The sequence below is a fragment of the Astatotilapia calliptera genome, chromosome 4 (genome assembly GCF_964374335.1).
Source record: "Astatotilapia calliptera chromosome 4, fAstCal68.1, whole genome shotgun sequence".
Lineage (NCBI taxonomy): Eukaryota > Metazoa > Chordata > Actinopteri > Cichliformes > Cichlidae > Astatotilapia > Astatotilapia calliptera.
This window is the reverse complement of record NC_137425.1, coordinates 4,852,372-4,981,901: the sequence shown is the minus strand read 5'-3', so window position 1 is coordinate 4,981,901 and position 129,530 is coordinate 4,852,372. Positions and strand designations below refer to the sequence as shown.

The 129,530-nt window shown below is 40.3% G+C and overlaps 9 protein-coding genes and 1 long non-coding RNA gene across 18 annotated transcripts; 9 read left to right on the top strand and 1 right to left on the bottom strand.

Moving 5' to 3' along the window:
• The first annotated feature begins 31,984 nt into the window (after positions 1-31,984).
• emc10 (ER membrane protein complex subunit 10) lies at positions 31,985-38,484 on the top strand. Of its 3 annotated transcripts, none has more exons than XM_026164139.2 (8): positions 31,985-32,140; positions 32,276-32,342; positions 33,122-33,234; positions 33,842-33,955; positions 35,556-35,740; positions 35,980-36,073; positions 36,956-37,053; positions 38,175-38,484. In XM_026164139.2, exons 1-7 carry the CDS (start codon positions 32,051-32,053, stop codon positions 37,040-37,042), a joined length of 750 nt encoding a protein of 249 aa, XP_026019924.1. In that variant the 5' UTR covers positions 31,985-32,050; the 3' UTR covers positions 37,043-37,053; positions 38,175-38,484. The 3 variants fall into 3 exon arrangements, with proteins under 3 accessions (XP_026019924.1, XP_080156876.1, XP_026019923.1); XM_080300750.1 differs by lacking the exon at positions 38,175-38,484 and adding an exon at positions 37,181-37,583; XM_026164138.2 differs by lacking the exon at positions 36,956-37,053 and having other exon boundaries at positions 31,986-32,140.
• A 6,340-nt stretch (positions 38,485-44,824) lies between these two features.
• Positions 44,825-55,365, top strand: LOC113020302 (tripartite motif-containing protein 16). Its single transcript, XM_026164137.2, has 5 exons — positions 44,825-44,955; positions 49,786-49,812; positions 49,920-49,982; positions 54,061-54,203; positions 54,617-55,365. The coding sequence occupies exons 1-5, from the start codon at positions 44,901-44,903 to the stop codon at positions 55,019-55,021; spliced, it is 693 nt and encodes a 230-aa protein (XP_026019922.2). The 5' UTR covers positions 44,825-44,900; the 3' UTR covers positions 55,022-55,365.
• A 249-nt stretch (positions 55,366-55,614) lies between these two features.
• On the bottom strand, positions 55,615-63,945 carry akt1s1 (AKT1 substrate 1 (proline-rich)). Its single transcript, XM_026164136.2, has 6 exons — positions 63,800-63,945; positions 61,693-62,434; positions 61,333-61,600; positions 60,010-60,093; positions 59,749-59,924; positions 55,615-57,610 (listed from the first exon to the last, which is right to left on the bottom strand). The coding sequence occupies exons 2-6, from the start codon at positions 62,083-62,085 to the stop codon at positions 57,473-57,475; spliced, it is 1,059 nt and encodes a 352-aa protein (XP_026019921.1). The 5' UTR covers positions 62,086-62,434; positions 63,800-63,945; the 3' UTR covers positions 55,615-57,472.
• A 3,618-nt stretch (positions 63,946-67,563) lies between these two features.
• On the top strand, positions 67,564-78,896 carry tbc1d17 (TBC1 domain family, member 17). Of its 3 annotated transcripts, XM_026164132.2 has the most exons (18): positions 68,143-68,497; positions 68,731-68,922; positions 69,351-69,446; positions 69,537-69,614; positions 69,709-69,820; positions 69,895-70,078; positions 70,234-70,345; positions 72,870-73,040; positions 73,131-73,256; positions 74,085-74,188; positions 74,616-74,710; positions 74,797-74,913; positions 75,922-76,022; positions 76,651-76,750; positions 77,399-77,496; positions 77,657-77,773; positions 77,858-77,944; positions 78,142-78,896. In XM_026164132.2, the coding sequence occupies exons 2-18, from the start codon at positions 68,884-68,886 to the stop codon at positions 78,301-78,303; spliced, it is 1,899 nt and encodes a 632-aa protein (XP_026019917.1). In that variant the 5' UTR covers positions 68,143-68,497; positions 68,731-68,883; the 3' UTR covers positions 78,304-78,896. The 3 variants fall into 3 exon arrangements, with proteins under 3 accessions (XP_026019919.1, XP_026019917.1, XP_026019916.1); XM_026164134.2 differs by lacking the exons at positions 68,143-68,497; positions 68,731-68,922 and adding an exon at positions 67,564-67,707; XM_026164131.2 differs by lacking the exons at positions 68,143-68,497; positions 68,731-68,922 and adding an exon at positions 69,067-69,165.
• A 3,990-nt stretch (positions 78,897-82,886) lies between these two features.
• ccndx (cyclin Dx) lies at positions 82,887-85,525 on the top strand. The gene is made up of 4 exons (XM_026163644.2): positions 82,887-83,936; positions 84,051-84,266; positions 84,441-84,761; positions 84,982-85,525. Exons 1-4 carry the CDS (start codon positions 83,670-83,672, stop codon positions 85,129-85,131), a joined length of 954 nt encoding a protein of 317 aa, XP_026019429.1. The 5' UTR covers positions 82,887-83,669; the 3' UTR covers positions 85,132-85,525.
• Positions 85,526-85,770: 245 nt separating this feature from the next.
• Positions 85,771-91,089, top strand: nucb1 (nucleobindin 1). The gene is made up of 13 exons (XM_026164130.2): positions 85,771-85,882; positions 87,057-87,180; positions 87,279-87,386; positions 87,525-87,657; positions 87,965-88,068; positions 88,284-88,469; positions 88,566-88,656; positions 88,770-88,828; positions 89,054-89,146; positions 89,233-89,322; positions 90,215-90,385; positions 90,477-90,594; positions 90,683-91,089. The coding sequence occupies exons 2-13, from the start codon at positions 87,061-87,063 to the stop codon at positions 90,766-90,768; spliced, it is 1,359 nt and encodes a 452-aa protein (XP_026019915.1). The 5' UTR covers positions 85,771-85,882; positions 87,057-87,060; the 3' UTR covers positions 90,769-91,089.
• Positions 91,090-91,697: 608 nt separating this feature from the next.
• On the top strand, positions 91,698-99,301 carry LOC113020298 (uncharacterized). 3 transcript variants are annotated; one of them, XM_080300121.1, is made up of 9 exons: positions 91,698-91,989; positions 93,256-93,312; positions 94,845-94,898; positions 95,008-95,091; positions 95,186-95,230; positions 95,487-95,558; positions 95,650-95,688; positions 96,704-96,763; positions 96,846-96,987. In XM_080300121.1, the coding sequence occupies exons 1-9, from the start codon at positions 91,774-91,776 to the stop codon at positions 96,867-96,869; spliced, it is 651 nt and encodes a 216-aa protein (XP_080156247.1). In that variant the 5' UTR covers positions 91,698-91,773; the 3' UTR covers positions 96,870-96,987. The 3 variants fall into 3 exon arrangements, with proteins under 3 accessions (XP_080156247.1, XP_026019912.2, XP_026019914.2); XM_026164127.2 differs by having other exon boundaries at positions 91,717-91,989; positions 96,870-99,301; XM_026164129.2 differs by lacking the exon at positions 93,256-93,312 and having other exon boundaries at positions 91,717-91,989; positions 96,870-99,301.
• Positions 99,302-100,260: 959 nt separating this feature from the next.
• Positions 100,261-111,386, top strand: LOC113020297 (uncharacterized). Of its 2 annotated transcripts, XM_026164126.2 has the most exons (11): positions 100,261-100,680; positions 104,216-104,269; positions 104,345-104,440; positions 104,546-104,605; positions 106,497-106,547; positions 106,660-106,743; positions 106,817-106,861; positions 107,324-107,401; positions 107,500-107,559; positions 108,543-108,602; positions 108,709-111,386. In XM_026164126.2, exons 1-11 carry the CDS (start codon positions 100,465-100,467, stop codon positions 110,947-110,949), a joined length of 3,045 nt encoding a protein of 1,014 aa, XP_026019911.2. In that variant the 5' UTR covers positions 100,261-100,464; the 3' UTR covers positions 110,950-111,386. The 2 variants fall into 2 exon arrangements, with proteins under 2 accessions (XP_026019911.2, XP_080156246.1); XM_080300120.1 differs by lacking the exons at positions 106,497-106,547; positions 106,660-106,743 and having other exon boundaries at positions 100,264-100,680.
• A 1,650-nt stretch (positions 111,387-113,036) lies between these two features.
• LOC113020296 (uncharacterized) lies at positions 113,037-124,065 on the top strand. 2 transcript variants are annotated; one of them, XM_026164124.2, is made up of 8 exons: positions 113,037-113,634; positions 118,000-118,059; positions 118,309-118,365; positions 120,402-120,461; positions 120,613-120,696; positions 120,789-120,827; positions 121,293-121,352; positions 121,459-124,065. In XM_026164124.2, exons 1-8 carry the CDS (start codon positions 113,416-113,418, stop codon positions 123,697-123,699), a joined length of 2,820 nt encoding a protein of 939 aa, XP_026019909.1. In that variant the 5' UTR covers positions 113,037-113,415; the 3' UTR covers positions 123,700-124,065. The 2 variants fall into 2 exon arrangements, with proteins under 2 accessions (XP_026019909.1, XP_026019908.1); XM_026164123.2 differs by having other exon boundaries at positions 120,789-120,848.
• Positions 124,066-126,261: 2,196 nt separating this feature from the next.
• On the top strand, positions 126,262-129,185 carry LOC145428468 (uncharacterized). The gene is made up of 2 exons (XR_013908758.1): positions 126,262-127,492; positions 128,205-129,185. It is a non-coding gene; the product is annotated as an uncharacterized LOC145428468 (long non-coding RNA).
• The last annotated feature ends 345 nt before the right edge of the window (positions 129,186-129,530 follow it).

The window sequence follows — 129,530 nt, the reverse complement described above, 5'->3', positions numbered from 1 at the left end:
GCTTCAGTGAGGAAGCGTTTTTCATCTGATACCCATGTCCACTAACGCAAAAAGTGACTGACACAAAGCAAGCACAAACACGGAAAGCACAAGCAAGCTGGCATGTATTGTGTCGAGTCTTTTGCTTACCATCCCTAGGCTCATTGTTGGCTAAATGAAAAGAAACAGTTGGTACATGGAAATTAGTCTTCACAGCACAGCACAGGTCTCATCAGACTGCAGAGGGCTGTGTGTGTGTGTGTGTGTGTGTGTGTGTGTGTGTGTGTGTGTGTGTGTGTGTGTGTGTGTGTGTGTGTGTGTGTGTGTGTGTGTGTGTATAAAGAATGAAAATGCTTCAACAAAGATCGGATTAAAGACAATGCATAAGCCTATTCACTCAGACAACCACAGTATCTTCAGACAAACACACAAACACACAGATATAACAACAAAGCAAAGCACTTACCTAAATCTGTTAATGAAGAATAAGCACAGGTTTTGTAAATAAACAGGACTAAATAAGTGGTAATGCAGATATAATGTACTGTAAGCTTTCCATGCAAATGCATGCTGTAAATAAACACAGCATGACAGAAAAGTGCTTGGCGTCATAAACTGCCCGTGCCTCTGTGAGTTACAGTGATAATTGTAGAGATAAATCAATGTGTTTAATTTTACAGATGAGTAAGGACAAAATGAGCGCACACATATGTCAGCACACCTATAACGCTATTTAGCTGCAGGACAGTGCTTACCGTCTACAGCCGGCTGCATTTCTGCCACAGAAAGTGACATAATAGTGTAAAAGGAAACAATCTGAAAATTTTAATTATCAGGCCCCAAAACATAATAATCCCTGCGCTGACTCAAGCTGTGATGTTGCAGGCCATGAGGCATGTAGGTTGTTGGTGGCAAGATCCAGATGTTGTACAGATGTCGACTGAGACTTCCAGATGTAAACAGTGTGCCAGATTACAGATATAAGTTAAAAACAAACAAAAGGCAGCAATCCAAGGATGGCTCAGAGGTTTTTGATAGATAAATTAGGAAGTTTCTGTTATGGTGGATCTGTGAGACCCAAGTCAGGCTGGACACAAAATTGACTTGAAAAGTTGGGGGTGCTGTTTCAGATGCCCCTGGGCCGAGAAGGAAAGGCAATTTTTCCTGTAGTAGTAGAAAATATGATTTAAATTTGCAATACCTCAACAGACTGACTGGCGTCTTCTCATTGGATGATGGGTACTGCCATATTTAAACTTCTCTGCCATGCTAAAATAATGGGGGGAAAAACGTGAGTTCTCACAAACAAATACAAGCTGTTGGTGCCAGCTGTCTTGGGTGGCTTTTACCACCCAAGATGGTAGCATATTTCTGACTTTGGTAACCTTAGATTGTCTGAAGGACTTCTCGATTCTGTTTTGCTATTGTACTCTGGACTGGATGTCGGTCTGGGTGTTAGTTTGTCGTTGTGCATCTTAGACTCTTTAGATGCTATAATCATGTTGTCCATTGTAATCACAGAATGGTAAAAATTGTGTTTCCCAGTTTAGTTGTGGTGTCTAATTCCCCCAGAAATGCAAAATATCTCCATACATGACATGTAAGGGTGAAGTTGTTAACATGCACTATGCACATGTTGTTAAAATCACAGAAATAACATCAAGCTTACAGTCACAAGGTCTGGTGAACTTTCTGCAGCACTTTTGTGTTTTATGTTTTTTAGAATAGCGAAAAAAACACACAAAAAAAAACCAACAACAGAGGCTTATCAGATTTGTTTTGTTTTTTCACATATAAATTCATACGTTCCTACACCTGGAGCGAGATCAGATCAGTAGAGTTTCCCTTTAGATTGCAAAACATCACGCCTCCCTCAGTGTTTATGTTCTCCCCCAAAGCGGGACTCTCAAATCACAGCCAACGTTTTAGCTCTGCCAACTGCAGCCAACGCTAACATGGTGGGCACAACAGAAAGGATTTGAGAAACAAATTAGCTAAGTTCACTGGCATATGGCATATTAAGCAAAAGGTCATGGAGTTAAGAACAGACTAAAGCTGTGCCAGCCATTTGCTTTGAGTGTTGCTTTGGCTTTTTCAATCATGTTTGCTTGGAATTGTCTGATTTGGGTTCTAACTGTATATTGGCCAATGTACCCCTTCAAAGACTGTGACTAAGCATAAATGAGCTGGAGTATGAGTAGAAATTGCACCTGCGCGCACACACATTTAATCACTCCCGGTGAGCTGCAGAAGGTTTATGTAATAATTCATCTTGACTGCACACACTCACACATACACGGGCAGAGAACCACGTGTCCAACTTTCTTGCTCATGCCCTCTATTACGGTTGGCCCATAATAAGAACTGACATTCAATCCAGAGAGGTGAACTCAAAGGGTGAACATATTACACAAATAGACTGTTCACATAAATGTGCAACAAAGTGTACTTCACTCTCTGGGAACCTGTTATTTAAGACTTTTTATGAGCTGCAATTAAAGGAAATTCGCATAAACATAAATAAAGACCATCGTGCAACAGAATCAAAAACATAGACTGTATAAAAGATTGCTTTTTATACTTTCTGGGTCTGAAAAGAGAAGAGCTTTGTATTCTGTGACTTCAGTAAACCCTTTCCTGATAACTTTACGGTCTTAAAGCTGCTTTCACATCTTCGTGAATACAACACAGTGCCTGTTTTGTACATTATATTTAATTCTATCAAAAAGGCAGATAAAGCCTTGTTTTTCAGTCACACACATCTCTCATCACTTTTGATTGAGGCTTGAGGTTTCATAACAGTAGTTCATAAATCAATGAGTGGCTATGTCTTTTATTTACAGGTAACACACCAGCCACAATCTATGAACATATTATATATGTAAACAACAGTTAATTATAGTTTACTATATGTTAAGTGCCTCCCAGGCCCCCCGACTTCCAGTGAAATTGCTCTAACTCTCAGTTTGAGCTGATTACATATGCACATAGAAGGGTGGGGAGGTCCCAGAACAAAGCTATATATTGCTGAACATACATTTTTTTTGCAGAGAGAAATAATTATGTTTCTTACAGATGTCCCTGATGGAAATAAGAGGAAAAATCAGCAAAAAAAAGAAAATAAAACTCAGTTTTCTTTCTCACAAATACAAAGTAGCATCTTATATTATAGAGAAGGCTGGAAAACACTAAAGGGTGATGACACAACCAGAACAATAACAACAACAATAATTAGTAATAATAATTTATATTATTGATTTGAACCCATCATCGGGCATTTCAGAAAGCGCTAGAGGTGCTGGGTATATCCCAGGTTTACTACTCCTGAATTAAAAATAAATATTAACTATTTCAGTTTGTAGTTTCGAAAAAGGAAAATTCACAGGAAAATGAGCTTTTGCCGATTTTCAGAATAATTCATTATTACATGTAATAATTAACTGTTAACTGACACTTAAACAGTTTACGGTTCAATATTCCAGTTAAAAGTCATATTGAACAAGAAAATGTTAAAATGTAAATATAAAAGCTTCCTTCCACATAAAAGATGGAGGTTAACAGGTTGAGAATCTCCATTCTGTTTTCTAACATTCTTAACCATTAGTAAAACATGTATTATGTCTATTTTATAGTGGTTATTTTAGTAAACCTTTATCTTCACGAAAACAGTAAAACCTCAACAGGTTATCTGACATTTGGATTAACAACTGATGTTAATGTGGAAGTTGATTAAAATCATTTCTATTTTCATGACACCAGTGTAAATTGTTTAGTCCTACTCACTGCCATAGTTTTATTTAGCAGCACAGATAGCATCAGTTCAGACTTCTGCAGTGGCTCTGCCCAACACATTTACTTTCTAAATTATTCATATCTTTATTATCGGCATTGGTAGTACAGTAGTAGTAGTACTGATGCTATTTAAAACATGAGGAAATAGGCAAGAATTTCTGTAGCCATGGCAACCTAGAGATTTTAATTTCAATGCCTTTAATTGTATTACAATTTACCTGCAGCAATTAATACTAAATTTAATGTTTTCCTCTCTGGATATGTCCCCTCTGGAAAAACCAAAAGGGGCGATTTGTCTTCCATGTTGGATTTTGTCTAATCACAAACACTTTTTTGTATATCAGCTAAACATAGATACACATGTAGAAGCTGCAAACAAAAAATCAGACACAAAACCTACTTTTTAATTAAATAAATAAACTAATATCAGGATAAATATTGTGCTGATAAGGTGCCAGCTTATCTTTTTCTAACTGATTTAAAATTGGTTGAAGTCCTCAGCTGTTCCCTACACGAATAAGATTAAATTTAGGAATGCTATATTGCTCCAGTAAATAAATGTAGCTAAAAGGCAAATATTCATCTGTATCCATTGCATGTAATCACAGATTTAAATAAAGCCAAAAATATCATATAGACGGGCTCGTGTATACACGGTGTGACACTTACCCGTGAATTAAACACCTTCTTCACTGCTCGAGATTTTAACAAGTGATTACTGAGGAATTCTGAACTGCTCAAGTGCATGTGTGTAAGTGTGTGATCATGCATCTCCACACTCAACCCCATCACCACAGAAGTTCACTGCTTCTGTGTTTGTTCGGGTTCATCTTTAAACCTTACCCTCCTCCTCTCCTGACATCTCTGAATCAGTGGAAGGAAAGACATTATTTTGATGATGAGGATGAAGGCGATGAAGCTGACAGCGATGATGAAAAGGATGAGAAAGATGAGGATGAGGATGATCTACAGACAGTCTGCGTGACACAGAGACTAACCAACACTGAACGCCGGTTTCTTACCCTTGTTATCTGTAAATGAGAGAAAAAAATTTATATTAGAAGCATTTCTTTAAATATTGGTTTCCAGTGCATGTTCTGCTTAGAGTGGGTGGCCACTGTATGCATTACTCAAAAAATAAATTGGATATCTGGAGCACAGCTAGTGGGCCCAGTTTAGATGTCATGAAGGCTCTTACCAGCAGGGGCTGCTGCATCCTTAACACCCTCGGCTGCTGCAATTAAACAACAATTATGTAAATTAATTTGCACGTCCTCATTATTTCATATCATACAACACTAGGAGCACAGCGTTTGGATAGTCTTTCAGAGCTGAGACTCGGTAAAATGTTTAAAGAGTCACATCCTGTAATCTGAATCCTCACGAGACAATAACTAATATAACCGAGGGCTGCTTGTTTATCGCTATATTTATCTAAAATGCAAAACATCATTCTGTTTCTTACATTCAGCTGTACACCGTCAACACAGATGCTTTCAGATAGGTTTTGGGAACCACTCTGCAGGGACACACTCTTTTTTTTACTAGCAGTGATCAGACACCTTCATAAATACACCACACTGCACATGAAATACACTTTAAAATAAACAGTTTCATTTTAACAACATAAACACACATTCACATGTACCCGCACAGGGAAACGGCAACCCTGCTTTGTGAACCTCTTCTTGGTTTCTGTAGGGTTTGCCGCTGGCAAAAGACAGAATATTGGATTTCAGCGAGGGAATAGTGCATGATTCAAATGAGCCACAGTTTACAGAAACAGTGAGCTTGAGATAAATATAAGCAATTTTGTCAGCGATCATGAGGAATAATTGGGCTTTAAAAAAGTCTGAAAGGGGCAGCCGCAAGACAAAAATGCTTTTGATAGGATAAGTACATCAAAGTTCCAGGATCGCAGATCTAGGTTACTTTAGAAGCTCTAGGGTGTTTAATGAGATGGCAGATTAGGTATGAATTTCTGTCTGCCAGACAAACTAAAGCACACAGTAGCACAGTAATAATTCAGCTCTGGCAGCATTCGCATCTTAACCATCCATTTAAATAATTCTGCAGGTCTGCGCCCTCATTAGGGCCCCTGTTTAAATGTTAAGAAGGTTTCACTGTGGCAGGGAGGTACAGTTGAGACGGCAAAGTTTATTAAAGGGCTGAGCCACGGAAATGAATAAGGACATCATCTTGACAGCTATCATCTCTCCGAACGACCAACGAGAAGCCACAACTGGAACGGCAGAGCGTCCCATGAGCCTACTTAACAGTGGGTCTAAGATATCAAGGCTCAGCCTTGGCACTCTGGTTGTGATCAAGGCTGGCATACCATGTGTGGCAAACTGAAGGGGAGGCAACACTTCTATTTTGGATAAGGTTTGTTTTTCATGTAGCAATCTATTAATGCCTCTCTCAGCACTTCAATCCTTGAGAGGATCTGTGGCACAGCAGGCAGTTAAAACTTTCTTTAGGCTCCTGCTGAACCATCTTTCCCACCTCTCTCCCCCTCGAAATCAGAGGGAAAGTCGGTCACTGAATTTTGCTTTATTAGGTGCTCGTCTGGTCCTCTGTTTTTCAGGGATGTTACCTTGATGTCAGTGTGTTTGCTGGCAGGATTTAATCTTTGACTCAACATGATGTAACCGAAGACGGGAGGAGGTTTTGTTTTTGAGAAACAATTCTCACCCTGAGAGACAACTGGGGCGTTAAATAAATGTCACAAAATCACCATGGAAACAGCCCCATGCTGATTTCAGATATGTGTGATTAATAATATAACCGTTTTGCCAAAGACGGCTGGAACTCAGAAAGTGTGCGCTATGCACAGGAGTCCCGCTGGTGTCTCACTTTACTGAAGGAAATATCACAGCCTCTCAGAGGAAAATTTCATATGAAAGACTGTTCATAAATGGTTTTAAACCCCACAGAATAACATGAAAGTAAAGTGAGAGAAATTTCCCTGTTAAATTATAGTGAAATACCAGCAGCTGATTTGCCAGCAGTAAACTGTTATTTTACAATCGGACTACTGTAATCTACAATAACATTCTTTATTGTCAAGAAATCTGCATTGAATATAATCTTTACACTGTTCAGCTGTTCTTTTACTGTTTCCATTATCACCTCAGTAAACAATTTATTACACTGTTTACTCGATTAGGACACGTTACCATCTATGCATATTCGTTGTAACTCCATCATAACTTGCACAGCAGTTGTGCAACTATTGCCATCAGAGAATTTTAAAAGAAATAATCAATAAAGGGGAACTCTCAGTCGCAAACTTCCAGTTTCATAGGCAGCGTTAACAAGAATGAAGTGGACCCCAAATTTGCAACAGAAAATGAAGCGGAGTGAAGCATTTTTATGATTATTTTATTGTCTTTTGATAGAAAGGACTGAGCAATGATGTAGCTCCATTTTGATATGTTTTACAGGGTTTTGATTGTAGCAAAGCGCGAGGCAGGCGTTACTGAAGCAATCATAACCCAACAGTCTATAGAAAATGTAAAACTAAATGAATAGACAGCAAATTTTTATAGCAGTTTATTGCAAGGTACAACACACAGTACCTGCTCAAAGATCATGTCTGGGGTCTCAAATGTGCAACTACCTCTTACTAAGCCTTTCAAAAAAGAATTTCTACAGTTCTCCCACAGTTTTCTACAATAGTGTCATGGTTAACACTTCCTTCTCACAGTAAGAATGTCCTGGGTTTGACTCCACAGGCCAGCTGGTGCCTTTCTGTGTGGTGTTTGCACATTTTCATCGCGTTCCCTGTGGGTACTTTGCCTTTCTCCAGCAGTCCAATGGCATGAGTGTTAGATGAATTGATGTTTCCAAACTAGCAGTAGGTGTAAGTGTAAGCATGCATGGTGTGTCCAGGTTGTACCCTGCCTCTCCAGCCCCCATGCAACCCTGAGTTGGATGAATAGAATTGTAATAAAAAACTATATTGTACACCTGTAATTGCACATTAATAAAACCCAGGAAGGAAAGCCGAGTGTGAGTACATTTTCCTCACATTGTTTGATGGTGAAAGAGCGTTTCCTGACTAAAAGCAGTTCTATAGCTTTCTATTTTTTCTGTACAGCTTTCTTAGATGTAAAAGTTTCAGCTGTCATCGTATGAAATCTCAGTCGGAGCTTCATTCAGTGTCAGCGGAGCAGCAGCACAGCAATATGAGAGTGAATGAGAGTTTTGGTTCACTGGTGTCAAGATATGAGAGAAAGATATTGACGCTCAGAGACTCTGGTTTGACTGTCTTGAAATGTTATATGTGGTGTGACATCTTAGAACTGTCACTGCGGTTAAAGCTAAATCTGCAGTTGCAGGCATTAATGGGAGGCGTCCTAAACAACAGATGAATAAAACAAACATTTTGGTCACGTGATAAACTGGAGACACATTAGAGAGGAGATTAGATTTGCTAATTTGCATCCCAACTGACAACCTTTTCTTCCCCCCTTACATCATAACTTGAAAATACGATGACAAAACAGCACAGGCTTTTTAAAACAAACGTACGGTATAAGATCTCTTTACCCTGTAGCTGCGTGCTGTCTCACCGCAAACAAGCAAGATAGTGACACACTCACCAGTCTCTGCGCAGTTTCCTCCACTGCACCCAGCAACGTTCATTGTGCAGTAAATTAGGTTTCACAAAATAATTTTTAGCCTTCAAGGTCACTGCCACCTCCTCTCTGCATGATTACGCAGGGATTTTATACATTATCAGGATCACCCTTTCACATCTAATTTATAAGCTTTTCACTGCTCTGGATTGGTTATTTTTTTCCCATTTAGGTAGTTTGCATCATGAGGGTAGTATCAGCAAGCGGTTTAGATTTTTTCTGTGTATCCCAGGTGAAACATTTTATGCAGATGATGATAGAGGGGTGAAAAAATGCAAATTATTACCCAGCATCCAAAATGCAGCACGGAGAAAATATTTAAAGATGTACAAGGGACGTTTTACACTGGCAGCTGCAAGTGGCAATAAACGTGAAAAAACAGACAGCACGTGATGTGTAAAAGACACACAGATTGCTTCTGTTTCCAAGAAGTGAAATGTCAAACAGCGGCGAGACAATCTTTCTTTCAACACAATACTCCTTCTCTGCTGTTTATGAGGCCGGCCGCATTTGTGCTCATTTGTTAATATGTTGAAAATGAGAAGCTTTGAGTGCTAAGAGGCCAGTAGGATATCTTTCTTGTCGCGCTACCAGACGGGTCTCCCACTCGACAAGCCGATCTATTCATTCAGAGAGCCAAGTAATTCGCGTGCGTACCTCGGCAATCCTTTGGATAAGTAAGTGAATTATTTTTGGCACACCCCCTGAGGCATAAAATACTCACACTGATGCCAAAGAGCTGATACTGAGCAGGTTTGCAATGTACACCATCTTAATTCAGTGTGTTGGAAAACCAAGATAGAGCATTAGCTAACATTAAATCACCTTAGAGCTTTTTTTTTCTTGTCTTGTATCTTCTTTTCTTTTCTGCCATAAGTCAAAATAAAAGACAAAATACTTTTTTATATAATGATTAAAAAGTGGGAAATTCAGCAGAGTCTTTCATGGTTATCTGACATTTCTTGACATGTTTCAAGGAGTGAAAGATAACTAAACCCATTTACATACACATCATAATAAAATGCAACCCTGAGCAGGTAAATATTATCTCTCCAGTAGATTTTTATGAAAGTTAACTAATTTTCACTTTGCTGGGTTTTTATATATGAAACATTATAACATACTGTGGAAATGATTTGATGCCCCGAGTCAAGTGAATTTATTTATGAGCAGCTTTAAAACAAATATAAGAACTTAGTCTGGCTTTGAATGTCAGAAGCTAAAAATAGAATGTAAAAATACCTTTTAAAATAACTCTCAAGCAAATAAAACATTTCCAGTCTGGAAGAGATGATGCTCACTTTCTAGAAAACTACCCAGCATCCATTTACTGTTTTTATTTCATTTTATTTTTGTTTTTTGGGGGATTTTTTCTGATGCCAAGCTCAAAAAGAAATCAGGTCTGCTGACAACAGGGAATAGCGAACACAAAATCAAGCTGGGAAACACATGAAAGCTCTGGTGTTTAAGGCTTTGCTGTAATGACCTTTCAGATGACATATTATTAGGCCTACAGATTAAGCTACCCATAACTGTGTAACTCAGTTGAAATTGGCACCACATTTACCAGCTGCAACATTATTTGATTACCCGTTAAAGCTGAGCCAGGCAACATATTTTTGGCATCACTGGACACAAATATCTATAATAACCTCTGAGTATGTTTTTTTTTTCAGGCCTTAGAAAATCTAGCCCACAATGGAGAACTCTGGCCATTGGCAAGACTTTTCAGACCAAATAGTGGTGTGATAGGCTGGAAGAGCAGAATTCAGCAGGAGGAACATTCTCTAGATTTCTGTAGCATTATTGCAAATTCAAGTGATATAACATGGCTCATTCAGATCCAGGACATTCAAGGCATATCAGTGATAATCTAGATGTTTTTCATTAGGTTCAAGAGGTCCAAGAGGTAAATCCTATGACACACCTACAATCTGTCCCTGAAACAAAATTTTATGTGAAATGTACTCTTAAAAAAAGCTTTACTTTCCCACAAAACACTCATATTTGAAATGTGCAGAAAGAGGAACTCTACGGCATCTCAGTTAGTCAAGGTTAGTGACGTAGTTCTCTTTTGTAGCTCCACTTTGTGATCAAAGCTGATAAGATGGGTATATTTTATTTTAAAAAAAAATCTTGCCTAGTGCAGCTTTTAAAGAACGATTTTATCCTTTTCTAATTATCCATAAGTGACCCGTTTCTCCTTCAGCCCACGCCTGTAGCACTTCCTCTACTGCAGGTCTCTCTGTCCAGCTCTGAGAAAGCTGTGAGCAAGCCGCAAAGTCACAACCAGGATCACTGTAACCCTTGAACCCTCCCTGCTAATGCTGAAGGTAATGCACAGCTGATGAAGGCTCTGTCTGCGAGGATCCATCTGCGCTCTCATTACCATCCACGCTTCATCGACAGTCCTCTCTGGCCTAGATAATTTCACTCAACAGCCGTCTGCTTCCCTGTCTTCCAGGTATCTGTTAAATGGATAATGTCTCTTGCGGTCTCCATTCCATCTTACTTTTCACTTAATGCAAATCGTCACTCTCAGCACTTTTCGGTCCCACCAATTCTTTGTCCTACTTTAATCTGATTCCACTCTCCTCTGAAGTAAATGGCTGAGCAGAGAGGCAGAAACTAGAACTGGGAGAGAGAAGAACAATGAGCCAGACCAACTGGGGTCAAGCAGCTCAAGGATTGGGTTCTTCGGTGGAGGAGATGAGATATAGGCTACATGGTTTATATTTAACAAATACCAAGTGAGATGCGTGTTGAAAGAGGATTTACTCAGTTTTCGCTGACCCTGCCACTGCCAATACTTTCTTTAAATACACTCATCGCTTGATGCACAGTGCATCCATAATTATAGACCAAAAGCTTATCACTTATATCATTTTAACGTCTCGAGGATTTTAGCACCTCATGACTGTGGCTAAAAACTGATTAAGTCATAAAACTGAAGTCAAGACATAGGGGGGATTTTTAAGCTAAGTGCCTGGGTAGGGGGTTTTCTATCTGACCACAGATACTAAAAGACGTATGCATACCTGAGTTTTCCGTGTGCTTAGAATATAATCTTTCACCACATAGTGCGTAATAATCCATATAAGTTATGCTTTAGATATTTTACTCATCTTCGTGCACTTTAGAGCAGTTTAATGTTCTAATTTGGTTTTTGAACCAGTTATAAATTAGATTTAGCTGTTGTACATTTTCTTCAACCAGCCTGCAAATATTGCTGTTTGGTAAGATCAATGTGTCCTTTGGCACAGCTGCCTTCATGTCCTGACATATTAACACTGAGAAAAATCGTTTTTGCCTCACATTTGAGCACAACTGGTTGAGCGTCATTCTTCAGCTTTCACAGCTAATGCGATGAAGGGGAGCGTTTTAATCCAAACCACGATATTTTCCTAAACCTATTCAAGTCGGTACTGGTGCTTAACTCTTAGCCAAAAGTAAAAAGCATGTGAAAAAGAAGAAACGGAGTGAGAGAAAACAAACCAAATTAAGGTGCAACACACAAACTAAAGGTAACTTGTGACTTACTCCATCGCCACCCCTCCAGCCTCCTTCCTCAGGCTCTGTAGTTCTTCAAAAATCTTTCTTTTGTCACGCAGTGTTGCTGTGGCCAATGCCTAAGACATCAATGCCAAAGGACATTGTGCGTATGTGTCTGTGATGGCTGCAAAATCTGACATCAGCATTTTTACATCCTGAAAACAAGTTCCCTAAACCAGAGGTAATAACATTTTTTGCCAGCAAATAAAAGCCCAGCATCACTTTGTTAGCTCTACTTTTTTTTACATGCAGGTACAAGTCCCTGAAAGAACAATGAGATTGATCCAAATCAGCACCATTTGGGCTGGCAAACCAAATCTATGCTCTAATGACCCAATTCAAGAAGAATTAGTCAATGCCCATTTGTGTATCCAATTGGCTTTCCCATGGCTGCTGTATACTTGCAAGCAGCTCTGGAGTTCAACTCTAGCTCATCTCTTTTTGTCATGTTGTATCTAACTTTGTCATATTTGTGGTCTTTGATGCCTGCTCTGTTCTGTATGGGGATCTAGCTGCTGCTTTCCCTGTCTCGACCTTTCCATTTAAGGCCAGAGAAGTTCCCCCAGAGCAGAGACATGCCATCAAATATAAATTGCTACAAGGAAATATCAATCTTATTTCGACTACAGTGATCCTATTCAGCCACGGAGGTGTGTGTTTTTGATCCTACACAAAGTAAAACCAAGATGAAATAATTACAAAAATAATAAATCTGCCACTTCTTTTACCCAATGAGGTGAGGCCCTTGCACGTGCCTCAGAAAAGCATTTATACAGAATACATTTATACAGAATAAAGCTACTGCAAGCTAGAGCTTCTTTTTTTGTTTAATCAATCCTATTGACACTGACCTCAAGACAAGACTTTGTCATGGTCGAGTTCAAACTTTAGGTATTGATCTGCTCGGCACTAAAGAAAACACTCGGCTTAGTGCTTGTGTTCTCTGAAGCGCAAGTGAAACACGCAGCACTGGAGACAGTTTAAAAAACATTTATATTCCAGAGATCACTTATATTACTATTTCCCCTGTAATGTTATAATCATTACAAATCATACGCATTAGAAAATACAATAAGAACCAGCAACTTATAAGTTTTCTGGGCCGTATCGCAATTAGCCTTAAAAAATATTAGTTTCTCTTCATAAATCTGAAAACAATAAGTAGATTAATTCTGCGCTGATCCTCGACAGTCTCTCTCGCTCTTGCGCGCTCTCTCTCCCTCGCTCCGTCCGCCTCTCGCGCTCTCTCCTCCCATTTTGCTTTTGAAGGGTAACCTCTGTGGAATGTGCTTCGTTAATCTCTCTTGACATTTCCCTGCCTTCCTTTGCTGCGTGCGCCTCCTGCTTATTCAGGCAGTTAAGCCAAAGGAGTCAGGCCAAGACAAACATTTGAATCTTGAAATCTTTCTCATCACTGAACAAAGCCAAAAAGGGCATAGATTCCTCATAAGAATGTGTGTTTTGATGCTAGATACTGAACAGCTGTCTCCTTTAAACTCAGTGACTGACATATCCGATGCTGCTGCAGCTCAAAAAAGGCACCCATTACACGGTTTTGTTTCTGCTGAAGCTTCATGTTGGAGTACCGCTGAATACATTAAGCGTGTCTATAACCGTAAGCTATTGCACCAGCGGACATGTTAACCAGAAACTGGGGCTAGTGTGGCCTCCTCTCCAGCTGAGTATAATGCCAATTGGTGGTAACACAGTCCTGCTTCTCATACTTTGTTAATGCATCCTGGCACCATTCTGCACAGCATCCCTGTCATAGCCCTGCAGTCTGGATGAGTGTGTCAGGTGAAACTATAAGCTCCTGTTGCTGTGCTTTTACTTTTTGGAGTCAGACTTGCTCCAGAGGCAAAATAGCACGAAGACCAGGACATAAAAACAGGATCTTTCTCCTGTTACACATTTGTAGTACTTGTGTCATTCATGGGATATAATATTTCTTTAAGATGCCAAAAGTTCATTTGTCAGCAGATGGTGATTCAAAAAATCAGACTGAAGAGAAAACCCCAAAGAGTGCAGATCTTAATCATGCAAAAAAATAACATCTGTGCCTCCTAACGGGCTGCACAACATCAAAACTGTCTCATATGTGTGTCTGTGCTCATATTGAATAAAATAATTCTATCTAAGATAACTTATTGATTAGGATTACTTCCCACAAAGACACAGAATCAACAGCTTAAGGTAAACAGAGGAAAAGGTGTGATGGGACTTTGGTACATGTCCACAAGGGAACTTTTGAATGATACAGGTCAGTCCACTTACTAGCATTGTGTGCTTAATGGGCATGCCACTACACAGTACTGTGACAGACTTTTGACAATTGCTCTGCTACTCTGACTGTGCAAACTCTCGGCTGGACAAATGCCTCTCATATAACCTGTCTGATGTCAGATTTTAACAAACCAATGATTGCTTTTCTGAAAATATGGATTACATTCATATCACACTGAAACAACAACATTAAAACATTTGTTTTGGTGTTTCCAGTCATATCAAGGCAATTTGGAAACCCCTAATTTGAACAGCATAGACTTCAAATGTATGTAAATAAAGACCGAGCAACTCAGTGCATCTCAAATACAGTCAAGTGAAAAAAGGACTTTTTTTTCAGGACTTTATGCTTTCTTGTAAAAAAAAAAAAAACTAATTACGCCTTTACTGCTTCCACACGATTAAGCAAGTAAGTAGGAGTAAGCAGCAGCCAGGTGCTGCTAGTCAGAGACAGATGATCAACAGATTAGAAGCTAGTGTGAGCACCTCCAGAAGGAGACGTTTTGGTGTTTTGTTGGTCTGGAGACACATGAAGTGTGTGTTAATACGCTACCACAATCATCCTAGGAGTGAATGTCCCATCAAACTGACCCCAAAATAAGACCATTCAAGCGTCAGAGAAACTTCAATAAGCCTAAGAGCTACACCTGAGACATTACAGGTCTGAACAAGTATGGGTCGTTTAAAAGGGGAGCCAATAGAAATGTCCTCTCCCCTAAAAAAAAGAAAAAGAAAAAGACAATAATAGCACAGCTTAAGTTTGCAAAGTTGCATCTGAACACACCAGAATACTTCTGGAAAAATCTGCTTTGGACAGATGAGAGCAAAGTTTAGATGTACAGCCCCAACACAGCATATCAGTGCAAACACTTCATACCAACTGTCAAGCACAGTGGTGGGAGGCTTGTTTTGCAGCCACAGGACCTGGGCACCTTGCAGTCATTCGTCAAACACAAAGTCATTAAGGTGGGGGAACGTTAAGAGAGCTGTGCATAAATGAAAGCCTGCAAACTTCTGTGAACTAAAGCAATGTTTTAAAGAAGAATAGGCCAAAATTCCTCCACATGAAAGACCGATAAAGTCATACCGAAAATGCTTCTTTCAAGTTATTGATGCTAAAGTTGGTTTTACAAGCTACTGAATCAAGGGGTGTACTGAATCAATGTAACGCCAGTGGGCTACGTTTCCTTAAAGAGAGATGTGAGTATGTGGGGTTTGACTTGGCAATGGATGGAAAAAGAGAAGTGCAGGACCCCCCATTTCATAACACTTTACATTTCTTTATAAGTTGACCTCAAAAAGTGGAATTTAGCCATACATTTTTAACAGTTTTAATAAATAAATGTGATTCAGGAAGTAATTAAATCATGAACCTCGGAGCAGAGACTGTTCTTTTTGAATTAGTCAGATTTAACTCAACCAGTCAGGCTGCTTCTGCTCTGGGAGCAGCTCTGCTTCTTACTGAGTGATGTTTTCAGTAACTGAAAGTCCAATCCTCTCCAATTCTTACGCATTTTTCGAACGCTATTCAACAGGGAATCCCTCAATGCCTGTAAAGCACCTTAATCCCAATATAAAAGCAACTCACTCTTTTATTAATATATGCAGTAATCACATGTGGCCAAGCTGCTGCTGTTGCTACACTTTCCTTAAATCGCATGACGGTGTGACCAAAAGTATTTTTGTATTTTTTGTATTTTCCACAATATTCAGATACACACACACACACACACACACACACACACACACACACATATATATATATATATATATATATATATATATATATATATATATATATATATATATATATATATATATATATATATATATATATATATATATATATAAATGCAGTGTATTAGCAGGGGAGAAATAAAAAGAAGATTAATATTAAAGCAGTCTATTTATAAACAGACTCTGTGTATGAGTATCAATGGTATTATTGGCACTTGGCTGGCATCCACACTGGGAGCAGAGCATGACTGATGTAGTTTCACCATTTTATGATGAGGATGGAGAGCGAAGCTGTCAACAGAATCTGGGTACGCTTAAGCCTCTGCCCTCCCGATCACTCAATCATTTGCCAAGTTAATTTGACAGTCTTGATGATCTTTACAGCTGCATCACGTACTGAATAGACTGTCTCTCCATGTAGGAGGAGAAGGTAAATGGATAAATCTCGAGTAGCAATTAAATAGTTGCTTGACATGCAGGTAGTAATGGATGGTGTAAAACATCAAAGAGCAGATGTTCCCGTAATTCGAGTGATTGTCAGAATCAAAAATAATAACTGCACATCACAGAGCAGCTTTCCATGAAATCAATTTGTGACACAGTTTTAAAATAAAAAACATGCAGTTATGAAGATTTTATTGATCTTTTTCTTCTTTTTTTCTGAACTGTTGATCAAAATAACTGCAAATATAAGAAAAAAATATTACTTTGAAACTCAAAAAATCTGTATTGATCAAATGTCCACTCATCTGTAAAATGAAAGCCTCGGGAAGGGAGTTAATCTGCCTGGTAAATAGGAACTCGCAGTTTTAACTGCACTGATACAACCAGGAAATAAACAGGAGCGGTCTTTGCAAATCTAGATGACCTACTTTTTGTTTTCGGCTGCTTAGTTTTAGCTTGTTGGAGGGAAAAAAACTATATTTAATATTTTAAGGGATTTTTTTTTTCATATGAACCTTTAAAAGATGTGAAAGGTGCTTTGAAGAAGATTTAGAAGAAAATGGTTGAACGTATGCTCCTCCAGACTGTGTCTAGGTTTGAACCATTTTAATCATTATTGCCCTCCTTTTTTAAAAAGGTCACAGTTTACATAAAATCTACAATCTGAACAAAGCTTGGTTGAGCAATCTGAAAATATATGCAATAATCTCTGCATTAACTTTAACATTTGCTGCTACTAGCCTCTCAAATGTTCTTCTTCAGTAAACTGAGTGCAAGTGGGACAAAACAAGCAATTTGAAGGCATCACCTTAGACAGCTAATCAATGGATCGAGGAAAGCGGTGGTATTAGTTGTAGCCTTACACTGTGTACAACAGCAAACCTTCCTCAATCTGTGCTTTGATGAGAGATTTGGTCCCAAGATTGTTGTGCTGTCATCCCTTTAGAGAACCTGTGTGTGATTTATGTGTTGATTTATTACAGCAGAAAGGATGAAATGATATACTTTCTTCTCATTCTTTTCAGTATTTCATCTTGATCTCAAAAGCAAGCTCTGTGCTCTATAGAGACTTAAGAAAGAAAAAGGTCACTAATAATGTTTCTCCCACTGAGAGAAGTTGATAAAGCTCCGACGGTGCTGACATTACCGTGTTATTCCGTTTGTACGCGTTCTGCAACGATCCTGCATTAAGCCTGTCGTGGCCAAGGACCGAGGGATTAGACGCACAAGCTTGTGGAGGGAACACAAGAGACTGGATGGTTGTATATAATACTGACTTTTAATGATGATGATAAGAATTATGGCTTGTTTGAATTGGACCAGTCATGTCTCTTTCCCCCTGCTTTCTCTTCGCTCCTTGCCACACAAAAGGATGAAGATTTATGGAAGAACAAGAGTGCAGAAAGGGAAGGATTTGGTAATCGGTTTGAAAAATGGGTGTGAAACTGAAGATTAGATTTTATAGCAGTGCTGTAAACTTTCCTGACAATTTCAATGAATTGACATTGTGTGAACAAAGCGCTCTCAACATAAGAAAACAATTACTAAATGCAATTCTAATTTAGACATGAGGAATCTGTAAACAAAGGCAGCTTTAAATACCATATTAAGCTGTCATCCACTTCAGCTTTCCATTTATTTCCTTTTGTCTTGCAGCTCAAATCAACACCAGCCTGTGCTCCAAATAGGCTAAGGCCTCTCTCTGATCAAAGAGGAAGCTTTTAGAAAAAGGGATACATTTCTGGGTGTGTATCCACTGCGCATCACACTGCTTGGGCTGCGCTCTGAGAGGCTTTGTTAATGATATTTCAGGGGATCAGTTAACTTTTCACACTCTTTTTGTAGGACCTCGTGGCACAGTTGCTTGACTCTGCATCTGTCTGCAATCCATCAAGCAGCAGGCGCATACCTGTGGGAACTTGATGATCGCCTTGGTATGAAGTAATGCTACACTCGACCCGTTGTGAGACGCGTGGTTCGGGGAGCTGAAGAGCGGAGATGTGACATAATAGACATGGGAATACAGGAAGTTTAACCTTCTGCTAAACAACTGTGAAAAAAAGAAGACAGGCTCTGGCACCAGTTTTACACACAGATACATGATTGGTCCAGGTGTAACTATCACTAAGACAGATCCTTGTTTAGCTCAAAAGAATTCAGTTGCACATCTTAATTCATCCTTTAGAGAAAGCAGTTTTATTCTTGGACTGTGCTGGAGTAGCATGATTCAGAGCTCAAATTGATGCTTATTTATCTTATACCTGGCCTTGGTGTAGCCTCTCACTTCATCCACCTGTGTGAAAAAAGCCATTTTATTTCCTTTATCCTGCTCTTTAAGCCACCTTTTTTCTGAGTGGATACTACTTGTTAATGTAAGATTTGAACAGCTGGTAGTTTGGGCTTCTGTCCTCCCAGCCAGAGCCATGTGACCATAATAATGACATTCCCTCTCTCTGAAATCAGATCAAATTTCTTAACTTTAAAACAAAATAAAAACTGAAAAATAATTTAATGGTTCAAAAAAGTGACACAGTCTCAATGGAGAACAGGCCTGCAGCAGTGCTGTGGCTCGATACTCAAATAAAAAGAAAAAAATGAAACAAACTAAAATTTATTAATGATTTTGGAGTTTTTTTGTCATCTATCTACGCTCTTTAGTCACAGAAACAAACAGGTTTTAGGCTGGTCCCATGAGATATCCTAAAAATAAAGAATTGACCCTAAAAAAACACAGCCAGCCCACTCTCAGGATAACTAAGCAGCAACCTCCTGGCTGATAAATGAAGCCAGAAGTTGCAGAAACTGTGGCTCCATGACCACTTGATGCTGGCCTCAAAAGTGAGTCTGTCTCACCTGATTTCTGTATGCATAACTTCACAGCAGAAATAAACATTTTTTACAGGTTGGTACAAAAACATCTTGATCTCTAATTCAGAGGCAAATTTCCATCTAGATCTTTAGTTTAAAATGTATTAAGTTATTGTGGCATGGCTGTTTTGACTGGAACAGGTTGATGCTGACATCGATGTCTTTAGCCACTAGCTTTCTGCTACTTTTCACCTGTTTTCAGTCACTAAACTGCACAGCTCAACAGCATTTGCAGTGTCTCTGCCTCTTGGTCTGTATTTAATTTAATTCAATTCATTATTTGACAAAAACTTGGCTTGATGTGCAGGTTTTTATTAGTGGCATTCTAATGCTCAACTTATCAAGTATCTATGTCTTTGCAAAGCACTCACTGAAACACTAGCAAGAATTAAATGCAAAAATAGAATTTACTTTAGCTACTGCTGGCTCCAAAAGACCAGGATGGCAAAGACCATTCTTCAAAACAAAAGTTCTCAAACTGACAGTTGGTCTTCTTAGCTGTTATATCCAGTCTATGAGACTAAAAAAAGCTGGCATCAGCAGACGATTTACATGCACTCATAAGTAGCCGTTGAAAATGCGCAGTAGTGATAGCTGTTTTCATTTGTCTGAGCAGCATCATACTGTCTAACAGACAAGTCTGCAGAAGTTCTGCTAAAACAACTGGAGTAGGAGCCGAGCAGTTCGATGTGCTCACTCAAAAAAAGTATGGTTACTCCTACTTAAGATATTCAAGAACTTGATGCAGTGGATGAATGCAGATATCAGTCTACGTTTGCCCTTCATCTGAATCTAAGCCAGATTCAGAGTCTTTTTTGTTAAGCTGAACCGCGCTCCTTTGTATGCTAACAGGGGAGGGAGTGTTTGGGTAGAGATGGCGGCCTCTGGCAGCGTTACTGGTAATTAAAAATTGTGTTGTTATGTCTACGCGTGCTCAGCAGTGGAGCAGCGCCAGCGAACTGTCACCCTGCACCCTGCAACTATTACCATCAACTCTGGTGCGCAAGGTCTAATTATTCTGTGACTGGCTCATTCCAAAGCTCCCACTGGTTCATGAGACATAACAATCCATGATTAACATGAAAACTGTGATCCTACTGGGCTCCTTCCACGTGTCTTATATGGGTCAGCTAAGGTCCATCCAAGTGTGTTTCCCCTCGCTCTCTAGAGGCGCCTTTCCTTTTGTGGATCCACAAGACCACAGCCATCGCTTTTACACTTGAGAACTATTCTTGTGGCTGTTTATTGGGATGCGTGCTTCTTCCCGATCACCAAGTCTTCTGAAGCCCCAACAGCCTTAACACTGGATGAGTCACATGAGCTGTAACCAGCTGATCGACAGGGGCAGAGGGGCTCCAAAGCTGAGGATGTGTGAGGAAGTTCATGAGCGGGGCAATAATTTGGGATGGGTGGAAACACAAGAACAAGAGGAGACTGGGTGACGGCTGTAATGTGGTGTTAGGAACATAATATGTGTGATGTCAGGACGCTGGCCTGGAGACACATTGGATGCAGGGATGGAATTACTGCTTGATGGAAGAATAAAAAGGGAAAGGGTATAAGGTACACTAAAGGGGACAGATTTCAGTGCATCAAATGCATTTTATGATGCATCAACGCTGACGTGCATTTCTAAATACGGACTTTTGCAGACGCATGTCGCTTTCAGCAAAACGCCTTTTTTGGTCTGATCCACATGACTTTGAAAGAGCTCAATGAGTAAAACAGATATCGGAATTATATATCTGAGAAAATGGGAGTTCTGACTTTTACATAACAGCAGTGATATGGTGAACTTCATGCAGATTGGCGAATGGGGAGATTGATGCCAGCAGAGGAGACAGTGTAATAGAATGAGGGAGGCAATCAGGGTCAGATAGATAAGGTGTCTGAGGTGCAGAGATACGACGGCAAGGTAGTTACACCTGACTTGACAGAGGTCCCTCTAACAAATCATTCCCCTCATCTCTCCGCTTTTATCTGTTACCTCTTTCTTCCCTCGTGCCCTCCTTCACTCCTTCCCTCATGCATGCTCTCATTTCTCCCGCTTAGAGCTGCAAGATGATTTACAGTTTGAGGTTGTTGCTGACAAAGGCGGCGGAGCATATTTCAGACCCAGTGACTGATAGAAACATTACAGCATACACTACATCACAGTGCTGTGGTGATGTTTCAGCACTGAGATTACCAAATGTTATGCCACATGCATGGGAAGATTATCCGCTGGAACCACATACTTCCAGTTTATGGTGCAATGAAAGGGCTTATTATCAGTAATAAAAGAAGGCATTTACTGCCATTTACAGCCTCTGTTTTTCTTTTAATTAAATAACTTCAGTGTATATAAAATGTATGGAGTTTTGCATAATTATATGACACTGGATTTAGTGTAAAAACAAAGCGCATGCACTCTGTCTCTGTAATAAAACATAGTCACTTAAGATAATTGCATATGACGTGCATTTTCATCAGTTATAACTATGAAACTCACATCAGACGTCACTATAAGTTTGCCAACTTTTACCGTCTTGCTTTCTTCAGCTTAATTAAACGTCATGTATACAAAACACTTTTCCTATAAGAAAATACAAGTTCAAGCAGCTAAAGAGAATATATTTTTCTTTATCCATAACTTTGGATTGTTTTATTTTTGATTACCAACATTTAGGCAAAAAAAAACCCCTAAGTGCATTTAACTCTGAAAGTATTTTTAAATATTTGTTTAGCTTTCATTGAACTCAGTTGCAGTTTCGCACTATACCTCAGAACAGTTGTTTGGGAAAGAGAAAGCAGCACAGTGATACCAAATGAAGGCATGCACCTATAAACCTAACACTCATGCCACAGATTATTAAACAGCTTTAATTTGCATGCCCACTAATAAATTGTAGTCTATATTAGGTCATTCATTACCAACGACATTATAAAACTCCTGATTTATTGTGATTGAAAAGATAATTTTATCAAGAATAAACACTAAGGGTTAAAATTAGTTAGAAGTGCCTTGATTTTTCTCTTCCCACACATCTGCACCTTGCACAGAATCACTAGCTTCCACGTCTGTTTTTTTCTGTTCTAATCTCACAGGATGGACCAGCTTACCTGGGTTCTGGGGCTCAGGCATGACTGTGTCTGTTTACAGCGATTCCTCTGAAAGCGTCTTCGTCCCTGCTTGGCAGTGGCTCTGCCTGCATTTCCAACTCTTCCATCCCTTTTTATGACCTTCGCCACCCCCACCCATACCACCACTACCACCGCCTTATCCCCCTCATGCCCACCCAACACTTTTACTTTGTACCACTGCCATGCCCCCCCTTAACAAGCAGAACAAGGAAGGAGGAAGAGAGTGACAGAGATGTTGTCACTTGAAACCTTAGTGGTAGCTGCAGAGCCCTGAGGAGGCACTGAGACACCATGAGGGGTAAAAGTGGTTCAGAGCCATAAAGAATTCCAACCCATGGGAAAACCTGCCAGCTGATTAACTCATTAGGCCCTGTAGGCAGAACATTAATAAACTTACTGATGCTAATGAGCTCTGACTGACAATTTGACTGAGGGATGCCGCAGTGGTAAAACTCCACAGATGTTTTGTGTTATTAGAGGGGAGGATAATATGTTTTGCCACTTTAATGAGGGTTAGGAGGTTTAAAAAATGAAGAGTGAATCTTTTCCTTTTTTCCATGCCCTAAATCTATAATTAAGCATAGCTTAAGCTTGGGAAGGCCACAAAGTCAAGCTCAGCTGCAGTGCCAGAAGATCAGACGATCTCAGTCCCTGGCCACATCAGCTGATGGCTCAAAGGAAACCCCTCTACACTTCCAATTGACAAATAGGGCATGCTTTTTAAGAAGTTTTAGCTCGCTGACAGTCGCTGCACATCTGCAACCTCCTTTGCAACCCGTCTCCTCACTTCCTCCCGTATCACACTTAATCAGTGTCATGTCTCTCAGTGATGCCTGCTCTTTTCTGTCTTCTTGCAGCTCTGCCTGCCTCCAGCTCTCCGTGTATGCACATGGAAGGGTTGTGGGAGAACTATGTCACCATGTATAAATCACTGCAAATGCAAGTATCAGCCTTGCTTTCACTAACAGTCTTAAAATTAAGGCTTCTGTGACTCTAATCTTTTTCACTAGCCAGCACTTGCCTCACTTTATTCCGTAGCACAACAGACTGATCATGTAGAATTAACTTGTTATATAATGCATGTTTACCACAAATATATGTTATGCTGTAGTGAATACCCATTTAGCATTGCTTAGCTACAAAATAAGGAGTATTTGGCAATTCTTTCTACTCCTAATGGGCTGTGTTGTTCCATTAACATAGGTTGTGTTGAAAAATTATTGTAAGAGGTGTTCCAGTATTTTTCTGTGTCATGAAAAGGGGTCTAAACTATATATCAATAACCCTGCGGAGGGTGTTGCTCTTCTGAAAAGCCTACCCTAAGGTTCTTCTCCCCCTCTTCCACCCAGTGATTTTTTCACTGTCCCCAGCTGACAAGAAAGGGAGAGGGGGAAGGAAATCAAAAATGAGAGCAAAACAGCGGCAGCCGTGCGTTCCTATAGGCAATGACAATCCCATTTGTTCTTTTGTAGGCATAGCTGTCAACTAGCTGTACTTTGTGAGAGAGGAAAGCTTCATGCAGGGATTTACGGAGCAAGGTCAGAATAGAGAGAGGTCACCTTATGAGTTCCTGAACTATGTATGCTCACACTAGGATTTGTTCTTCACATGTGTGACATATGACGTAATCAATATATTTACCAAAAAAAGACAGGATTTAAATGACAGAAAAAGGACAGTAAGCTCTTACTGTAGACCAAATTACAAACATCAGTGTTAAATTATGCATTTAATAAGCCTTTCACTTTCCATTTCTTCATCCATATGCAGTTCTCTTTTTTCCTTTGGTTTCTGCGCTCATTTTTTTTGCTTTCGAAATTACTCAGGCAGCCCTAACCTTGCATAATAATACGTATTCTTTGAGACTTTAATTTTGGAGAGAGAACTTAAGCCAGAAAGAGAGGCAGCGATTGAAGAACAGCTATTTAAGGTAAGTGCAACTTAAGATTCATATGTTCAAGGAGAACAAAATACCCCAGAGGAAGATTATGGAGAGCTGTTTGAATAGGACATAAAAGGTCCTTGAGTCTGTTAGACTTACTGTATATCATAACTTTACATTACTTTACTTTAAAGCTGAATTATCTTCAATAAATCTTTTTTACGCATTCACAGGTCATCAGTTGCAATTTATAATGTGACTAAACTCTCTGAATGAGCTGAAATTATTCATATATTGTGGATTCAAAGTGGCTATAGAAGACTTACTATAGGTGTCCTAAATGATCCACTGATTCCCTACAGAGGATGACACCAGAGTTATTTAACGCTTGCATTAGTTAAGCCTCACTGAAAAACACTTAATGCCAGCTGAAGCAGGTCCCCTCCATTCTCACAGCAGCTTTCCCAAGACAGCGTCATAGCACTATATAGAGGTTAAAGCTTTTAATGGATGTCATTTAGCAATAATTTAAAAACAAATCTGTTAAGTAAATATATTTTATTGTGTTTGAGAAACTACATTCAGGGTGATATGAGAGTATTTTATGGAAAATGGCAGTAAAAAGACAGAAAATGGTCAGATGAGTATAGCTCACCAATAAACAAAGGAGTCTCTAAATGTCTCATCCTGGTGTGTCAAATACTGTCATTCTGTCAGATGCATGTAGTGTCCGCATAGGTTGAGTCAACAGCCACAACAAGTTTTCTTTTTAATATTGTAGGGTCTTTACCTTATGAAGCACCTTGATGCAACTGTTGTGATGAATTGGTGTTATATAAATAAAACTGAACTGAAAAACTGAACATGTGGTTGGATTTATAGTCTGGGCGACAGGTGCAGAGATTGCTCAGATGAAGATAAAAAAGCACAGAATTTGCCATCCACCACATCATACGAAACATTTTCAGAGGTGGAGCCAATGCAGTGTTAATTGCATAGTAATGGTCGCTAAGTAACTTATTTTCCTTACCAACTGGGAAATAGGAGGCCTACATACAAATTTTGCTAATCAATAGCACTGAAGTTTCTAGCAACCAAATAAATTCAGTGGCTCCACTACTTAAAATTACTAATATGCTTTGGAAAATATTTGTGTTAAGGGTTTATCACTATGTTGGCAGTTCTGGCTCTATTTTGCACCCATCACAAAGACTACAGGAGGATATCCTGATATGAGCTAAAACACCTTCTTCCCAACAATAGTCCTACATATTTTAAATGTTATGTTTATTATGCAGACCTATGACACGTTTCCTTGATTTTTATTAGACAGAGGCAAACTTTGAAATAATAAGGTGTATGTACAAGTACTTCCGGTGAGCCACAGGTTCAGGGTCACTACTCTAAATCTTCAGTTTCTAGTAGACTTTTTCTTCTCTTGAATCTGTATAGTGCCAATAAGATTTATAGTATGTCATCTCAGGTACAGTGCTCTGTCTATGGGCACAAGAAGCACCACCCAACTGTTATTTTTAAGAGGTGGAACCAATTAGAAGAAAAAGCAGGATGATCTTAAAAGGAGCTAAAATAACTCCTTTCAGTAAATTAGTGAACCAAGGGTTTGCATCAAAGCCTAATATAAGATAAATAAGGATTATTCTGAACTGTAACTCAATCAAGTACAAAAATGTGGAGTTATTAATGAGCCCCCTTTAAGGGTGCACAGTGTGACGCCATAAGCATGTACTTTATAAGCATCCATAGCAGTGAGTGACAGCACATACACCAAAGGAAAACCTTATGCATAACTGTCAGATGCCAGTGGCTTTGACAAAACAGCAGTATTTGAAAAAACAAGCTAGTTATTTCACCTGTACAGATAACGCAGTTTATAAATAAACCTCTGAAAGCAAAAATCTGAAAAGCTTAGATTGACTAGGCTCGCTTAGAAGGAATACCCTCAACCTGCCGCTGGGCTCCAAGCAAGCACGTTTTGAACAGGCTGTGCAACAGTGATGCAAAATCTGAGACACCATTTTTCAATATTTTAGTAAACAGCTAGGCCTAGGCCTGATTTGAGTCAGGTCCATGGAAACCTGAGAAAGTTTCTACTAAGTATCATCAACCTGTTTACTCTGATGCCGTGTCCCATCAAAATGTATTTTACAATAGATCAGATTTCTGCAGTGGGAATGGACATAGGCCTACTTATAATGTACTCATAGAAAACTACCTCACAACTTTGCAATCTTTGTAGAGTTATACCAGAAAAATATAGTGCTTGGGTCCACTACATTACACCAGCGTGTTTTTGGCCACAGCAGGTACCTGCTTTCAGGTAATAGTATGTGTGCAGCACACACTGCCAGAAACCAAACCTAGACAGCTAGCAACCATGCAAAAAAGAGTGGAAACTGAACCTACACGCATCCAGTGGACAGAAACATGTCTGCACATGATGTTGCTTTATATGGGATGTGTAAGCTGGTTTCTAATACGTTCACACTTATGGTACACTGGAAAAAAAGGGATTGGCCAGCTCTTGGATATAGTGTAGAAACTACATGAAATGCAGAGAGGCTATTAAATTGTTCATATCATGTTCGAGTGAAGTAAGTCAATAATATAGCAATGTTAAATCCCGCAACACTGCACGGGGTTTCAGTCTTGCGCACTTTGGATTGTGGTTTGAGGAAGGCATCCATCTCAGTCAAGTCGAGCAGCCGCCTCTGCTTTTTTTGGTATACCGAAAAAAGTAAATTGGGTGGTTGTTACATTAAAAAAGTCTAACTTGTAATTTGAACACAATAATTTCATGTTTCTATGAATGTAATTAAATGAGGATCTGTACAAAATTCAACAACTTAATTTGTTCTTGTTGAGATGACATGATACAATCTAGTAAGAGTGGTTAGTTGCTGAACTCATGAAATTCACAAGATCGCAGGAGATGTCAAAATCACTGGGGATATAAGAGGCAGACAACTACACACACACCACGTGTATGCTATTGCTATTTATTGTGGTTTAACCTGTCAAGGACAAAAACAAAAAAATTCTGCATCAAGCCTTGAAATCATAGCGTTCCTGGATTTCCTGGTATGGTGGTTAGTGCTGTTGCTTCACCGTAAGAAGGTCCTGGGTTCAAATCTGCAATCTGGCTAGTTTGTAGTGGTTTCTTTCTGGGTATTCTGGTTTCCTCCCACAGTTAAAAGTCATGCAGTTATTAGAGTTAGGTTTATTGGTGATTCTAAATTACCTGAGAATGTGAGTGCAAATGGTTGTTTGTCTCTATGTGATAGACTGGTGAGCTGTCCAGGGTGTACCCTGCCTCATAACTTATCACTTCAGGGTTATGCCCCAGCCCCCCCTGCAACCAGGATAAAGATAGGAGGATGGTAGTTGCTGTAGATCCATTCACTTTTTATGTTAGCCAGACTCTAGACTTTGTTGAACATTATGTGATATGAAGACAACATGTAGTATTTAAGTGACCAAGTAGTATTGGGGTAAAAGTTTGTCATGGTCCCCGTGCCTGCTCGGCTGGCCCTGTGTGGCTACATGTTATGTTTTGTCTGTTCTCTCTCTCCTCTCTCTCTGCTCGCTGCCTGGGCGGAGCTCATTGTGAGCTCCCGGCCTCCACCACCTGTAGGGAATCACCTGTGGCTCCTCACCTTGTTTGCTCCCGCTACTTAAGGCAGTGACTGAGAGCACCTCAATGCTGGACTACTGAGTAACGCTCGTCAGTGCTACTTTAGCCTCAGCCAGTTTTGAGCTCTGTCCGTGAAAGTTCCGTGCTAACTCTTGTTCTCTGTATCCAGATTTCTCGTGCTTGGTTTGGGGACTCTGGATGCTTTTCCCGACTCCTCTCTGCACCCCTGGGAACCCTGGCCCCCTTCTCCTTCACCTGTATATAGTGCACCTGGAGTGTGTAAATAAACCTGTTTTTCTGAGATTTCAGTCTGCGCCGAGTCCTCCCTGCTCCTCCGTGACAAAGTTATTGAATAGTGTTGAAACAAAATGACAAAATTGTGAAGGATTCAAACATTCCAACTTACTTCATCTAAACATGTTTCAATCACGTTTATTGAACACAAATTGCACAGGTTTATTGAATATGAAAAAGTTGTGTTGATTTAACTCAGTTGTTTAAGTTTCTGCCAAAGCAAAACATTTGTGTGCAACCAATGTCCATTATTGAATTAAGTAAATCCAACATGGCCTTTTTTCAGTGTAGATAGAGCAGTGCTCATAAGTTTTAGACTGCTGTAGATTGCTGTAATATGTTTAATTTGCTATGTAGCCATGGGATGGATGGATGGTTGCATAAAATTCAGTTCTGGAATATTAGAATGAAAACCCCAACAATCAGTTGGCTCTCTATGAGAAACACTTGGCAACAGTGGGAACGAAAAACTTCCTCTTAGAAGAAAGAGCCTCAGGCAGAACCAGCATAAAGGAAAATCTCACATGATCCTCGTGGTGTAACTCTACATGGAAGTCATACCTGCGCTGCACCACCCCGATGTAGGATCAGCTTGACAGCCTCTAAAAAATTGTCTAGCGCAGCCACACTCAGTAAACAGAGGAAAGAGGGATTCTTAGCACGGCGGTAAAAAACTGAAAACAATTCAATTTTAATTTCTATAATTATCTGATTTGTCTGATCAGTTGTAAACACTGCAGTATGAAAAATTTATTCACAAAGACTACACTGCTGAGGCTTGGAAGAAAATGTTTTCTTTAGTGAAACTGTGGTAACATATTTACAACTTTGGATGTTTTTTTCTTTTTCCTCACATCTTGTTCGCTTCCTCTCTCATTTGTCACCCTGCTCCATTTTTAACAGCCCGCAGGCAGACAGGACATGACAGTGTCTTCCTTCAAAGTGAAAGTCCTGTTGTCATTTCACATAAATATACATGCTTTCATATTTGACTAAGAATAGTAAGGTGACACCGTTGTTTAGGGCTGTGACAGAGAGTAATGGGCTCTCCCACTGGGGGGGGGGGGGATACTGTATAGGGCTGCATGGTTTCAAAGGCAAAGCCGGGGGGGAATCACATGCCACAGTCACCATATGTTCCATACTGAGCTCTGGCTCCTTTAAGCTGAAGACGAAGCCCAGAGAGACAGATCGTTTCCATCAACAGAAATGTAATAGCAGTATGTGCACATCTATAATTTATGATCAAATAACTGGTTTGAATACATCATAAATACAGTTCATACAATATATTAATATATTAATGTTGGCATATAAGATGTGGAAGGAATTTGTGTGTAAATTAAAGCAGGTTTCGAGCGAACTTTTAAGGAGATCCACACAACTGTTTTGGGACAGCAGGAAAATATCAATTTTGTAAATGTAGTAATTATTTAGCCATTTTTGCACATTATTTCTTCGTTTCAGCTTAATTGTAACTCTTATAAATGTCTGGAATAATAAAGGAATAGGCTTTTTTTAAACAAAAAAAAGAGTTCTGTTTCAAAGAGTTATATGAATAAATAAATAAGTTAAGATAAGTTGGATGTCCAAAAGTAACCTTGACTTCTTGGTATTCCAAACTTTAATGGATTAATGATGAATTCAAAACTCCTTTTCAGCACTTTGATGCTGAAATGTGAAGTTTAAAATGATTGATGCCTTTCACTTGTATCCACAGAGGGTTTATTGCATGTCAGCAGAACTCTTCAGCCAAGAATAAGCATTGAGAAATAAATCGCATCAATCACATTTGGCAGAAACGTGCAGCTGTTTTCTCTTCTCTCTGGTTTGATACTTTTATATTTGGCGGGTACCTCTAATCAGTCAAGTCACAGCTACAGTGCTTCTTGTACCTGACCCTTGGATTGTCCAACAGCATTTCAGCACCTTCAAGCCTAGTTAAATTAGCAGCTGGAGCCAGAATCCAGTGCTCACAGGCACAGAAAAGAGCAGCAACGATCCATAAATTCTGACTTGGAGGTGCCACATTTTGCAGCCTTTACTCACTGAGCCTATTGAGCTGAAGGAACGCTGCTATGTGCTAACAAACTGAGGCAGGACCTCTGAGTTTATAGAGCACTCACAGAAAGCTGAGCCCTTCATAAAAGTCCCATTCAAAATTAAATCTAAATAAATGATTAAAATACTTCTAAATCTTATCATACGCAAGCAGCTCTAAATGTAGATGTCCAAACACCACCATGAAAACCCTAGGATTGAATACTTCATTCTGGGGAAAGAAGTGTGCATTCCTCCACCGAAAAAAAGAAAGTCAATATATGCATATTTTAAGTATTCATGTAGCCCCCTCTCTGTATTTGGTTTCTTTTAATTTAGCAGGAGCACAAGGGAAATAATTTGAAATGAGAGAAACACCCCTAAACAGAAACACTGTAACTGAATTGTCAGGCACTCAAACCCCTGCATCAGAGGGTTTGAGTGCCCATACCTGGCACTGGGCAAAGTACATACTACCAACTTTAATAATATTGAGAAGGTACTGGAGCCAGACTTAAGTCTTCAAATAGCCACTGCAATCCTCATTTCCAGTTTTTTTGGTGAGTTCTAATTGCAGTAGTCACAGTTTTGCAAAGATTAAAAAAAGGAAAAAAAGTCTAGCAGGGAAAAGAAATCTGATGATAAGAGGTCACTTGAGACACATTCCAGTGCCAGATGTGAACTGCTGCCAGTTATGACTTGATGTAAAACCCTGATCTAGCTCTTTAGATTAGTGCAGGAGCGGATCTAAAGAGCTTTATTTGTTTCATCAAAGACTTACCCCTAAGCAGGGCATTTACCTAAATAAAACTCTGGCTGAGGTAGAGCATGAAATGCTGACTAAAAGATGTAACACATGAATTACCCCTTAAATATTTATTATTCAGCTGATAAAAATTGCACTTTTCGGGGCACTTCTGTGGAAGTAATGGGGGTGAGAAGAAGGTCGAGGCAGTGTTTTATGATCTGTTAGCAGCCTCTGCTGGCGTTGGATGTGTCAGTACATGTTAATCTCACTCACAAGAGATCTCTATCATGTTTGTTTCAGTATTTCTGTTTTAGAATGCAAAGGAGAGTAAATTGGCATGTTTGGCATATTGTGACAGATATTAAACGTATATAAAATTGTTATTCCAATACTAATTATACCCTAAATAATTAATATCTTAATTTAAATAGAAAAGATTTTTGGGGGTTGTTGGCTCATCTCTAAAGTAAATTTTCCATCTCTCATTGCACATGACAAAATATAAAGAAATACTAATTTAAAATGTTTACAGCACGAAATAGAAATTAAAACTCGTTTATGTGGTAAGAGGAATTCATTATTGCTGACATTACAAGGTATCACCAGAAGTGTGTGTGTGTGTGTGTGTGTGTGTGTGTGTGTGTGTGTGTGTGTGTGTGTGTGTGTGTGTGTGTGTGTGTGTGTGTGTGTGTGTGCAAGCAATGACGTTACCTACATATAGAGCACATGAAGGTCTCCAATCATTATTAGGAATGATGCAGACAACGTAGGATTACTTGATAATGATTAATTGATGGTAAGTAATTAAGCTGTCTAACAGCTTAAAGAAAAAAGAAAAAAAACACTTGCATGTGATTACATTTTATGTTGTTTGTTAACCCTTTGTTTGAAATCGTAATTACTTTTTGAAAAAGAAAAGAAAAGAAAAGAAAAGGAGCTTTTGTTATGAAAATCGCCGGAAGTTAATGTGTTATGCCACTTGAGGCATTCTTCCGGTGTCCGTTTCTGTCAAAATGGCTCGTGTGGTACAATCTAAGGTTGCTGTTGTTTCCACTGTTTTCTTCGTATGTTTACATTTCGCATGTTGTAATAACGGAAGAAGGGTAAGTGTGAAGTGTTATAACATAGACGACATCAATTTAAATGCAGTGAAGTGGATGCTGTACCTGTTAGCTATTTAGCATTAGCTGTGTATGACCGACTGAAAGGCTAACAGTGGATTTCATGTTCATTCTCAGGTTGGTGATGCCTTGGAGACTGAGTTCAGTGGTTTCTCTGTGCCTCTTGAACACTCATTTGAAGTTGGTGAGAAACATATTTAATTCTTTTCTTACTGTAACGTTGTATGATACGACATTGATTATGTTGGTAAGCTAACTAAGCTTAACGCAACAAGAAAATTGTCATGGTAAACGCCAGACTCCATTTAAAAATGTCTGTTTAATATGTTTTTGCATTTATTAATGAATGTACCTGATTTGCTACAAATGTACATATTTTTCAGAATTGTTTTTTTGCGTTTATAACAACCTATGAACGCCTACACTTCACACCTACAGGAGCTTTAATGACATCCATTCTAAATCCATTGGCATTAATAAGGAGTTGGTTCCCCCGTTAGCAGCTATAACAGTTTCCATTCTTCTCGGAAGGCTTTCTACGACATTTCTGTCTGTTTAAAATTAAATTATTCTCAATAATGCGTGCAGCTGGGATAAAGTCAGCTATAACAATACAAACAGTTAAAAGTCATTTCACAGCCCAGAATTAAACACCCTTTGAAATCATAGCATTTGGATGGGCAAATTCAGTATTTATTATACTCTCAAAATGCAAAATCAAAACATGCTGTCAATCAAATAAAAAAAGAAAACAGGCAGTTACAGTTTATTCCTTCATTTAACAATAATAAAACACTCTGCTTTGATGACAGACTTCTACCTTCATTTTATGGTTAACTATGAACTATGTAGAGGTACAATGTGTTGGTTCTTTTTTTTTTTACCCAGATTTTTACAAGTCTCCAAGCAGGGAACGGTTTGTTATCATTTGTAATTTATTTATTTATTTATTTATTTTTCCAGATGATGTAGCAAAGTTTCAAGTGCGTGGAGCTCTGCTGTTAAAGCCTGGAAGAGAGCCGGGTGTCTCACTAAGTCAGAACCCGCTGTCAGATGAGGACAGGACCAAATTGAAGGTGAACCATGTTAACCATTGATTTAGTGATGTTTTCTACACATTTCCAAGATGGCCCAGTGATGGAGAGATTTCCCCTGTTTCAAATAAATATTTAGTTGGGGGTTTTTTGGGGGTTTTTTTGGGTGCCGGGGGGGGGGAGGGACAAGTACTTGTCGGTACTTGCAGTGCACACTGCAGTCACCTATTCTCACGCTCACTCATGCATTCTGTTAGCTTCAGACATTTTTTACCTGTCACTTAATCACATATGAATCGAGGTAATTTGGGGTTCAGCATTTTTCCTGAAGAGCTGTAAATCAAATAAGCAGTCTTCATATAAGTAGACAACCTTCTTCTTGAGCCACCACCTCCTCATCTGTAGAATTACCTGTGACTGAAAGTCACCCAAAATGTTGGTACCAACGTGGGTAACATCACTCACTTGTTCCACTGGTGTAGGATGTGTTTGGATGTTTAGCCAAGTAAAACAATAGGTGAACTTTCCTAGATTTATACTACATTAACCATAGTATTAGTTCAGGATGTGTTAATGTATCCTCCTTATAATGTTTCTGTATGAACATGCGTTTCTAAATTACTTGTTTTTAACTTGGCTATCCCCACAGGAAGTGGCTGCAGTAGACGGTCTATACAGGATCAGAGTGCCTCGTGTTTTCCTGCAGGCTGACAGACAGACAGAGCGGCAGATGGAAGGCTACCTCACAGCATTCGTCAGAGCTGTGTGTATTTCTCTCAAATTCTCCAGAAATTACAGATAAGATTAAAAAACAACACCTCCTGTAAAATTGAGCACATGTTTATTGACGGCTTTTGAGGGTAGTTTTCACTGCATGGTTAAACTTAGCTTTTAGATGGAGACAGGAAAAAGGTAATGACTTGGAGAAAAGTGAGTAAAATCATAGGATGTAATGATAGGTTCTTAAAATATATTACTGTAACTTGATTCCAGCTCCTATTTCTCCTCGTTCTTTTGGCTGTTATCGGCAAATGTTCATGGGTGTTTAAAGCAAATTAATTCACATGATTATTGTGAGGCAAAATTTTGCTTTACTCACGAATCGTGAAAATTACTCTAGACCGGCTCACCACAAAATATAGAAACTTTTTTGTTAATACAAAATTATATTAAACATTTTCTTCCAGCTATGAAAGAGCAAACATTTTGGCTCTGAATGAGGTTTTTTTATGATGTGGTTAATCTGATGTGTTTTCCCCCAAATAATTTACAGTCTAGTTGTTGCTTTTTTTGCTCTTCTATGCTGGAAAAAATACAGTTGGTTTAGAAATGTTATGTTTTTCCACAAAGGATAGAACAGAATATTTATACAGTTATATGTTATACATATTCTAATGTGAGTTCCTCGACCAATTTGACTTGATAAACTCGTCATAGTGGCCTTATCAAAGGCAGTAAAGTTAATGGAAGTTAACTTACTTGTGTTAAAGAACAAATTTCTCACAGCAGGAGGTCGGCCGTTGAAAGAAAAGAATTGAAATAAAATAAGATGAACCGACACAAGGAGTGGGCGAAGTAGCCTCAAAGTTATATCACCGTATTTCAAGGAATATGTGTAATGATATTTGACAATGACGTTTTATTGATGATTGCAGCGGGCAGCATTTATTAGTGCAAACAAAATAAATGGATTTTTCATGTTCGTGTACAATGAGCAATGATGATAGACTACCTAATTCCAAGTTTGAAGTTGTCAGCAGCAGCAATATAATACTACGTACAGTAATGGCACAGCAAGCACAAAAGTCACCTGGTTAGTGTTTTAAGTATAACAAAACTACTTAAAACTTAGCCTTGTAAGTTTTCATTAGACAAGTTTATTGTTTCCATCTTTAGCTATTTTTTTACATTTTGCAAAGTATTGCACATGTTGGAGGTCTGACTTCTTGTAGCCCAACTACTATTTGCATTCCATTGAAGTAGCCTCTTTTATAATTGCCACATGTTCATCTGAGGCTGGTGCGCTGCTCTCACTCTTAGACAGGAAAGGCGTGGTTCTTTTTAACATGTAAACATTTATACACAGATTATGTGATGTATCATATATGAATGTATGAAGTAGAGTCCCTCTATCAGTGGAAAGGTATTATGATAGTATAATATCATGAGTTACTTTGTGATCCTGTCAATAGAAATTAAGAAACAAAAACACATTCACACTTTAATAATATTGAGAAGCAATATTTGATCAGTGCTAGTTTTGACCTAAAGCTTCTCAAACGGTGTGTAATTAGTGTAAATTGTAAGTATTTCTAAGCAATAAGCTGTTATATATTGTTTTAACATTCTCCTGTGATCCTCAGTGTGCCATGGTTGAGTCCCATCTGAGCGATGTGATCGCGCTCCACACTGACGTCTCCGGGTACCTCATCGGTGTCTCCATAGTGACGTTACCTGGGGCCTGCAGGGGCACTGAGGTCGAGGATGAGGTCGACCTTGAGATTTTCAACACCACTCTCAGCATAATGGCTCCAGTGAATGCACCTGGGTCAGTCACACTGCTTTTACCTGTGATTTTGTCCTTTTCTCCTTTACAGCTTCTTTACAATCTGACATTGTTTCAATCTCTACTTGTGGTTGTCTCTGCATAAGTCAAGGCCTCCTGCAGGTTTTTTCCACATCCTTTGGTTTAGCTTTTGCCTTGGCTTAGCAGCTCTATGTCAGTTGTCCTGGGTGGCACAAGTCTTTCTATACCTTTCACAACACTAATTGTCACCTTTCTTCCAGACCTGAGACGGCTTTCTTCCTTGAACGGATGGAACAGGAATCTGAGAAGAAAGGGAAGAACCCACAAGAGCAGAAATCTTTCATCGCTAAATATGTAAGTACTTACACAGAAAACTGCTGATAGGCTAGAAGGGCCTAAAGATGTACAGGTAATAAATAAATGAAAATGACTGTTAAGCTCGTATTTTCTGTTCTCAGGCGCATCACATCTTTTCAAATATGTCTAGTATGTTTTAATATACACTGGAGACATCAGTGCTGTACTGCACTTTTGCTTCTATTTCATTTGCCAGGATTTATGGCAGAAAAGTGAAAATATCTCCCAAAAAGTCAAAATGGTTCCTGTTGTCCTGTTGAAAGGCTCTTTTCTACCTGCAGTTTGTGTCAAACTACGGGGGAAAAAGTTATTTGTCAGTACCTTTTAGGCACAGGTACACTTTTCAGTTTGTTTCTCTTACTCCGCTGAAAGCAGCGATGCGAGTCCTCCTCCTTTCCTTCTTCTTTGCAATGCAACTCTGTTAAAGACACTAGTAAAAAGAACTGGACTTGGTGGTCAAATGTAGATGGACAGTGTAATCAAACCCTTAATTCTGGAACAGATAGTGTTTATCTTTATGAGGCATATGAGTATGCAGACTTGTTTTTCATCTGATTTGTTTTCATACCAAAAACTGCTCCAGGCAGCTGGTCGCTTGCTAGAGGTCCCAGTTTCACGAATCCATGTGTTGCTAGTCGTCTAATATTAGTTTTCCCACAAAGTGCATAAGAACATAAAAAGTAATCCCTTAAACCCAGTGATAAGGTTTTGTGTGTCTTCAGACTTTCTTAGCTTCGAGCTGTTTTTCCAGGCAGAATCCCGCCCTGTATCCAGTCTTAGTTTGCCTGAGCGCTGTTAAATCTGTCTTGTTTTGCTGTTCTGTGTGTTTCTTGCTGTGTTCACTGATCTGTGTTGAACTGATGCTGTACTGTGTTCCAGTGGTATTTAATTCTGGGTGGTGCAATCTTCCTCATGGTCACCAATTCGGCACAGCCCCCAGCAGGGGGAGGCAGAGAGCAGAGCTGAGTCCCACTGAAGTACAGTTTCCTTACTTGTCCCCTTCTTCAGTTTGTATTTAACCTTTAGTCAGCGTGACTAAATGAAACCCCATCTCCTTTCTGTGTCCACTCATTCTGTCCTTCTGTCTTTTCATGGTCTCTTCAGGTCCAATGCCAAATACTTGCAATGGTGCTCCCTTTTGGGGTTGCCACAGTGGATCTTTAGCACCAACCCCCTGCATTTCCTCCTTGACTACATCCGTCAGCCTCCTCTGAGATCTTCCTATTTTCCTCTATCTTCAATATCCAGTGTTTCTCTTCTGCACATGCTCAAACCATCTCAGCCTTGCCTCTCTGACTTTGTCCCTCCTATACTCTTTTCTAATCTTGTTTGTGCTTGTCACTTCCAATGAAAATCTGAACACTTCCAGCTCCACCTTCTGTCTTTTTGTCAGTGTAATTGTCTCCAAACTGTACATCATAGCAGGTCTTAAAACCTTCTTTTTCACTCTTGCTGTTATCCATTCTGCATTTCTCTCGTGCACTGTCTGTCATTTGGGTTGGCCCAGGTATTTAAAGTAATTTTCTTTCCCTATCTCGACTACTTGCATTTTTAACATTCCACCTGCGTTTCTCTCATACATGTGTGATTGGGCGGAAAGGTGAAAATGCCAAAAACATGAATTACAGAGATCAAATTTGTTTTTACTCATCAGCTGTAAAAGGCTGATTGTGTATTGTCATCACTACGCTGGGCTGGCAGGCGACATCGACACCCAAGTTTGTGAATGTGATAACTCAGAACAAGGCGACATAGAATTTTGAAATTCATAGCATAGGGGTATCTACTAGGAGGCTTAGGGATACCACTGGCATCCACCAGTATGTATTATTGGGAGTCTACAGGATAAACCACCAGTATATCTGAAATTATTATTCTGGCTATATTTAGCATGTGTTTGGTGTTTGACCCCTGAGATCGTCACTCTATGGCCCTGTCACCCACTTATGCCTTTTCTTCTCTTCTGTTGTGAAAATGAACTGAAGCTAATCTGGGATGACCAATCAGGAGCCACTGATGCTAGATGATCACAGTTGATTTGTATGTTGAAACCAAAAATATTGCAGTATTTAGTTGCCCTTTTCTTCTTCTCTTCCAGTGGATGTACATTGTGCCTCTCGTTCTCTTCTTGATGATGTCTGGCGCTCAGGATCAGTCGGGAGCAGGAGCTGGCGGTGGAGCAGGCAATGGCGGTGGCCGATGATCAACAACACAACAATTTTTGTTTTGCTTTTGTTTTTTGTGAACTAAACAATACTTCTTGGGCAGTTTTTCATTGCTGTACATAATGCTGTTAATGGAAGATACACGTCGGTCACACACAACTTACCTCTTGTAGAAGAGATATAGTACCCTGCAGATGACTGCGTTTTTAATTCTAATGTGAAAATAAAGTATTTATTACTTGAGCTGTATTTGTTTTTTTTTGAGGGAAAGTTACTCAAGCTTATATTATTGCTCCTCTATTATACTATACTATAGGTCCTCTTTACTCCGATTTGTATTTAGTTGCACTAGTAGTATGCTTCCAAAACTTCATAGTCAGTGGAGATTAAAAAAAAAAAAAAAAACTACTGTAGTGAAAGAAAACGCAGGGAGAACATGCAAACTCCATGCAGAAATACCCCAGGCTGATGGTGGAATTGAACTCAGGACCTTCTTGCTGTGTGGCAACAGTGCTAACCACCGTGCCACCGTGCTGCCCTGTTTATCCATCTAAATAATAATGTTTTTTATTTTAGTTGCCTCATTTTGGAGGGTATGTGTTTTCTTAATGGAACTGAATGGCAGTTCATGTAGGAACTGTTGCTAAAACTGGACAACCTGCATTCAAACAGTCCAAATGGAAACTTGCACTTCAGGCTAGGAAATAAATCAACCAGTTTGACTCAATGTGTGCAAAAGTCCTCTCTTCTTCACAAAAACTGCAAATGGAAGAAGTATAAATTAAAATAAACTGCAGATAAGAAGTATAATAAGATCTAGAAAATGGGGTAACCAAATCTAATGTATGAGTGACATATACTTATTTTAAGATCTAGCCTTATTTTCAAAACTGTTACTTTAAATCTAGTTCTATCTGCTCTTGTATATTCCGGCTTTCTTCCTGTTTTCTTTCACTAATGGGTGAAGCAAGAATTGCCTCTGTGTCACTCCACCACATGTGAACTGGAAATCCTCCATTCAGCAGTTTAATCTTTTATAATACACCCAAGGGTTAACCCCGTGGGATTAGAGCAGCTGCTGCTTTCCCCCAGCAAGTGTCAACTGTTGTGACAGTTTATTCAGTAAGTGCTGCTTAAAAAACTGCACACACAGAAGGATATTTAAGGATATCCCTTTAAAAAAAATTCACTACATTTTATGATTTCTTATGTATGCAAGAAAATGGATGTTTGGGGAAACACTAAAAGTGCAAGAGAAGAATGCAACACACTGAACATCAAAATGTAAAAAGCAAAAAGGCTCTGCAACCTGCTTGGTTGGGGCCTTTTTCTATAGAGTTTTCATGTTCCTCCAACCTGGCCTAGATTATCCAGTTGGCATTCTCATTCTAGGCATTTGCTTAAGGATCCACACACCTGCCTGTCTGTTAGCCCTGTGATGAACTGGTGATCTGTCCAGCTTGTATCACATCTTTTTCTCCATCACAGCTGGATAGGCTCCAGAATAAATTACAGTCCTCATCAGAATCACATCACAGAGTCTCTTTAAATCAGTCAGATTCAGACTTGGCTCATCATAGAGGGTTTCAAGAAGCTAAGATAACGACAGCAAAATGCTCAGCTTAAGGCTTTACTAACCATGATTGAAAGCAAGGTGGCTATCACCATCCTTTATTTACAGTCTATGGTAGCCATACATTAATCAGCTGCAGCTGTGTGTGATCAATATAGATCACAGCTATGATAATTAATGAAAGGAAGAAAAAACTGTTATTCACTGAAGAGATTTTGTTAATGCTACTGATTTCAAAGGCATAATCCTAGAATAGTAAGCTATTACTTGCTTGGACAGCAGCCCAATCCAAATGAAAGCGGGACAACCCCTCTACCACGGATCCTCCAATCTGTGTATTTATAATTATGAGTCAAGGAGAGAGACCACAGCTTCGTGGCTTTAGTAACAGAATGTCCCAGAATCCCTGAGTCAACATTCATCAGCATATGTCAGTCACACTGGCTGTTTTGAGTCCGCATGTCCAACTGTGAGGGACATCCTCTTCTTTTGGGAGGTTAAATGTTGCGCCTCAAGACTTTGGTCCCCTTTGCCCTCTTCCACTCACCAACCAGACCTTTCTCAGAATCACACACACACACACACAGTCCTACTCTGTGACTGTTTTCAGCCACTGCCTGCGCTATCTTGATGAACAACATGAGGGATAAGGTGATAACAACAGCTGAGAGAAAGATGAGAGCTGGAATGAAATAAGCCATATGACAAAAGTCATCTATTTGTAAAGAGATCTGCTTCTGTCAGACAGCAGCAGAGCTTAGACTAGAGATGGTGATCAATCTGGGTTTTCGTGTAACATCAGCTAAATGAGCCGAGACTAAACTTGTTTTGAAATGTTTCCTGCCACACAGTTTAAAAACCAGAACTACAGCTACACACTTACGTAACTCACACACTAATAAATCCAGAGGGTCAGTAGGGGGTGTGATGTATGTCCCTGTACCAGGGAGCGGGGAGGGGGACCCTGACAGTGACACATTATTGTTGTGCTGATGTTTAGGAATGGAATCCAGTGTATTTGTGGTTACGCTGAGAGTACAGTCTCAGAAAATGGGAACAGAGACATTACAAGAGAGTTCTGAAATTAAATCTAAAGAGAGTTCAGCAAAAGCAAGTCTGGGTTGGAAAAAAAAACACTTGTTGGGGGAGAAATGAGCAAACCTTTTAAGTATTTTTTAATCACATTTGGCTGGTGATCTAAGATATGATGGTTGTTATTTTTAAATGTTGCTATGATGACTGAAATTAAACTCAGCAGACAGTGATTTAAAATAAGTATCCAAAGGCGAGATCCCAAATTCCTCAGAGTGGCACGATCTGTGCCCTTGGAGTCTGCATCTTATTGAGAACAATTTAAACTGTGGTAAAGATTTTGAGTTTAAGTTAATGTAACATACAAAAATGACCCTTTTAGAAAAGTTGCAATTTTTTTTCATTTTATATAAATTCATTAACATTTTTAATGCAGTTTGTCTCTTTACCAACCACTCAGAAGAAACGTACACATATTTATCCCAAAGTCCAGAAATTAGCACGTGTATGTTTCAATACCATGAGACGCTAAAAGATGAATGACAGAAGCATTACAGTAGATAATACGATGGGAGAAAGCAGCAGGGTGAGGAGATCTCAAACAGGCTGCTTGTACTGCAGCATGTTGCTCACAAATGTCTCTGTGTTTGGAGAGCACCAATGTCAGCACGTCACTATGTGAGGAAGGACGCTCCAGCCTTCTTTCCATGTTTTTAGTCTCATTATACTGTGTATAATAACAATAAAGGCTTTAATTCTCTCAGCTACAGCTACAGTGGTGTTGATGATCTAAGAGTACAGATTAAATATAAAAACTTCTAAAAAATTCAAACATAGACTCATAAGCTGTGCTTCTTGTTTTGGCCTTGAAGACCCTGTCCACCCTATCTGTTCCCTCCTTTTGGTTGTTTGGCCTCTTTATTTATTTTTTGGTAATTATCACTCTCTAAATAAATGTTGAGTTCAGGAAGTTGTCATTTTTAATCCCCAAAAAAATACTTTTGATATGATTTATTTGAATGAATATTTCATAAATTGATTGTATATGTGTCGTGACCCTGAAGAAGGTTCCTGATCCCCTTGTTGGGTCTAAAATTACAGTATATGAAGTAAAATAGTCAAATCCTATAGACACATTAATGCTCTGCTGTCTTTGTTCTTTCTCGCATCTTTCACTTTTGCTATATTTAATTAAATATATTCAATAACAGATTTAGATTGTGTACCTTTTGCATAAAAATCCGACTATGTTATTTATTTCTTCTCATTAAGTAGATTTAAATGGTTGCTGTGATCGTTTTCATGAAATATTTCTTTTTGTCACTTCTGTCAGTCTGGGATAAACACTCTTCATAGCATACATACTTAGAGCCAAATACTGTAAATGTGGACAAAACACTGAGAGGCCAGCACCTGCCTTGTCAATCAGAGAAAAGCTAAGAAAACTACAAGGGGAAGTCTTCACAGTCCTGGAAAAGCATCCCAGCAGGCCTCCGCAGATTACGGTCTCACACTCAATGAATCCCCAGCGACCAATTGTGCTATACATTTCACCACAGCCCCATCATGTTAACATGCAATGAAGTAACATGATCAGACACTTAACAGCCAGGTCGGGACAGGAATATTACATAGTGATTGCTGAGTGTATAATGTAGCACCCCTAAACACACATAGACCAAAGGTCATGGTACAATACTGGTTAGACGGCTCACTGGCAGCAGTAAGCAGCAGGTGCTGAAATTTGCTTTCATGGCTTACAGTGTGTATGTAGTATTACAGGAACCATCACTAAGCTTGCGCCTCATTAAAATTCCTCTTGTAATAACAGTGAGACGGAGTTATTTCCTCTTTGACTGTAATTATCAGGATGTGCCAATAAATTCAATACTAAGATGTTGCTTACAATTATATGTAAAAAAAAAAAGAAAAAAAAGTTCCTTTTACCAAACATTATTTCCCCAAAATTGTATATTTAAAAAAAACAACAACCTTTTAGATTGTTAACGTTGTTTTCCACATAAAGTGAAATATTTCATGCTTTTGTCATTTTAATTTGAAGAATTATAATAAAATCAGATCTCTTGAGTCGGTGAGATCAGGTCCAGCTTCTAAAACTCCGTCACCATGTGGTCGGGGCTCCGTCACCATGGATTGTTGCATTGCTTTGAATTTTTTCCGTCCACTGAATGTGTGTTATCGTTGGTAATCAGGCCCATAGACAGAAGTCCAGGTTGCTTTGATAGCAACCCTCAGCTCATGTGTATTTTTGGGCCGGGTGTTCCTCATCTTTCTGTTGACAGTAGCCCATAGATTCCATGTCAGGTCAGGCATGTGTGCTGGCCAGTCAAGCTACAGTAATAACATGGACAGCAAGCCATCTGGTAGTAGCTGTGGCACTGTGTGCTAAGTCTTGCTAGAAAAAGAAATTGGCATCTCCATGAAGCTTGTCAGCACATGGAAAGCTGAAGGGCTCTAAAACTGGTTGCATTGATTTTGGACTTGATAAAACCACCAACCAACACCACCAACACCAGCTGATGATATGGTTGCAGATGTTGCAGAGCCTTCACAGATGGTGGAAACTTCACCCTGGACTTCAGACATCATGGATTCAAGGCCTCCCTACTTTCAATCTGTTTCTTTGGACCGATGATTAAGGTCCAGTTCTTTTTCTCCTTCCCCCAGGTAAGATGCTTCTGGATCAGGAGTGGGTTGATATTAGGACAGAACATTTAAAAGGATGCCTGTGTATGGTGTTTACAACAGTATTAACATATAACTCCACAACACTGTAAAAATTTATCTTATCTTCAAACACAAAACAGTACACTCACTATACTAACTATAAATGTATGCTAATGTTATATTTAATTATTTAATATAACTGACAGTAAATGTGAGTAAAATCTGGACAAACAGACTAATTAGAAATTAGAAATTGCTATTTGCAAGCTTGAAGTGCAGCAGCATTTTTGATAAGCTTTGCTCCAAGTTCTTTGCCACGTGCGCTCAAAGCAACTGCAAATAGATGAGATTTTTGGGTTGACGACAGCTCCCCGGTGGGTAGACATCTCCCACTCGCTGTACAGAAAATAACCCCCTATAGCTTGAGTTAGTCAGTTTAAGCTGCAGTTTAAAAAGTCAGTCAAAGTTCATCGTGTTGCTGAGGTGACAGGACGAGTCCTTATTTGCAAAGGGTCCACACAGTGTATGGAGCTACACATGTGACTTGGCACAGATTTTTACACCAGATGCTTCCCGATGCAGCCCTTACAGGGATTTGTGTCTCCTCCTGGTCTTTCATGTATTAAGCAGATATGCTAATGACTCCTCTATGATGCCACTACAAGGCTAAGCACTGATATGCCGTGTGGATGTGAGCATATGCCAATTAGCCAAAACATTAAAACCGCTGACAGGCTGCATGAATAGCACTGAGTTTCATGTTGAAATGCAATGTTCTGGCAGAAAATTTGCACGTTTCCAAATTCATCTTGATGTCATTTTGACATGTTGACCTCACCACCGCCCTCCTACCATGGCAATGACACTCCCCAAAGGCAGTGGCTTCTACCAGAAAACAAACACAACAAAGTAGCAAAGATTTTGAGTTCCTGACCTGCCAAATCCAATAGATTGACAGAAGCCACATGAGGCAATCCACAGAACATAAAGTATCTGCTGCCAACGTCCCTGTTTGTCTACATCCATGACACAAAGAGGTTTGGGCACATTGCTATATTTTTTCCCCCATTCTTTAAACTAGATACTTAAATTTCTCAGTGCTAAATGCTATGTAAGCTCTGGGGTTTACCTCGTGCATGTGCTCAGTCCATGTGTACGCAGATAAGTTTGCATACTTGGGATGTATTGCTCATCTCCATCAAGCGATCCCAAGAAAGGATCAGGAGTTTCAAGTAACAGGACCATCCCTTTGGATGGCCGGTACATCCAACCCAAACTCGTGCACCTCCCCTCTCTACTGATTTGGAAGTTAATAAGAGTGACACTCCGGAGATGCACAGGCACTTTCACAGGACGTCGCCGATTGATGCCAAACTGCGCCGTGAGAAACACGAGAATCATGCCCGTACCCAGGAAAGCAGGTAAGAAATCAATCTCACCTGAGTCTTTATGAGCATCGTGTCTTCAATATGTCTTTCATGACATTTGAACTGTTGTAGTCAATATTCTAAAGCTCGAGTACATTATACTGTGATGCATTTAATGACAAATACGGCAGTTCAAATGTTTGACTTTCAAATGTAATGTGACCCAAATGTTTTTGTTTGATTGTTTTTTTGTATGTTTTAAATTAAGGTGGCTCAGGAGGTAGAGCAGATCATCTGCTAATTGTAAAGTTGGCGGTCTGATCTTTGGCTGCAGCAGTCTGCATGCCAAATTATCCTTGATACTGAAGCCTGGGCTGCTCAGTGTGATTGTTATATAGAATGCACTTGGGCAAAGAAAAAAGTGCTTTTGTGAATGAGTAAAAATGCATTATCTAAGAGGCAGTTCATTTACCATTCCTTATGGACTTTAAAAATCTTAATTACAGTTTGTCACAGTGTGTTATTACTGATTTATTATGTGTTTTATATGTTGTTTATTTGACGTTGTTAAGTTACCTCACGCTGACCATCCCTGGACATTAGCTGGGAGCCAGATATCCTTCCTCACCTTGGATTGTGCCAGTTTGGTCCATTAATCATGTCAACAAAGAGCCTCTCGCCGGGTGGTGATCGTTTCGTCAATGTCACAGCCTCGCCTGCAGTTTCAGTGCTCATATTTCTGTCTGTCTTTCTTGTTTCTGTCCCTAAGCAACGTGATACACCTGTCCAAACACGCCCACGTTGCTTCATTCTCTGTCTCCAGCTAGAGGAAGATATTTCATATAGATTCTCCATATCCTACCTGCTTCTTATGGATTTTTTCAGTCTTTCCAATTCCATAATAGCTTGCATAACCCAAGTCACCCGCTCTCCCTCCGTCTCCATCCTCAATTGTTGCTAATCCCTCCTCTGCTGCCACAGTAATGAAGTGTGAAATGCTGCACAGTAATTCAGGGACCAAAATGCAAACGCTCATCTTGGTCTTATTTATGGCTGTTTGATTTTGCCTTTATGTAACATATAGCACCCGCGGCTTCTGCAGTTTGTCGTCTCCTGGAGGAATTAGTGCCATTAAAAGTTTAATTTGTCACCATAATGTACATGAATGCAAGCGTAATGTGGCAAATCTAACTAATGTGATTAGCTAATCTTTGATGCATAAAAATACTCTAAAAATAATTAAATAATTCAAAATGGAAATTTGTTATGGGAGCCTACATACTTGTATTAGCCCTTCAAAAAGGCCTTTTCCTTCTGAGTGTACTTTATGTCCTTCCAATCTCCATCTCACATGTGCGCTCGTCACCCATAGGGCTTCTAGCCAGGAAGTTTTGACACTTGACAGGAACTAGAGGGATGATCCTGGATCTCCCTCCACCTCATCTCACTATCTTCTCATCTTGCTGTCTCAGTGGGATGCTCTGAACCTGATCTGTGCAGATAGCTCTGTCCCACTGAGAGAGGAATCTGGGGAGGGGGTGAAAAAAGAGGTTTACCTCGTGACACTCCAAAACAAACACTTCTTGTGAAACACTGTGAGAGTCGCCGTTGACCTTTCCAGCTGGACTGAGCTGAGCTCGAGCGCTCTTGGGGAGGGCACCAGAGTTTCACTTAAAATCATTTCAGGGACTAACCCTAACCCACATCCATCCATTACAACCTGCAGCTTAATCATTAGCCGTCCCTTTTATGGCCTCACTGCCCTTAAATATTTTTATGCCACACACCTCACTCTGTTCCCTCCATGTCTCTATTGCTGTTGTGTCAAGTCATCAATCTTCTGGGGAATATGTTTATCCCAGCGGGGCTTTCTTGTTCATACTGCTGAGTGTAGACAGGAATCCAGAGATGTTTAACCTTCACGGTGCAGCCAGAGATCTGGAATATTTCCAGTAACCCAACTTACTTACTGCTGGCTTGATATCTTGATATCCAAGATTATCGGAGATGTTCAATTTATTCCCTTCGGACAGTTGCCAGGGACATCATATTTGGAGATGAATTTAATGACTGTTGGTCCCTTTTTAATCTGTCCAATAGCAATTCCAGTAAAAATCAGAATGAAGGCTTTTCTTGTATTGTGTCCCCATCCCACCTGCTGTGTTCCTTTCTGAAAGAGCTCAAAGGACGAGAGAGAGAAAGACCGATGAAGTGATCTGTCACCAGCGACTTTCTGCTCCCAGTTTCCAATGATGACTTCATGATCTTCACTATATCCTGCTTTGTCCTGCCAAATCTCTGTCTGCCCCATCCATCAATGGTGCAGCATTATGCGAACGCATCAGTCTATTAAAACGTTTGAGCTTGTGCATTGTAAACTGGCAGGCTTGCTGTTGAAGTCAATCATGACATGTGGACAATATCCAAACTCAAACCTCGTCTGTAACTGAATCCTACTCAGTACGGTTTAATTAATATGTCTGCATGCCCAGCCAATTATCAAATTCTCTGGCCTTAGTGATGTTGATCAGGTAATTGTTCTTGGCGTAATGAGCTCCTGCAAAACAATACCTCAGCCTATATTTAGGTTTTAATTAAAGCACCCAGTGAACATTACTTTACCTATTGAGGAAAAGCCAACACATTTAAAGTTGGCCCACTCCTCTTCTGGAAACCCTACCCTACCCTACCTCGGTGCATTAGCCACAGTAAAGAGAATTGCAAGCCAACACATTTCAGAGAAAGCAATGCCACCCCTTCAATTATATCTGATGTTTGCAGATGTTATGCCAGGCCATCATTTGTCCTTCTGGTTGTCACGCTGCTGGCATCCTCCCCAGTGGAGGGTCACACAGGTCGTAGAAGTAAAGTTTCCCCAGGCTGAGATACGTGCCGGATTCTCCTCTTCAGACATAGGGAAACCTCTATGGGCACAGAAGTCACCTTTCTAAAGACGCGGGATCCAGTGCATTTGCATTCCTGTTAATAATCAAAACTACACACAGGATAACCATTATAATCAAAAACAGCTTTAAAGAGTTTGTAGTTCATCCCATTAAATAATCTATACAACAAAAGAGGGAAAAAAAGAAAAACATAAGGACAATGATTAAAAAAAATAATAAATATAAAAATCCACTAAACCTGGAGATATATAAACTCAAAGTGAACAAGTATCAAGCTGAAGCATGAATTTATTCGATTTATCCTGTCAAGTTTATGTCCTTCCTCTGTTTAGGCTTCCAAAATGAGCTAATACTATTAAAGAAGAAATTACCACTACAAATTCATGTTCAAAACATCTTTGTATTGTGTTTAAGAGATAGTAACTGACTGAAGGTTAACTCAGCCAAGCTATACTTTCATATGGTACCACAAGATGATGCAGCAAGTCAGTATCACCTTTATTTAAACAGGCAAAAGAACAAATGGTGGTGTGGGAAAACGCTGCCCCCTGTTGGTAAAACCTTTAGTTAAAATTGGCAGACGGAAACTACAAACAGTACCTTTAACAAATAAAGTTTACAGGTATATGAGGATTTTTATAAAACAGGATGCACTGTCGCTGCGTAAAACACCCAACAAATATTTAAAGGAGTTAAAATCAACTAATCAAATTACGTCATAATACTGAAGTTAAAAATACTCCTGCACTGGATGCTTTTATTTTTAATTCAAGACTTTTTATGAAGCCTGCAACTGGGACTGAATAAGTATACAACAAAGTAAAAGTAATGTAATTCTGGCCATTCAACAGATATTATACAGCTTTAATAAAAGCACAACTTTCAAATTAAGTTTTTATGTACTGACCCATACAAAGCCTCCACTCTGCAGGAAGTAGTAGATCACTAAAAGCAACGACTTATACAATTATAATTGAACAATCAACCCTTAATCTACATGTCCTCACCAAATGGCCAAGCCTTAAATCTTTACTATCTTTTTTAGTGGAGATGAATGACAATCAGGGATTCGGTCATAATACTGCCATAAAACTATATTTCAGTCTGTTACAGCCTCTTATGGTATAAAAATGAGGGGAGGGAGAGCAGAGTTTAAGTAGGGTGAGGTTTAGTTTAATTAAATTGTCTTGATTTTTTCTTAAAAAGTGAAAGAAAGCATGTTTTATGACTTCTCATTAAATGAACACAGTTATACCCTCCATATAGGACGTCAGAAAAACGAGCCTGTTCTGTCTTATTTTGTTAGACAAATCAGATAAATACCGGGATGTAACAGTCTGTTAAATGAGCGTGAAGCATAAAATAATCGAATTGTTTTCTGTGTGAAATCTGAGAGATGGTAACTTGACATACGCAGAGGCATGATTGATGACCGGACGGGTGAGGGATCACAGTTTTCTCCGAATGTCAGAAGACGCAGTGACTCACAAACTGGAGGAAGAACAAACGGAGAGCCTGTGACACGATAAACACGCCCACAGCGGTGGGAAGAAAAAGCATCCCACAGAAAGTCAATTCTTAGAATCAGCTTCCTGTCATCAGTGGCCATGAACGGTGTTCCCAGCAAATGTATGCGGAGTCCCATACGTTGAAACCAGAACCTCGAAAAGCACGAGGGAACTCCATGAATCAGTGCTGAGCCGACATTTCACACATACCCCTATGTGATCTACAATGTGTTGAGAGCAGCAGGTGATTAACTGCAGCTGCAGTGCTGGCAGACACTATGAAGAAGGTGCAGCCTGTAGAGGAAGATGAAAAGGTTTAAAGTAACCGCCGCTGCCACCCTGGGCGTCGAGCGTTCAGCTTTTTGTCATATAAGCTCATGTGAGAAATCATGTCTGAGGACAGGCTGTAATTCCATATACAGTGTCTGTAGTAGACAGCAGTGAAATGATGCTCTCGTTTTCTTTTCCAGGGAGAAAAAACAGTAGTGCTACAGAAGGTAAAAACCAGCATGGAGTCCCGCTGTTGTGAAGGCTTTGCATGTGGATATTAATGCATTAAATTAAATCAATGTGTCATTTATCCACTTATTCCTCCTCTTTTCAGTAACACTGCCACCATATGAGCCCAATATCCCCGAACCAACCACCAGGGCCGACTTCATGAAATGTAAGGCTTTTTATTTTAATATGAAGCTCCTGAGTAAAGAAAAAAAGATGAATAATTAATAATTAAGTAATGTCCCGCCATGCTATTTTTTTTTAATTCAAAAGAATTATGGAGCAAACTTATTAAGATGATCAAAGATTAAAATAATAATGGTCAAAGTTTGTTCCACATAAAAAGGTTAATGAATAAAAATTTAGAAAGTAATCGTGGTGTAAGACTTAGATACCAGATCACTTAACACCAAATTCAATTAGTCTATTACACTTCCTAATATGTATTTAAATGGTTATTACATTTCCCAGAACCAGTCACTAACTACATTATTAAATAAATATGTAACAGCATATTCACAAATGTTATATCCCACAGAAACAGCGCACCACTTAAACGTCAAATGATTCAAAGTTGCCTCGTCACTTGCCAATAGTTGCTTCTAATTTTTATTATTATGCCTGTTTTTTTGGCTGCTGTTGTTTGGGGGGGGGGGGGGTTAGACCAGGCTGACTGTTAAAGTAAGGTCAGTAAATATTATTTACCCTGCTATACTCACTGCTCACACAGTAAGCAGCTGATTCTGAGAAAGACTGTAGGGGAACACTCTGCAGGGGGCTGACTCTCATATAGCCCAACTTTTTTTTTAAGCTTTTCCAACCCTGAGATTCATTCACTCACGTTGCTGAGTTAGATTACATCATCAGGTTACTGATGTTGTCAGCAAACGTGTACTATAACATGATCCACATTGGAATAAATTATAAGTATAATACTGTATTTGCGCAGGTGTGTCCTCAAAGTGGGTGTCAGTCATACAGTGGGCCCACAGCATGCCTTAGTTTATCCTTTTTTATTTTTCTTTTACTCAAATGGGACAATAATTTACAAAATAACTGTGCTGAATGAAATAAGACTTTTAAAAAAATAGCAACTGAGACATTAAACTTTTCCCAGACATTTCTACACAAACCTCTTTCTGCAACCTTAGACGATGCCCCCTGCTGTCTGTTAGACAGAATAAAGGTTTATAGCACTGACTTTCTTTTTCAGACCCAGGAGTTAATCTTTACCAAACAAAGCTAGTAATGAGAAGCAATAATGAACGAAGGAAGGATGTTAAGGGTCATGAGGAGTTAAGAGAACTGGGAGTTCAGAGAATCTGACGGCACTGGCACTTCATGTTTGTTTGCTTGCTTGTTAAAGCATCGGCCTCAGCTTTAGCTGTTCTTCCTGAGGTCCGACCTACACACACACACACAAACAAGCTGGTTCTACTGGTTCACCTCCACCTGTAACTTACAATGTCATTGATCATCTAATGCACAGCTAATGTGGGTGATTTTACTCTGCAGGGTTGAAACTACAATGTCCCAAAAATGGATCCCAAAAACTGCCTCTTGAGTTGTTACCATGTTGTTTCATGCAGGCTGTATAAATGAGAACCACTCTCTGAAAAATATCACTTTAACACTAAGGAAATTAAAGAATGCCTGTCACACTGTCCACACACACTTGGGATGATCCAGTGTATCCACCTTCTTTTTTTTCTTTTTCTTTTTTTTAAAGGCATTTTGTGGATAAAGTTAAATTAATTATGCTAAAAGGGTAAGGTGGGGTGGGTGGATAGGTAAGTAGGTAAACCTATGTTTGCAGTGTTCGTAGTTCACCTGCCAGTTTAACGTAGCCCGTCTTTGAAGGGTCACTTGTCACTAGGGATGGGTATCGTTTAGGTTTTATCCGATACCGGTGCCAAATCGGTACTTTTGAAACGGTGCCGGTGCTTAAACGGTGCTCGAACCGGTGCTTAAAGAATGGAGAACACAAACTTTGTCCAAAAACCTCTCATGTTCAGCTGTTTTTTTTTGTAAAAAGATAACAATGTGTGCCTTTTCTGCAGCTATGTGGCATATATGGCATCACTCTTGGCTGGAAGCAGTGCTTAAACAATGGAAAAACCACAAACTTAAACCCTCTCATGTTTAACTGTTTCCCACTTTTTCTTTGGTCATTTTAGCCTTTTTGGCCAGGGTGAAGGGAGTATCTGCCATCAAACAAGAAGACAGCCGCATGTAGCTATGATGATGTTTGCTAGTTCACCTTACATGCATTAATGTAATAACGTGGTTAGCCTACTCAACGTAAATTACACACGAATTAAGCTACTCACGCAGAGAAGAACGGCTGCTGCTGCCATCATCATCCTCATCATTTCTGCTACACTGGCAGGGCTAGGGGCCAGGACTCTATTCTTCGGGTTTTTGGGGGATGTTGCTCCGGGTCCGATAACTGGCAACCCACCCGACGTGCACGGTGTGAGGTCTCGCAGCAAGCTATCAAATACGGCGCATTTCTCGGCTTTTAAAAAAACCGCTATGCATCGCCAGCTGTTTAATCGGATTCTTGGTGTTACCTCCTTTGACAGTATCACAGTATCAGCTTAAAGCACTTGTTGCAGGCTGCTGAGTTTGCATATTTTGCTGTGAAGTACAGCCAGACTTTTGACCGCTTCGCCTTGGACATTTTTAATCTGTAGCTCTGCTCTAACAGAACTTACGTACCTGGCCCCGCCTACTATCCTCGGAAACGTAAAATGATTGGCTAGAAGTGTATCACAGCTCAGGAAAAAAAAGCACCGAAATAAAGCACCGAAATGTGCGCTGCTTTTCGGTCTGGTTACTACCGTTTATGTCAGAACCGGTGCCATCGGTACCCATCCCTACTTGTCACATTAATCAAGTCTTTCCTCAACTCTCACTCTGAGTATCCCCCAAAATGAGAGAATTTTTCACATTTACCCAGGTGCTATTCATTAATATAAACTACTAATACTCCCAATAACACACTGGATTTGACAGAGCTACATGGTAATTCACAATATTTTCCAAATCCTAATCACTCCAGGAGCACTAAAATGAAGATTTTCTCTTATAAACAATCAAAAAACAGCTAAGTCAGCTATAAAAGCTTGTATGTAGAAACTCAACACAACAAAAATTTACACATGTTAGAAAATCTGTAATCACAGAAACAAAAAGAAAAGTGAAAAAGCAGTGGAGGAAGTAAACCGCGCAGCAGGGGTTGTGCTCCTAAATTGACATCATGGTCAATGCGCTGCTTGTACAGTTTAACTCTGAAAAATAGACTTACAAGTATTGCACAGGGGCGGTACTGGGCTTTTCACTGAAACTGGGAGGGAAGATCTTATGTGGCAGTTCAGGGAGTGTAAGAGACACTGCAAAACATCAGTGACAGAAAACTCTCGCTGGCTATTCGGAACAAAACAGTAGGAAGCACATTCTTCTGTCAGATGAAACCAAGATAAAGTTATTCGGCTCAGAAGGGGTCCGGCGTGTTTGGCAAGAACCTAGCCACGACTTTCACAATGAATGCATCACAGTGCTGACAGTGAAGCATCGAGGTGGTAGAGTGCCAAAGGTTCTGGGGACATAGCATTTCTAGATACCCTTGGATAAGATTCCAGGAGCCTGTCAGAAGAGGAACGGTCCAAAACAAAACAGTTTCTATGTCATAAAAATATGACATTTAACATCTTTGGGTTACTTAACAGAAAAGTAAAACAAAGAAAAGCTGAACACAGCTGTCTATGAATAATGACGAACACCTGTCCAGATGTTTGGTGAGAAGGCCTGAATCTGTTTTAATAAAGGCAAAAGTAGTATTCAAGTATTCATGCAAGTACATGCACTAGGATGTACTTACGATGACAAAATAATGTTTATGTAGTGGAGGGGGGGAAATTACAATAATGTGGAATAAATGCAAAAATAGTTAATTAATATTACTATTTTAGGTTAGTGCCCCCAATTAAATCCAAAGATATCAGTTAAACATAATTTAAGCCAAAAATCAAACAGAAAAGTTGCACATTAATACTCTGAAAACTGCAACAACAGAAATTTAAGATCAAGGTTTTTGTTTTCTTTCTCAAAAAGTAGATCTCGAAACTTAGACGTGCAATTTTAAAGTTGAAAGTCTTTAATTTTGGGTTACTCTGAAAGACAGCCACCAGTCCATCACCAGCCTCCCGGTCTCAGTTTGTATTTTTGCCCTCCCCTTTCCTCAGATTGGATCCCCCTCTCTTTCGATGACAGAACTGCAGAGAAACTGTTGTGGATTTCAGAGGGTGGCTCTAAGGTGGCTCGTACATCATCAGATGCAGTGTGCCCTTATCCCCAGAGACCTGAGAGATACGACCACTCACCACAGGTAAGCTTGGAGTTAATCATCGTTCTGGGCATTATGGGAACAGGCTCAGGGGCCCATCAAAGAGGCAGGAAGTAAAACTAACAGGAACCAGAACTTTATTTAAACTTTTGGTCTTGGAACCAGCATGTTGGTGCTTTTTTCCTGTATGTTAAAATCAAAAATGACTAGAGTCTTCCAAGTTAATATCTTGATCTGACAACAACAATTAAGAATCCAAAGACAGTTTACCATAATTAAAGACAAGCAAATTTAAAAGGTTCAGAAGTGCATCTACTGGGAAAAAAATGTATTAGGAACATTACTTCATCAAATTGCCTGCAAATCAAATCAATAATTCTGCTCATCATTTAATTCTTGAAGCCATTTTTTTTGTTGCTAGCTTAATTTCCTACTATGGCTCGTCTAACCTTTAGGTGCTGTGCAAGGAAGGGCTGCTGGGCCATCGAGGGTACTGGGAGGTGGAATACGACGGCTGGGTGGTGATCGGGGTGGTCAGCGAGAGCTCACCCCGGAAGATGCAGGACGGACCCTGCGGCATCGGAGAGAACAAAACCTCCTGGGGTGCCGGCTGGTCTGGCTCCTGCTGTCAGATCTGGCACAATGCGGAGAACGTGGACATCCAGATGCCCCTGTCCTCCACCATGGGCGTCTACGTCGACCAGCCCGCAGGCATCATAAAGTTCCTCTTGGTGGAGGGAGAGGCTGAGAAGGAGGTGCGGCTGATTCACAAATTCAAAGAAAACCTCCAGGAGAAGGTCTTCCCTGGATTCTGGGTTGGCACCAATTCATTCTGCCTTATTCGGAAAAAGGATCAGTGATACAGTAGAAGAAGCAAATCGGGGAAAAGGGAGGGAGGGTCACGTATCAATTTAAAAAGCAGGGGGAGATGGGGATCTTGTGATGTTTGGGGAACAAGTGCTGTAACCATTTCTGCTTTCTCTAGTGCATGAAGAAAGCTTATTGGTTTCAGACAGTCCCCAGAGATGCCCAAATGTCATACTAACAGGCATTTATCTGTGTTATTTAAACTTAGAAGAATGGGCATTTAATGGTATATTTCAATCCAGCTGGGACTTTTCATGAGCTAGACTGCCTGTTTTATTCAGTCTGGATGTTTTGTATGTGCCAAATGTAGTCAATAAACTCTCATATTGTGTAATAACACTGAGCTCTTCTATTATATCTGTGTGACTGCTGCCTAGCAGACTTAAACACAGAGCGCTGGTACACTCTAGAGGCCTTTTATAAGAATACATCTATAATGATACAGGAAGTCTTTTCTCTTGGTGTTGCTCCTTTATTTGAAACATAAAAGTAGTTAACGGAACATTTGTTTGTTTTTCGAAATGTCACACATGGACATTTATCTTTTCAGATCCACTCTACCTCTCTTTCACCCTCTCTCACACAGTCTTCTCATTCATTCAATCTTTTCAACAACATATCAGGAGCAAAAAAAAAAGAAGAAAAAACCCATCTCCTACAAATCAGTTTTGATTTACAATCATTCTATCAGTCAGTCATTCATTGGCAAAAGTAAAAGTAAAAATAGGCAAGTTACGACGAGGTGCTGGTGTCCTCTGCTCTCTGCTCACATTATCTAAAGCCACAAGCTTCATATCAAAGCAACCACTGGTTTCTACCCCTTAGAAGGAATAGACTGGTTTCTATTGGGGGCAACAGCAGGCCTCTTGGTCATCTTACCAGGTAAATGATGGGAGTATACAGAAGGAAAAAAAAAACAAATGTGGCAACTTTAGCATGTTGAGCTAAATGACGGCGAGGCCCTGCAGTTAAATCTGACCTCGTCAATGATTAATGACCAACAGATGCAAACGTTTTCTGTATTTAAACCCACAGATCTGTGCGGATCTTATAGGATTTTTTTCATGGGAATGTTGGATTTATGTTTTCTCCGTAAAAGTTGAGACTCTCCCTGCTATTTTTAAACTTTAAAAGGACCAATTTGCCTATTTACCTTCTTTGAAACACGAATGCCTTTGCAGGTGTGAACTGAGAACCAGAGGTTAAATAGCACAGGGGCTGGCTCGCTCTTAAAAGTCACTGATTAACATGCATCTAATTTGTTTACAGCAACGATTTAAAGACAGTTTTGTGTGCATAGTAAAGTTACTAAGCACCACTACCTATTGCAAATCATTTAGACCCATGTTAGTTTCCTCCTGTAATTCTGGGGTGGAGGTAGGAACCATTTTTAGCACCATATGCTGGCGAATTTGTGTAAAGAACTACAGAACCTCTTATAAAATTTACACCATATGTAAGGGTACAGTTTCACAGTACAACTTCAAACAGTTTCACTGTAATGCTGACAGTGAAAAGAAACACCCCTGAACACTCCTAAGCTGAAATTATGGCCAATGTATCCATTTTTCCTTGTTTGTTGACATTTGTAAAGCTAGAAATGCTGCACAGTCAGGTGCTGCTGTGAAGGGCTGGATAAACTAGTTACAGGCCTAGATCCCTCTGTTGGTAAAGACGCAGGTTATAACATGTTAATTTTTAGCTTTGGTGGGGCTGATAGGTTGAACTGAGTCCATCTAGTTTGCAGTTTGCTTTCAGCTTTTCTGGTGTGCAAAGCTTTGCCAAACTGAGACGAGCTAAGCTAACAGTCTCCGGATTATGCCTCAACATTTAACAGACTTGAGAGTGGCATCGATCAAAAAAAAAAAAAAAAATATTAACTACCACATATTGCCTCATCTTCATAATAAAGCTAATACAACTCAAAGTTGGAACTTAAGCACAAAGAAGCAGCATCTATGATGAAGCGGGTACAGGCAGCTCTTCCCCAAAGTCTCATCACTTCACAGGTAACCTGACCAAAAGGCAAACGTCCAAAAAACACCAGGTACATGTTTACACACCCTGTTTTAGTGACTTTTAGTTCAGTGCAGTGGGTCACTACACAAACATCTCGAGGTCCAATTGTAATGTAGTGTCGTGGAAGCTAGTATTGACGAAGTGGGAGGGGCAGGGGTAGTGTTGAAACGTTAGTGTTCATAACCACATTTCTTTAGGAAAGTTACTCCACAAAGCATGTGCCGTTAATTTTGGTTAGTGAGAAATAAATGGAGGTATTAGCTTTTACACTGTGTCACATACTGTACGTCACATTTGCCAGAAAATCCAGGGTTCCTCCTCTCACTCCTCTCCACATTTCCTCCTATCCCTTTACCACTCTCCCTCTTTGTACTTGCCTCACTCCCTTTCCTTCCCTCCCTACACCCTCTCCTTCCCCCCTTCACTCAGTGCTTGAGAGAGAAGTCCCCTGTGTTGAGACGGGGTCGAGGCAGGGCCCCAAACATTTCCGTCCCATCAGTGGCTCCAGGGGCCAGCAGAGCCTTCATACTGGCAGCGATGTGCTCCAGGTCAGCACAGCCCGACTAAGAGACAAACACAGGGAAAACGAGGGGTTAACAAGGGATATGGACTGAAACTGACCAGTATCAAATATTGCCTTTTCATGTTCATTTCCTGTACATTTCTGGTGTTCGACATTCCCAGCTCGACCGTAAACACTCTTTCTGTCAGTTGTGTTCGACAGTGCCGTCATGGCCATTAATGGGTGCAAATGAATAGCGTCTTTGTTTTAGTCTTCAGACAGCATGAAATATGTCAGGATGGACTGACACCAACGGGCATGAACGCTAAAAACAAAAGCCTGCTTAATTATCAAAATGTCATGACCCATTTCTTTTCAGGAGGTCCGTTTATCTATGCCCATCAAGCTGTTGGATCAGAGCATCTGAATTCTGTTTGCACATTTTTTTCCAGAATTTATTTTCAGGACTAAAAAAAAAAAAAAATCCTTCAACTGTCTGTTCTTAAACAGATAATAACATTTGTGTTTAAACTACCAACCAGGCATTATGTCTGCATTCATTCTGAATCAGAAAACCTCATAATGACATTCTAACATTTAATACCATTGAAATTTGTTAGTTACAGATAGTACCACCAGATAAACCTCAGCTCAGCACTGAGTTTAACTCATGGTAAGTTATCCAACCAAAAAAAAAAAAAAAAAAAAAGTGAAATCTGACATGAAACGAGATCAAACCATCAAAAAATAATGTGTTTATTATTGTTTAAACCTTTTTAAAAGCATCACATGACTGCACTAACTATTCACGGCTGTTAAAACATTTCAGTGCTACTTGAATGTACCACATCTACATACTCCTAATTATATCTCCCACTATCCCCAACATTTAAAGAAGTAGTTAGAACCAGTCTGAACAGTATCAACCTACATAAGCACAACAAGACTGCAGCTGTAACTGTGCTGCTATATATTCAGGATATTCAAGATGAATTAATGAAATACGTTGAAATGACTCTTTAAAAACTGCAACGCTTGCACTTTTGGTGCAGCTCACATGCAAAGAATACATATCACAAACAACTATAAACTGAGCAGCCACCATCTCCCAAACAGATAGCTCTGGTGTTTCAGCTCAAGCAAAGCAGGCATCAATCATCTGCACAGTTGAGAGTTTCTCATATCTGACCTCTAATTTGTTCCCCCTCCTTTCATTTATGGCAATGAACAGGGGTTGTAAAACACGACACTCTCTGTGCAGCTCCTATCCACCATTTTTCGATGCATTATGCATTTACTTATGCAAACTATTATTTGTTTATGCATGACAGTGTGTGGAAAGAGGCATGCCTGAGTTTGGCCCAGCAGAAACTCCACTTTTTCCTGGACTTGCTCTCCCAGTTGCCGTTCTGTACTACATAACTTAGATTATCTAGTAAGTTAAAGGTATCAGCCTCCATTGTATGATCCATCACACTAACTTTACATTACATGAGTGCAGGCCATAGAGCTACAGTAGCAGACACCATCTGGCAAATTAAATTGTGGGGTGGCCTAGCATGTTATCTGTGATCGACACAGACGCACTACAAATAAATTCATGAGAGCTGCTGAACGTTGTTGTGATGCGATTTGATAACATTAGCACACAGATTAGTTTGATAAGAGCAGATGTGAGGTCACTGACGGGCAATCAAAAGGAAACGCATCATTAGATTTAATAAAATTGAATTCTCTTTGGAGTCGAATGTTATTGGACTGTTATTCAGGATTATGTAAGTATATTAGTGGGTCTACTGCATATTTATTAAACTGTATAATGCTGAAATGCTTAAAAAAAAACAAAACATTCAAAATGGTTGAAAATGAAACACTGCAAAAGGCACCACTAATTCAACCTACAATCCAAAGTTTCTGCTGGTTTATACTCTAAACTATCACTTTGCATTTTATGTAATGTTTTGGTCCCAGTAAGGATTCTAACAATTTTTCCAGTTACCCGACTGCTCAGTAGTCAGTGCTGCTGGCCCCTTTTGACCTGAGTCTGTATGTAACCAACCATGGTGATCAACACTTAGGAGAAGTTAAGAGTTAAAACTAGTTAGTCTGAGCTGTAAACGACTGACTGGCTGCCCACCGATCTCCATGTGTGACACAGAAGGTCAGATCATTTGGCCTCAGTGTCTGAGATGCGCTCACCCGTTCTCCACTGTTGCTGTCTCCCTGAGCAGCTCTGCCTCCTCTGCAGCCCCACACAGGCACAGATACAGGCAGGGAGCGGGCCAACGCCATGGGATGGGACTGACGGGATGAATACGCACCCTGACCCACAGCCATACCGCGCGATGGCGGAGGGGCATCCTCACTCAAGGAGCCTGAAACAAATTTAAAAATAAAGAAATTCAGCTCATGCACATATGTGTATGTGTACATATGATGCTCGGCATATTGAACGCTCACCATCCGTGCTCTCTTCCTCTCCATCAGATTCAAAGAACGGCTCACAGTCCCGAGAAACAGAGTCCTCATCCATAGAGAACACACCTGAAGCAGAAGGCATACTTTGAATTGGAATAAACACAACATATGCATTACAAATTGATTTCTCAAAATGTTTTTGCACCCATTTCAACAACATCAAAATGTTTTAAAACTCTTTGTTTTAACATTTCTGTTTCAGAAAGTGAAAACGGAACGAATGAAGCGTTTTAATGATCAAAACACTGAAACAACCTGAATAATGAGCAACCTCCTCATTATCTAAAGTGTGTGTGGCTGGAAAATATGGCCAGCTCATAAAACTAGCAATTAAATAGTCCGAGGATGGAGAGTAATGGTGCCAGAGAGCCTGCAAGACTAAATGAGCAAATCACTACCAAGTCCCATGAAGATATTTTGGGTTTTCCCAGGGATTTTCCTTTTTTGGATGACAATTAGAGACTGATTGTAAAAATTAAAAAATGAATAATAATTATTATTATTATTTGACAAATGTCAAAGATCTCTCACACTGAAAGATTATCATGCATTATATCTGAGCATGGTTATGAAACTTTGATAAATACTGGAAAGGATGCACTGAGTTTACCAAAACACAGGATATCAACAAAAACACCTCACACCAACTGAGCACGGTGGTGGAGGAATGATGAATGATGCTTGTTTTGCACCATCATTTGCGGGACATGGGCACCGTGCAATCATTGAATCAAGCATGAACTCCTCTGTCTACCCAAGTATTCTACAGTCAAATGTGGGTCCATCTGTCCAGCAGCTAAAAATAGCTGAAACTGGATCGTGCAACAGGACAGTGATCTTAAGAACAACAGAAAATCTCCAACAGAATAGCTTGGAAAAACAAAAACAAAAAAGAACCAAGATTTCACAATGGCTCAGTCCAGCCCTCAACCTCACTGAAATGCTGTGGCGGGACCTTAAGAGAGCTGTGCATAAATGAATGGCCACAAACACCATCTTTAGGCCTACAAAACAGACTAGGTAAAAGCAACGTGTTGAATTTTTATTAAAATAATTCAGCAAACATAAAGTCAAACTACAACTGAATAAGTGTGGATGCTGACGTGGTTTTCATGTGTCCTTTTGTGAAACAGAGTGTAGTTTAATAGAACTTATATGTGGGCATATGTATTATAATAATTAAGGTTTTTTTTCTTAAATTAAAAAAAACAAACAGAATACTTCAAGTCATCACGTTTCCAGTGATAACACAGTAAGAATCTGCATGGATCAGGGACAGCAACAGATTACAGTGTCGTTCCTCACCTGCACTTTCATTCCCATAGGGTCTCCTCTCATCCATGTCCTCTTCCTCTTCTTCATCCTCACCCTCTTCTTCTAAATCCTCAATCCCAGACCTCTGTCGACCTCGCTCGGCCTCCAACGCGCTCTTCTCACGTTCCCTCTCTCCGGTACCGTTCTGCCCGCCGCCCTGCCCGGGCACAGCTCCTGAGCTGTAGATCGACGGGTAGTTTTGGGAGTACAGTCTTCCACTAGGACTGACTCCTCCCACTACAACGTCACTTGTTAAGCTCTGCACCAACAACAGAGAATCAAACACATTACAGATGTGAACTTTCTGAATCAATACCGCAGTTTGCTATCTAAAGCAAACAGTTCACTCACCCCCCTGTTTCCAGGGTCAGAGGTCAAGTCAACCACTAGCTTGGTTCCTCCCTCTCCTCCAGCTTGGCGTGTGTGCTTTTGGGCTGTTAGCATGGTTGTGGAGTGCAGCACACCGATGTCATCCATGTAGCGACGTGCCGACTCAGCCAGAAATCCCTGACCCCATACATTATAAGAGAAATCGCACTCCCTGGAAAAGGCACTGCCGCTCTCCCGCTTCCTCCCCACTTCTCCTTCTCCAGTCACCGACCGGAACTTCTTACAGGCTGTGAGTATGGCCAGGTCGCAGCCAGACTTTTGGCAATACACTTCTGCTGCAGAAAGTAGTGCCAGCCAGCTCTCTTTGTGGTTGTCTGGGATTTCGAGTTCGGATGACTGCGTGATGGAGGCCATAATGGTGCTAAATGCTGTTTACAGATTTCTTTGATGAGCTGATTTGATGAGACAACTGAGTAATACTAAGAAGTGATGAAGAGCTTTGAGGACTTGGGGGCACCAAACTTAACAAAATACTGACTTTGGTAGCTGTGGCGTGTCTGACTTTGCTCAAATGGCTGAAAACTTACAGTTACTCACTTGCTGGTGTATGGATAGTTTTTGCACTGATGAAGATGAAGGGGAAGGGTAGGACCTATTAGGCAGAGAGGCACTGGGTGACTTTGAGATATGACATACAAGGTGGTGTCCTTACACACTGGAGAGCCAGGGGAGAGAAGAGGTGTTGTCAAGTTGCTGGTGATACCTAAAAAAATAGAAATAAATAGAGTTAGGTTAAATCACTGCTGTTTTTTTTTCCATGTGAACAATAAAGACAAAAAGGTTGGAAGAACTTAAAAAAATGCAGACTCAATTTGTGAATTTGTGACTTCTCAAAGAACATTACAAAAAAACTTAAAAGTTCTTCAAGCACAATCCAAGACTGAGATCATAGTGGAATTGCCTCTAATTACATTGAACATCTGATGTTTAAAGACAATTAAAGGATTCCAATTATACTTTAACCCCTTTAACAGCCACCATCAAATAACGCAGGGGTTGAAAGAGTTGCATATTAGGCAACAGCCACCTAACACAGGACCCTGGAAAGATTACCTAAAATTCAGCTTCCACTGGATTGTAAGAAAATACATAAATCATACAGAGTACCAGTGCTTGTTCCTGTTACTGCATGTCACAGACATTAAAAACAGACTGATTTTGCAGGGGTTAGATGGGAACATTTCTCACGGTTCACTAATTTTATATGGGGTTAGCTCCATAGTGTAGTGATTAACACATTCACTTGGCAAGCAAACGGTCAGTGGTTTCACTCTAGCCCGAAATACAAATCCCTTTGAGATATCAGCAGGAAAGGAAAACTCTTCCATATCAAAATAAGTGGTGATGCCATTTACAAGTACCTGTAAACTCCATAAAAAGGGAAAGATGACAACCTAACCCTACTGGCACCCAAAGATGGTCCTCAGACATTACAGCAGCTGAAATAGCATACCTTAGCTTCCCTTTATGCTTACACGCAGTTGTAACAATTGCATTCAAATAAACTGTTGTATATTTATTCTTCGTGTGATCGACCCCAAACCTTCAACCTGCGTAGTTTATTTTATTAAGTTAAATATAATAAAATACCACCCTAATGCCTTCCACACTGTTGCATGCAAACACGCTCTCTGACCCACATTTGGTTTTATGGGACCTGGTCTAATTTAGGTGTGTGCAGGTTAACGTGTAAACCTACATGAATTAGTCTGACTGTCGCAGCCCCCACCAGTTCTGTGGGCTGCATGACACCTACCGATGCTAACTACTATAGCTACTGCACCGCTTTCAAACCACTCTGCTCGCTCCTGCTTCCATTTGCTGCCACATCTGCACTGATCTATGTCTCATTTCTGAACTGCACGCTGTGGGCATTACTGCACGGTTGCCACCACTGCTGCTGTTGTTGTTGCTGCTGTTGTTGTTGTTGTCGCTGATCTTGTTGTTTAATCAGTGTTGTGTGCAACCTCCTCATGATGGAAGCACACTTCACCTCCATTTTCGGGCTTTAGTAGGAGTCAAGATTTGGAAAGATAAATTACAAAAACGAGGTGAGACCTTCACCTACCTTGTCAGTTTCTTTCTTCCACGCTGCCAGATGTTTATCGACCTTAAAGTTGTTTGAATCTTTCGTACTGTGCCTTCTACCACGGTTTCTCTCCCCTTGCTAGGCTCGACACCAGCGAGAGCAAGCTAGCAAGGATTAATAAGGCCTTTTCCGGTCAGGAATTTCGCAATAAAAGTCTGTTTCGTCAACATAACACGGCGTGCATTTTTTTTAATTAAGTAAAATACAATTATTTAAAGTAAAATAATCTTGAACTCAAAGCTGTTGGTAAAAAATATTACTTTCGGAGAAAAAGTATTTTTTAAACTCTTACTTTACAGGAGAAAAATCAGTATACAGTTACCCATTGTTTTTTAAGGGGTTTTTAATCAATAAATTTAATACCTGCATTTTTTTAATCTCTCAGTGTGCATTTAAAGTGAATTTAGATTAAGTTTCAACATAACTTATCAAATAAGCGTCCTAGTGTTTCAAAGGCCAGATTTGCTTTAAATGATTTTTGTGTAAACTTGGATAACTTGTTTATTTACTTCCTAATAACTTCCAAAACTTGAAATTAATTAATTATAGGCAGTTACATACATTACTTGAGTTTATTGCCAGAGAGTCGCGTGGACATGTGTGGTCCTCAAAAGGAAATGTAAATCAGTTAATAAAATGTTAAAACATAATAATAATAATAATCCACTGGTCCTACTAAAGATTAAGTTGGGGTACTATTAAAATGACCTCACCCAGACTACATGATCACACTCCCATATCACTACACTCAACTTTTCTAGAAAGCTACAAAGCCATCGTAGTCCACTGGCCTAAGTGTGCGCACTAGCCGCCGGAAGTCCTAAAGAATACAGAAGAACTGAGGTCAATTAAAAATCCTAAACACAAACAGAACAAAGCAAGCCCTATACTGAAAGTACAACTCAATGAATGACAGAAATTCAACACCACGGAGCCCAGGTATTTGGGTATATGACTCCTGAGGAAATACTTTAAAACGAGTCTCTCTGGAGGAAAACCGATCCCCAGTTATTACTCAATCCGCTACAGTAACTCGTTCAGGGAACAGTAGATCTACTGCACACATACAGATTAGAGTACTGTGTTGAATCAGCTTCCTTCTCTGAGCAAGACAAAGCGGCCTATTACACCTGGTCCTGTGCTACCTTAGCATCTCCCACAAACACAGTTCTTACAACTGCTGAATCTCCTAAGCACCAAAGGAATCCCTACACTACATGTGCACTACATATTTACTAACTAAATGACAAAAAGATAAGCACTTGGGTTTAAGTTAGGTTTAGGTTAATAGCAATAAATTATTTATTTAATTTAAAAAAAAATGATAAACCATTTTATAATGCCGGGGTTTGTGTTATATATAGCATTTTACATTCACTTAATACGGCAAATGTCAAGGTGATGCTAATGTATTTAAGTGAATCAGTAAAGCCAGCTTGGATTCTGACCCGGTTTTTTATTTTATTTGTTTATTGAAATTGAGACGTATATGTAAGAAAGCCGTCCTAGAAACAAGTCTTTCCACTTCATCTAAATTAGTTTAAATTTTAATTGGAGAAAAGAAAGAAAGAAAAATACATGTATAGAAACACAAATCAAATCCCTGGGTAAAAAAAAAAGTTTTAATTTTTTTAAAATATGCTTTGCCACATTTCTTTTACCACTATCTCTGCTCTTTGAACTCAGGACTCTCTCTCTCTGGCTCTTATCCGTTTTTTAACTCTGCCTAACTTGACGCCTCTCTGACGTCACCTGTTTACTGCCTTCCATTCGAGAGCACGTTTCACACGTGACAGACGTTTGGGGCCGGGCTCGTGCTCGCTCTGTTCTCGTGCACATGGAGCTGTCCCCCCTAGCCTCATCAAAGCCCACCTGCCCTACCAGCTACTCGGAAGTTATGGGCCTGCGTTGTTTCTGCAGTAAAAGCTGGATAGCTCCAGCAGCTGCCGTCCCTCCCTTTAAAGTGTCGTTAATGACGCAGCCCTCGGTGAACCAGCAGCCTGAGTGATTTTGGAGTTGTGTGTTTTCTGCCACCTGGCGGTCACAATGAGAGCTTGCAACAGCACACTTGGGTGCCGAATAAACATCTATCCAATGATCAGTATGAGCCGCTCGTATTGCTGTGATTATTACACTGCTATTTGGAAACACCTGAGAGTAGTGTAATTATGTTAGCTGTAGTCTAGCAGTTATATTGAGAAAAAGTGCAACATCACTGTCTGAAATTGCACAATAGTAAAAAAAAAAAAAATGTGGGTCAGCAGCTCTAAATGTGGCATTTCTTCCTTTCTTTCTTGCGAGGCCAGAAGAAACTAATTGTCAGCACAGCCCTGATATCATCATCACGTTCAGTAGCTATAGATCAGCATGAATTTGGAGTCATGTTTCTCTCAGCTGGCGCTCGGCAGGGAGATGTGGTCCTTTTGTAGCTAGATGCTCTTTTGCACTCTCCTCAGGATCTTCCTTGAGCTTTATAAATCTGTGTTTATATATTTCCCAAATAGACATTAACGTTGACATTTATCCTTTTAATAAGTTGCAATCAAATAAATATTGATCATAGCAGCTCTTGGTCACAGTAAAATTTTTCTAAACACATAAAACGGTTGTAAATCGATGAATTATTTAAACCCCAATCAGCCACACTATTTTAGCAGCATAGGGCTATCATACAAAAACTCTATTATTTCTCTGTGATGGATAGCTTCTGTTCTAATGTAATTATCTTGCTGGTGTAGAGGGGATGTAGGGATGCCTGAAACTGCGACTGCATCTGAAAGGTACCATCTGTTCATCCCCACCAAGATCAGTGCCAGAAATATTGTTTTTGAAATATCCCTGAAAGCAGCGAGTTTGTCTAAGGCCTGCCGATCTGCTCTGGTTATTCAGCTGCAATTTGACAGCCGAGTAACCCATTATGTTCAGAATATCTAAATTTAGATATTTTCATCTTTCCAGTAACTGTAGAGTTTTAGTATTAGTATTAGTGTGTAGTATTGTATTGATCATTCTGGTCATGTCAAGGCAAGATGATCAGATCCCACAAAGTTTGAGGCAAAGAGTGTTATATTTTGATGTAACTGTGAACAATATTTTATTTAAATGAAACTTTCCAAAAGCATAAAGGGAAGTTTAGGAATATTTTTATGGTCTTATGTGATATTCTTGAGCCACATTCACATTAAAATGCTGTGCATGCCCACATTTTTCTGTCTTTGAAACCAGTACATTTTGTAACATCCTTTCTTCTTCTTCCTTTAAGTGAGCTGAGTCATTGGTTTGTTTAAAAAAGAAAGTGCTGAAACCTAATTTTGAGTAGTCTAGAGTAGCTTTCATGTAATCATTTCCTCATTATTTTAGCTAAAGTTTACATCAAGTACTTAACACATGTACTGTGTGTTGGGATGTGCACAGTCTTTTGATGTAGGTGTTCATCCTAACTGTGAGGCACTTTGTAACTGTGTTTGTTGTTGTCGTTGTTGTTGTTTTAGACTACAACTAAAGTTATTCTTTTTTCTTTTTCTAATCCATTGCTGTTTAGAGTCAGCGTTGTTTTCTGCCCTCTAGTGGTTGTCATGTGCATTACATAAAAATTTACATTAAGGTATTCAGACATAATAGGTCACTGCCTGTAGCTGACAATCAAATCAAATCAAATCAAATAATACCATAAACTCTTACATAAATATTGGCCTCTGTAATAATATTAAAGCGTTTAAAATATAATTTAAAAACAAAGCAGTACAAATTACGTTCTGATTGGGTGTTTTCTGACATGACGTTGCCATGGGCGGGGTTTTGCATTAGCAGGAAGCTTGACGTCACGTTTGTTTTGGGAGAACGACGGAGACGACAGGAAAATGGAGCAAAGCGCTGAGGATTATAAGGTACTCCTGAATTAAATGTTTAACACGTTTTCACTGGCTGTTTCTGTGAATGTTCGTAACTGTGCTGTTGAATATTGGGCAGAACTTCTGATAGCTGACTAATGGTAGCATCTAAAGCTAGCTGTGGATCTCCAGTACCGTTCGTTAAGCTCGAGCTGGGCTACGTGGTGCTTTAGCTCGATATAAGCTGGATATATTTTTTTGTATAGTTGTGTGTATAACCACACAGACATGAAAGCTTAAAGTGTGTTCAGAAAGTCGCGAACTTAATTCAACTTTTCCTGCTTGGCTGTCTCGCTTTCACCCACTGACCTGAGCAGAGCAGTGACTTTATAGTCATGTGATGTGAATGTGTCATTTACCAGTTCTTTGCTATGATTTACCTGCCGGGTCAGCTGTTTGACTGGTCACGTGGTGCACGGGCTCGTTAATCACATTTGGGCACTGGGTGGGCTACGTTTGCATTTATTTATTTTTTATTAGTATCATTTAGTTTTTAATTTTAGTTTGCTGTCCAGTTTTCCAAAAAGTTTTAGCCGTCGTCAATCATTTTTCAAATGAGGTTTAAAAATAACAGGAAAATACGTTAATCTTCTAAATAAGGTCTCGACGACCTCGTTTGCCATAACTATATGCTATTAAGGCGTTTGAGCTATTTCCTAGGAAATACCGAGCTGTCATTTAGCTTCCTGAGTTGAACCCACCATGGTTTTTGTGGGTTAATGCTTGTGGTGTTGACTGACAAAGACTGAAACTAAATGAGCTAATTTTATAGGTTGAGTGTTATCATGTAAGTATTTCAGTTAGTTCTCATGATTTCTAAAGTTTACGTTATTTTTACAATGATCACGTTTTGTTTTTCTCACTTGACCTCAGATAACTACGAGTTAGTTTGTATCAGCTGTGTTTGACGTTAATTCTTGTTTCCATCTGCCATGTGATGAGTTTATTCCACGTGGATGTTTGTTTTTTTTTAACTGCAAGACAGTAAACTTTCTTTGTTTACAACCAACCTGCTGTCAGTGTGGTACCACCAATTAGCCCGAAGTCAGGAACACAGACCTGTTTGGCGACCACTGGTTCCTAAGGCAAAGTGGCTGCTGGAGGATTTTGGGTTGCCAGGAGGTCACTGACCAGTTTGTGTGTGTGACTGGGGCTGAAAAGACACGTTGGGCTATGGGAGGACGCCAGAGTACCTGGAGAGAACCCAATCAGGTGTATTGAGAACATGCAAATTCCACAATGATTGGGCAAAAACAGGGCTGGGCTAGCCTGAAATGCTGCTTAGATGTCACACAGAGTGCCTAGCCTTTGTGAAGAGGTGTGGACAACCTCTTTACCTTGAGAACACCAGTAGCGATAGGAATTCTGACTATGCACAGGTCATTAAATCCTTGCTCTTTGTATATGGTTCAAGTTCAACTTCTGAGAGAAACAAGTGGTGTTCAACCACACAAGGTATCAGTTATACTGTAGTTATTGATGACTGATTAAAATAATCTTTAGGCTAATTCTTATTATCTGCCTGTTTGAGTGACTGAAATTTGACACCAATAAAAAAAAAAAAAACACCTTTAACTGCAAATACATTTTACACTTAATTTCTGCTACTTCATATTTATGTGGGGCTTTTTTCTCCTCAGCTGATATTTGAGAAGGAGGGGGTATACCTCCACACAAATGCCAAGAGGAGTAACCAGGACACTAGTATCCCAGGGTTCATCCGCATTGTGGAGCGGGTAAGAAAGTCTGTGTGAGCTAAGACTGTTTAGGTCAAAGGTATGATCAGGAAAGCACGGGGGTAACCTATCATGTCTTTATTTTTTCAGGCTGGGCTGCCAGCTCTAGAGTGGAGTCCACTGGAGGATGACGGTCGCAACGCTCCTGCTGTACTCTACAGCAAAAAGGTTGGGAACCATCTATTTGCTACATGCTGAAAAATAAAAAGTATTTGTTATTAGCTCGACTAGGATTCTCATCCAATAATCTCCACCTGATCAGGATGGTGATGGAGGGGAAGAGGATACAAACTTTGACCCGGGCTATGAGCCAGACTGGGCAGTTATAAGCACCGTGAAGAAAGAACGAGAACACGTCCCAGTCAAAAGTTCAGGTGCAGTCTGCTTTTCTGGTGATCCTAGCAAAGGCTCGTGCTCAGAAAACTAAAAACTCCTCTTTTTTCCACAGGTCAGTGGGCGTTCTCGCTGCCTCTCTCAGAGCTGTACTCTCTTCGGAGGTCTCGGTTCTCCTTGGGTCGAAACTTTCTCGTGCTGACTAGTAGAGGTGGCCACCCACTGCCTCCTTTGCACTTCCACAGAGGAGGAACCCGGGAACTGCTGAGGGCACTTCAGCGCTACATTATTCTGGACCCGTAAGCATCACTGCAATCATTTTAGCAGCAGATTTCTAATTACAGTGGAATGCCAGCATTGTTTACATGCTGGAGAAACCCAGATTAGTACCTCAGTTTCAGATGCCCTTTGCTTCTTTGTCAGCGTGTCATGTGGTTTCTGTTCTTGTTATCAGGTCACCACTTGACGGGCGGCTCTTCCTTGCCTACCCCCAGGACTCAGGCACGCTCCCTCAGTCCTTTGATAGGCTGCAGTTTCTTGATGATGGAGGCAATGATCTTGTCTCAGTAAGTAGAGTTTTTTGTTGTTATTTTTTTAGAGGATAGTGTATGTTGGATTTCTAATGAGTAATTTTCTTAAGTAATCTCGCACTTAGTAATTCATAGATTTTAAAATGATTAACTTGTCCATTAACACCAGTGACCCAGTGATGAGGTCATCTTCCACCGAAGCAGCATCAGAACTTGAAAACAAAAGCTAATGTGGAAGTGCCAAAATCTCAATTTCCTCTAAAAGCAGCTTGAGCTATATAGATCCCCGATGTTAACACCTCCAACTGCAGAGTAGTAATAAACATGTTTATAGCATTTTTGCAGTTCAGAGTTTTTGGCCTCCAGAGCCAGTCTCCCCTCGGATGACTACTAAATTCCGAAACCAATTTCTGATGTTTTTATGTTTAAAGTAGGTTGCATTATTTGGGCATGGTCACATTGACAGTTGGATGCCATCACAGGCAGATTTGTCCAGTAGCTGTTTACCAGCCTTCACCTCAATTACCTGCACTAACTGTACTAATAGATCACACAAAACAGAAATTATTAGCAGGTTTCTGTATCTGTGCACTGCTCTCATACAGATTATGCATATAGAAAGCAAGATTACTGATACACTGGATAAAAAGAAATATGCAGTTGGTATTTTTGTTGATCTCAAAAAGGCCTTCGACACAATCAATCACTCAATTTTATTGGATAAATTGCAAAGATATGGTATTCGAGGGAAAGCTGGTAACTGGTTAAAAAGTTACCTAACGGGTCGGGAACAATATGTTAACATAGGGCATTACCATTCAGAGAAACTTGGTATTACATGTGGTGTTCCCCAAGGGTCAGTGTTGGGACCAAAACTTTTCAATGTATACATAAATGATATTTTTGATGTTTCTCAAGTACTTAAACTCATACTGTTCGCAGATGACACCAACATATTTTTCAGTAGCGATGATTATACTGATCTTGTAATGACCGTAAACAGGGAGCTAAAATTAATTAAAAAATGGATGGACATAAATAAATTATCATTAAATATAAATAAAACTAAAGCAATGTTTTTTGGTAATTTAAAATATAATATAGAATTACCAATTATCATTGAAGGTGTACCAACTGATAATGTGAGTGAAAACAAATTTTTGGGAGTCGTAATTGATAATAAAATTTCATGGAAACCCCACGTCAGACACATAAAAACCTAAATTTCCAGAAGCCTCGCAGTTTTGAACAAAGTGAAACAATTCCTTGATAAAGATGCACTTCGTACTCTGTACTGTACCCTGGTTCTTCCATATCTTACATATTGTGTGGAAGTGTGGGGAAATACATATAAAAATACAACTAATCCATTAGTCACAGTACAGAAACGAGCACTGCGTATTATTCACAAGGCTGGTTATCTAGATCATACTCACAAACTCTCTCTTCAGGCAAAGTTACTTAAATTCCAGGATCTGGTTAATTACAATACATCCATAATTTTGTATAAAGCTTTTACTAAACTTTTACCGGCAAATTTACAAACTAGATTTGAAATTCGAGAAAAGGTTTATAATGTGAGAGGCTTTGGAGAATTCAAATTACCCAGAACTCGAACAACCCGTAAAGGTTTTTGTGTGTCTGTATGTGGTGTGAAAATCTGGAACAGTCTGAGTTTACAACTTAAACAATGCAAAAATATTCATAGATTTAAATTTCTCTACAAACAGTTGGTCTGGTCACAGTATACTCAATGATGCTTTTAGTGTGCTCTGTAATGTCTGTCCTCTTACCATTGCTGGTATGGATTCCAAAAAAAAAAAAAAAGTGTGAGTATGTATGTACATATATGTACATGTGTGTGTAGATATATATGTATGTATATGTATGTGTGTTTGTTACTTGTAGTTATTACTGCCTGTTACCTGTGGTAATGGAATTTATAATTTATATATTCTGTATTCAGTTATGAAGGCTCTAATTGTTGTTTGCGAGCTGCCGTTTAGATGCTTGTATGTGCCCGGGGCTGTTGATGGGTCTGTATGCAATGATGGGCGTAGCTGCGGGAAGTTTATTGTTTTGTTTTGTTTTTTGTTGATGAGTGAGTATAGGGGTGGGATTTAATAAGTTTTCTTCGTCCCACTCCTTTTTCAGGCAATTTTTGTTTTTTGTTTTGTGCATTTTATGTTCAATATAGGTATTTGTTGTGCCTGAAAATGAACAAATAAATGAAATGAATGAAGATGGGATCGGCCAAAAACGAAACCATCAGAGCTTCAAACAGGTTCCACCAAGTCAAGTCAAGTCAAGTGGCATTTCATTTCAATCATATGCAGTGGTACAGTACACAGTGAAACGAGACAATGGTCCTCCAAGACCTTGGTGCTACATAACAGACAATCAACACAGGACTACATGTGGTGGCAGCGACACAGTGGTTTCATCTGTCTTTTTTAATCATAGCCTTTGGTACCAGCTAACATTAGTGAAGGAAACATCATACTTAAAACGACAGGCCTTCATTTGCATAAACATTCTTTTTTTTTTTCACCTATAACAGAGATTTATCCATGACCCGTATGCCACTACATTTGGTGGATTCTCCAAAGTCACAAATTTCTTCAGGGCAGCACTTCGGCCTCCAGAGTCCCCCATCCACACACGTACTCCTCAGGATCCCAGTTTGCCTCCACAGCCTGATGAAGAGCCCGGATTCGAACTCATCACCTGCGTAAGAGAAAGATACAAAAAGATAATTTGAGCGCGGATAGATGGAATAAAAAATAAGTTATTAATGTTTGATTTTATTTCTTTCATCAAGGGTGTGGAACTTGGTCCCAAACCAGATGTAACAAGGGGACAGCCTCTGGATAAGTGGGAGGAGTTTTTGGACTCTGAGGGGCGAGTGACTTGCAAAGAAAAAATCAAAGAACTTGTGTTCAGAGGGGTAGGACAGTAAATAGAGTTAGGCTACGTTCACACTGCAGGTCTTAATGCTCAATTCCAATTTTTTGATCAAATCCGATTTTTTTTGTCTGGTTGTTCACACTACAAATAAAATGCGACAGCAAACGCGCTCTAGTGTGAACCCTCAAAGCGGCCCGCATGCGCAAAAGAAGACGTCACACACAACGTGCTCTGTTTAGACCCAGAGCAAACAATATTGTATGACTGATGGCCCTTAATATAAAGACTTCGGACTTTACGTTTCCCAATTTTTGCTTTAAGTTATTTTGTTATTTACATAATAATGTAAATAACAAAATAATGATCCTTATTGCTGTTTTAGAGAGGAGCGGTGCTTCAAAGGATAGTTGCAGATTTCTGTCAGAATCTGCAGATTATACAGTACAAATAAAATGTTCACGTTTCTCCAACGTTGTATTCCCAACAGTTTCACTGGATGGCCAGGAAGCGTTCGCGATGTCTTATCGGGCGCTTCTCCGGAGCTGATGATTGGCGTCTGTCTTGCGTCAGTGACGTAAAAGATGGATTTCATGCGACTTGACCGTTCAAACAGCAGTCGCTTTCTAAAACATCGGATATGTATCGGATTCAGTACCACATACGAAAGTGACTCAGATCGGATTTGAAAATATCGGATTTGTGCCGTTCACACTGTCATAGCATGATCGGATATGGGTCGCATAGGGTCAAAAAAGTCGGATTTGATGCACTTTCGCCTGCAGTGTGAACGTAGCCTTAGAGACAAACATGTGTTTCTCATGTTTAACCAGGTGTGTATTCTTTGATGGGGTTTTTGTGTATCTTGCAGGGCATCACACACTCACTGAGGAAGGAGATATGGAAATTCCTGCTGGGGTTTTATCCGTGGAACAGCACTGCCAAGGAAAGAGAGGACATTCTTCGGGTCAAAACGTTAGTAGAATTTTTTTTTCCTGTCATATCTTTATGATAATTTATTGAAGCTTTGGGAAACACTCTCATTGCCTTGCTTGGTAAATGGTAAATGGACTGGTTCTTATATAGCGCTTTTCTACTCCACCTGAGCGCTCAAAACACTTTATACAACTTGCCCTGTTCACACACATTTCCTACAAAAGTGCTTTCATAGCTAATATTCAAACACACATACACACACTCCGTTGGGTACATCAGAGAGTAACTTTGGGTTAGTAGCCAGGGTTCGAACCACCAACCTTCCAATTAGTAGATGACCTGCTCTCCCTCCCTCCTGAGCTAGCTGCAGACACTTTTTTTCTTTTTTAAGGCTTAGCAGCGAGCCAGTGTATTTCCTAAAATCTTGAACTATTCACTTGCTTTAACAACCCTTCTGCGTGTGCAGGGATGAGTACTTCAGGATGAAGGTGCAGTGGAAGTCTGTCAGTGAAGAGCAGGAGATGAGAAACTCCCTCCTCAGAGGATACAGAAGCCTGATAGGTCAGTGCGTCTAATAACAGAAGATCTGTTCAGCGTTTAGTCAGCTGCCCGTCAGAAGTTAAACTGTCTTTGTTCTGTTGTGACAGAGAGAGACGTCAACAGGACAGACAGACACAACACTTTCTTCTCTGGGAATGACAATCCGGGACTGACCCTGCTTCATGACGTGCTGATGACTTACTGCATGTACAACTTTGATCTGGGTGTGTATTTATGAACCGCTGGTAAACAGATGTGCACTTCATAAATTGATCACCGGTACATGTGACTGCCAAAAAGACCACCTTTGGTAGTTTCCTGGTCTGGATCTTTCAGGTGTAATGCCACAATCTTCCCAGAAGTGGGCGACCCAACAAATTCGCCCCAAGGTCACACTGTGCAAGGCACATAGAAATAGCAGAAAACCCATGAGCTAAGTTCATGACAAGTATGGCTTGTTTGTAAAAGTTGCCAGGAGAAAGCCCGTTCTCTCTAAAAAGAACATGGCACAGGTTTAGAAAGAGCAAACTACAAGACTTCAGGAACAATGAAACCAAAGTAGACGTGTTGGGCCATGAAGAACAGTGCCACGGCTTTGCAGTCACTGACTAGACCATGAACTCTTCTGTATACAAAAGTATTCCACAGTCAAATGTAAGGCTGTACAAGAGCTAAAGCTTGGCCCAAATTGGGTCATCTAACAGGACATCCTCTCCCAAGCACAACAGCAAATCTACAACAGAATGTTTTAAGAGAGTAATCCCTTCAAAGCCCAATTAACTGAAGCAATGCTGTAAAGAAGAGTGGACCAAAACTCCTCCAGATACTGATGAAGTCATATAGAAACCCATCACGTCAACCTATTGCTGCTAAAATTGGTTCTCTAAGTACACCACGTGATTCAGTAGCTTACTTTCACATGACTTCATATTGTTTGTATATGAAAATAAAAGTTGAACAAGCATTACGGTGCCAGTACAAGTGGCGTCTGATGACCAGAAAGATTTGTAACAACAGGAGGAAACGTATTCTACGACTTCCTGTTACTTAACTGGCTAATTTTCTCTACTTCATTGTGTTCAGCAAACAACAAAATAAACAGTGAAACAACAGAGATGTCCATGATGTTTTAAGACCAATCAACAAAGGGTTTGGCAGCGATTAAAAGCGGTTTGAGTAAAGTATGTATGTAAATATGTTTGTAACACAGGTCTCCTTTTTCATCGGTGCAGGTTATGTGCAGGGGATGAGTGATCTTCTTTCTCCTATCCTGTTCGTCACCCAGAATGAGGTGGAGTCATTCTGGTGTCTGACAGGATTCATGGAGCTGGTGGTTAGTAAAAATATCTGTTCTCTTTTTTGTTACCGTCTGTCACAACCCGTGATCTTCTGTTGAGACACACAAGAGCTTTTAAAGCTGTTACTCTATATTTGAGTCGATTTCTGCTCCGAATGGAGAATAATTAACTCTGCTGCAGCACAAACATAACCTTTGAAAGTTTAAATGCACTTGGGCCAGTGAAGTGATTTTTGTGCAGTGACTTAAGACCTCATCAACATTTGATTTGAATGAATATAAAAAACGCCCACACTTAAAACTGCTTTGGATGTCTCTCAGTGTGCTCTTCGGCTAACTCGCCGCTGTCTCCAGTTGTGAAGCAACCACAAAAACACTCACTGGATTTTGGTTTGTAGCCTGAGGCTGTTTGCCAACAATCACAAGCATTACACCTTATTAAATGTTAAATAAATGCACATTCTCTCTCTTAAAAAAAAAATGTCATCTGGTTCTATGTTGTGCTGAAATGTGATATTAATCATTGAGATCTGGGGAAGCAGTGAAAGAAAAACAATAATGAAATTAGCGGAGTGTCAAAGCAGAAACATCCAAAAGATTGATGTATTTGTAAGAAGCCGTAGACTCCAGCTGAAGAACAGGTCTTTGTTTTTCTTTCCTGCAGCACCAGAACTTTGAAGAGTCTCAGGAGGCCATGAAGCAGCAGCTTCTTCAGCTCAGTATCCTGCTGAAGGCGCTGGACCCAGAGCTCTGTGACTTCCTGGGTAAGTGAGCTCCTATTTAGCCAGGCACATTAACAGTAGAAGTGAGAGTGTAAAATGAAACGTGCAAAGTAAAGCTGGGCAAGATAAAGAAGTTTTAAAGCTACCTCCTTCATTGTTGTGTTGATTTGCACCTCAGCACTAATTTCAGTTCCTATCTAACTTGTATACATGTGCTTCTGTCTAAAAGGAGCAACTTGTCAATTTGCATGGCATTTGGGGAAGAAGATAAAGTCACAGGGAGGGAAAATCTGGCAGCTAGGGCAGGTAGTGACCAAAGATTGTCATGTCACCACAGTTCCACTCATCCCAACTGATTGTTCTTACTCAGATGTTATAGTAGAACTCGGTTTGGAGAGGTTGTTCCTGGCGGATGAATTTACGGTTTGAAGTTGGGTCAGTTTGACACCGAAGGCAAAGTCGAACCTTAAATAGAGCAGCAATGCAGAAAGACGACCAGAGGTGCACAAAAGGAAGACATTACCGTGTTTTCTGTTGAATCTGACCTCTCACATATAAGTTTAGATATGCTGAAGGTGACATACATGCCACGCATATGTATGAAACTGAGAAAACTCTGGATGTGCAATAATAATTTCTTTTTTGTAAAGAGATAAAATTCCAGTTCTCCCTTCCTTGCATGTCCTTCAGACTCTCAGGACAGCGGCTCGCTTTGCTTCTGTTTCCGCTGGCTGCTCATCTGGTTCAAGAGAGAGTTTTCCTTTGAGGATATCCTCACACTGTGGGAGGTGAGTGCTTGACTGTACCAATTTAACATATTTGTGTCTTGAATTGATTTTTGTTATGAAACCGAATCCCACATTATTATTATTTTTTACAGTCTACAGTACGGATTGTTTGGGCTGCATCTTGACATCGCATTTTATGGCATCGTGTTTTCTTCCTCAGGTCCTCTGGACTCGTCTTCCATGTGAAAACTTTCACCTGCTGATCGCCTGTTCGATCCTCGAGTCCCAGCGAGAAGAACTGATAGGCTCGAACCATGACTTCAACACTATTCTGAAGGTGTGTGTCTGGATTAAAGATGAGTTTGTTTGTTTTTCTGTAATCATACAGATTTTCATCTTCTATAATGTTTTTCATCTGCAGCACATTAACGAGTTGACAATGAAGTTGGACCTGCAGAGCGTTCTGCGTGGAGCCGAGGCCATCTACCTACAGCTGTTTCTGTGCAAGGTAAGACACAGGGCCACTTCATACCTCATGATTCGACATACAGCCAGTAAAATATCTGTTGGTCCAAATCTGAGATTATTATTTTTTTATTAGTATTATCAGAATATAATAGGAAAACAATTTATCTTGTGCTATATTATGTTAACTGATAAATTAATAACTTGCTTCCCCTTTTCCCTCTACCCTTTCCACCCCAGGAGCTTCCTGTTATGGTTAAGCAGGTCCTGGGCCTCTACGTCCCACCCAGCTCAGAGGAAGAGAGCCCAGACTCACAGGCCAGCGAGACACAGCGCCTCCTCAGCCAATCACAGGAAGGAGCTGCAGCTTCTAATTCAGCGTGTGGCCCCAGCTGCTCTTAAATCTGATTATCAGCTGGTGGACTGACACTCACTAAGAGATGTGTGAAAGACATTTATATATGAAATATGTACTAAATATTATCCCATGGTATGGAGTGAAGACTGTTGTTACTGATGGTCAGAGGCAGGGGGCACTGTGGAGGCTCTTTTCTCTCACTGTGTGTTCATGAAAGTTACAATCCAATGTGTTTAAACACTATAGCCGTACTTGCAGTGCTGTTTTTGTGTGTATGCTGTCCTCCTGTTTCCTTGTCACTTGTTTACATTTCCTGTTTTCATGACACTTTTGCTTCTGCTTTTACTTATTATTTAACTATATTAATTCGTTTATCCCTTGCTTACGTTTCAGTTTATTTTGTGTTTTCTTACGGTCCTCTCACCACTCCTCCTGTAAAGGGAAATAGACGAAGCATAAACTCACTGGCAGTATTTTGCTAGTACTGTAAGATGCCATTCCAGCCCTATGCAAAGGTTGTGCATGCCTTATAGGTTCCACATGCCACTTTGGTAATATTAAGCCTTGTAACTATATGTATGATGTTCTAGCATTTTCATCTCGTTATTACCAAATAAATGGTTGAATCATAACAAAACAGGGTATTTAAACTCTACTTTATCCATTTGTAAAAACTTAAGCAGAAGAAGTTCAAGATAACTGAACTTGATCCCCCTGTGGATAAGAATCAGGTGAGGAAGGAACAGACGATAACATCCTCCCCAAGACTTGAAAAGGATTCATTTATCAAATGGTGGAGGTGAGCGTCAGTGTGCAGGTCTGAGTTTACCTGCAGATCCACAGCAACAATAATACACGAGCCGACCGTGGGTCAGGGGGTTGGAAGCTCATCTTGTAAACCGTAAGGTTGCCGGTTCGATCCCCAGCTCTGTCTTGCTCGTTGTGTCCTTGGGCAAGACACTTCGCCTACTGGTGATAGCCAGAGGGGCCGTTGGCGCAATATGTCAGTCTGCCCCAGGGCAGCTGTGGCTACAACTGTAGCTGCCTCCACCAGTGTGTGAATGTGAGAGTGAATGAATAGTGGAATTGTAAAGTGCTTTGAGGGTCTCGAAAAGCACTATATAAATGCAATCCATTATTAATACACATATCAGTGAGGAGTAACTTCACACCGGTCCTTGTCCTATAAAGTTACTTCTCATGCATAAACTCACCATAACAGGCGAGGTGTGTGGGTGTTCCTCGCCTCTCGCCCTGTGGTAGCTGGGATAGGCTTCAGTGTATATCAGTGTAAATATGTAAATATCTGTATATTTACATATTTAAAATATCTCCAGTTATATATCTTAAACTATCCAGATGCAAATGTTTTAGATGTAGTTTAAAAACTGAAAAAATGGGAAATAGTTGTTTGAATTTTACATGTAAATACATAAAGATAGAAATTGAAATGAAAAGCTGCAGGATGCAGGAATCTATAAGAAAGATTCCAGCTCAATCAATGAGCTGTTTTAACTCCTTCCTTTATTCTGATTGGTTGTCCCTTGCAAACAGCAGTTTTGAACAGCAGATGCATCTCAGGTCCAGCAGCCAACGCTGTGTACCTGAGATGACTACTTTAGGGATATCAGCTCTCACTGACATCATATAGAGCCAGAAGTAGAAAAGAAATACCTAAACTGCGTGTTTAGAGCACTCTGAGCTTTTTCCTCTCAGGGATTAGCTGCACACCCTGTCATTTCATTATTTGAAACTTTGGCCATATTTAATACGACCATCAAACATCGTAACTGTTTATAACAGAGGTAATAGCTCCCCTTTAGTGTAACACCCAAATGCTGTCAAAAACTCAACTGATAGTCTCAAAATTGTGATAAATACATTGATTTAGTGAAGATGTTTCGCTACTCTGCGTCTGTGTAAAAATGATTCCAACGACTCGTTTACATTTGTCCGATAAATCTGAGGTCAAAGACTGACAGACTGTTACAGTAAACTGCACTTGTTTATGTCTTAACTTGTGAACTGGTTAAACTTTGCCCTCCCTAACCTCTCCTCCCCCACTGGCCAGCAGGTGTCTGTCTGAGGTGAATAGCTCAAGGGGAAAATAGGGCCTCTGTTCTCCACTGTCCTGGGAAATGAGCTGGAAAATGAGGGGCGGGCAGCCACACCCCCTTCTCAGGACCTGCTGCACTCCTCCTGTGGCTGGTGGCTGTCTTCGAGCCCCTCGATCCATTTTGTTTGAATACAGCTGCGGTGTATGAATTTAGCAGGGTGCTTAAACAGCCCGACGATCTGTCACTATCGCCCTCTCGCCCTCCCACCGTCCCACCCCATCCTGACCTCACTTGACTGGCAGAGCCAAACTTACTCAGTCCTTCATTCAAACTCAATCTGCTTTCAGCCCTTTTCAAAGCCTGTTTATAGGCGAAGGCCTTGTCGACCGCTTTAAACCTAATATTCTCTCACTAATGCTACAATCGACTAAGAATTGCAGGATTATGTCTCTTCGTGTTGTCATTATGCAGAGTGTCTAAGAATAACCATCTCAGTTAGACAATGTGGCTGCTGATCTACTCCCTGTGCCTCAGATTCTCATCTATGATTTGTTTATTATGAATTCAGTTACTCAGGAAAATTGAATGAATCTGGTCTAGGCTTGGAACACTGGACACAGGATGCACTGGCATTGTTTTGTACAGGTTTAAACTTTAACCTTGCATGAATATTTTAAAGGGAAAACATTGTGCTCTTGTGTTAATTAGTTGTAAACTTTGGGTAAGTTCATGTACAAGCCCTGAAATACCCTAAAAGAACTCAGAATTGCAGTATAGATTCAATGCCTGCGTGTACATTCAAACATGTGTTATAATATGCTTTTAACCACTGATTCTGATTTGGAGGGGGGGGTGTATTAATTTTGGGTTTCAGTCTTTTTAATTACTATTGTGTGGATGCCATATATTAGACACAAGACTTGGGAAAATTACATCATGTATCACATTAAAAACACAGAACTTTTGAAAGCCTTCTTGTAATCATCCAAAGTCTCAATGAATACATCCACGTCAGAGTGTAGTTTCTATTTTTATTTTAGTTAATTAAAATGTTTTTAAACATCCAGTGTTAATTTTTTTTAGTTTAGCTTCAGTAACAACCATCATATGAAGAAGGAAAATGTTATGCATTTTCACAGAAAGTGGGACTGTTTAATCAGGTCTGCATTCTTGGGGATTTTAGCTTTAGCTTGTTATGATATGGGTTTCAGGTTTTGGAATATTTTATGAGATTATGTTAAGTGGTTGTGATTATTTTTTATTTTCATGACTTTCATCAAAGTAGCTCGTGCTTACGTTTACAATAGCGAAATTTAATCAAGTGCTTTATCGGAACATTGCTCATAGTATAAGTACAGATTTCAGGTGCATGTTCTCCCATTGTGTATTTCCATCTTTTAAATCTTTCTTATGTTTGTTCAGTTTACCATTTTAGGACTATTGTTTTGTCATATTCTGTCTTACTGAGTTTTTTATTTATAGTCCTTTGGTTGCTGTAATACAGAACCTGCCCAACTTTGGAGATAAATGAAGTGTTCTTTTTTTTCCCTCCATAAAAATACTGTTTTGGGTTACATATGAAACTGAATCACTTCTTTGTCACAGCAGGTATGAATTATTGATGCTCAGCTGAAATCAAGTCGTGGTGATCCACAGCATGGTGTTCGTATCTCTGTCCATTTAACTCCCATTTGAAACCTTAGCTGCCATTGACGCCTTAAATGTGTGAAGAGCCACCTGTAATGAGTGTGTCAAATACAATCTGTATTCTCCACTGGGGAGTGCGACCCCATTGTGACCATCAGTGGGCTCCCCGGGGAGTGCGTGAAAAGTGTGTCTACCCCATGAATGTGTGAAGTGTGTGTGTGCGAAGAGCCAGCAGCAGGCAGAAGGCCAGGAGCTGTTGTCTGACACTGATTTGTAAAGGGAGACAATACGGCTCATTGACCTGCCCGGCTCCACTGTCTGTTGCACATACCTCGCCCGGCCCTCCCCGCTGGCCTCGCCGCTCTTTATACAAGAGCAGCAGATTGCCACAGGGAGGGGAGACCGAAGGGGACGCAGGTTGCTTTGACAATGACAATCTGTGACGACAGAGAAGCTCAGAGCCAAAAGTTTGACGAACACATTTATAACTACTTTTGAAATCCCTTCCTCTCCCCTGATAAATGGTGAGAAACGCAAGATGTGTGCAGTATTCAAGGTATTTTAATGTTTCCATCTAAAGAGTGCAAAAGCTTCCAAAAAAGAAATCTGTTTGCAACCCCACTGTCAAATATAATTTTTCTTTATTGATTAATTTGTAATTGTTTCAAAAATTGATTCATTTTTTTGTTTAGTATGTTTGCACGCAGCTGTTATATTGTTTCCTTACAAAAGAATATAGAATCTATCTAGAATTACCAAATATCTTTGTTAAAAAACATTTGTAAAAACAAAGAACCTTTAGGGTATTCTCGCTTGAATGAAATGTGAGATTTTACTCTCATTTTATCTATCTTTAATTTTTAATCACTTAATCACAGTTCTCCAAATGCATCCTGGGACATAAGCAACATTTTAGGATTGCAAACCTGCAAACCACCGACTCAAATCATTATACGACACAAAAATCCCTGAAACTGCACAGACAGAAATAATGGGACTGTTTGGGAAACTAAAAAAATATCAGAACTTCAGGATCTTTCTCTGACAGCAGGACAAGACTGAACATCAGCGTTTAACATCTCTCCTCCCGTGCTCACGTTGTAAACAAACACCCTCATCCTTTTGTCATCCATGCCCATTGTCACAGTCTGGAGGTGCTTCGCTCTCTCTCTCTCTGTCTCTCTCTGTCTCTCTCTCACCCCTCGTTGCCTTTTCTTTTCGTCCTTCTCTTTTTTCACTGTCGGTGACAAGCTGTTGCTCTGTCCCTGCGGGCCACACCCTCTCTTGTCTGTTCCTCTTTTCCCCTCCCCTGCCTCCCTCTCTCCCCTTGCTCTCCTTCTTTCTCCCTCTCCCCACCTGTTGAGGCAATTGTTGCACAGATCGCATTGTTTGTTAACTTATTATTTTATGTCGCTCATGAGGGTCTCTGCCCCTTCCTATGGCATTTCCCACCCCTCTGGACCACTCCCCCTCTCTTCCCGACTGCTGGGTATAAAACTTTGAGCTTCTGGTGAGGGGGGATATTCAGCAGGGCCACCTCAGGAAGACTGATTTCAGCAAAAACCAAGAAGGCTCTACAGTGATTTACCAACTTCCATTTACCTGCAAACTATTCAGCTTCCTCGTGTGGCAGAAGGACGTTGGTTTTTCTTTTAATTCCCTCCTGGACATAAACAAGTTCATATTTTAGCCAGCAGGCTGTGCAGATGGACAGAGACATGTCTGTGTCTCTGTGGTGTGAGGAAGTGGAGGATGACCAGACTCAAGATCAGAGCCAGAGGGAGGCACAAGCCCAGGGCCACAACAGTGGCTCGCCTCAGCTGCGAGCCGCCTGGGACCCAACAGTGTCGGGGCATCGAGTGATCCAGAGGCTGCTTCACGTGGAGGAGAGATACATGCCCTCCATGCTCTACATCACCCTCATCCACAGGGATCCGGAGCGCAGGGAGGAGCTTGCCAAATGGGCCCTGGAGGTATTCAGTTCTCTCATGCTCCAGTTTTTCGATTTGCCTCAAAGTGCTGGGTGAGTTATGTCATCGGGACAGCTGTGATCCTGACATCTTTCATCCTTTTTCCCTCCTCTCCAGGTGTGCTGTGAGTGTGGTTGTGATGAGACAGTCTTCCCCCTGTCTGTCTCTCTGATGGACAGGTTCCTGTCTGCGTCTCTGTCTGTACCGGTCTCATTGTACTGCCTAGCTGCTGGCTGCATGCTTATAGCCTCGAAGCTCACAGAGTGTGACAGCGTGACCGCTGACACCCTGTGTGCGGCAGCTGAATACAGCTTCCTGCCATCGAACCTGTTGGTGAGTTTATCTCATACTCCGAATAACCTAATCCCATTTGGGAGTCTTTCCCAGCTGTGGCCCTCTAATACCTAACAGTGATTTGTCTCCACTGGATGCCAAAGTCTTTCAAATGTAGCCCATAAAGTTGGGCTTCAGCTAAAATTTTCCTGTTTTCATGCTCCCTTCCATTAGGAAATGGAGCGTGTTATCCTCGCCACCCTCCGATGGGACACAGCAGCAGTGACTCCGCAGGATTTTCTCCCACATTTTCTCGCCTGTGTAGAGGAGAGAGGAGACAGTGGTGAATCTGCAGAGGAGCAGCTTTCCACCCTGCGGCGGCACAGCGACACGCTGGCCGCCATGTGTGTCTGCGACTCCCGGTTTCTGGGAGCCCCGCCATCGCTTGTTGCTGCAGCATCACTGAACTGTGCCCTACGAGGTCTGGGCAACAAGGGCCTCACTCAGCTGGCCCTTATGAGTGAAGCATTGGCTGAACTGTGCCAGACCGACCTGGTGAGAATGCCTGTTTTGTTTGCAAGTAGACTCAATTATTAGATTAGATTTGATTTAAATGAGGTTTTCAGTTGGAATTTTAATTTTGCAAAGGGACAGAATCAACAAGAAGCATTTTCTTTTGTTTTGAAGGGCCTCCTTGTTTCAAAGCTTTGTCAAATGCAGTGAAATACACATATCTTACACAAAAGACTTCATTTTTCTCTTTCTTGCTTTCCAGGCTGTCCTGCAGTGCTACAGTGAGATGATTGAATATGCCCTCCACCAGCGTCTGAGAAGTGGGCTTCAGCAGGGCCCCACAGAAAAAGACGAGGAGGTGGAGAACGAAAGGCCTGGAACACCAACTGACATGAGAGAGATTGACTTGTGAACACTGAATGAAGTATTGCATTGAAAGTGTCAACCAATCAAAACCCTTTAAGCTCATCAGTCAAACTGATATAAATTCAATATGACCTCAGAATGCTCTGACATTTTTTCCTCATATAATTTAGCCATTTTTGTGTGTGGTTGTTAATTTATTTTTGTTAATTTATTTGTGGAAAGGCGTTTTTTCCACGTGCCATATTTAATACTTCTATCAATTTTATATTAGGCCTAGATTTTTTTAAAGAATCATATTTATACCTTTTATTTATTATTCATGCGCAATTGTTGATTCATTTTATGTTAATTTATTTCAATTTACCATAACTTTGTGTTTTTGTCCTGAGTTCAATACACAGAAAATCTATTTTTAAAGCTATTAAAAATGTTTGTACATATTTTGTGTCTATTTTTTTTACCTAATATCCGTTGATGCCTTCATGTGCAAAGCCACGCGCCTCCAAAAGCAATCTCTTATATTTGATGTTATCTCACTAAAGGGGGATTTTGTCTCATTAATTATGTGGCACATTTATCACGGTGAGCTTGCATTATGTTCACTATAATACAAAATTGTGATCACAATTCCAAAGCTCCTTACCCGTAAAAAAAAAAAAAGGATGTGTATGATATTTCCGACGTTACCTGAAGGGAGCACACAGGAGGAGATCCGCATTCCCATGACGTCAGTTTTATCCGACGCAAATACAGCTCGTGCTTGAAGCATTGGGTCAGATATCCAAAACAAACTTGCGGTAAGATACTGCCTATGTAAGGATGTTTTTCAGTGTTATGACAAGTTTTATGTGTCAGTTTAACTCCGACCAAGAGTGTACGAGAAATTAAGAGAAAACTGTGTCGTAGAAAGAAATGTGCTATGCGTTTCTTGCTTACATGTTCGGCGATGTGAAAACACGGAGCTCTAACATCATCTGTAAAATCAATTAATAACGAAAGAGGCCTGAAATAAGCCATAAGCGAATCATTAATTTAGGTTTGTGTTGGGTTTACAGTGACAGGGGTTCGCTGTTAACGAATAGATTATTTTTGGGGGGCTAAATCGTCATCACTCAGTATCCATTTTCCGCATCCGTAGTGTTCTTACTTAAGCTAGTTAGCTTCCTAGCAATAGCTAAACAATACCATTAATTAACAAATGCCTTATTAATAAATAATAATATAGATGGTATCATTACAAATGGCACATGAAATCTCATCTCAGAATGCCGGTATAGCTCCTATTTGTAACACTTCTTCCCTCTTGGATTACATCTATTGCGTTAATTCTTATCAAAATGTCATATTACTGTTTTTTATATATCCAAGGATACATCGAAATCTACGAAGAACTACAGTTTTAGACTTTGTATAGATCCTTGCAGTCGTCTGGTGAATTCGGCATTCATCGGTCATCAACTAATCACATTAAAACCTAAAAGTGACTAGCTCACTTTCCTGCTGTAACCGCTGCGTATAATTTGTTGACTGAGATTAAGGTTGTATAGGAGTTAAATTATATAGTATTGGGGGAAAAAAATAGAAAAAAGATGATAAACTATGTCCAGAGCACTACCTGAGGTTTGTTATTGGTGAAGATCATTCAGATTCTCACACTTCCTAAACTACAACTACAGATACCAGAAGACACACCACTCCTGGAAATCTACATAATGTATACACCAAGTATTATGAAGTAAATGTAATGTAATCAAAACAATAGGAAACATGACCTATTTGCACATGAGTATCCTTACAGGGTCTTTTGTTTGAAAATGTCATAATTGAGTTGTGTGTTGTGAGATTTTAGGGGAAGGAGGTTCTCTGTGAGTTAAATGCAGATTTTTTTAATGTACCAAGTTACATATAAATGTAGGTATGTAGGAGAACTGACACTGGAAGATATTTTTGTTATTGATATTCATATTAAAGGAGGATGAAGTGGATATCTGGCTGGCTCCTGCTGCTGTCCATCTCTGTCGAGGTCTGGTCAGTGCCTATAGATCGCAATGCAGCCCAGCAGGTCCCTAAAGAGGAAGTGCAGGAAGAGAACATGGTAATGGCTCATTATTCTGTCATTTGTTTTTTCTTCTACCTCGTGACCTGTTTTTATGACCAGAGACTTGTTGTGGTTAACATTTCCTTACAAAATAGGACACTGGCCTGTACTACGACCGGTACCTCAGAGAGGTGATTGAGGTTTTAGAGACAGACCCGCACTTCAGAGAGAAACTGCAGACAGCAAACACAGAGGACATTAAGGTTGGTTTCCACCTCTGCCTCTGTTTCACGTTCTTCCTTCTCAGTCGGTAGGCTTCCCTGTGTACTGTTTACATTCTAGCAGCTGGCATTGTGTCCAAACTGTTTAAACTCACCTGGATTTCTCATGTTTGCCATCAGAACGGGCGTCTCAGTAAAGAGCTGGACCTGGTCAGTCATCATGTCAGAACTCGCTTGGATGAGCTGAAGCGTCAGGAGGTTTCTCGTCTCAGGATGCTGCTAAAGGCCAAACTGGACAGCACCAACACACAGAGTGAGTGGGATTCCTTTGATCCACATCACTGAAAAGTTTGCAGTTAACTGTATACTAAAGTTCTTATTAGATTTAATAATCTTTTTTAAAAAATGAAAAAGATTTTTAACACCTTCACAGAAATTTGTGAACCATTGACTTTTCTTATCTTAACTGATTATGGAAATTTTGTATGTCAGTCCATTTTTATCAGTCTGTTATTTACAAAAAAAAATCTCTGTACAAATCTGTGTATTTATTCAGTAATATATATAGAACCAAATGGTAGTCCAGTATGTGATTGGTTATTCACATATGATCCATACAGGTCTTCAGATGGACCATGCCTCCCTTCTGAAGCAGTTTGAACATCTGGATCCGCACAATCAAAACACCTTTGAGGCCAAAGATCTCGAGCTTCTAATCTCAACGGTAAGTTGCTGCAGCGATAAATGAAGAAGAATTTTAGGAGTTTTTAAAGACATTTTTGTCCATTTGTTTCACAGAGTGTGACAGATCTCGAGAATCAATACAACACTGATCAGACTGTCTATTTTGTGCTATACCTCACTTATTTTTAAAAAAAATATTATTAACAGCAATAGTAGCAGCAATAATATCTTTTATCTCTCTGGCTTTTCATCTAGGCCACTAAGGACCTGGAGAACTACGACGCAGAGAGACACGAGGAGTTCAAGCGCTACGAGATGCTGAAGGAGCATGAGAGGCGGGAGTACCTGAAGAGCCTTGATCAGGAGAAGAGAGAAAAGGAGGAGAAGAGAATGCAGGAGCTGAAGGAGAAACACCGCCAGCATCCTAAAGTTAACGCTCCGGTGGGCGACTGATACATCCGTGTTCGTTTTTATCAGAAACCATTAGAAATGACTCAGGTTTTCAGTCTGTTTTTAAAAAATATTTTTCCCACTCAGGGTAGCGTTGATCAGCTGCGGGAAGTTTGGGAGGAGACAGATGGACTGGATCCTCAGGAGTTCAATCCCAAGACCTTTTTTAAACTGCATGGTGGGTGACAGCAACTCGCTTTAAGCCATTCTCTTTTTTTCATGTTAATGGGTTATATGTTTTTTTTAAAAACAAAGAAAGAAGGGTTCTCATTTATTCTCTGTTTCATTTAGATACAAATGAAGACGGTGTTTTGGATGAGCAGGAACTGGAGGCTCTCTTTACAAAGGAGGTGTACAATCCTGCTTACATCCACATCATGACTGCTTCAATTAAACTTTGATTTAGATTTAGTTTTATCCTGAGACTGCTTAAAATCCTGGTTTGATTTCTATTTCCTTCAAAATGCAGCTCTTCTCTGTGTTCCTAAGCTCCTGCAGGCTTTTTTACAAGCTGACAGCAGACATATGCACAGCATCAGAGTAGCGGCTAACATCTGTTTATTTCCCTCCTCCAGCTGGAGAAGGTCTACGACCCAAAGAATGAGGAAGATGATATGATGGAGATGGAGGAAGAAAGGCTGAGGATGAGGGAGCATGTCATGAAAAATGTAAATTGTTAATTATTTATCTCACCATTTCCCACCTTTACTGGGTTTTTCTTTAACTGACGCAGCCAACCTTCCTGTGTTAAAAGGTGGATGCAAACAAAGACCGGCTCGTCAGCCTGGAGGAATTCCTCAAGTCCACAGAGAAGAAAGAGTTCAGTAATCCCAAAGAGTGGGAGGTAAGGAGCTCAGAGGTGGCCTGAAGGTTGGGGAAGTGGGTGGATGCTTTGCACTGGGTGTGTGGTTCAAGTTCCCAGGATGAGCCTGGAAAGCGTGGGTGCTGAAGTTGAACAGTTAATGAGTCTCTCACAAGTTGACCCAATGAAAACTCTTTGAGTACTTTTTATTTTTTAATTCCTGTTTACCAATGGACATTTGGAAAATCAGACTGGGTGTGACAGTGGTGTTCTTTTCAATAATGAGATAATGCATGCATAATGCTTTAACTAATTTCATCGATTGGGGATCAGATAACTATAAGAGGGTGGAGTATCCACTGCAGGTTAGGGCAGAGTTTTTGGATGAATTGGAATTCTCAGAGTCTTTTTCACCAGTGTTTTCACAGTGCGGAGCAGGAGATTGAGATACAGATTGGTGCAGCATTTGTTGTGATGCAGACGCTGTATTAGTCCGATATGGTGAAGAGAAAGCTGAGCATGAAAGCAAAACTGTTGGATCTCCAGTCGATCTACATTCCTATCCTCACCTATGGCTCCAAGGTAGTGACTAAAAAATAAGCTAAAGGTTAAAAGCATTACAAGTAAGCTTATGCATAGGGTGGGAATCTTGGCCATTTGGGAGGCAACTCCTTCGTGGCTAAAGGAGCCTGTTGAGGTGCTTGAGGCATCTAAACAGGATGCCTCCTGTGAGGCTCATAAGTGAGGTGCTGGTGTTGGACATGTGCTACCAGTAGGAGGCTCTGCGGCAGACACAGAACATGATGGAGAAGTTATAGGCCCCAGCTGGTTTGGAAACATCTCGATGTCCCTCCCCGGGAAGAGGGAGGGACGTGTTTTCTTTTTTAAATGGATGGATGTGTGCGTTACCTGCATCCCGCTGTTGTCGCTGCAGACTCTGGAAAACAAGCCAGTGTATACAGAGGAAGAGCTCCAGCGATTTGAGGCTGAACTCAGGGACAAGGAGGAAGAGCTGAAGAGGAGGGCTGAGACTCTGCTTCAGGAGCAGGAGCTGCTGAGGGAGAGAGGCAAAGCCTTGGAGGCCCAGAGGAGAGAGTACCAGCAGGTAACAATCCTACCCTGGCGGTCACTTTCTTACATCATCTGAAACTTAAAAAATAGTTAATTGTTTCTTTTTTTCTTTTTTTAAATGGCAGGCTGTATTAGAAATGTCTCAGCGACAGAAAGAACAGCAGGCAGTGGATGGGCAGCCTCCTGCGGGTCCTAATGGAGAACTACAGTTTCAGCCACAGACACAGAAACCTGAAGATAAAGGTAAACTGACTGTGACATATCCAGCATTGTTGTTACATTCTTTGGCTTGTGTTTTAATTCATTAATTTTTTTCATATTTCTCCCACAGAGGCAAAAGCTCCAGCTGAGCCCGAAGCTGAAGCCCAAAATAATCTGCCTGCAGAACCCCCACAGAATCTGCCTTTGCACACCTAATGTGCTCAGGCAGCTTACACACACACCACACACACACACACCTAAACATACGCACATTTGGTTTGATTTACCCTGACACAGATATCCAGATGGGTTCTGCAAAATGCATTATGTGATCTGTGTGCATAGGTTCAGACAGACCGGCTTGTTTCTTGTACTGAGTGTTAATGTCTGTGGTCTACATTAGATTAAAGATATCAAAGCACACGGTATTAGTACATGTATTCTCAGAAATCTTCAGTTTCAGTGAAGCTGTCAATCCTGCAGAATTGCATGTGTAAAATCACAAACGTTGCCGAATAAAATCTTAATTTAAAAGTATTTTGGGGAGCACTGTGTGGGTTTTTTTTGCAACACTAAATCGCACAGCTTCAGACATGATCGATTGTCATTATTTTTATGTGGGTGCTGAAGTTGAACAGTTAATGAGTCTCTCACGAGACGGAAGATTTTCAAAGTTTGTTATTTATATAACAAAATTTGCAACTATACATGCCAAGGTCAAGAATTTCCAGAGAGTAATGCAACACTTGGCTTTGTGGATAAGGAGGAAAACAACAGAAATATTCGCTTGTTTCTGAAATTCAGTTTTTCTCAGAAAGATCTGAACAAGATCTTTTTGTGTGAGCTATTTATTAATGTCAAATATGCAAGGACAGTTTAACGAAGAAACAGTCAGCAGGTATTTTACACTCTTGAACTATTGTGGAAAGAGATTAACAGTAAGTAAAAAGAGCCCGTGCTTAGATAAACTGGTCCAGTTTTTTGGGAGGTGCTGCAGGAACCACATTCTTTGGTAGAAGTGTAAATTAATAAAAAAAAAAACTATAATAATCCGACTACTGAGGTTTTTTTCAACATTTCCAGGTTTTATATTTTGTTATTATAAAGCCCCATAAAATAAAATATATTCAAATATATATATAAAAATAAATATCCATTCACACTTCCGGTGCAGGGGGAAGCGCTTCCTGGTAGCTGAAACCCGTAATGAATACGTGAATCATGCCTCGCAAAAACGAGCTTTCGGAAGCTTTACGATCGCAAATTGTTGATCTGCACAAAGCTGGAAAAGGTTATAAAATAATCGCACGCACTTTGGATATTCATCGCAACACAGTTAGGGACATTGTGCTTAAATGGAAGCGATTCAGTACTGTGGCTACTCTGCCGAGAAGTGGGCGCCCTAGAAAGACGTCTGCAAAGACAAAGATCAGCGAGGTAACCCTTAATTACTCTGCAAACAGCAAATCAAGCAGCCGTGTGTACAAAACTAGACGCCTGCAGCATCCAGACGAGCTTCTTAGCTCTGAACCCTGATGAAAACAAATGTGGAAGTTATTATTTAGCGGCCAGTGGCCACATTGGAGCATCAGCGGTCATGCCAAAGCGCATCAGTTGGATTTCAGACTAGACTAGGCTTGTTTTTCTTTAGAAGGTGTTTTAAACCATTTGTGGATAATATCTCTCACTGTGGTTCGCTGATGTCCCAAAACCTAAGAAATGGCTTTGTAATCCTTTCCAGGTCGGTGGATGTCAGACAGGTTCTATTCAAGTGATTTCTGTAATTAAATAATAGGAGTGTGGCTACTGAAATTGAACTCGGCTTTCCAAAAAATGTCGATTAATCACAGTTAAGTCATCATTTAACAAGGGAGGAAATTACTTTTTCACATAGGGTCAGGTAGGTTTGGATAGATTATTCCCTTAATAAATTTTAAAACGTATTTAAAAAGTTGAATTTTTTATTTACGCAGGTTAAATTTGTCTAATATTAAAATTACTTTGATGATATGAAACATGTAAGTGTAATAAATCAGGAAGCAGAAAACGAAAAACTTTTTCATGGTACCATATACTGGTCCAGCTCACAGTATGAGAGCATGTGATCATACATGAGACACAGATCAAGTGACCCCCCCCCCCCCCCCCCCCAACACACACACACACACACACACACACCTTGCATTACTAAACATTCTCCATTAATAAAAGCATTTTTGTCATTTTCATATTTACATTTTCTAACCGCTAAAATGTCTTTTTAGAGATTGTGAATATATAATATACTAATCTGAATGTCGTTTCAGTTTATTTCTTGAAATGAAATTTGCTACAAATTTTTAATTATTTAATTTTGGCAATTCATTTCCTGCAATTTACCCCCAAAGATTCGCACAATGTTGTTTGAGTAACTCTTGTGAAATGCACTCAAAGAAGTAATGAGATGAACAGGATATAACATGGGTGACATCCCACCAGTGAATACTTGCCCCACCTACCTATTCCAGTCCACACCAATAAGAGCATGTTGCTTTTCCACTCCCCAAAAATCCAGAATTTAATTTTTATTTGTATAAAATTATTTAGGGTTCACTTAAAGAAATGTTAATCACTCTACTGAAATCCATGACAGTTTGATCTCTGAGGTGTAGCCGCAGATTAATGTTTACCATATGACTTGATGCATCTTTTCCTGTCTCTTAGGTTGGTAATGGCTCTAGTGAGCCAAAAGACAGAGGAGAAGATTTGCATCACAAAAAGGTAAATTTTATTAATTCAAGAGTTGATGAACTTTAGAAGGAAAAATAGAAAGACGAAATGTGCGAAGACTCTCCATCATGTCTGGGGAAAACTAAGAATAGAAAAACATATCTGATCTAAATTTGGCTCCAGTCTCACTCAGACTGGTGCAGTCCAACTGGTCTGCCTTTCAGACTAATACTACTAGGAGTGGAACGAAAATCTCCAGCCAAATTTTAAATTTCAACTTTTTATATATGCACACACTGCATAAGAAAAATAAAGCCTTTCCAGAAAACTGCAATACCTTAAATGGCCACTTATGGTTGGCTTAAAAACTGAGCAATACATATAGACTATTTATGAAGGATGGACTTACCCACACACGATATCGCCATGGTGATGTGGCTAACTTTGTAGCCTCATTATTGGTATTTTGGGTACAGAAATGTTGTTTTTTCAGTGCCAGACCACATGTTTACTTCTAAAGTTAGACATTTTAAGATGACACTCTGTGGGTTTTAACACATTTTTGAAGCCAGTTTCAAGTGACCACTTGAGTAACTGCAGTTTTTGGCACTTCTGTGTTTGGTTTTAATTTTTAGCCCTGCAGATTGCCACTTGGTTCATCTCCATGGAACCCCATGCTCTCCATTATTAGTTTTCTATTCACAACAACTGTACTGGTGATCTGTGGTTTACTGCTCTTTGTAATCTGAATTCAACCACTTAATTCAACCAGATGTGAGCAGATGTTTTATGAGTTGTCCAGGCTGATCTCCATCGTCTACACTGACAGTTAGACTTGTAGTCAAGACCGCCTAAAACAAGACCGAGACAATACCAAGACCAGAGGGTATCGAGACCAAGACAGACCGAGTAAAGACCAAGAGAAAGTCGAGACGAGACTGGACTTCTCTTTGTAAGCTCCTTTGACTACAATGACCTGGATGACTGAGAACCTTCACAGAGCGTAGCTGAGCCACTGTGTGAGAGCTGAGGAGCGGGTCTCACTCAAGGGGAGTCGACTCTTCTGATTCACTACAAAGCACTCTCTAAGCACGGCTCTTAGAGCTGATGCTTTTGCAGATGACACATTATCAAACGCTACGTTGTGTGTCATGGATACTGTTGACTCCAAATCTCCCGATCTGAGACAGCAAGACCGAGACAGCAAGGCCAAAATGGGACCGAGACCAAGACAAGACCATGACCACGTAAAAGTGGTCTCGAGACCAAGACCGGTCTTGAGACATCCAACTCTACTGACAATATACTGTTTATGCTGTCTTTATACTAGACAGTAAATGTAAAATTTACAGTGACTTCTGATTTAAAATAATGAGGACTTACATGTAAGCTTTAAATTTAAATGAACTTCTTTAAAGTTTATAATATAATGGTATTAATTTTAGTGCTTGACTGAGGTTTTAGTTATTTATTTTGGAGTCATGTATCTCTCGGCATATGTCGTGTAAAAGTGTGCTTGACTGTGAGGATGCTTGGGTCTTTTTCTTCTGGCTCACATCTATATTCTGTCTCTTTCTCTATAGCAGCGAGGAAAGGCTACTGCTGTTTCATCTAAAGATGAGACTACAGAACAAGACGTTAGTGCTTATGTATTTGTTAAAATTGTTTAAATGATTGTTTAAAATATCTGATTTTTAAAGTAATCTAATAAAACCTATCATTCTATATATTTCTCTTTAAATCCAGAGAGACTTTAGCACCACCCACAAGGATGGAAAGATCATACATTCCGACTCATCTCGTACTCAAGCAGCAGATGAAGAGAATATGGTGTGTTAGCTACTGTATATATATATATTTATAAATGATATACAATAAATTATCACATGAAGATGTTTGTAGCTCATCACTTCCTGTCTCCTAGGCTGGACCGTCAGATATCAGAGGAGGAAGTTCAGCCCATAAAATGGTAAAGCATCTTCAGTTTGAGCATTGTTTGGAAAGACAAGAACCCCTCATTCTGTTTACCTTTTAAAATCCAGAGACGATTAGTCGACATAGAAAACTGAAAAATACCATCTCAATATTATTAACATGCCTGATCTAAATTTGGCCACATTTACATTCAAATTGACCTCTCCAGTCCTTTTAGGGAGGAACCAAAAATAGCAGACAGCATGGTTTCAAGTGCAGGTCCTCATTCTGTTTTCCTGTTAAATTTTTAGAGCGATAACATCATCTGCAGTGATGGAAACACAGATTCTTACTCATCTGATGAAGATGAAGAAGACCCTATTGTATGTGAAGTAACAATAAGTGAAAATGATTTTAAGGATATCAAAATGATGACATCAAGATGTTCATCAGCCATCCTTTTCTGACTTGCAGGCCAGTCATCTGTCAGCTGGAGATCCGGACCATGAAATGGTAAATATGCACATGCAGTAAGAAGTGCATTAATTACTTAGTTAAAACTAAAGCAAACCATCCAAATAATGAATTTAAAGAAGGAACCCACACCACAAACGCAATCAAGACGCCCAACTTAGGCTACGTTCACACTGCAGACGAAAGCGCATCAAATCCGACTTATTTGACCCTATGCGACCCATATCCGATCATGGTATGACAGTGTGAACGGCACAAATCTGATATTTTCAAATCCGATCTGGGTCACTTTCGTATGTGGACTGAATCCGATACATATCTGATGTTTTAGAAAGCGACTGCTGTTTGAATGGTCATGTCGCATTAAATCCGTCTTTTACGTCACTGACACAAGACAGACGCCAATTTTCAGCTCCGGAGAAGACATCGCAAACGCTTCCTGGCCATCCAGTGAAACTGTTGGGAACACAACGTTGGAGAAATGTGAACATTTTATTTGTACTGTATAATCTGCAGATTCTGTCCGAAATCTGCAACTATCGTTTAAAGCATCCCAAAAAACCAGTCTGTGATGAAGGAGTAAACATATCCAGGAAACCAAATTTGACCAAATTTGATTTAAGTTTGAAGTTGTGAATTATTAGGCGCACGGGTACTTCAAGGATACTAACACAGGCAGCTGTAACCACTAAGTTCCTACTAGACTTCACCTCTTGAACCTCAGCCATTTAGGATACATCCTAAGCAAACATTGGTAACTTCTCTGTTACAATATTATATAGTTTTAGCAGTGCTGTTGGCGTTAATCTCGTTAAAATGATGTTAATGTCATGTTAGTGAGTTAGTGCAGATCACCCTGTGTGTGGGGCTGCACAGTGCATAGATTTTGGATAAACTTTTAATCAATTATTTAATTAATGCTTGATACACTGAATTATTTTGGAGACTGTATGTGTAGGTGAAGAGGAGCTTAAATGTGAGCATGACAGCAGGGTTTTCTCGTGCACCGGAACTTAATATACCTGCTTATATCTCTTTCTCTTTTATGTTGTAGCACCAAGGAACGACCAACTCTGCTTCATCTGATGATGAAACTACAGAAGAAGATCCGACAGTTAGTATTTTTCATTTGTTATTTTTTTACATATGGAAATGATGACATTTTGGTTCATTTCTACTTCATTTAGCTTTTAAAGCATATTTCTGGCCTGTGTTACTAGGAGCAGTTTTTCTGTGAAGAGAAGAAGATATATGCTGGTTCCTCAGTCACAATGGGAGCCCTCCTCCTGCTCCTCCTGGCGTTCATTGTGAAGCACGGCTTGTCAAAAGCAGCATCCAGAGATCTCCTGCACCTCCTAAACTTGGTGGTACCCGGATGTGTTCCAAAGTCGCTTCGCTTTTTAAAAAAGCATTCGACTGATTACAATGGAAAGACTGAGATTCACTTTTATTGCCCCAGGTGTACAAACTACCTTGGTGTGGATCCCGGTAATGAGTGTAGTGTGTGCCAGCAGAGCTTGAGCAGAAAATATCTGATCTTGAAGGCTTACTACTTCCTTGTAATGCCGCTCGAAATTCAGCTAAGAAACCTCCTTGCGCGCGTCCACTCAAAGCTTGGGAAGCATTTCACGAGGGATGATTCCTTTTCTGATGTCCACACTGGAAACGAATACAAGAGTGAAAGACAAGACGGCAGTATTACACTCACCTTCAACTGCGATGGCTCGTCCGTGTTCAGCTCCTCAAAATACTCCATCTGGCCCATCCTGTGTACCATCAATGAACTACCGTATGTGGAACGGTGCAAAAACGTTCTGTTGCACACTTTATGGTTTGGCAAAGGAAAACCACAAGTTCAGAGTTTTTTGACTCCGTTCATTAACGAGCTTCAGAAACTGTCTGCTGCAGGGTTCTGTTGGAAAGATGAGATCGGCTCGGAGCATCACACCACGGTAACAGTTAAAATATGCACATGTGATGCGATAGCAAGAGCAATGGTGCAGAACTTTGAGCCGTTCAACAAAGAATTTGGTTGTGGTTTTTGCTACCACAAAGGTGAGATGGTTATAAAGGGCAGGGGTTTTACCAGAGTTTACCCGATACAGATGGACGGCTGTGATCTGAGACACATGCCTGAAACGGTGCAACTTGCTGAGTTAGTGATGGGAAATAGTTATGACCAGAGTCAAATGGGGGTTAAAGGTCCAAGTCTCCTGTTTCTTTTGCCGTCATTTGACATCATCAAAGGCTTTGTTCCAGATTACATGCACTGTTTTTGTCTGGGCGTTGTCCGTCAGTTCGTCAATCTGTGGTTCGACCCGCTTTATGCCAGCAAGGACTTCCATTTGACAGATGAGCATTTAAACGACCTGGACAGAGCCTTGTGTGAGATCCAGCCACCAAATGAAATCAGCCGAAGTCCCAGGAGCCTCAGTGAGAGGATGCATTGGACAGCTTGTGAGTGGAGAGCATTTGCTCTCCTCTATTCTCCTGTAATACTGAGGAATGTTTTGCCAGCAGTGTACTACAAGCACTGGATGCTTCTTCCTTGTGCCCTTCACGTCCTCCTCTCCCACTTTGCCACTCAGGATGAGCTCAACTGTGCAGAGTTGTGTCTGGTTCAGTTTGTAGCACAGATACCGTCTCTCTATGGACTCGAGCATTGTTCGTACGACTGCCATGTGTTGACACATCTTACAGAAGGTGTCCGGAACTGGGGGCTTTTGTGGGCCAATTCAGTCTTTGTTTTTCAAGACATGAACAGCAGACTGTTGCAGATGTACTCTGGTACGCAGTCAATTTCATTACAGATTTTCAAGAATTTCTTTTCATATGAGAAAATAATAAGACAAGGAAGTGCTACCCTTCAGGACGCCAGCACAGAAATCAAAGACTTCTTCTGTTCCATGGCAAGTTGTGATCGTTTTACAAAGTCATTAAATTACATTGGAGAAGAGTTAGTGACTCTGGGAAGTGGCTCTCAGAGAGTTTTGACACCAAGAGAAATTGCAGCGTTGCAGAAGAATGAAACACTTTCGTGGTGCCAGCCACATTGTGACAGTGTAACTGAATATAAGCGTTGTGTTTATAAGAACATGCTGGTTACAAGTTTGGAGTGCAGTGGCACATTAAAAAGAAACAATTCAGTAATAGAAACGAGCAGTTGCGTTGCTGTGGTGGAGTCCTTGGTCGTTGTACCGAAACCCTGCAGCTGTGAAGGAAGGCCCGACTGCTCCTGCAGAGAACTGGTCTTTTTCTGCAAGCAGCTGCAGCGACTAACCAGACAGCCAACTATCCAGGACACACAGATCAACACAAACATCGCCAAATTCCTTGTAAAAGTGAGGAACTCAAATGAACTGTGTGCAATAACATGCCAGGACATTGTTTCCAAATGTTTCATGATTAACCACGTGGGTCAGTTATATGTCATGAGAATGCCTGTGTTTGAGACACATTAAAGTCTGTCATTTATGATTCATGTCAGACCTCTCTGAGCTTGGGTGCTCAGAGAGGTCTGAGTGCACCTGTACATATGTTTGGTATGTAGCAGAAACTACCAGTGAAGGTCCTTCAATTTCATGTTTGTTTTATTCAACATCAAATTGTTAATATCAGCTTTGATTAAAAACTTGAATCTTTGAAAAATTGCCTTAAGTTTCAGAACATCTTTGTTTGTTTCTCTCATTTAGCTGTAATGACACACACACACATGCTTTATGGATTCCATAAGCCTTTAAAATCACCATCATTATCGTTGTCATTAGATGGATCTGCACTGGTCCATGGGGAGTTGGGGCTGTTTCCCCATGGACTAATGTAGAATGTGACTTCTTTCTACAATCACAGGAGTCACCCCCCTGGAACCCCTAAAGAAATCATATTTTTGAGAGTTCAGAATATCAGAGTACAACCCATGTAAAAAAGTTGTAGATTGATCTCAACAGAGCCATTCACTGAGAGAGTTTGAGAATCAAGGTGTACCAAAGCTGTTCGGGCAAATCTGTAGCTGAATTAAAATAATTCTGCAAAGAAAAGTGGGCCAGAATTCCTCCACAGCAAAGTGACAGACTCATTGCCAGTTATCACAAACACTTTATTGCAGGTCTTTAAAGTTGGCAAAACCAGTTATTAGCTTTGGGGGGTAATTACTGTGTCACACAGGGCCAGGCAGGTTTAGATAGCTTTTTTACCTTGTCTGACATATTGTGTTTGTCTTGTGACTAAGATGAATGTCACATGTATGACCAGTTGAGTCATTCCACAGGCTGTTTTTTCACTGTGTAGCACGTTTGTATCCTGTGTATAACACACTGTGGTTTCTCCCTGTTTACATATGCTTTTCATGAACCCAGCCTCCCCCTCCTGAAAATGATCATTATCTGATAGAAGCAAAGTATTAAGGATTAAAACAAAGTCATATCCCACTGCTGTTTTCACTTTTCATCTCATTTATTATAGAAAAAATGTATGGGGTTCCATGAAAAACCTGACTTTTTTTTTTCTTGATTCCTTTAAATGACATGAGCAGAGACTACAGGTCAATAATTAAATTACTGGCCTGTCTTGGTTAATCTTTGCCAGTCAAGAAGAAAGGTCAAAGAGACTGTAATAATAGTGGCTACAGTTTTTACTTTGTTGTTTTTAACACATTATTACGTTATTATAAAGCCTTCCCCTCCAAAAAAAAACAAAACATTTTTTGCCTTTTTTTAGTTTTGTTTGTTTTTTTTCAAGAAAAAACTATCCATTCACACTTCCGGTGCAGGGGGAAGCGCTTCCTGGTAGCTGAAACCCGTAATGAATACGTGAATCATGCCTCGCAAAAACGAGCTTTCGGAAGCTTTACGATCGCAAATTGTTGATCTGCACAAAGCTGGAAAAGGTTATAAAATAATCGCACGCACTTTGGATATTCATCGCTCCACAGTTAGGAAAATTGTGTATAAATGGAAGCGATTCAGTACTGTGGCTACTCTGCCGAGAAGTGGGCGCCCTACAAAGACGTCTGCAAAGACAAAGATCAGCGAGGTAACCCTTAATTACTCTGCAAACAGCAAATCAAGCAGCCGTGTGTACAAAACTAGACGCCTGCAGCATCCAGACGAGCTTCTTAGCTCTGAACCCTGATGAAAATAACGCTGCTTCACAGCTTTCGGATAACTGGTGTCAACTGGAAAGAAAAAAATATGGAAGTTATTATTTAGCGGCCAGTGGTGCCAGCTGTGTATAAGTGGGAGGTACGTGTCAAAGTAAGATCCGATTACGGTAGCCGGGAGTCTTCCTGCATTACACTGTAACAAATGATCGGCGCTATTCACCTACTCTGATGTTTCAATGTGGTAACATTGTATCCAAAAAAACCGCAAAACCTTCTGTCATTAAATGATTTCTACCGAAAGAAGCTTTGTTTAACTATTTGCTAGATACACTGAAAAAAATGTCTTTTTTAGTCATTATTACTATTATTTGCATACTTGTCACACGTTTAAGAACATCAAACAAATTAGAATATTAGGCAAAGATAAATTGAGTAAAAACAAAGTGCAGTTTTTAAATGATGATTTCATTTATTGAGGGAAAACACGGCCCTGTGTGGAAAAATAATTGCCCCCTAAACCAAGGGAGGTATATGATTGTGCCACCCTTGGCAGCGAGAACTGCATCCAAGCATTTGCAATAACTGGAAATGAGTCTTTCACTGTGGAGGAATTTTGGCCCACTCTTTGCAGAATTGTTTTCATTCAGCAACACTGGAGGGTTTTGGAGCATCAACGGCCTGTTAAAGGCCATGCCAAAGCATCTCAGTTGGAATTAAGTCCAGACTTAGACTAGGTTGTTTTTTCTTTCTTTTTTTTTTGCCCATGTAGCCCCAGACCATCACATTATCACCATCACGTTTGACTGTTGGTATGAAATTCTGTGTTAGTTTTACGCCAGATGTAAAGGAAATCAAACTTTTCAAAAAGTTCATCTTCTGTCTCATTAGTCCACAGAATCCTTTTTGGTCAGGAATGGTTTTCTCTTTGGAACTCTCCCATGGATGCCTTTTTTGCCCCGTCTCTTTCTTATTGTTGAATCATGAATGCTAGCATTAAGTGAGACAAGTGAGGCCTGCAGTTCTTTAGAAGTTGTTCTTTTGTGTGTGTGTGTGTTTCTTTTTAGTCTTTTTGAGTAATTTTGGTAGGACAAGAGAACAGTGAGAAGGTTTACCACTGTTCAAAGTTTCTCCATTTGTGGATGATGTCTCTCACTGTGGTTCACTGATGTCGCAAAGCCTAATAAATGGCTTTGTAATCCTTTCTGATGGTTGTCAGAAATATTAAAATTACCTTGATATGTGAAACATATAAGTGTGACAAATCAGGAAGCCTTCTTTCTGATTTGTCACACTTACATGTTGGGAAGCATTTCACGAGGGATTTTTTATATTTACATTTTCTAAGAGCCGGAATATCTCTGAATGTTGTTTGCAAATGTGTTTTTAAAGAGTGTGAATATATAATTATACCCTAAAAAGGCATAAACTATTCTGAAAGTCATTTCAGTTCATTTCTTTTAGATTAAAAAGGAATTTTAATTAGATTAGCTACAAAATTTGAGTTATTTATTTTTGTCAGTTCACCCCCTGTAATTAACCACAAAGACTTGCACAAGGGGTCGTGGGGTCTTGTTCCCGAGTGATGGGAGAAGGGAGCCGGAGATCGACAGACGGATTGGTGCTGCGGCCGCAGTGATGCGGACGCTGCACCGGTCCGTCGTGGTGAAGAAGGAGCTGAGTGTAAAAGCGAAGCTCTCAATTTACCGGTCGATCTACGTCCCTACCCTCACCTATGGCCACGAGCTGTGGCCGAAAGAACGAGATCACGGATACAAGCAGCGGAAATGAGCTTCCTCCGATGGGTGGCTGGCCTCTCCCTTAGAGATAGGGTGAGAAGTTCAGCCAGGGAGGGGCTCAGAGTAGAGCCGCTGCTCCTCCACATTGAAAGGAGCCAGCTGAGGTGGTTCGGGCATCTGACAAGGATGCCTCCTGAGCGCCTCCTGAATGAGGTGTTCCGGGCATGCCCCACCGGGAGGAGGCCCCGGGGCAGACCCAGGACACGCTGGAGAGATTATATCTCTTGGCTGGCCTGGGAACGCCTTGGTGTTCCCCCAGATAAGCTTGAGGAGGTGGCTGGAGAGAGGGAGGTCTTGGCTTCTCTGTTTAGGCTGCTGCCCCCGCTGCAGCCTAAGAAGATGGATGGATGGACTTGCACTATATTGTTTCAGTAGTTATTGTGAAACACATGCACACAGAGAAATAACGAGGTGAACAGGATATCCTGTGCCTCAATAATCCTCGAAGCTCAACTCTTCCACTCCAGCTTGTTAATCAACCAGGGACCCAGGCGGAGTTTGAATTCATTTGAAAGCCTGATGCTTCGCCTTGTCCTCCCTGGCTTAAAAACTCAAAAAACACTTTTATTTGCTGTTATCGATTGTCCACCTGGGCCTTACTCAGAGTTACTGTCTGAATTCTCAGACAGTAGTGGGGAATAGATTTCATCACAGTCGATTTCTTTCTACAAGTGCTGCAACTAAGTATAAGGATATAATTCACCCACTGTTATCTTCTTCAACGCCTTGTGCCAACACAGTGCAGAGCAGGTACCTGAATGCTCCTCCCACAAAGGTCGATTATCTTGTTAATAGTTGTACTTCTTAACTGCGTACAACTTTAGATACTGTAGCTCCACTGAAAAAGAAAGTACTTGCCTTCCTGGTATAACTCTCAAACGTGGACTTTAAAGCAGATAACTCATAAGCTGGAGGAAATGACGTCTCACTAATCTGGAAGATTTATTGTAGAAGACCTGAAAAAATAGTTTGCTGCTTTATGAAAAGCTAGAACACCTTATTATTCATCACTGATTGAAGAAAATAAGAACCACCCTGGGCTTCTCTTCAGCGCTGTAGCCAGGCTGACAAAAAGTCAGAGCGCTGTTGAGCCAACCGTCCCTTTAACGTCAACTAGTAATGACTTCATGAACTTCTTCATGAATTAAATTTTAACCATTAGAGACAAAAAATTACTCAATCATCTCACAGATGTAACATGATCTACAGCTACAATTGATCTTTCTGAGCTAACTTCAGTAAATAATTCCTCCAAACCATCAACATGTCTTTTAGACCCTGTTGTTGGGGTTTTCTCTGTTTTCTTTGTATTATTTTTCTTATAGAGCACCTCGAGGCAACTGTTGTGGTGATTTGGCGCTATATAAATAAAATTGAATTGAATTAAATTAAATAACATGGGTGACATCATATTTCATGCAACAACAAAGAGGGCACGTTACTTTTCCAGTCTCTAAAGATGCAGTATTGCCCAGGATTTCATTTTTATTTGTATGAAATTATTTTTTAATGTTTGATGCCCCCAAAGGTCTGGCTGTTCACATGATGGCTTCGTTTAATTAAAGAAATGTTAATCACGCTGCTGAAATCAATGACAAGTTGATATCTGAGGTGCAGCCAGACATTAATGTTTACCATATGTCTTGATGCATCTTTTTCTGTTTCTTAGGTTGGTCATGGCCCTAGTGAGCCAAAAGACAGAGGAGATTCACACACTAAAAAGGTAAAAATTCATTAATGCAAGGACTGATGAACTTTGGGAGGAAAAATAGAAAGACAATATCATTCTATTTTTCAGTTAAAAAGCGAGAGAGACTCTACCGCTGTCCGCAGTGATGCACAGATTATATATTCCTGCTCATCTGATACTGAAGCTACAGATGATGATCCTGTGGTGTGTGAGCTCAGAATAAATTAAGCATTTTCTGCTTTGTTTTTTTTCACAATATTAATATGATCATATGAAGACATTTATAGGTCATCCTTTCCTGTCATCTAGGCTGGACGTGCGTCTGCTGGACCATCAAATAATAGAGGACAAGGTGTAGGCCTTAAAACGGTAAAACATCTTCATTTTTAAAGTTTGAAAACAAAAGAGCCCTCTAATTTTGTTTACTTGTTCAGAGAGATTATAACCCTTAATGGAGAGAATATGAGGTCTGGTTAAAATGTGCAAAGACTCTATTGGGGAAACTATGAAATAAAAACATATCTGATCTAAATTTGACTCCAGGCTTATTCAGGCTGGTATCTTTGTCCAGTCCACTTTGTCTGCCTGGAAATTTCAGGTTAATACTGCTAGGAGTAGAACTAACATTTCCAGCCAAATTTAAATGTTCAACTTTTTATATATGCACTCATTGCATGGGAAAAAAGAAGCCTTTCCAGAAAGCTGCAGTACCTCAAATGGCGATTGAGTTATACATATAGATTGTATATGAAGGATGGACTTAACCATGGTCATATCATCTGTGGGTATGTGGAGAACCATGAAGCCTTATCATTGGTATTTTGGCCACAGCCATGTTGGCCTTTCAGCGCAAGACCACATTTGGACGGGAGAATTGAATGAAGTTATCAGCAACCAGTATTCATACACGTTATGGCTGTAGTACACCCAAATACCTGCTAGAGTAAAAAGAAGATATCACTAATAAAACAGTTTTTTGTACCAGGATGTGAACATGTCTAGGGCTGTGCGATATGACCAAAATCTCATATCCCGATAAAAGACCTCTACCATCCGATAACGATATAAATCATGAAAATTTTAAATTTTTTGTAAATTCTGTGAATCTCGGGCAGCTCGACTTGCGTGAAGTGTTTCTAGCTGGGCGTCGTGTACCTGGAGTCCAGTGTTTTAACCGATGCATGAAACTATATATTTTTAGACATAAGTTGTAACGGCCGCCGTTTTCTTTGTGAGTATTTATTACACGGTGTGCTGCGGGGAAAAGCCTGTTCTAACGTTTGAGTCTAAGGTTTATTTTTTAGCACCTGGCGGCTCTTTTTTGTTCCTCATATGTAAAACACTCTGCATACCCTTTCACGTGATTCAGTTTATTTTGAAAAGTCTCAACAGGATCTTGAGCTTTATTCTGAAAGGTTTATGTGGAAAATAAACAAGCGGACACGTGATGGTTTTACCGTCGTTGTTGCTAACGACAACGCATAAAAACAGTCGCTTGTCCGTCTGTAGTGTGGTTATATTAAATATTAGAGAAAGAGAGAACTTTAAGAAATGAATATAGCCACTACAGTGACCATCAGAACGGTGAAAAAATATTGCCGTAAACAGTTTATTTTGCAACACCACGAAACAAACGATAGAGTAAAATGAAACGATAGACGTTTTTATATCGTCATCCGATATATATCCTTATCTCAAACAGCCCTAAACATGTCTTCTTCTAAAGTTGGACAGTTTAACATGACACTCTGTGGGTTTCACTCACTTTTGAAGCCAGTTTCAAGTGACCACTTGAGGAACTGCAGTTTTTGGCACTTCTGTGCTTGGTTTTGATTTTTAGCCTTGCAAATTGACACTTGGATAATCTCCATGGAACTCCATGCTCTCCATTGTTAATTTCCCATTTACAACAAGTGTACTGGGGTAAAAGGTTTTTACAACTCACAGGTTTGGATTGTATTCAAGTTTTAAGCGATGTATTATTGGATGGATGCTTTGAATGACATGTGGGTATCGCTATAGCTGTGATAACCACTAACTCTACTGTGTTCACCTTTTGTTTAAGAAACATTCTAAATGAACATAATGTCTCATTCTAGGTTACTACATGGCTGTAGTTATTTTAGTGCTTGACTGAGGTTTTGGTTATTTATTTTGTCACGTCTCTGGGCACATGAAGGCAAAAGTGTGCTTGAGTGACAGGATACTTGTGTTTTTTTTTCTTCTGGCTCACATCTATATTCTGTCTCTTTCTCTATAGCAGCGAAAGGCTGCTGCTGTTTCATCTAATGACGAGACTACAGAACAAGACGTTAGTGTTTATGTGTTTGTTAAAATTGTTTAAATGTTTGTATAAAATAAATATCTGATTTTTAAAAGTAATCCCATAAAACACGTCATTCTATATTTCTCTTTAAATCCAGAGAGACTTTAACACCACCCACAAGGATGTAGAGATTAAACATTCCTACTCATCTGATACTGAAGCAACAGATGAAGAGAATATGGTGTGTTAGCTACCATACAGTATTAAAATTGTCACATGGAGACGTTTGTAGCTCATCATTTCCTGTCTTCCAGGCTGGACCGTCAGATATCAGAGGAGGAAGTTCAGACCATAAAATGGTAAAGTTCCTTCAGTTTAAGCATTGTTTGGAAAGAGAAGAACCTTTCATTCTGTTTACCTTTTAAAATCTAAAGAGACACTGAATGGACATAGTCCGCATAGGAAAAACAGAAAAATACCATCTCATTATTATTAACATGTCTGATCTAGATTTGACTGCAGTTACATTCAAGCTGACCTCTCTAGTCCTTTTAGGGAGGGATCAAAAAATAGCAGATAGTGTAGATTGCACCTTTACATAGGTGATGTTGCAGAACTTCATATATGATCACCAGCCACTTTGTGAACCACCCTAATTCATTATAGAATGTAATAACATCACACAGTTGCTGCAAATCTGTTGGCTGCACATCCACAATCCAAAACTCCTATCTCATCAGATTCCACCAAAGTGCTTTATTGAATTGAAATTTGGGGCAGTTAGCATCTTCGTTCTGTTTTCTTGTTAAAATCCTCAATAGGTTATTATGAAAGAAAACACCATCTGTAGTGATGGCAACACAGATTCCTACTCATCTGATGAAGATGAAGAGCCTATGGTATGTGAAGCAACAATAAGTAACGATAAGTAGGTTTATTAACGATATCAAAATGATGACATCAAGATGCTCCTCAGTCATCCTTTTCTGACTCTTAGGCCAGTCATCTGTCAGCTGGAATAGGAGAGAGCAGAGGAGGAGATCCGGACCATGAAATGGTAAATATGCACATGCAGAAATAATTACTGCGTATCCACCCATATGTACATACACCCATACGGGTGTAATATGATGTGATATGGGAAACAGTTTTTTGTAACAGACTGTAAATATGATAATTTCTGGACATTTTGCCAGAAATCTGTGGGGATTGACTCTATTCTGGTGTGTGTGTGTGTGGGGGGGGGGGGGGGGGGGGGGGGTTTAAACCCAGTCTCAAGTGGCCACTGGAGGAAGGACAGTTTTTTTCCACTTCTTCATTTGCTTTGGTTTTTGTTCCTGGAGCTTTCTCTTTTTGACACAAAGGACCAGAGGTTCTATTCCAAGCTCCTCATCCTATCTCTGAGGCTTAGGTCAGCCACCCTATGAAGGAAAATCATTTTGGCCACTTGTATTCGCAACCTTTCCTTACCTTTTCACCAGTCCAGCAGTCGAATCCATTTTCTACCTTCTGATCAGTTGTGAATAAGATCCCAAGTTTCTTGAATACCCTCACCTTTAGCAATCTTTCCCCCAACCAAAAGGCAGAATTCTAACATTTTCCAGCAGAGAGTCGTGGCCTTAGATTTAGAGTCCTAAATTTCATCTTGGACATTTCAGACTCAGCTACAGGCTGCTGCAATGCATGTTGAAGGTCATGCTCCATGAAGCTAACAGAACCACCTCAACTGCAAGAAATGTGGATTATATTCTTAAGTTCTCAAAGGGGATACCTTCCTCATCCCAGGAAAGTATGAGAACCTTCCCATACTTGTCCCAAATATGATTGGATACAGGAGCAAACCTGATGGAGTTCAACACAGACTGAAAATGTACCTGAATTTGTGCCAAAGACTCCGACACAGCTTGGATTTAGAGGTTAGGAGTTTGCTCTAATTTTGGAGACTGTATGTGTAGGTGAAGAGGAGCTTAAATGTGAGCAAAACAGCAGGGTTTTTCGTATAATATACCTGCTTATATCTCTTTCTCTTTTATGTTGTAGCACCAAGGAGCGACCAACTCTGCTTCATCTGATGATGAAACTACAGAAGAAGATCCGACTGTTAGTATTTTTCATTTGTTATTTTTTTACATATGGAAATGATGACATTTTGGTTCATTTCTACTACATTTAGCTTTTAAAGCATATTTCTGGCCTGTGTTACTAGGAGCAGTTTTTCTGTGGAGAGAAGAAGATATATGCTGGTTCCTCAGTCACAATGGGAGCCCTCCTCCTGCTCCTCCTGGCGTTCATTGTGAAACACGGCTTGTCAAAAGCAGCATCCAGAGATCTCCTGCACCTCCTAAACTTGGTGGTACCCGGATGTGTTCCAAAGTCGCTTCGCTTTTTAAAAAAGCATTCGACTGATTACAATGGAAAGACTGAGATTCACTTTTATTGCCCCAGGTGTACAAACTACCTTGGTGTGGATCCCGGTAATGAGTGTAGTGTGTGCCAGCAGAGCTTGAGCAGAAAATATCTGATCTTGAAGGCTTACTACTTCCTTGTAATGCCGCTCGAAATTCAGCTAAGAAACCTCCTTGCACGCGTCCACTCAAAGCTTGGGAAGCATTTCACGAGGGATGATTCCTTTTCTGATGTCCACACTGGAAACGAATACAAGAGTGAAAGACAAGACGGCAGTATTACACTCACCTTCAACTGCGATGGCTCGCCCGTGTTCAGCTCCTCAAAATACTCCATCTGGCCCATCCTGTGTACCATCAATGAACTACCGTATGTGGAACGGTGCAAAAACGTTCTGTTGCACACTTTATGGTTTGGCAAAGGAAAACCACAAGTTCAGAGTTTTTTGACTCCGTTCATTAACGAGCTTCAGAAACTGTCTGCTGCAGGGTTCTGTTGGAAAGATGAGATCGGCTCGGAGCATCACACCACGGTAACAGTTAAAATATGCACATGTGATGCGATAGCAAGAGCAATGGTGCAGAACTTTGAGCCGTTCAACAAAGAATTTGGTTGTGGTTTTTGCTACCACAAAGGTGAGATGGTTATAAAGGGCAGGGGTTTTACCAGAGTTTACCCGATACAGATGGACGGCTGTGATCTGAGACACATGCCTGAAACGGTGCAACTTGCTGAGTTAGTGATGGGAAATAGTTATGACCAGAGTCAAATGGGGGTTAAAGGTCCAAGTCTCCTGTTTCTTTTGCCGTCATTTGACATCATCAAAGGCTTTGTTCCAGATTACATGCACTGTTTTTGTCTGGGCGTTGTCCGTCAGTTCGTCAATCTGTGGTTCGACCCGCTTTATGCCAGCAAGGACTTCCATTTGACAGATGAGCATTTAAACGACCTGGACAGAGCCTTGTGTGAGATCCAGCCACCAAATGAAATCAGCCGAAGTCCCAGGAGCCTCAGTGAGAGGATGCATTGGACAGCTTGTGAGTGGAGAGCATTTGCTCTCCTCTATTCTCCTGTAATACTGAGGAATGTTTTGCCAGCAGTGTACTACAAGCACTGGATGCTTCTTCCTTGTGCCCTTCACGTCCTCCTCTCCCACTTTGCCACTCAGGATGAGCTCAACTGTGCAGAGTTGTGTCTGGTTCAGTTTGTAGCACAGATACCGTCTCTCTATGGACTCGAGCATTGTTCGTACGACTGCCATTTGTTGACGCATCTTACAGAAGGTGTCCGGAACTGGGGGCTTTTGTGGGCCAATTCAGTCTTTGTTTTTCAAGACATGAACAGCAGACTGTTGCAGATGTACTCTGGTACGCAGTCAATTTCATTACAGATTTTCAAGAATTTCTTTTCATATGAGAAAATAATAAGACAAGGAAGTGCTACCCTTCAGGACGCCAGCACAGAAATCAAAGACTTCTTCTGTTCCATGGCAAGTTGTGATCGTTTTACAAAGTCATTAAATTACATTGGAGAAGAGTTAGTGACTCTGGGAAGTGGCTCTCAGAGAGTTTTGACACCAAGAGAAATTGCAGCGTTGCAGAAGAATGAAACACTTTCGTGGTGCCAGCCACATCGTGACAGTGTAACTGAATATAAGCGTTGTGTTTATAAGAACATGCTGGTTACTAGTTTGGAGTGCAGTGGCACATTAAAAAGAAACAATTCAGTAATAGAAACGAGCAGTTGCTTTGCCGTGGTGGAGTCCTTGGTCGTTGTACCGAAACCCTGCAGCTGTGAAGGAAGGCCCGACTGCTCGTGCAGAGAACTGGTCTTTTTCTGCAAGCAGCTGCAGCGACTAACCAGACAGCCAACTATCCAGGACACACAGATCAACACAAACATCGCCAAATTCCTTGTAAAAGTGAGGAACTCAAATGAACTGTGTGCAATAACATGCCAGGACATTGTTTCCAAATGTTTCATGATTAACCACGTGGGTCAGTTATATGTCATGAGAATGCCTGTGTTTGAGACACATTAAAGTCTGTCATTTATGATTCATGTCAGACCTCTCTGAGCTTGGGTTGGAAATGTTGGAAATGCTCCAACCAACTTTCGCCACTTTGACAACCCCTGATTAAATCAGATAACTCAAATAAGAAAACATGCTGTCTATTTTCCAACAGGTGATACATTCAACACAACCCTGGGCAGTACCGAAACATGCAATAAGCACAACCTCTGTATTGCATTACTTTATGCTCTTATTGCACCAGCCGGATAAAGTGCATTAAAAATACTATTTTATTATTATCTTTTTCAGTTGTGCAATTTTCTTGTTGTACATTAAAGTGCACCTGTACATATGTTTGGTATGTAGCAGAAACTACCAGTGAAGGTCCTTCAATTTCATGTTTGTTTTATTCAACATCAAATTGTTAATATCAGCTTTGATTAAAAACTTGAATCTTTGAAAAATTGCCTTAAGTTTCAGAACATCTTTGTTTGTTTCTCTCATTTAGCTGTAATGACAGACACACACATGCTTTATGGATTCCATAAGTCTTTAAAATCACCATCATTATCGTTGTCATTAGATGGATCTGCACTGGTCCATGAGGAGTTGGGGGGCTATTTCCCCATGGACTAATGTAGAATGTGACTTCTTTTTACAATTACAGGAGTCACCCCCCTGGAACCCCTAAAAAAATCATATTTTGGAGAGTTCAGAATATCAGAGTACAACCCATGTAAAAAAGTTGTAGATTGATCTCAACAGAGCCATTCACTGAGAGAGTTTGAGAATCAAGGTGTACCAAAGCTGTTCGGGCAAATCTGTAGCTGAATTAAAACAATTCTGCAAAGAAAAGTGGGCCAGAATTCCTCCACAGCAAAGTGACAGACTCATTGCCAGTTATCACAAACACGTCTTAAAAGTTTCAAAATCAGTTATTATCTTTAGGGGGTAATTACTGTTTCACACAGGGCCAGGCAGGTTTGGATAGCTTTTTTACCTTAATAAATGAAAAACGATTTTGAACTATTCAGGTTATCTTGGCGTAATATTTAAATCTGTCTCATTATCTTTAACATCCAAGACAAATATGCAAAAAACTATGAAATCAGGAAGGAGTCAAATACCTTTTCACAACACTGTACAAACAAGATTATCCTGACCAAAGGTTTGGCCATCTACAAGATTCAGTTCTTCCACCAACACTAGAATTATCCAATACTTGAAAACATGAAAAAAATTTTGTCTCTGTTGTCAACCTATTGTGTTTGTATTGTGACTAAGATGAATGTCAGATCGCATTAATGACCATTAAGTCAGTCCACAGGCTGTTTACTGTGTACTACGTTTGTGTCTTGTCTATCACACACTGTGAAATTCCTGTTTTGTGTTTTCTTGAACCCAGCCTCGCCTTCCTCCTTTCACTGTGAGTCTGCAGACACTCCGGGTTGTCTCCTGTCATTGTTCCCAGGAGAACTGCTGATGCTTCTTCTTCTTGTCCTCATGATGAGTTGTTCACTGAGCCACTCAGCGCACTCCTATCAGTAAGATGTTAATCTCATTGTCTACTGTGGATCTAATACCAACAAAGGGGAAGAAAAGAAAAGGAAAGAAGATGGACACAGGTTTGGGGAAAATCTTAGTTTGAGGTATTTGTGTTTAGAACAACATTTGTATGACAAAGGTAAAGATGCTGGAGTTTTCTTGACGTCATTTTTAAAAGCATTGTTACGGAAATATGGTGATGGTGGTGTTATTAAAGTGGGAGATTTTTACAGGATACACTTCATTTAACAACACAATGCTCTGCCCAGTGGGTGCTGCTTGAGTTTAAGTCACTTTTCTCCTTCAATATGGAACCCAACCATACACCATCATAGTAAAATATGGTGGCAACAAAATTAACACAAGTTAGAAGTGTGCATCAAACCAATAAATGTTCTGGGATGTTCTTAGGACTTATGAGGCGAAAGTTCTCCAGAAACTGACTGCTGGAAGACCAGACATCATCCTTCCAACCCTGCAGAAATCTTGACAAGATTTCCTATTCATTTGTTGGAAAAAGTTTGAAATTTCATGATTTTCTTTTTTTTTTCTTTTTTCTTTTTTTTTCTTTTTTTCTTTTCTTTTTTTTTTTTTTTTTACATATTTTGATTCCTTAGAGTGAACCGCAAATAGAGACTACATTAAATCACTGACCTGCTCTGGTTAATTTATAGCAGTCAAGAAGGCTGGAATTTAAAAGAGTGCAAGTTTCTTATCTCTGGTTATCATAACCTTTGCAGTTCATACTGTGTTGTTTTAACAAATTATTAGGTTGTCAGAATCCCAAAGAAAGTTGTTTCTTTTTGTCCTGTTTTTTGTTTTTTGTTTTTTTAATAATGAGGAAAAAGTCCACACTTCCGGTGCAGAGGGAGCGCTTCCTGGTGGCTGAATCCCTCAACAAATATATTCAAATGTTTTTATTGATGGATATTCCTGTTCATGTGAATCATGCCTCGTAAAAAGGAGCTCTCAGAAGATTTACGAGCCAAAATTGTTGATTTGCACAAAACTGGAAAAGGGTATAAAATAATAGCACGCACTTTAGGTATTCATCTCTCCACAGTCAGGGAGATTGTGCATAAATGGAGACGATTCAATACTGTGGCTACTCTGCCGAGAAGTGGACGCCCTACAAAGACGTCTGCAAAGACAAAGATCATCAACGAGGTAACCTTAATAATCAGTCTGCAAAAAGTAAATCGTGCAGCCATGCGTGCATAAAGGCACCTCTGCGGGGCTGCAGCGAGTCATCGAGTTGATTAAAATAACTGGATCACAAAAATAATACATAAAACATCTTCGACGCATCTTATTTATTTAATTATTTATTATTTTATTCATTTTTTATTTTTTTGCTTCGTTGCTTCATTTAAATTAATGCACGACTGCGTAGATCTCAACTTATAAAGGCGAGGGTTTCTCCCACGTTTGCAACTAAAATCAGACCTGCAGGAGAAGATGCATCTGGGAGCATACGTGTGAATAAAAAGCTTTACAACATTAATGCAGGCAGTCCCCATGTTTTCAACGAAAAAAGACTGGTAACACACCGGCAGCAGTGAAGATGATGCTGTCATAGTTTTTTATGGGATCTGCACACCCGGCAGAGAGCAGAGAGATGGAGCCATTAGCTCAGGTGGAGCGCTGTTCCTATAAGCGCCGTTAAAAACCTTTACTAGAAAACGAGCTCCAACGTGAAGAAAAGAGAACCTTTCAGAACCTCCCACCCAGCGCTGTTTGTTTTAAACAGTGACAAAATCTACAGCAAATCCACAGAGGTCAAAATAAAAGCATATGTACACTCTTAACTCAGTGTGACATGATGGTTAAATTAGTCCCACTTTCTGCCAGAGTGATTCCTAATGTAGGTTAATATAAATATAAATTATATTACATAAATGAAAATGCTGATATGCTGCGTTAAATGCTCAAACACACACACAAACACGTTAAGACACACCAAATCTGCCTCATCCAGGAGACAACACTGTCAGAGCTCTTTATTAATATAAGTCTTCCAGTAAGACCGAAACTAAAGACTATTTTATTTGATGGCCTTGTTTGGGTTGTATTGATGCTTTATTATATTGTATTGTGATTAATTATTTTGTTAACGTTTCATAAAATGTTTCCTTCATAAACTGTTAGTTAAAGTGAGTTCAACTGTTAAAACATTGTAACTTGTAAAATGGAAACTAAGGAGCAGTTTGTTTTATTTTTTTATTCGTTTGAATATTCACTATTGCCGAGACAAAAGTATTTCTTATCCGATAAGTCATTTAATTGATGGAATAATTGATAAAATCCTCAGTTACTAAGGAATCAATAGGTGCAGCCCCACTTTTAACACTGAAGGAATGTGCTTTATCTAACTCTAACTGACTTATATTTTGGTCGGCCATTATTATCCCGCCATAGATTTTTTGGTAACAGCAGTTGTCACGGTGGGGAACTCCGGGGGGTTAAAGGAACGGACCCAAAAGCAGAACACGAAAGAAAACTACTTACTGGTTAAACAAAAGGCGAGCCTTTATTACGAAACTAAAACCTAAACTGAAAAAACTAGCATTGGCTATAACAACTCCATCCATATATCCATCTTCTTCCGCTTTATCCGGGGCCGGGTCGCGGGGGCAGCAGCCTAAGCAGAGAAGCCCAGACCTCCCTCTCCCCAGCCACCTCCTCTAGCTTATCTGGGGGAACACCAAGGCGTTCCCAGGCCAGCCGAGAGATATAATCTCTCCAGCGTGTCCTGGGTCTGCCCCGGGGCCTCCTCCCGGTGGGGCATGCCCGGAAGACCTCACCCAGGAGGCGCCCAGGAGGCATCCTTCTCAGATGCCCGAACCACCTCAGCTGGCTCCTTTCGATGTGGAAGAGCAGCGGCTCAACTCTGAGCCCCTCCCGGATGGCTGAACTTTTCACCCTATCTCTAAGGGAGAGGCCAGCCACCCTTTGGAGGAAGCTCATTTCTGCCGCTTGTATCCACAATCTCGTTCTTTCGGTCACTATCCACAGATCGTGGCCATAGGTTAGGGTAGGGGCGTAGATCGACCGGTAAATTGAGAGCTTCGCTTTTACACTCAGCTCTCTCTTCACCACAACGGACCGGTGCAGCGTCCGCATCACTGCGGCCACTGCACCAATCCGTCTGTCGATCTCCGGCTCCCTTCTCCCATCACTCGCGAACAAGACCCCAAGATACTTGAACTCCTCCACTTGGGGCAGGAACTCATCCCCGACCCGGAATGGGCACTCCACCCTTTTCCGACTGAGAACTGTGGCTTCAGATTTGGAGGTGCTGATCCTCATTCCCGCTGCTTCACACTCGGCTGCGAACTGTTCCAGTGCGAGCTGGAGGCCCTCACCCGATGAAGCCAACAGAACCACATCATCCGCGAAAAGCAGAGATGAGATTCTGAGGCCACCAAAGTGAAAGCCCTCCACCACTTGGCTGCGCCTAGAAATCCTGTCCATAAAAATTATGAACAGAATCGTGACAAAGGGCAGCCCTGGTGGAACGCATCACCCACCGGGAACGAGTCCGACTTATTGCCGGCAATGCGAGCCAAGCTCTTGCACCGGTTGTATAGGGATCAAATGGCCCGTAGCAATGGGCCAGACACCCCATACTCCCGCAGCACCTCCCACAGGACACCCCGAGGGACACGGTCAAATGCCTTCTCCAAGTTCACAAAACACATGTAGACTGGTTGGGCAAACTCCCATGCACCCTCAAGTATCCTTGAGAGGATAAAGAGCTGGTCCAGTGTTCCATGACCAGGACGAAAACCGCATCGTTCCTCCTGTATCTGAGGTTCAACTAGTGGACGAACTCTCCTTTCCAGCACCCTGGCATAGACTTTCCCAGGAAGGCTGAGGAGTGTGATCCCCCTGTAGTTGGAACACACCCTCTGGTCCCCCTTCTTAAAGATGGGGACCACCACCCTGGTCTGCCAGTCCAGGGGTACTGCCCCTGATCTCCACGCAACATTGTAGAGGCGTGTCAGCCAGGACAGCCCTACAATGTCCAGAGCCTTCAGGAACTCGGGGCGGACCTCATCCACACCAGTTAAACAACACCAAGGAGTTGTTTAACTGCCTCAGTGACCTCACCCTCGGAAATTGGCGGGTCATCCCCCTCATCCCCAGACTCTGCTTCCTCCTCGTAAGACGTGTCAATGGGATTAAGGAGGTCCTCGAAGTATTCCTTCCATCGCCCGACAATTTTCTCAGTCGAAGTCAGCAGCGCTCCGCCAGCACTATACACAGTGCAGGTAGAGCACCGCTTTCCCCTACTGAGACGCCTGACGGTTTGCCAGAATCTCTTCGAGGCAGTCCAAAAGTCTTTTTCCATGGCCTCGCCGAACTCCTCCCACACCTGAGTTTTTGCTTCAGCCACTGCCCGAGCCACATTTTGCTTGGCCTGTCGGTACCTGTCAGCTGCTTCCGAAGTCCCACAGGCTAACCAAGCCCGATAGGACTCCTTCTTCAGCTGGTGGCTCCCTTCACCTCTTGTGTCCACCATTTGGTTCGGGGGTTACCACCACGACAGGCACCAACCACCTTGTGGCCGCAGCTCAAAGCAGCAGCTTCGGCAATGGAGATGCTGAACATGGTCCATTCAGACTCAATGTCCCCAGTCTCCCTCGGAATGCTGTTGAAGCTCTGCCGGAGGTGTGCGTTGAAGATCTCACGGACTGGGGCCTCTGCTAAGCGTCCCCAGCACACCCTCACTACGCTTTTAGGTGCACCGGGTCTGTCCAGCGTCCTCCCCTGCCACCTGATCCAACTCACCACCAGGTGGTGATCAGTTGACAGCTCAGCCCCTCTCTTTACCCGAGTGTCCAGAACATTTGGTCGCAGGTCTGGTGATACGATTACAAAATTGATCATCGACCTGCGGCCTAGAGCGTCCTGGTGCCACGTGCACTTATGGACACTCTTGTGTTTGAACAAGGTGTTTGTTATGGCCAAACTGTGATTTGCACAGAAGTCCAATAACAAAACACCGCTCAGAATCACAGAATCATAAAGACATTGGAAACCTGAAGTGATGGGGAGAAGGAAAACAGACAACCTGACAAAACTAAATGAAAACACAGACTAAATACACACAGGAGGTGATCAGGGGAAGTGGAAACACATGGGGAAACAACTGACTGGAATAAACATAATGACACCACAGGGAACGTACAACTATACACATTAAACATGGAAACACCAGATTTTTCTAAATAAAACCGGAAACATGGAGAAACGTAGACATGACAACACCAACTAGACAATTAGGACATAGAACAAGCAGAGAGACAAACGCACAGGCATAACTGAAAGTAAAACACTGAGGACAAGACAGACCACATAGAGGACAGGAAAACATTCATGATCACAAATAGTGATGCATGAGGCTTGTCAACCACAACAATGATAATACTCCTGTTAAAAATCACTGGCAGCTACAAATTGATGTTTCACATCTTTAAATTACCAAATATGTGTAGATTCCTTAATTTATCTTTTTGTGTCTCTCAGGCTGGCCATGGCTCTACTGAGCCAAAAGGTAACAGAAGAGGAGATTCAAACCATAAAAAGGTAAAATACCTTAATACTGATACTATATAATGAGAATTATTAAACCTTAGAAAAAAAATTAAATGTTATTTTACAGTTAATGATCAGAAAGTGTGTAACGTCACATTCATGTCGAGATTATATATTTCCGCTCATCTGATACTGAAGTAGCACCCGTATATGTGAGCCTTACAGTAAATGAAATGCTTTTTCTTTCACAATATTAAAATGATCATATGAAGATGTTTATAACAAAGTCCTGTCTTCTAGGCTCATCATGGGTCTGCTGGGCCAGCAGATGATAGAACAGATTCAGACCATCAAACGGTAAATTATCGTTTTGAGAATTTTTAAGGTTTAGAAAAAGAAGAATCCAAAATTACTTAAAATCCAGAGAGGCTATAACATTGGCCGCAAGAATAGAGTAAAAATGTGCAAAAAGGGAGTAAACATAACTGATTTAAATTTTGTGCACAAACCAAACAAGCTTCTTTGTCCAGTGTCACACTTCTAGGGAGAAAATAAAATAAGCAACCAGATTTAAATCAAGTGCATTTTTCATCTTTTTATAGGAGCAGTCATGGAAGTTTTTGAAGAAGCTTATTTATCCTCCCTGGCCACTCTAGATACATGTGAAATACACAGAGTGGTCCATGTATATTTGGACACTGACACAAGTTTGTTTTTTTGTTTTTTTACCCGTTTACTGAAACATATTCCATCTATAGTTATATAATGAACATGGAAATAATGTGTAGACTCTCAGGTTTCATTTGAGGGTATCACATTTAAATTGGATGAAGGGTTTAGGAGTTTCAGCTCCTAATATGTCCCACCTCTTTTTAAAAGAACCAAAAGTAATTTGACAATTGACTCAAAGGCTATTTCATATGCAGGTGTGGGCAATTTCATTATGTCATTAATGTCAATTAAGCAGATGAAAGACCTGGAGTTTATTTGTGGTGTGATGTTTGCATTTGGAAGATTTTTCTGTGAGCAGACAACATGCGGTCAAAGGAGCTCTCCATGCAGTTGAAACAAGCCATCTGTAAGCTGCAAAAACAGAAACAACCCATTCGAGCAATGGCTAAAACAGTCAGAGTGGCAAAATCTACAGTGTCGTAATCTTAAGAAAGAAAGAAAGCACTGATGAACTCAGCAACGCAAAAAAAAAAACCCTATACGGCTACAGAAGACAACAGTGGTGGATGATCACAGAATCATTTCCGTGGTGACGAGAAACTCCTTCACAACAGCCAACCAAGTGAACAACACTCTCCAGGAGGTAGGCGTATCCATATCAACGTCTACCATAAAGACAAGACTGCATGAAAGTAAATAAAGGCGCCACTCATAAGCCTCAAGAATAGAAAGGCTAGACTGGAATTTGCTAAACAAAAAACAAAAAAAAAACCATCAAAAAAAGGCAGCACAGTTCTGGGAAAATATTTTTTGGGCACATGAAACCAAGATCAACATCTACCAGAATGATGGCAAGAAAAAAGTATGGAGAAGGTGTGGAACAGCTCATGATCCAAAGCACACCACATCATCTGTAAAGCACGGCGGAGTAATTGTGATGGCTTGGGCATGCATGGCTGCCAGTGGCACAGGGACACTAGTGTTTATTGATGATGTGACACAGGACAGAAGCAACCGAATTAATTTGGAGGTGTTCAGAGACATACTGTCTGCTCAAATCCAGCTAGATGCAGTCAAATTGATTGGGCGCTGTTTCATAATACAGATGGAAAACGACCTAAAACATGCAGCCAAAGGGAGTTTTTTTTTTAAGCAAAGAAGTGGAATATCCTTGAATGGCCAAGTCAGTCACCTGATCTTAACCTAACCTTACTAAACTTCAGACAGAAAAGCCAAAAACAAACAGCAACTGAAAGCCACTGCAGTAAAGGCCTGGCAGAGGATTAAAAAGGGAAAAAAATTAACATTATATTTTAGGTTATTTAATTACAATTACTTTCGAACCCTGGAAATGTGTTAAAAAGTGCTTTAGTTCCTGACATTTTTTTTTGTAATCATTTTGTTCAACCCATTGAATTAAAGCTGAAAGTCTGCACTTCAACTGCAACTCAGTTGTTTCATTTAAAATTCATTGTGGTAATATACAGAGCCAAAATTAGAAAAAAAAAAGTTATCTCTATCCAAGTATTTATGGACCTAACTGTAGTACAGCTGTTGTCAAAAGGTGGTGAATGAAATTTCTTATTGAGGCCATTAGTTAGTTGGAGTACTTGGAGACAATAGTATCTAATACTGAAGATACAAAACATCCTATGGTGATTATATATAAACGTTGAATGTGATCATATCATGCTTAGAAATCATAATTTTCTTTATCTCAGGCCACTCATGTGTCTGCTGGGCCTACAGATGACAGAAGAGGAGATTCAGAGCATGTAATGGTAAAGTAGGGGTGTCAAACATTACATGGGATTATTATTGGGATTAAATCATGGATCCGGCATATGTAGTTTATTGATATGTTTAGAAGTTTTTATACTTCTAAAATGAAAAAGGTTCCTCATTCTGTTTTTGTGCTACAATCCATGACAGCATATTGCGAGAGATAACACAGTCTACAATGATGGGGACACAGATTGTTACTCATCTGATTCTGACGAAGATGAAGATCCTACGGTATGTGAAGCTGCCTTGAGTGAAAAGTATTTTAAGGATATTAAAATTATGCCATTGAGATGGTCATCATCCATCTTTTTTTTGACTCGTAGGCCAGTCATCTGTCAGCTGGGAAAGCAGAAACCAAAGAGGTAGATCCAGACCATGAAATGGTAGCGTATATGCATACAGGAAGTTTTAACATGGCAGTCTGAGGAGACTGAGTCTGTTTTTTTCTTCTTCTTTTTTCATAGACTGAAGTCTGCCACTTAAATAACATCCATAGATCGTCACGTTTAAATGTCCTATGCCTAGTAGAAAGAGGCAGGATTACAGCTTGCAAAATGTGTTGCTCACAAAAGCTAAATTTATTTAAATTCATTTCAATTTTTTTACATGGTGCCAAATCACAGCCACAGTCACCTACAGGTGCTTTATATTATAGTAAGATACTCTCTACAATAAAATTCCCCACTCATAATTGTGCAGGGGCTATAAGAAGGTTCCTGGCACCTATATCCTCTAGATTTCTGCCAGCCTTCACCTCGTCTACTCTGTTTAAGAAACATCATCTGCCTCAATACACATTTTGTATCTCGTTCTCTTATATGTTATAGCACCAAGAACCGACGAGCTGTGCTTCATCTGATGATGAAACTACAGAAGAAGATCCAACAGTTAGTATTTTTCATTTGTTATTTTTTTACATATGGAAATGATGACATTTTGGTTCATTTCTACTACATTTAGCTTTTAAAGCATATTTCTGGCCTGTGTTACTAGGAGCAGTTTTTCTGTGGAGAGAAGAAGATATATGCTGGTTCCTCAGTCACAATGGGAGCCCTCCTCCTGCTCCTCCTGGCGTTCATTGTGAAGCACGGCTTGTCAAAAGCAGCATCCAGAGATCTCCTGCACCTCCTAAACTTGGTGGTACCCGGATGTGTTCCAAAGTCGCTTCGCTTTTTAAAAAAGCATTCGACTGATTACAATGGAAAGACTGAGATTCACTTTTATTGCCCCAGGTGTACAAACTACCTTGGTGTGGATCCCGGTAATGAGTGTAGTGTGTGCCAGCAGAGCTTGAGCAGAAAATATCTGATCTTGAAGGCTTACTACTTCCTTGTAATGCCGCTCGAAATTCAGCTAAGAAACCTCCTTGCACGCGTCCACTCAAAGCTTGGGAAGCATTTCACGAGGGATGATTCCTTTTCTGATGTCCACACTGGAAACAAATACAAGAGTGAAAGACAAGACGGCAGTATTACACTCACCTTCAACTGCGATGGCTCGTCCGTGTTCAGCTCCTCAAAATACTCCATCTGGCCCATCCTGTGTACCATCAATGAACTACCGTATGTGGAACGGTGCAAAAACGTTCTGTTGCACACTTTATGGTTTGGCAAAGGAAAACCACAAGTTCAGAGTTTTTTGACTCCGTTCATTAACGAGCTTCAGAAACTGTCTGCTGCAGGGTTCTGTTGGAAAGATGAGATCGGCTCGGAGCATCACACCACGGTAACAGTTAAAATATGCACATGTGATGCGATAGCAAGAGCAATGGTGCAGAACTTTGAGCCGTTCAACAAAGAATTTGGTTGTGGTTTTTGCTACCACAAAGGTGAGATGGTTATAAAGGGCAGGGGTTTTACCAGAGTTTACCCGATACAGATGGACGGCTGTGATCTGAGACACATGCCTGAAACAGTCCAACTTGCTGAGTTAGTGATGGGAAATAGTTATGACCAGAGTCAAATGGGGGTTAAAGGTCCAAGTCTCCTGTTTCTTTTGCCGTCATTTGACATCATCAAAGGCTTTGTTCCAGATTACATGCACTGTTTTTGTCTGGGCGTTGTCCGTCAGTTCGTCAATCTGTGGTTCGACCCGCTTTATGCCAGCAAGGACTTCCATTTGACAGATGAGCATTTAAACGACCTGGACAGAGCCTTGTGTGAGATCCAGCCACCAAATGAAATCAGCCGAAGTCCCAGGAGCCTCAGTGAGAGGATGCATTGGACAGCTTGTGAGTGGAGAGCATTTGCTCTCCTCTATTCTCCTGTAATACTGAGGAATGTTTTGCCAGCAGTGTACTACAAGCACTGGATGCTTCTTCCTTGTGCCCTTCACGTCCTCCTCTCCCACTTTGCCACTCAGGATGAGCTCAACTGTGCAGAGTTGTGTCTGGTTCAGTTTGTAGCACAGATACCGTCTCTCTATGGACTCGAGCATTGTTCGTACGACTGCCATGTGTTGACGCATCTTACAGAAGGTGTCCGGAACTGGGGGCTTTTGTGGGCCAATTCAGTCTTTGTTTTTCAAGACATGAACAGCAGACTGTTGCAGATGTACTCTGGTACACAGTCAATTTCATTACAGATTTTCAAGAATTTCTTTTCATATGAGAAAATAATAAGACAAGGAAGTGCTACCCTTCAGGACGCCAGCACAGAAATCAAAGACTTCTTCTGTTCCATGGCAAGTTGTGATCGTTTTACAAAGTCATTAAATTACATTGGAGAAGAGTTAGTGACTCTGGGAAGTGGCTCTCAGAGAGTTTTGACACCAAGAGAAATTGCAGCGTTGCAGAAGAATGAAACACTTTCGTGGTGCCAGCCACATCGTGACAGTGTAACTGAATATAAGCGTTGTGTTTATAAGAACATGCTGGTTACTAGTTTGGAGTGCAGTGGCACATTAAAAAGAAACAATTCAGTAATAGAAACGAGCAGTTGCTTTGCTGTGGTGGAGTCCTTGGTCGTTGTACCGAAACCCTGCAGCTGTGAAGGAAGGCCCGACTGCTCCTGCAGAGAACTGGTCTTTTTCTGCAAGCAGCTGCAGCGACTAACCAGACAGCCAACTATCCAGGACACACAGATCAACACAAACATCGCCAAATTCCTTGTAAAAGTGAGGAACTCAAATGAACTGTGTGCAATAACATGCCAGGACATTGTTTCCAAATGCTTCATGATTGAACACGTGGGTCACTTATATGTCATGAGAATGCCTGTGTTTGAGACACATTAAAGTCAACCCCTGATTAAATCAAGGAAATCAGGTAAAAAATAAGTAAATATGTTTTCCATGTTCCAACAACTGATTTCCAACTGATGTATCATCATAAACCCACTGTGGGCAGTACTGAAACATGCAACAAGCACAACTTGTGTACTGCATTGATTAGGTTATTATTGCACCAGCGGAATAAAGTGATTTACATTAGTATTTTATCATTACTTTTTTATTTTGTGCAATGCTTTACAACTTCCTGTTAAAGAGTACCAGTTCCATATTTTGTGTGTAAATTAGACACCACCAGTGAAGGTCCTTCAATTTTGCATTTGTTTTGCATATATCAGCTTTGATTAAAAAGTGGAAACTTTTGAAAATGTGCATGCGTTTCAGAACATCTTTGTGCTTCTTTGCTCTCATTTGGCTTTAATACCAGCAGCACCCATGCTTTATGGACCGGTTTGTTTTTTTAATCACCATCATTATCCCAGCATTATCTAACAGTTGACAAAAGAGCTTCCTATGAGGAATACTTCACGTGGCTCCATATTAATTTTGGCTGAGGTCAATAGACTGATTACATCATCTGATACCAATAAAAGTAAAGATAATGTTGGGCACAGGTTTGAGCTTTTGTTTCTAGAACAACTTTTGTGTGACACAATTGAAGATGCTGGAGGATTTCTCAGTGTAACTTTTCAAAGCAAATACGATTGTGGTGTTATTAAAGTGGGAGATTTCTACAGGTTACACTTCATTTAACAACACTATGCCCTGCCCTGTGGGTGCTGCTTGAGTTTAAACCATTTTTCTCCTTCAACAGGTCAAAGCCAAAGCACGGAACCCAACCACACAAAAACTGTTTAAACAAGAACCAGTCAGCTAGAAGTCTTTCACCAGATTTCCACCAGCTATCCAGCCATTGTGAGAACAAAATAAACACAATTTAGAAATGTGCATCACACGAGTAAGTGTTCGGAAAGGTTCCTTGCGCTGGGGTACTGGTACTCTTGGACTGACAACTCTACAGGGGGCAACAGGCAGATTCAGGCAACTAAAATCCCAAGATTGCTCCTAGCTTTAATGCTTGACTTGGACTGCAGCTGTTGATTATTTTATATCCATTGATTATTCCATTAACATGGGTATGTGTATTTGTGTATTTCTATGTGTCTAAATGCACTTGTGAATGAGTAAGCGTGTGTCTGCACTCAAAAAAAAGAAATTCAGCAACTTAATTTGTTCTTGTTGAGACGACATGATAAAATCTAGTAAGAGTGGTTAGTTGTATTTAAGGTTATTAAGGTATATTTAATTACCGTTACGTGTTTAATTGCAAACACGTTGCATACTAAGATGAACGGTGGAACAACAAATGGAACCGATGATGAGCAGGAGTTATTGGACTTTCTCATTACCACAGGTTTTGCTCATAACAGTAGCATCGCGTCGACCCCGCCCATCGAACACCTCAGTGGCTTCAGAGTAGGTTTAGCCTCTACAAGGCTCTTTGTGGAGAAAAGTGGGAGCGGCATGAGCATGTTCAAATACTTTTAATTGACGTGCACCCCTAAATACCTTTTTATTGCAAGTCTATTTTTAGTCGCAAACTTCGCTCGACTTAAATGGATTAAACCAAACATCAAAGAAAAGAATTTGCCTAGAGGATGTTGTAATCAGGTTACTCGAGTTCTGCGATGAATCATTGCAGCCCTACTCTTGACCTTGACTGTTTAAGAAACATGCTAAACTTACACCTACCTAAATACACCTGCTTATATCTCTTTCTCTTTTATGTTATAGTACCAAGGAGCAACTAGCTCTGCTTCATCTGATGATAAAACTACAAAAGACAACCTGACAGTGTTTTTCATTTGTTTCCTCTTTTTTAAAATATAGAAACGATGAGGTTTTGCTTTGTTTTGTGGTGGTGTAAACGAATATAAGTGTTGTGTTTATAAGAACATGCTAGTTACTAGTTTGGAGTGCAGTACCACATTAAAAAGAAATAATTCAGTAATAGAGACAAGCAGTTGCTTTGCTGTGGTGGAGTCCTTGGTCGTTGTACCGAAACCCTGCAGCTGTGAAGGAAGGCCCGACTGCTCGTGCAGAGAACTGGTCTTTTTCTGCAAGCAGCTGCAGCGACTAACCAGACAGCCAACTATCCAGGACACACAGATCAACACAAACATCGCCAAATTCCTTGTAAAAGTGAGGAACTCAAAGAATGCCTGTGTTTGAGACACATTAAAAGTCTGTCATTTATGATTTAAGTCAGACCTCTGTGGGCTTGAGTTGGAAAACGTGCTAATCTTTAAACCAGCTCTTCTCATTAAACCTGGTTAAATCCATCCATCCATTTTCCCAGTAATCTAAACCGAAATGCCCAGATCACCCTGTCTTACCCACATGTTTCTGGGAGATGGGAAGGCAAGCCAGCTGAGAGACATAATCTCTCAGTGTTTCCTTGGTTTTTCTCAGGGCCTCCTCCCAGTTAGACATGCCTAATACCACATTGAAAGGAACTCAGCTGGTTCCTTTCAATGTGGATGAGTAGTAGCTCTACTACTAGGCCCCTTCCAAGTGACCAAGCTTCATCCTCATCTCTAAGGAAGAGCCCAGACATCCTTCAGAAAAAGCTAACTTCTGCCACATGTATCTATAATCTCACTGTTTTACTTACTACCCACAGCTTGTGGCTATAGGGTCAGGGACTGAGCATAAGGTGACAGTGGCCTAGAAAGCCTCCTGCAATATCAGGATTTCACTGTCTCAGTTTACAGGTGTCTCCATGTTTTATTTGGTTGACATCAGGCGATGAATAAATTAATAATAAATAAAGAAATGAAATTTACTGAGATATAGAATAAGGACCGGCCTTTCACTTCAGTTCTTCGTAGGTTATAGCTTCACTCTTCTCTGTAGTTGGCTGATCGACCGGCAACAGCACAACCAAGAGTGACCCACAGACTAGTTGAATCATGCTTTTGACACTGCCCCCTTCTGACAGCAAACACTCTCTGCAAGTAGACGGGCCATCCATGATTGCCTGCAGACTGTCTTCACACTATCCTGCTTAGGCATAAAACAAGCATCCAGACTCCTCAGAGAGTCTGAGAATAACGCTGAGCTGAAGCAGTTCTGTGAAGACAACGAGTGACTTAAAAAGGTCTAATTTCCAGCTATAAGCAAGGTAGAAATATTCACCAGTTTTTCCACCAGAACCTGAGTTGTTTATCTGTCTCCAGATAGGTGAAAAACTAGTGAGTGTGTGTTTTCTAGCAGATCGTGTTTGCACATTTTATGATCAATTAAAGCTGAAAACCAAGTCTTTCCACAAGCTTTTCCCCCCACTGCGTAATAATCTGTGTTTATTGTGTATCACACATTGTATCTCCTTGTTTAGATGAGTTTTTGTGAACGCAGCTTCCCCCTCCTCTCCTCTGAATCACTGTGAGTGTGCAGACACACTGGGCCTGTTGTCCACTGTCATGCCTCCCAGGGGACCTGCTGATCCTTCTTGTTGTTGTCCTCATGATGAGTTGCACTCCTGATTGTCGCTCAGGGCATTCCTATCAGCATTCCTCTAACCCGCTGACCTGTCATGACCCCACAGGGCCCCTCCCCTCCTGGTGACCATGCATCTGCCACATGTCAGTCACTGCTGTCACATCAGCCAAATATAGATGTCTGAACAAACCTTCCAAATTATCCAGTCTGTGTTTATCATGAAGCAACTTCTGTGACTCATCAGATTTATATTTGCATTTTTCTCTCTATGTCCTGTTGAATTCACTTGGGATTTCAGGTGAGGTTATTATCGTCTCTCCACCATTTTCAGGCAGTATAAACATTAAAATGCATTTCTGCTGCAGGGTAAGCACAAGTTATTGTTTTTTGTTTTTGTTTTTATTTCAGCAGCTAACTGAAATGATGCTGACCAAAACTTGACTGTAGCTATTAAGCAGTTAGCAAAGAAAAATGGTAAAATAATTATAGCTGATGTTTGTGCTAATATAGGAGCATCACAGTAAATTTTAGATTGGTTAACAAACATTCCTTTAGTTAAACTGTTAAGGGAATTATTATTACAGGAAAATATTTTAACAATTCTAGTCAAATCTACTTGTTGAAAAAACATCTAGAAACTATAGTAGAAGTAAGCGTTTTACACAAGTGTTTACATTAAAAATATTTTTAACTTTTAAATATGATAATGTGCAGCTGTATTCAGCATGGACGTAAAGAGGTGAGTTTATTTATGAGGTTTTGTTTGTTTTTAAGTGTTATGCTTCCCCCATTTCTACGGGGTTTGGACTCAGTGGAGACCTTCAAAAAACAGCTAAAGACATTTTTATTTCAAAAAGCTTTTAATTAGACCAGGGTTTTTATGATGTATTTTATGACTCTATTATGTTTTTACCTTGTAAAGCACTTTGTGACATATGTCTGTGAAAGGTGCTATATAAATAAACTTTACTTACTTACTTACTAATGTGATTTCTGGTGTCTGTGGACAGATGTTCATTCCATTCTGTTCCATTCAAACTTCTCCACCACCATGAGAAAGACCAAAGAGCTGTCAAAGGATGTCAGGAGCAAGACTGTAGACCTGCACAATGCTGGAATGAGCTATAAGACCATCAGGGTGAAGTTTGGTGAGAAGATGACAGCTGTTGGTGCAGTTATGCAGAAGTTATTGAAGACATTTAAAATGACATTCAGTCGACCTTACCTCATGGGGTGAGGATCATCATGAGCAAGGTGGGGGATCAGCTCAAAACTATAGGGGCTGAGCAGTCATCAAGGACAAAACTGGTAACACACTACGCTGTAATAGATTGAAATCTTGCAGCACCAGAAAGGTCCCCCTGCTCAAGCAGGCATTTGTACATGCCTGTCTTAAGTTTGGCAGTGAACATTTAAATGATTCAGAGAAAGTTCTGCGGTTTGAAACCAAAACCAAGCTATATGGCACCAACTCAACCCACTGTGTTTGGAGGACCTGAAGAATATCATCCCCACAGTCAAGCACGGATGTGGCAACATGTTTTTGTGCTAAGGGTACAGGACGACTTCACTGCATTGAGGCACCAATCAAGGGGACCATGTACCATAAAGTTTTGGAAGAGAACCTCCTTTCCTCTGCCAGAACACTGAAGATGGATTGAGAACAAGCCTTCCAGCATGGCAATAATCCAAAACATACCGATAAGACAACAATGGAGTGACTAAAGGAGAAAAGCATTGAGGTCATGGAGTGGCCGAGCCAGTCTCCAGACCTCAGTCCTATAGAAAATCTGTGCAAGACGCTGAAGCTTCGAGCAGCCAAAAAACCTAAAGGAAAACAAGTGCCTGAATGCTTCCTGAGACGTGCAAACCTGGCAACCGAGTACAAGAAACGTCTCACCACTGTGCTCGCCAAAAGGGTTGCAAATCAATGTATAACTTTTATGTAGTGTGGGGGGGTTTTCTAGATTAAAATGAAACTAACAGAAAAATTAGAGACTGTTCATTTTTGCTCTGGATCAAATAATTATTTCCTCCACTGTATTATTTATCCCTTTACACTTATTTGACAGCTCCAGTTATTCTACTTTTCTACTCTAAATTTCAGATTTTTTTTCCATACAAAACAAGATAAATTAAAATAGACAGTACATTTGCTAATTAGAATATAAAAGCAGAGGTGAATCGATTAAACTGTCCAGTGGTCAACTGATAAAATATATTTGGCAAATACATAGAGTCATTTTATGTCCATTTTAATTGGCTGTTATTAATTTGGGGGAGGGGTTATATCTTATTATATGCTCTTATAAAATAAATAATTTCCTGCAGGGCTT

Excerpts from the sequence above, each read along its gene's own strand:
- emc10 (XM_026164138.2), top strand. The coding sequence starts at position 32,051 with ATGGCTCGTGTGGTACAATCTAAGGTTGCTGTTGTTTCCACTGTTTTC. Across the intron at positions 32,343-33,121 it reads TGAACACTCATTTGAAGTTG|ATGATGTAGCAAAGTTTCAA; the intron begins GTGAGAAACATA and ends TTATTTTTCCAG. Across the intron at positions 36,074-38,174 it reads AATCTTTCATCGCTAAATAT|TGGATGTACATTGTGCCTCT; the intron begins GTAAGTACTTAC and ends CTTCTCTTCCAG.
- LOC113020302 (XM_026164137.2), top strand. The coding sequence starts at position 44,901 with ATGCCAAACTGCGCCGTGAGAAACACGAGAATCATGCCCGTACCCAGG. Across the intron at positions 49,813-49,919 it reads AAACAGTAGTGCTACAGAAG|TAACACTGCCACCATATGAG; the intron begins GTAAAAACCAGC and ends TCCTCTTTTCAG. Across the intron at positions 54,204-54,616 it reads GATACGACCACTCACCACAG|GTGCTGTGCAAGGAAGGGCT; the intron begins GTAAGCTTGGAG and ends TCTAACCTTTAG.
- akt1s1 (XM_026164136.2), bottom strand. The coding sequence starts at position 62,085 with ATGGCCTCCATCACGCAGTCATCCGAACTCGAAATCCCAGACAACCAC. Across the intron at positions 60,094-61,332 it reads CTATGGGAATGAAAGTGCAG|GTGTGTTCTCTATGGATGAG; the intron begins GTGAGGAACGAC and ends CTTCTGCTTCAG. Across the intron at positions 59,925-60,009 it reads AGAGGAAGAGAGCACGGATG|GCTCCTTGAGTGAGGATGCC; the intron begins GTGAGCGTTCAA and ends AATTTGTTTCAG.
- tbc1d17 (XM_026164131.2), top strand. The coding sequence starts at position 69,082 with ATGCACAGGTCATTAAATCCTTGCTCTTTGTATATGGTTCAAGTTCAA. Across the intron at positions 69,166-69,350 it reads GTGGTGTTCAACCACACAAG|CTGATATTTGAGAAGGAGGG; the intron begins GTATCAGTTATA and ends TTTTCTCCTCAG. Across the intron at positions 69,447-69,536 it reads TCATCCGCATTGTGGAGCGG|GCTGGGCTGCCAGCTCTAGA; the intron begins GTAAGAAAGTCT and ends TTATTTTTTCAG.
- ccndx (XM_026163644.2), top strand. The coding sequence starts at position 83,670 with ATGGACAGAGACATGTCTGTGTCTCTGTGGTGTGAGGAAGTGGAGGAT. Across the intron at positions 84,267-84,440 it reads TCCTGCCATCGAACCTGTTG|GAAATGGAGCGTGTTATCCT; the intron begins GTGAGTTTATCT and ends CCCTTCCATTAG. Across the intron at positions 84,762-84,981 it reads AACTGTGCCAGACCGACCTG|GCTGTCCTGCAGTGCTACAG; the intron begins GTGAGAATGCCT and ends CTTGCTTTCCAG.
- nucb1 (XM_026164130.2), top strand. The coding sequence starts at position 87,061 with ATGAAGTGGATATCTGGCTGGCTCCTGCTGCTGTCCATCTCTGTCGAG. Across the intron at positions 90,386-90,476 it reads AGAGGAGAGAGTACCAGCAG|GCTGTATTAGAAATGTCTCA; the intron begins GTAACAATCCTA and ends TTTAAATGGCAG. Across the intron at positions 90,595-90,682 it reads ACAGAAACCTGAAGATAAAG|AGGCAAAAGCTCCAGCTGAG; the intron begins GTAAACTGACTG and ends TTTCTCCCACAG.
- LOC113020298 (XM_026164127.2), top strand. The coding sequence starts at position 91,774 with ATGCCTCGCAAAAACGAGCTTTCGGAAGCTTTACGATCGCAAATTGTT. Across the intron at positions 95,689-96,703 it reads GAGATCCGGACCATGAAATG|CACCAAGGAACGACCAACTC; the intron begins GTAAATATGCAC and ends TTTATGTTGTAG. Across the intron at positions 96,764-96,869 it reads CTACAGAAGAAGATCCGACA|GAGCAGTTTTTCTGTGAAGA; the intron begins GTTAGTATTTTT and ends CTGTGTTACTAG.
- LOC113020297 (XM_026164126.2), top strand. The coding sequence starts at position 100,465 with ATGCCTCGCAAAAACGAGCTTTCGGAAGCTTTACGATCGCAAATTGTT. Across the intron at positions 100,681-104,215 it reads CAAAGACAAAGATCAGCGAG|GTTGGTCATGGCCCTAGTGA; the intron begins GTAACCCTTAAT and ends TCTGTTTCTTAG. Across the intron at positions 104,606-106,496 it reads AAGGTGTAGGCCTTAAAACG|CAGCGAAAGGCTGCTGCTGT; the intron begins GTAAAACATCTT and ends CTTTCTCTATAG.
- LOC113020296 (XM_026164123.2), top strand. The coding sequence starts at position 113,416 with ATGCCTCGTAAAAAGGAGCTCTCAGAAGATTTACGAGCCAAAATTGTT. Across the intron at positions 118,060-118,308 it reads GAGATTCAAACCATAAAAAG|GCTCATCATGGGTCTGCTGG; the intron begins GTAAAATACCTT and ends CCTGTCTTCTAG. Across the intron at positions 120,462-120,612 it reads GAGATTCAGAGCATGTAATG|CATATTGCGAGAGATAACAC; the intron begins GTAAAGTAGGGG and ends AATCCATGACAG.